The 144,179-nt window shown below is 35.4% G+C and overlaps 1 protein-coding gene across 2 annotated transcripts; it reads left to right on the top strand.

Annotated features, from left to right (window-relative positions):
• The first annotated feature begins 71,425 nt into the window (after window positions 1-71,425).
• On the top strand, window positions 71,426-128,525 carry LOC149573160 (MLO-like protein 11). 2 transcript variants are annotated; one of them, XM_089814334.1, is made up of 15 exons: window positions 71,426-71,926; window positions 74,225-74,282; window positions 74,457-74,704; window positions 75,726-75,842; window positions 118,581-118,641; window positions 121,154-121,248; window positions 121,976-122,050; window positions 125,440-125,525; window positions 125,849-125,898; window positions 126,139-126,179; window positions 126,492-126,662; window positions 126,764-126,799; window positions 126,944-127,011; window positions 127,099-127,159; window positions 127,584-128,525. In XM_089814334.1, the coding sequence occupies exons 1-15, from the start codon at window positions 71,789-71,791 to the stop codon at window positions 128,004-128,006; spliced, it is 1,728 nt and encodes a 575-aa protein (XP_089670460.1). In that variant the 5' UTR covers window positions 71,426-71,788; the 3' UTR covers window positions 128,007-128,525. The 2 variants fall into 2 exon arrangements, with proteins under 2 accessions (XP_089670460.1, XP_089670461.1); XM_089814335.1 differs by having other exon boundaries at window positions 71,451-71,926; window positions 126,944-126,994.
• The last annotated feature ends 15,654 nt before the right edge of the window (window positions 128,526-144,179 follow it).

Raw genomic sequence — 144,179 nt, 5'->3', positions numbered from 1 at the left:
TCAGTAAAGAGATTTACACAAGACTGTTAGGTCTACCTTGTTAAAGGATTTGAATGATCCACTTGTTAGGATGAAGTAGTGGTTGATCTTTGATCTATAACTTGGTTTGTTGAATGAGATTCCTTTAAGTGTATAAATCACTTTGCTCTGATAAATAAATCTTTTTTGCTTCTTATATTGTTGTAGCCTTTGTAATTCACTCTTCTTCTTCTCTAATTATAACATTACATCCATGTCATACCATATTTTGGATGTGACACAATTCGTTACATATATACCAATTCAATTTACAAATTACAAAGTCGGCAACAATACAAGTTTACACAAATATTACAAAGTTGGTCGAAGTGTAGAAACTTGGGCTCTAAAGACAAACTCAATGAGGTTTTAATACTTAGCATCCACTATCAATGCTTGGCATCATAATACACTCAGTAGATGAAGAAGCTCAATCCATACTAATCACTTCTAGGTAGTCTTAAACCCGATCTACATGGGTGACTCCGTAAATACTATGAAACTCAGCATATAAATTGAATCACTTGATTCACACTACATAGCTCAGTCAATCCTATCACTATGAGCTCAGTATAAACTAAGTCACTTGGTTAGAAATGAGTAGCTTGATTAACACTAGACTCACATCACATCAACTACAAACTTAGTAAGCACTGCACAACTCATTTTGCACTTATGAACTTGGCATACATTGAGATGCTTGGTTTACACTATTGGTCATCACCATAATAGTAACTGCTCAGTGCAAACTAAAATCTATCCAAAGGACTCGGTAGCAACTAAAATTCTTGGTTAACACTGTTAAGTGCTCAATAGATACTTATAATCTGAATAAGTGTATGTCACTAATTACAAACATGATTAGAATATTAACAATCTCCCCCTTTGGCATTAGTGACAAAAACACTTATTAGCCAAAATTGAATTCAAGAATATTCAAGAACATCTCTATCCATCACCTTATGTCTCCAACTCGGTAGAGTATACTATTTATGAGATTTTTCAAAATTGATTTTGTAAGAGATATATTTTTGTATATGGTAATGCTCCTCCATACATAATATATAGTATACTATACATCTTATCTCCAATCTTCCTTCAATCTTCTCCCCCTTTCTCCTTACATCTTCTCCCCCTTTTGACATTAATGCCAAAGATTTATGTTATATATATTTACTCAAGAATACCAAAATATGACAAGAAATTTGAATGTACCTTCAGGATAAGTACCAAAGTCTTACCCCAATTCTATTGCAACACTTTGCATGTGTGCAATGCAATTTGCACTTTTGCTGACAATTCTATCATATGGTCTGTAATGGAGAAGTTGTTATGGATGAGTTTTTTTAATGTACAATGTACTTCTATAATGCATCCATGTTTGGGAGAATCATGTTATAAATGTATATCAATGTTGATCTTATCCTTCCCTGTTCTCTTAGCAATTTAGCTTGCTTATCTATTAGAAATTTGATCTTGTTGAAGTGGGCAGAGCTTGAACTCGGGTCAAGTTGTAACTACTGTGCACTTGCCTTTAGATCCCCATCAATCTTTGACAATTTATCTCTTATTTCCTTAGTGAAGATTGATGTATCAAAAATCTTACCAAAAAGATAATATACATTGATGCAGGAGGTCTCTGAAGAGCCTAGAATAGTAGATAATTCTACTTGATGAATAGCAATTTGCTGAGCAATAAGTTCTCAACTTTTTCTCAGCCATCTGTAACAATTTTTCCTATCCATCAAAATCTTCATTATATTTGTGCACTGCCTCTACTAACTAATAAAAAATTGGTTGAGAAATATCAATCTTTATGCCTAAAGCCTCTGCTAGAATATTCTTAGCATCCTCAATTATTTTAAATTTGGTGTTTCTTTCCTCTCTCAGCCTTTGCTACTTGGCTTTCTTTTGAAGAAGTTCTCCAAAAACATGCATCTAATCAAGATTGAGATTAGAAATGTCCCAATTAGGAATGACAATCTCCTCATCAAGATCTATATCTTCTTCCTTCTCTTTGCCTTTTCCCAAAAATTTTGTGCTTTCTTGAGGCTTGGTCTCAACTATCCTTGCACTTATTACATGCATGGTAGGAATGGAGATAATTGTAGAAATGGCAGAACTTACTGAAAAAGTGGATAAAGAACTCATTGAAATACTAGTAGTAGAAATACCTAATGTAGCCAAAATTTATGTAGAGGGATGAGCTTGTTGCTTGGTAGATGAAGTGATTGACACTTCTATCAATGAAGTATTGAGCTGGACAGATGCAAAGATTGATTGAGTGCTTGTAGTTTTAGTGCTAGACAAAATCAATCCTATTGAAGTTGTCCTTGGGCTTGGTGTTTTCAATATTTTTCTTGGAGAATGAGGAAGTGAGGCTATGAGTGTTGAAACAATCTTTACTAGGTTGGTCTCCTCAATATCTTCTACATCTTCCTTGGTAGCTTCTTGCCCTCATTCTTCTTCGTCATCTACATTATCAAAATGAGTGACTTCTTACTTATCAATCTCTTCATCTTTCTCCTGATCATCATCATCATCATCCTTGTTAGTTACACTAACTACAAAATCACTCAGCTTGTGAAGAAGATAAATATACTTCCATGTGTTTGTATCATTCTTCACAACATGTTCTATATCTTTCAATAACACAAGACAAGTGTTGAATCTCAAAGTTAGCTTTTCTTCATTTTTCTTTAGAGATTCCTTCACCTCCTTGTTGTAATCACCTAAAAATGGTCATCTAGACTATTAGCCCCCTTCTTAGCATTTTGGCTAAATTAATTTAATCATTTACCTAGATCAAATTGCTAATAATCAATTTATTTGATTATAACCTATAGTTTGACTATGCTATCCTAAGTTCATTATTTGATTAAAAGAACATGTCCCCTTTTAATTAAATAAAAGACCCCATTCTTCTAACCCACTTAAAGTGCACACATAAAGTCCTTTTTCTATTTTTCAATTAAAAGAAAAGGCTTTGTGACTTTTGTCTTATATGACAAGTCAACTTATATTCTATTGGTTGATTTGTGTGTGCACATGAATCACTCCTATTTTCGAATTCCACCGTTGATCATCCACCATCTTCATCTTGATCTCCACCATCCATACATCTTTAAAAGGGAGAGAGCTTTCCCCATCCATCCATCCATCTTTTGAACATTGTTATGCTGCAGGTTTTCTAACAGGTTTTCTTTGGAGCTTTGTGGAGAACTTCTCTTCCTTGTCTACATTCTCTCATCCATGGCATTTTAGCTTAGATTCATGTTGGATGTTAGTTTAGCTTCTATTTTGCAATAATCTCTCACATAGCTTAATATTTGGATTGTAACACTCTCATTCATATTCTAGCATAGCTGCATTTGACATTCTCATTCTAGCTTAATCTTCATTTGCATTGCATCCTTGAGGAACTCCTTGGGACATTTGCATTCTTGCATCTTGTCTTTGGAACCTCCCATTGCATGGTTTACTAGCAAGAAGAGTATCTCTAAGGCTCATCTGAGAGCCTTTTTATTCTTGAAATATACTCTCTTGCACTCCATGGATAGGGAGCTCTAAGCCGGCATCTAAGCATTCCAACTCATGGAATCGTTTGGATAGAAGGGTTTAGAGTGTGACACTTTCGAGTGTACATTTTTGGCGCCCACCGTGGGGCTTGAATCAAGTTCTAGCTCCATTTGATTTTATTTTTTATCTCTGGTTTTTTACAGCGGCATATTGGATCTAATCAAATGCTTTTGTAGAATTATCACTTTGGTTTTAAGGCCAACCCATAAGTAAATTGGTTTGAAGGCCAAAAACTTAGTTGGTTTAAAGATTTGATCATATCTTTAAAACCGCTTAGATTTTGGTTCTGAAATTTTTTTTTCAAGTTGGGTAAATGCTCAAAATGTCTCGGTCCAATTTTCAGAGCATTTTGACGCGATTTTCGGGAGTTATGAGTTTTTCTTAGTTTTTCATAAAAATCCGTTTTTGATAGCAAATCAGCGAATTTTTTTTAAAAACTTACATTTTCAGAAATTTTTTTCAATTCTAATGGGGGTTCCTTTTTTTTGTTTTGAATTTTGAAGTCGTATTAAAGATCAAAAATTCGATTTGATAAATTTGGTCTGTTTTGACAAAATTGATCTCTAGAACGCAAATGAAGAGATTTTTTAAAATTTCTTGCATTTTTGGAAAGCTCTCTGATTTTTAACAGGGGTCTCTTCTTTTCATTTTCATTTTTGAATAAAAAATCATAGTAAACAAGTCCAATCTTGTTGACTAGGTCAAAATCAAAGAGTAAAAATGAGAGCATTTGTGATTAACTTGCACTTTCTTTGCATGCACTTGGTTGGAAGATAAATTGAATTTTTGAGGCAACTCACCACTTTTTATTGCAGATTTTTATGTTATTTCATACTAACTTTTGGTGCTAACAAGTTGTGATTACAGGTTGCCATCCTTATGAAAAAAAATTGAAACATTGCATAAAAAGAACGCATGTCAAAGCTTCAAATGCACAAGGGCTACTAACGATTGTTTGCAGGGCTGCCCAAAGCATAAAAACCCAAAATTTCTTGCTTTTTTGTTTTCATGTGTGGCATTGAATAATTGTTCATTTTTCATAGGCACATAAAACTTGTGATTGGAGTCTTTTGGTAATAGGAGAGTATGCTCTTCACCCTTGTGGTGAATCAGAAATCTTGACTTGCCATTTGGTTTCAAAAGAAAGGGGTAACTGAATCTTCTTGGCATGTTTGGGAGAAAATGATTGGAATAGGAGAGTATGCTCTTCACCCTTGTGGTGAACCAGAAATCTTGACTTCCAAAATTTGATCCACTTTGTGTAGTTAGAATCCTTTAGAGGGCCTGCTCTCGGACAACCTGAGAGGAATGACCCAAGTGGGAACAAGCTGATTACCTAGCTCTTCCAACCCACTATAAACTCAAGGCTATCAAGGACACAAAACCTTGATAGACGTAGTGTTTATCTTCGTCTAGTGTGATCGCTTATGGGATTTCGACCATAGGGAGATCACTAGGCAAGAATGCTTAAGGTACTCTTGTGATCGCGAGATCGGTTACTCATCGCAAGGTGAGGTGTCCCGTAATTGGGAGCAAGAGGAACACTATGAACGAAAGCCCAATCTAAAAACTCTAAATTAGTAACTACCTTTTTTTTTAGCCACTCAACTTCTTGGTACAAGGATCGATCCTAGTGGACTACCCGGATCACCCCAAGATTTACACTCACCATATGTGTTCCCTTGGTTGTGCTTATGGCACTTCCATGACAAAGCCAATATCTCTTTTGGGAAACCACTTGGTGTGAGGCAAAGGAGCATCAAGTGTGGGCCAAGTTGTTGAGTAATGAACCATGACTTCTAGGTAGATATTGCTTGATGTGTTCTCGAATGTGGTATACCAGTGAAAATCTTTTGAATATACACATGACGATAATTCTAGAGAATTCTTTTGAGATATCACATATGCTTGTATCATGCAAGGTTGCTTTGTCCCTTGCTTGATTGTTTCAAGACTACTTCATGTGTCACTATCTTGCTTGGAAAGAAATTTTTTTTGAACATCAAACTTGCTATGCTATTAACTATTGTCAAACTATGTCAACCAAGTCAAAACATCAAATGCAAACATTTTTTTGTGTTTCTTGCTAAGGGGATTCTCATCATTTGATTTTTATTTTTTATGTCTCTAGTTCTTGAACATGCCTAAAATAACTTTTTGGTCTTAGTACTCTTGGTCTTTCTATCTTCATGGTCTATGTCCACTTGCTAGTTATATTTTTGCTGAAATAGTTGCCTTGATTTCTTGACTACACTCTTGGGTTGGAGAGTTGTTCACTTGTCACCCCGCTTGCTCTATTTATTTGGCTATTTGGGCATCATGCCTAGCTATTGACTTGAGTCATTCATGTCGTAAGTTTCTTGGACATATTGTTTGACAAGTTGCTTTAATCTCTCTCTACTGTCTTGGCAAGTGAACACTCTACCTCGTATAGTTTCAACATCAAGTTATCTTCTAAACTATTTTATGCTTGGCTTTGCATCTAAAACTATGGGATCTAAACCTTGTGCTATGAAACTTCAACCAAATCTAGATGATCATGATATCCTCCATGTCACTAAAGAGTTTCAAGATCTATATGCACAATACAAATAACTAGAAGAGACAAATGATCTTTCTTACCTTCATTTCTCTAAGCGCATGACAAAAATGAAGTCTAAACTTGAGAAAAGGTTGGAGGAGAAGATTGCATCATTACATGAATCTTCCTTAAGGTCTTTACATGCATGTGAGTCACCTTCTTTGAGATCATCCTCTTCTTCTAGGTCTACATGCTCTACTTCAAGACATCAAATGTCTTCATCTTCTAGATCTAAAGACCTCTTTAGAGAACAAGCAAGTGATACCTCCTTTGAGCCTATGCTAAAATTTCATGATGGACCTATCTTTGACCAAGATAATGATGAAGACATGGATGCATTCTATTCACTTGAGAAACAACCAAAGGACTATAGACATACTTTTGAGAGAATTTTTACTCCCTTGGGGAATTCTTATGATGACATTTTGCAAACACTTCTTGAAACTAAGCTCATCATGTTTCCTAAGTCTAGCTCCTATGGAAATCCTTTCTTGGATGCTTATTGTGCTTATCATCAATCTAATGACCATGCTACTTTTGATTGTATAGAGCTGAAACATAAAATCCAAGATCTCATTAATGATGAGATTGTTGATCTTGGAACCTCTAGTGACTCATGTGGTGAAGATACTTCTCTTGAGCAAGATTACATTAATGAACCTATGTCTAGTAGCGGCTCCATTACATCTTCCACTTCTTCCAACACTCATGCATCTCCCAACACCTCAAAGCTTTCCAACATGCCTCCATCATATAAAGAACCTAATGCTTTCCACATTGACTACGTGTATCCTCAAGGGCTACCTCTAAAAGAAACTCAAGCTAACCTTCACTTGGCTGCAAACCTTTTCCATGCTACTAATCCTAAACATCCTCAACCTTCATACACTACTATGCCTAATCCAAGCACTACTCCATTCACTCTTTATTTTCCCTTGTCCTTAGAAGTGGCTCCATGTCAAGAGGGCTCTCAAAATGAAAAAGCTATAAATGTTAAGAAAGATCAAGATCAAGCACCCTTTCATCTCTTTCAAGATTTTTCCCCTCCATATCCTATATCTTGTCCACCCCCCAAGTATGATGAAGATACCACTTCCATTATCTCCCTTGAGCTTACTGAAAATTATGAGAAAATTTCTCTTCATATGCTATCCAAAGCTACTTCTCAAGATCAAAGCATCCCCTCATGTTCCACTTCTCCACATCCACTTCAAAATTGTGCTCAAGCTTTAAATGCTTCTATTAAAAATGTTGTTCCTATGAAAGGTACTCATGAGTCTATTGATGGTTTTGATCATGTTGCTCACTCTAAAGATGTTGATATCCCTTTCCACTATCCCTCTCCATCTTCTAAATCTATCCTTGGTCCTTATCCATCAAAGCTAAAGCCTTCAAACCTTCCATCTATATTGGGACCTTATGTTCCATCATCTCCTACATTTTCCACTCCTAGCTCTCTTGTCATACCTCAAGATCAACAAAGACACTCATCCTTGATGAATTATCACCCATCTATCCACCTAAACCAGTCATATCAGCCTTATTCATCCACAAATCCCAAGTCCTTTGGAAGTGAGAATAAACATAAGAATCCATTGAAAAAGAAAGATCACTATGTCCCATCTAATCGACATGTGAATGCTAAGAAGGAGAATGCACAAAAGAGACCGCAAAGGTCCACTACTCAAAGAGCTAAACCAAAGAAAATATGGGTTCCTAAATCCATCATTATACAAATGCACTCTCAAGCACCCAAAGAACAAGGAAAATCTAAAGCTATGTGGATTCCCAAGTCTCTTTTAAAAGACTTGAATATTGAAAATACTTCAAAGTTGACATTCAAGCTTCCAAAGGCTTCCACTCCACTTTTTTCCAAATCTCTTCTACCACCTCATACATCTAAATCTCAAGCTATTTCATCCATGATTCCTCCATTGTTCCAATACCCTTCAAGGTGTGTGTCAATGTTGATCTTGTCCAATATTTCAGCTACCCTCATGAAATCCTCTAAAGCTTACACTTACTTTCTATACATGAACTCTTATCCTCCATATACTCTTCCTACTACCATTTCCTTTCATCACCCTATCAACATCTTTGAGCATACCTTTCTATGGTCTTGGATTATCATGGCTTATATTTCCTATAGGAGCACTATCTAAATTCAAAAAGCTTGAGCTCTTTCTAAAAATTCAAAAAAAGAAAAAAGAAAAAAAAAAAGCAAATAAAAAAAAATGAAAAATGTGCCTTGGTGAAAACCACTTCTTGTGGCACCTTGGTAGCAAAAGTAAAGAGAAATAAATTTATCATATGGTGAAAACTACTTCTTGTGGCACCTTGGATAAGTATCATGATGAAAACTTGGCAAACAGGCATCATGCGTAATTCTTCCATCATCCATCTATCCCCTCTTCTCTCTTTGATCTTGACAATGTTGAGCTATCTTTGCATATTGGCTATCTTATCCACTATATTTTCTATTGTGCTCTCCCATTCACTCATAGCCTCTATCTTGAGATTTATTCTTATTGCTCTATCCCATTGCTATACTATCTAGTTGACCCCTTGGTCTTGATCATAATAAATGAAACATGGTTCTCATAGGTCTCTTGACATGGCTACTCTTTTGGACTACACACTTCATGCTATCTCACTTGTTGGCTTCATTGCTTATCTTTCATGCTATCTTACTCATTAGCTTCGATTGCTTATCTTATATGCTATCACACTTGTTGGCTTCACCACTTATCCTACATGCTATCTTGCTCATTAATTCCATTGCTTATCCAAAACATGCTTCATATGACTATTTCACCTCTTTCCCTAGCTTGGGTACTCTTGAGGAGTCAGTCCTTGAGGATCACTTTCACTTGCTTCATACTCTTTTTTCATCCATCTTTGCTTATCCACTAGCTCGTTGCTCCATCATATCCTATACCTTGCTAAACATTGGGAGAAAATGATGTGATCTTGCTTGAGAACTAGTGATCTCTAAATTATTCTAAAAAATCCAAAAAATTATATATGATGCTGAAAAAATCCTAAAAATCAGAAAATGTCCTGAAAAAATGATCATCTTAGTGAAAACCTAGCAATAAGTGCTTTGATGTATCACCAAAAAAATCAAAAATTGAAAAATAGAAAAAAATAGAAAAAAGTCTTGAAAAAATCTGTCAAGTGGTGAAAACCTGGAAACAGGTGCTACTTGAGACCCTTGCACCTATGTCTATCAGTCTCAATCATCCACTTCGCTACACATTTCCTAGCTTGGAATTGTTTCTTGTCCTCATCTTAGGGGCATAGCTACTTAGCCTATTGAGGTATTCTTGTGCATTAGGGTTTCTTGGACAACTCACAAAATGGTGTTTCTCAACACTTCTCCCACTTTGACATCAAGTGTTTTTCAACACTTTTCAGATAGTTTACCTACGGTCTCTGATGTCGCGATATCTCACTATCAGAATCAAGTCTGGAAGAAATGGCCAAGTGACTTACACACACGCACTTTAACACTTAAACGACTGAGCTATGCTGACATTTATCTACTTTGTGTGCTGTCTATGATGATTTCTTTTCCATGTATTCCCTCCCTAATAGTCTTTCAAGGATGTCATTGACTAGAAGACTGGGGGCATGGGACATATTTTCTTGATTTCTGCTTGTGGGTATACTTTTGTTTGTCTATAGTGTTGTAAGCATTCATGCTTGTCCTATTCAACACTTTGACTTATAAATGTATCATCCTTGATTGTTTTGCAAGACTGCACTCAGGGTTTATCCTGGCGCTTATGCCTTGATACAGGTGTAATCTTGCTAAATTAAACTTAGGGAATCTAATCATGTAGTTATCTTGACTTACATGTCTATGATGCTTAGATTGGATTTCCACATACCTATCTAATATCGATCATATTCATATCCTCATAGTTATACTAGTGATGGTTGTATGATCTCATGATGTCCCTAATAAATGCTCAATGATGAAATTAAGAGTCTAAATGTTATGCACTTCTTGTTGGTAAACCACTTTGCATGTTAGCTTGCATTTTAGGTTCATTTTCTAGCTTAGTCTTGCATTCTTGCATATGGGGAGAGCTCTCTCTTCATCTTTTTGTGGACATATCAGCTAACTCCTTTCATATATTTCTTTACTTTCTTCTTGTTCATGTCTTTTCACCTTCTTAATCTTTCGCTTCATCTCTTTTCTATCTTATCATCACATTATATAAAGTTTTGACCTCTTAAATAATTTCAACATCCTGGATTCATTTTCGGGATCGAAATCCAAATTCGAGTTCATCTTGATGGTCAAAATTGTCTTTTAAAATTCTACTTTCTTCTGAGCAGTTAGCTGACCTTTTGAGGTCTAATCTCTGAATCATCACTGGGGCATCTTCATTTCTTCATGTCTTCATCATTTCCATACTTCATATCTACTTAAATTCACTATTTCATGTCTAAAATCACCTTTCTACTCATTTCGACCTTATTTTTATGCTATATCCTTCAAGGTCAACTCTAGTCAAACTGGGGCATTTTATCAATTTTTTTATATAGTCATTCTTGGGTTCTAATCATCTATCTGTCATCTTGGACATTGCTATATTCTAATTTTCTCATTTCTAGCCAGTTTTTGCATCCCCTTACCTCATTTCAATTTCGATCTCGAGGGGGCATAAATACTCTATCACTACTTAGGAGCATTTGTTTGATCTTCTCACTTGCTCTCACTCTATCTGCTTTTCTAAGTGTTAGTATTCTTCTTGAATTCTAACATCATCTCTTCCTAGTGTTCAGTACTATTGCTATCAGGCTGTGCATTCAGGACTTGCTATCTATTTCTGCATTTCACTCTTCGGAATTAGACATCTATATCTATCATCGCCTACTTGGCTTCGATTTTCTTTGACATAATGTGTTCCCAGATCGATCACGCATTAGTCAAAGAGGGGCAAATGTAATCACCTAAAAATGGTCATCTAGACTATTAGCCCCCTTCTCAGCATTTTGGCTAAATTAATTTAATCATTTACCTAGACCAAATTGCTAATAATCAATTTATTTGATTATAACCTATAGTTTGACTATGCTATCCTAAGTTCATTATTTGATTAAAAGAACATGTCCCCTTTTAATTAAATAAAAGACCCCATTCTTCTAACCAACTTAAAGTGCACACATAAAGTCCTTTTTCTATTTTGCAATTAAAAGAAAAGGCTTTGTGACTTTTGTCTTATATGACAAGTCAACTTATATTCTATTGGTTGATTTGTGTGTGCACATGGATCACTCCTATTTTCGAATTCCACCGTTGATCATCCACCATCTTCATCTTGATCTCCACCGTCCATACATCTTTAAAAGGGAGAGAGCTTTCCCCATCCATCCATCCATCTTTTGAACATTGTTATGCTGCAGGTTTTCTAACAGGTTTTCTTTGGAGCTTTGTGGAGAACTTCTCTTCCTTGTCTACATTCTCTCATCCATGGCATTTTAGCTTAGATTCATGTTGCATGTTATTTTAGCTTCTATTTTGCAATAATCTCTCACATAGCTTAATATTTGGATTGTAACACTCTCATTCATATTCTAGCAAAGCTGCATTTGACATTCTCATTCTAGCTTAATCTTCATTTGCATTGCATCCTTGAGGAACTCCTTGGGACATTTGCATTCTTGCATCTTGTCTTTGGAACCTCCCATTGCATGGTTTACTAGCAAGAAGAATATCTCTAAGGCTCATCTGAGAGCCTTTTTATTCTTGAAATATACTCTCTTGCACTCCATGGATAGGGAGCTCTAAGCCGGCATCTAAGCATTCCAACTCATGGAATCATTTGGATAGAAGGGTTTAGAGTGTGACACTTTCGAGTGTACACTTGTCATCCAAATTTGGAATGAGTTTCCTTAGGTTCTGCTCATATATATCTTTTTTAGTTTTCATGGTATGCTCCCATCTTAGTTTAATCTTTTCCATTAAAACATTAGGAATCTATTGAGCTAGTTGGTCAGGTGAGTACTTCCACTTACCCATCTTGGATGTTAATATATCTTATATTTACTTCTGCTCCTCTATAGTCCTGGTCTCATATTTTAGTGCCTTGAAGTTTTTAATTCCAAATCCTAATTCTAATTATTTCATTATTTCCTCAAAGGTGGGTGGAGACCTTTTGAAGATTATGTCTCCTCCTTCTTCATCTACTTTCTTCCTGATCTTCTAGTGAACACAATAGTAGATGTCTTGGTAGACTTGGTAATAAATACTTTAACTTTATTCTTCAATGGCTCTTCTTCCTTTGACTTTTCTTCACCTTCTACTTCTTTCTCCTCTCATTTTCCTTCAATCAATAAAAGAGTGGAACTGGCTTTCAGTTTAGCGATTCTCTTCTTTCCCTTGTTGACTGCTTAAGGAAATTTGATTTCTAGTTCTACTATGGCCTTTACCTTAGCATAGGTGCCAAAGTAAGCACCTGTAGGATTAACAAGCTCATTTATCAATGCCTCAATTATGTCTTTGGTTTCATCAATATTCACCTCATATCCTAGAGGTTTTACCCATGCTATTCTTGGCCTAACTACTTGAATGTATACTTTGTCACCATCAACCATGAAACAAACATCATCTTTGTAATCCTCAACTAACTTCCTTTGAATCCTAAATCTATTAATCATCTTTTCTTTAAATGTGTCAAAGTAGTTGTCCATAATGCTTGCATAATTCTCTCCCATTCAACAATGTACTCATTAATCTGATAAAGAATTGGTACATCTTTTCTCCAAGCTATTGTACCTTTTAATGGGAAGAACTTTTGAACATGGAAAAATAAAAAAGTCATGAGTGAACCAAATTTACATGGATTTTTTTTGGAAGTTTTGATACTCTCCATGTTTTTTTTGAACTGGTTCAGCAATAACTTGGCAAGGCCAAGTGACAGGTTATTCTTGACCACCTTGTATGCTAAATAAACTACTTCACAAGATACATTGTTCAACCTTCTTGAGTTGTAGATTTTTTGAGTGATGATAAATATGCCAAACCTCAATTCCATGTTAGTGGCATAGCTCATCTTCATTCCTCTTCCATCCCACTTGGCAAGGTTTTTCTTCTTTAGTTCAACCCAACCTAGGGTTTTAGTCATTTTTTCCTTTATCAACATGGGAAGACTAGTGATCCTAGTTATCAATATTGGTTGTTCCAACCATAGTTGACCATTTTGCACATGACTAAGGATAAACCTTATCCATTTTACTTGGAAATCCTATGGCATATGTAGAATGTGAGTTAAGCCTTTTGTCTTGAGATGTTGATGCTCAAGTTTTAACAAACCATCAACATATAACTCCTTCAAACATTCATCCATCTCTAATGTTCCAATATTTTGAATAACACATTTGAAATGTGAATGAATATCATTAATTAATAGTAACTTTGGAGGAATTTGTGATTGTGCTCTACTTGGATCTAATGTTTCTACAATGGCAAGAGTCAACTTAAAATTCAGTGCCCTCCATTCCAAACTTCAAACCAACATGTCTAAACCTCTCTTTTTTTTGTTGCTAGTGGATGCCATCTTTTCTCAATAAGGTCTAAGAGAATACAAAAAATTTCAGTAATAATTTGCTCAAATCACTAGAAGATTGCTATACATAGATAGCTCTTGAAAATTCAAGGTGAGAAATGACTTTGATTTCACCTTTTTACCAAATTTCTTCTTTCAATCACTATAAATACATGGTATGATTGTTCACTCAAATGATAGACTATCATCCACTTCACTTGTATTGAATACTTGATAGTCTTCCATGACTCAGTAACCACATAAAATTTAGTTTCTTCTGACCTTTCTTGGTAGAGTTTGTAACCTGACCTTACTCGGTGAGAATAGTAACTCAGTAGTGATTGTCATCTCTTACTCGATGATCCCTTTGCATCTTGAATGTTGATATGGATCTTTCATCCTGTCAACTAGAACTGATAGTAGATGTCTTCTTTAGTATTCTAGTTCTAGTTCTTCTTTAAGAAATCAAGTGGAAATGGTGGAGTCACCCAATTCTTGAGTGACTTGATCATCATTTCTTAGACTTGCATTTTTAGAAGATTTTGGAACCCATTGTTGTCTCATCTGCTTTCTAATGTTATTGGCTTTTGCCTTCTTTTCATCTTCAATTCTTCTAGTATTCATACAATTTTTAGAAAGATGACCAACTTTTGTACAAATGAAACATCTTCTAGTAGTATATCTTTTCCTCATGTGATGTTTCTCACAATTCATTCCAATGTGTCCAAATTCTCTACAATAATGACATTTGCACCAAGTGTTATAGTCCCAACCAAATATAGCTTTTACAATTTGTTCTGTTGGATTCAATATCTTAGTTTTGTATTCTGATGACTTGTGCCCATGCTTCTTACATTTGTGATATTTTCCTTCAAATTTTGATTTTTCTTTGCATTCATTTTCTCGATGACCATTTTGATTACAATTGTAGCATTTTCCATTGAATTTTGCTTTCCCATTGCTCCAACATTTGTTTGATGTATGACCTATCTTACCACAGTGACTATAAGTAGGTCTTTTATTCTTTTGAGCTCTTTGCTTGGATGATTCACCTTCTTTTGTATATCCAATTCCTACTTTTCTTTTTTGTCTATAATGACTTTGATCATTCAACTGATTCATGTTTGCTTGAGATTTCATCATCCTTTCATTGGTTTGCCTTTTAGTACTTGGATCATTCTACAATCTTTCATTCTCTGATATTAGATTCATGATTTCTTCATTTGTATTGGTGAGCTTATCAATGAAGTTTACTTGCTAAGGGCTATGTGTTGAATTTAATTGTTCTTTCCTTTTATCTCTTCTTTTATTTGTTTTCTCTTCCATGACTTCACACAATCTTAAAAATAAATTTCCTTCTCTCTTCTTAGTTTTCTTACTTCTTCTTGAAGAGTACTATTCTGTTCCAATAGTTCTTTGATTGCTTCATCAACTTTATTTGAATTGCTTGAAGGAATGTCCTCAATTCTTTCATCAATGTAGAGTGGATTATTCATTTGGATTGCAAGATCTTTTCTTCTTTTTAGGGATTGAGAGACTTGCTCTTTTTCTTTCTTGAGTTGTCCAATAGCCAATTCCAAATCTAGCTTCCCATTGTCAATAGGCTTGTCAAGTCTAAATACCTCCATTTCTTTTGATATTTGCTCAAGCTATTAAACTTTTCTTTAAGAACCACAAGGCTTTGATACCAATTATTGAAAATATTATGAAAGGCTAAGTTACTAAGAGGGGAGGGGTGAATCAGTAACCAATAAAAATTAATCCTTAATTAACAATTAATCCTTCATATGAATTCTAATCTAATTGCATGAATGAGAAACTAAAATTAGTAAAGCATTCATAACACTTTTCACACACAATTTTGTTGACCTAGCAACCTTCCAAATAGAAAGTAAAATTGGGGTGGGGATGATGCTGACAAGCTTTAGCAATACACTATAAAGTTGGCTTGTTAAGGAATCACTTCTAATGATTAGCCCTGTTAGGAGCAATAAGGACTACTAGGTCCACCTTGCAAAAGGATTCACAAACATACAATGAAGTATGCACTTGGTAAAGAGATTTACACAAGACTATTATGTCTACCTTGTTAAAGGATTTGATTGATCCACCTATTAGGATGAAGTAGTGGCTGATCTCTAATTTATAACTTGGTTTGCTAAATGAGACTCACATGGGACACAAGCCTGCTATGTGTATGACCAGTGGCCTTATGTATCCATTGGGCTATGGAGTCAAAAAAAGGGTCTTGTGCATACTGTGAAACCCTAACCCTACCTGTGAGAGGTCAAAACATGAAAACCCTGAAAAACTCTGCAACCGCAACTGGAACTAGAAACAAAACTTCCTCTACAACCTGAAACACCTCAAAATCTACTACCTCACAGGAAGACAACTGTGCCCTTGCACTTCTTCAAAAGCAGGAAACAATAGAAGGAAACTAAACTACTTATATACAGGAACTTGACCTTCATCAAAAGCAAGCTTTAAGATAAATCCCATTGATTGGAATGGGCAAAACTTCACCATTTGGCCTGCTCAATTGAAATGCACTGGCCTGCTTGCAACTAGCAATCAGATAGGGGCCACTCCATAATGCATTAAATTTTGAGTGTCTTCCTGGTTTTGCCCTATCTGCATCCCACTTTAGAACTAAATCTCCTTCTCTGAAGATTCTGACCCTAGCCTTCTTATCAAAATTCCTCTTCATCTGCTGTTGATGTATCTCTAGGGTCTGCATAGCTTTATTTCTTTTTTCTTCTAGCTCCATCAGCTCTGCCATTCTTACTATCATAGCATCATTTTCAATTAGTTTCAACTGATGAGCTAACTCCAGGGCTGGGAACTCCAATGAAATTGGAAGCCTTGCCTCTCTACCATATACCAGTACAAATGGAGGGTTCCCTAATGATCTTTTAGGTGTTATCTTGTCCGCCCATAGTGCATTCTTTAGCTTCTTATGCCAACATCTTTGGTTATCTTCTATTGTCCTTTTCATGATCCTGATCAGGTTCTTGTTGGATGACTTAGCTAGGCCATTACCCTAGGGGTAATAATTTGAGGATGTGCTCAAATAGATATTGTGATCCACTGCCCATGCACAAATCTGAGCTTCAACAAAAGACTTTGCATTATCTGAAATAATGGTTGAAGGGGCACTAAACCTAGTCACAATTCCATCAAGGAACTCGACAACTGAAGATTCAATGGCATCCTTCAATGCAACTGCCTCTATCCATCTGGTGAAGTAATCTATAGCAGCTAAAATCCACTTGTGACCAGAACTAGAAGAAGGATTGATAGGGCCTATGAAGTCCAATCCCCATTGAGCAAAAGGTTGATCTACCTGGATAGGATGGAGGGGAAGAGCTGCAAGCTTCTGTTTACCAGAGAAGAAGGTGCATTTTTCACACTTCCTCACATGTCTATGGAAATCATGGAATAGATATGGCCAATAATAACCAGCCCTCATGATCTTCATTGCAGTTGTCCTTGCTGAGAAGTGACCACCATTAGGGCCATCATGAAGCTCTTTGAATATTCTTTCAGCTTGGTCTGTGTCAATGCATCTTAGCAGGGCTCCATTAAAATCTCTCCTAAATAGGATACCTTCAATCATGACATAATGGGTGACTGTAATCTATATTGTCTCCATTTAGTTCTGTCCAATCCCTGAGGGTATCCATCCCCTAATAAGAAACACCTCATGTCATTTATCCAGCTCCTTGGATCATCCTTTCTTACCTCTTGGTGTTCTGTTAAACCATAGCAACCTCTTCATCAAATTCCTGGCATGATAACATTTGTTTGCACAACCCCTTTCTCCTTACCAGCTTGGTAATCTGGATGTCATCGTCATATTCCATCACTTTAGTAATCCAGCCAGCTCTCTTTTCACTAATATCCTTGTTTAGCAGGAAATCCTTTACACTGGCATGGGGTACTAACAAATGGATTTTATTATGGGATAGGAGGTGTCTAAACTTTTTAAGGCTCTGATGACTGTAAGGGCTTGCTTCTCTACAAAGTTGTATTTATCTTCATATTCTTTAAGCCCTTCACTGAAGAAAGCTATGGGCTGCTCTTCATCCTTATCGTTTGTTTGAGTCAAAATAGCAGAGATGCTTGACTTACCACCTAGGGTATAGAGGATGAAATCCTTTTCAAAATTTGGGTTCATGAGAGTCGGGGCTGAGGCTATGGCTGCCTTGATCTCTTCAAAACTTTCCTTCCCTTCCTTGGTCCATGCAAAGACCATACCCTTCTTGAGCATAGTTGTGAGAGGTTTCACCATGGTAGCAAGATTGGGAATAAATCTTCTTACAAAATGTATCCTACAAAGGAAACTTTGTAGCCTTTTCTTGTTTTTAAGAAGAGGGAGGGCAAGTATTGCTTTTGTCTTTTCCGGATCAATGGTCAGACCATCCTCAGATACAATGTGTCCCAATAGTTTCCCTTGATTGGTGGCAAAGACACACTTGCTTGGGTTAAGAGACACCCCAAACTCTCTACATCTTAGGAATACATGTCTTAGATGATCAAAATGATCTTATGCATTCTTAGAATACACTGTAATATCATCAAGGTAGAATAAGACAAACCTGTCAATCAATTTTTTGAAGGCCATCTCCATTGCCTTCTAAAATGTAGCACCTACATTGGTTAGCCCAAATGGCATCTTGCAATAAGCATAGGTGCCCCATTTAGTGGTAAATGTAGTCTTATATTTATCAGATTCTTTAACCAGCACTTGATTATAACCAAAGAATCCATCAAGAAAAGAGAATCTCCTTGAACCACTGACCTTCGACAGAATTTGCTCCATGGAAGGGAGAGGATGGTGATCTTTAAGGGAAGCCTAATTAAGGTCCCTAAAGTCCACACATAGTCTGATTTCTCCATTCTTCTTCCTAATAGGGACTGGGTTGGCTACCCATGATGAGTGCTTGATGGGAAAAATTATATTAGCCTCAATCAACTTGGATAGCTCTTTTCTCATTAAGGGTTCAATTTTAGGATTCACTAGTCTTTGTTTTTGTCTTACTAGTTTTACATCATCAACTAGATCTATGGTATGCTGAAATAACCTTGGGTCAAAACCCTTTAAATCATCATATGTCCAAGCAAATACATCGTTAAATTCTTGACATAGATGAATAAAATTTTCTTGCTCAGTTTCAGAACATACCTTTCCCATATTTAAGGATCTTCCATCAGCAATCATGACTGGAGTGTGATCATTTCCATCAGCAGCTAGGTTCATGCCTCTACCTCTTGTTTGATCATCAGGATTAAAGACACTCTCCAAGGTAATGAGACCTTTAGGCAACTTGTTGGAATTGAGGTTGATGATCTGATCGCCATACTAATCCTACAATCTTGACTAGTTTCTATCTAAGAATTCTGCCTCATTCTGCAAGAAACTCACAATTTGCTCATCAGACTCAAACACTTGCCAATGAGTGTTGTTGTCAGGGATGGCAGGCCTCACTACCACCTTGATTTGCTACTTCTCCTCCTCAATATTCCCTGGCACATCATAAGATGCACCTATTGTTGCAAGTCTATCAACATGTCTATTTGCTTTCCTAGGGATGCTTTGAATATTAAATGCATTGAAACCTTCAAGAAAATCCCATACTCTATGCTTATAAGACTTGAGCAGACCATTCTTGGTAATGTTCTAATTTCTCACTTGGTTAACTACCAAATCACTATCTCCATATACTTTCAAGGCTTGAATTCCTCTCTTTTGGGCAAGTAGGAGACCTTGAATCAAGGATTCATATTCGGCTGCATTGTTGGTGCAACTGAACTGGAGCCTAAATGAGAAGTAGTATCTTATTTGTGTAGGAGAGATCAACATAATACCAACCCCTGATCCATTTCTATTCCTTGAGCCATCAAAGTACATACTCCATATCCCACTCATATCTCCATTAGTCCCTAGAAGATTGGGGACTACAGCATCCTTTTCTAGAATACAGTACTACCATCCAACTACAATACATCCCTAACAATGGGATCATATTTCATTCCTAAAGCATCAGCAACACACCTAGGCATTACTGAACTGCTAGCCCCAGAATCAATCATGCAATTATGGACTAGCTTGCCCACTATAATTAGAGAAACATAGAATGAAGGAGGTCTAACCTTTTTGCTTGTTTCTACTTCCCTTGATGGTTGTACTAAGCTTGTGGCACTTTCCATAGTAGGTGTCTAATCCTTTGGTTCAATTCTTTCCAATTCTTGCTGCATCAACCTCTTTTGCATGGGTATAGTAGCAATAGCATCCCACATAGAGATATTCACATTTGTCTTCTTCATTTTCTCTACCACACTGAATGGCATAGCAGGTGTTTTGGTAGGAACTTTGGGAGCTGCATTTGTATGAGGTTGAGATGGAATAACCTGAGGATCACTTGTATCTTTTCTGCCCTGATTTTGTCTTTGCTGCTAAAAGGCACTTGATTGATTGTTTGTTGCTTGCTCATGAGATATTGCATTTGAAGTTGAGGCTTGATTGGGAGGGGGAGGGATAACATCTTCCATAGCTCCCCTTTTGCTTCTAGTGTTATGAGCAATGGAATCCTGGTTGACATTACAATGCTCCTCCATCTGATGATTCATAAAAGAGCAATCACCTTGTCTTTGCATATCTGAGGCATCCTTAAATTGGTCCTCCTTGTATGCTTGCTCATGAGATGTTGCAGGTTCTTGGACTCTCAATGCCATAAAAGATTCAGCCTTCTGACACATGCAATAGGCATAGGAGTAATTGCAGGAGGGACAAAAATCTTGATCCTGAGCCATATTGTTTTGAGGGACTATGGATCTACTTTGGTTTACATTTGAGGTTGAAGCATGGCCACCCTGCCTATTCTGATCGAAAGAATTATTCCAATGATTAGGATTTGGGAGCCTACCATTGTTTGGAGTTTGATATTGCAATTGATGAGGCTTACTACCTTGAGCCTGCTGCCTTTCTAAAGTCACCACCTTGTTGCTCACTTTCTGCATCATAGAGAAATTATCCTCCAGCCTCTTTCCTTGATCTTCTAACTTCCTCCCTTGATCTTGCAATTTTTTATCAAGGTTCTTCTCTCTTTTGTCCATGTTTTGCATCAAAGATTGCATCATTTCTTTGATTTCATCTATCCCATTTAAAGATGTGGAAGCTTGAGGGACTGGAGTAAGAGATTGTGATGTGGAAGTTGTGGGAAGAGGAGCCATTGCTAGTTGGTGATTTGGGATATCAGGAAAGAAGGGCATAGGAGGCCTTGGAGCTAGTTTGCCTCCTTGTATTAGGATGTTCTCTGATTTTATTGCTATATCATAAGCATTAGGCAAGGTATCTCCTCCCATAGTTTGGATTGTAGTGGCAATATCACTATTAAAAGCTCTAAGGTAATGCAAGAAGGCATTGCCAGGGGTAGGTTTCACCGAAGTAGGTATTCTATCCCATGTCTTTTGAAATATATAGTTAAAATCAGTCATACATTCATGGGGGGCTCTTTTTATAGTAGTCAACTGCTCTAAAAGTGACAAATTGTCACTTTTATCCTCAAAATGTTTGCACAATCTTGCTCCTAATCCATCCTAATCTATTATAGAACCATGAGCTAAACCTCTATACAATTGTAGTGCTTTTCCTTTCAAGGATGAGGCTAGGAGCCTAACTGCAACATCATCCTCTATAATACCATGGATATTGTAGACTTTTTCAACCTCTTGAATGTGCTCTAAGGGAGAGATAGAAGTTTCACCTGTAAACTCTGGTATACTCTTGAGTGCAGCTATTGGTATGTCATGTCTTTGGGCTAATAAGAGAGGGCTCCCACCATTAAAGGTGGCAAAAGTATGAGCTCTAGGCCATGCCATATAGACAAGTGGTCTATTGATATGTATTGATGGTAGTCTAGGTTGAGATCTAACAGCAGGAGGAGTAGAGATAGATCTTGTAGGAGTATTTGTTACTGTTGCACTCCTAACTGGTGATAAGGATACTCTAGTCCTCCTTCTTCTAGGGTTTGATAATGAAAGCTCTTGGTAATGAAACTTACCTCTAGAAGATGCCCTTGTCTCAGCTCTGGGCATGAGTCACTACAACTTTGGTCTGGAACTAGATATGTATTTGAAGCTTAGAGTCACCAAGTACTTTGAAGAATGAGCCTATTGAAGGCTTGAATACTAAAGCCAGTACTATCTCTTCAGTATTAGTTTTGAAATCTTCTTTTGACACCAGTAGACTTTAAATCTTTGATAGTTTGTCCCACCGGGAATGCCAAAAACTATTGTCACTTAGGTTTGCAACCTTGTCCAAGGCTTATGCATGAGCACAACCTAGTGAAACATGGAAACAACCTCCAAGCTATGGGACTTGAACTGTGAGGTTGAGTCTCTGGAGAAGGTCGGCTTCCTCTTACTATCAGGGTGCACCTAACTACTCTTGGAGAGGAAAAGGGAGAAGGAGAGCATGAAAGCAAATCTACCTAGTCTAATCTAAAGAGGTGATGCACCAAAATAGAGTGTTCAGACCAATCCCTGCCCATATATGCACTACTGAACCAGAATGAAACTAAGGATATACACATCAATACTTGCTTTGATCTAATAACCACATGCAGATCAGAAAACCAAGATGAATGACACCAGGAAAGAGGTTCAATTATATATCATTCACAGGCCAGCAGAGATACAGTCATGCAGATTACAGATTTTCACAAAATAATGGCAAAGGCAAAGAGTTCTTGCACTTTCATACCAATGGCTGAAGGAGATAAGTGGAGAATCATATAGTTTAGAGGCACAGGGGAATTTACACTAGAATTGGAGAGCAACAGCAGAGAAAAGTCAAAGAAAGGTCGACCTAGACAAAATTTACTAAATTTTCCTTTATAGCTCTGGCATAACTGGGATTTTTTGCTCTGTAATTACTGCTCAACAACTGTCATTAAGCCTCGCCCATTGAAAATCTAATCGAGGTATGGGTCTTTGGTACAACACAATCTGATATCTCACTGAAAGATCCTTGAGAAGATAGCATGGCGTTGATGAATAACTTCTGATTAGGTAGATGGATTCGCCATGATGATAGAATGTCCCTTTTGCGTTTGTCACTCATTTTGGAGTAGCTGAGCATTGATCACAAGATCAAATTTCACGGCAAACTTGACTTCTTCTATTTTTGGTCCACGAATCAGCAAGTCGAAGAGTCAACAAGGTCCCACAAGCCAACTGAGCCACGCGGGCCAATCACCTCCTTTTGTTTTGCCACCTGGGAGGTCTTTCTGTGGTTGACCACCTTCCTAATCGTGATAGGCTTTGGAAATCTCCATAGTGACATAGTGCCTAACCATTGATTCTCTTTGATCAAATGATGGAGAGGTTGCGGGCGGTCAAAAAACAACCTTAGGAAATAAGGGAATACTCTAAGGTTTGAATATTTAATTTTTTCAATATTCCCATGGTGATTAAAAATAACAATAAAGCTGGGAGGGTAACCATTGGGTGGGACAGCATTTTCAAATTTTGAATCTTGGTGGAATTAAAAAAATGTGGTAGCAATAGTCAAGTTGCAGCAATTGCTAAGTGCTAGTAATTTTGCAGTATCAGCCAAGCTGCAGTTATCCCAAGTCATTTTAACCTTCTAGTTAGCTTGTTATCCCATTTTTCTTTGCATTATTAACTGAGTTATCTAGTGTGTTGAGTTCTACAGTGTGTGTCGAGTTATCCAGTGTGTTTTGAGTATTGGTTGACTGTTCCTTCATGTGTTGAGTGAGCCTGTTATTTGTTGATGCTCAGTTCCTTCTTTAGTTGAGTTGTTTATGTTTTGGTTCTTATTGGGAGTTGACTTGCATGTTTAATTTTGATCATGAATTTAATGACAGAATCTTGTCTTGGGATGTGTGTAGATCATTTTAAGGTTGGCCTTTCTATTATGTAATGTTCTAGAATCTTCTATAAGCCATTTTGGCAAGTATAAATAGGGTGTTTAGGCTTAGGTTAGAGGGAGAAGTTAGAGAAAAACTTAGAGGATTGAAAAATTTTGATGCATAGGTGTTTGGAAATGAAAATTTGAATTTGGATCATGGGTCTTAAATGTATTTTGTATCTAGTAGTAACCCAGAAGACCTTACAATTGGGCATGTATTTTGATTACAAGAAAATTCAATAAAAGTGTTTTGTTCTCTCTCTCTTTGGTCTTATTCTCTTTATATGTTTGCTTCCATTGTGTTAACTCTATAAGGTAGTTTGGATTATTGGGTGTGCCTTTGGCCCTTGTTATTTCTTTCCTAATTGTGTCAATATCTATATATATGAAATACATATTGAAATGAAAGGAAACATAGTGAGAGGGAGAACAATGAGACAAAAAATAAAACAAACACAAAAGCACACACATGACAAAACCAACTCAACATGACTTAGCTACACATAAGAGAAACATACACGCCATGAAAAAAACATAATTATGGACAAAAATGAGAAAGGTAGACTGAGAGACTTCCACCACCAAAAACCCCAAAGAGCATAAGGAATAAAAAAACACCCCAAGAACTTGGACATCGAGACAAAAACATCAACATCCTAAGTGAGAAGAGACAAACCACAACTACTGAGAACACTACAAATGAAAAAAGAACCAAGAGGGAAAAGATTGAACCACCACCCTAGTGGAAGGAAAGAAAAAACAACCCAAGGAGGGAAAGGAGAAGAGAGGAGAAAGTCCAAGAAACCCAAATGGAGGAAGGAAAGCAACCAAGTAGGAAGGAAAGGGAGAGAAAGATATTAACCCTCATGGTGTTGGTATGTGTCCTCTAAGGCCAACATCGGCTACTAGGAAGGATTAAGGATCTAACCATCATTACAATTGAGGTTTATGGGATGGTTATTAAATTTTTAATAGCTTCTTTGAGATTTTTTTTTTTTTAAATCCTCATTGGAAAGGATTTGTGTTCTTTCAAAATAAATGTGATGCATGGTGGAAAAGCAATGCTCAGCTAAGGTTGATTTGCACACCCTATCATGTATGATGTCAACAATATGCTCTTTGATCTTGGAGTGGAAAGAGTGACATGTTTCCCCAATATAATGAGTTCAACAAGAGAACAACACTTTGTATATTCCTAAATTATAATAAACATCCCTAGAGTCTTTGATGGGCAAGACACAATTCATTAGCCTGAAGAGGGTTTTAAGAGCTACATGAAAACCTATTTTGGTTAAGATCTTGGAGATTTTATGGAAAATTCCTCCCACAAAAGGGAGGGAGGCATTTAGAACATGAGGGGGTGGAGAAGGTTTGGGATTAGAGAAGGAAATGTGGATGGATTTAGCTTGGTTGAGGGCCCTAGGTATTTGTCTGGGAGAATAGTCGCTAAGCCTAAAGACTTGAAGGATATGGTTAAGCTCCAAGCTTAAAAATCATCATAAAAATCTCTATAGGATCTCAATGTAAGGGTCTTAATAATGGCAACTTTCTAGTTGGAATGGTGGTGGGAGGATGGGTAGATATATAAGTTCATATGGGTAGCTTTTCAAAACACACAACGACCAATAGAGCCATCAAGTTTCTTGATGAGAAGAACATCAAGGAAAGACAACTGGTTATCAAACTCAATCTCCTTGGTGAAGGAAATACAAGGTACTAAATTGGTAATGTGTTGGTGTAACTCTTCTAATTTGTCAACCCCATGGACCAAACAAACATTAGTATCATCCACACATCGCTTCAAAATCATTTATTCTTTTTAACTATCATTATTATTATTTTTAAAGGGTTAAAAATTTATTTAGTTAGAGTTAAAATAATACAAAAGGCCTCAAGCCTAATAGAACTAGAAACATCCACAATAACAATTAAATCCTATTGAGTATGAATTACATCAATGAAATTCCCTGAGATTTTGAAAAGGTTGGATCTCTGGTAGGCGAGAATCTGGAAGGGGGAAACTTAGTGGAGGGGACTAACCTTGGAGGAGCAAGGAATCAAAAAGTGGGGATCTTGATAGGAATTTTTGGTTAGACATGATTTGTGATGGATCCCTAGAAGAAGAAGATAAACTATTAGGTTCCTGTTCCACAAAAGGGTGGGGCGGGAATAGTCTTTCTATTCCTCTGTCTGACTCTTACATTCACAAAAGGGACCCACTACAGGAAAAAAATTTCTTGGAGTGTGTGGATAAGAATGCAAATGTTTTTAGCACATAGGACCAAAAGAAGGAGGAGTTGGGAGTTGATCAATGCAAGTGGTCTTCTTTGTTTGGGAGAAGACCTAGAGGAAAATCTTCTTTTCCTCTGGTTACATCAAAATCCTATTGGGAAAAAGGTGAGTTTCAAATCTTTATACCAGATTTGATTGTTGACTTTTCTATCTTGACTATGGATTTTAATATGGTTGGAAAATTTCTGGGAGCTAGGTCTGATATTGATGCATTGAGAAATATGATCAAAAGGAAATGGGCTCTCCATGGTCAAGTGGACATTGCACTTATGATGAATGGTTTATTTTCCTTTGTTTTTATCTGTAAGGAAGATCTAAACATTGCAGTATGTGGCAGACCTTGGTCGTTTGTGTATGCACCCTAAAATGGTCACCTAGACTATGGGCCCCCATTATTCAATTTATCAATTTCCTGAATCAATGGTCTGCAATATTTTATTAAATCAATTTAAATCAATTTCTTTGGTCAAATTCGATTTTATTTTTTTCTAAGGTTGATCATTTTATCCTAAGTCTTATTTAATTAAAAGAAAATCTTCCTTTTTAATTAAATAAAATAAGTCCCCGTTTAATTAAAAGAAAACCTCTCTTTTAATTAAATTCATCCACATTTAATTAATTAAGAGAAAAATCCCTCTTTTAATTTAATTAAATATTTCTTATTTAATTAAAAGAACTTGCTCCATTTTAATTAAATAAAATCCAATGTGAAAAAGAAAATGAAATAAATAAAAAATTAAATAAATTCCTTTTTCCTTCACTCATTTAATTCTCCTCTTTTCTCATTGGTGGAATTTTGTCTCACATGGATCAAACTCTATTATCCCATATTGGTTGTGAGAAGCTTCCCACCTCCACATTTTTTTATATAAGGGAGAGCCCTCTCCTTATTTTTGGACATCTATTATTATGTTATTGTTATGCTATAGGTTTGGAGAGCAATTTTTGGAGGAGTTTGGACATTATAGCTTTTTGTGGAGAACTTCTATCTTCTTGTCTTCTTCTCTCATGCATCCATGGCTTCCATCATGAGGTTTCATCCTTGCATTTGCATATTAGCTTAGATCCATTTTTTTTTTAATAGATTAGCATTGCATTGTTATTACATTTCTTTTCTTGCATTGTTTTTCATTGTTATCATATAGATTAGTTTTCATCTCCATTTGCATGCATTTTGGATCCTTGAATCTCTTGTTTCATGGTGTACTTGCATGGGCACAAACTAGGTCAAACTGAGGGCCTCCATTACAAACCCTTGAACTCCATGAATAGAGAGCTATGAGCCGCCATTTGAGACCTCATTTTTTAGCAATCTTGGATATAATGACTCATAGAAGTGTGCTCACAGTTTAGGCATATAGTTTGGTAATAGTACTCTAACGATTAAAAAATGGGAACCCAATATGGATATGTCTGATGCCTTCTTCCTAACTACTTCGGTATGGGTTAGACTACCTAGATTACCCCTTGAGTTATGGCATGAAGATATCTTCAAGGGGATAGATGTATCTTTTGGTGAACTTGTAGCTATTGACAATATTATCACTTCAAGATCAAAACTTTAGTGTGACAGAATCTATGTAAAAATTGCTCATTTGAAGAACCTTCCCCAGAAGGTGAAATTGAATTCAAAACTTGGTAAACGGATGCAAGAGATGAACTTTTAAGATCTTCCAAGTGCTTGTTTTGTTTGTAAAAAATAGGGCAAAAATTTTTGCTTTGAAAATTAAAAAATCAACCTAAGTTGGTAAATGTGGAAAAGAAAATAAAAACCAAGATCCATGAAGGGTATGGAAACCTAAAGCAATGCTTGAGAAGGTGATTGAAGGTAAAGATATCCTAGAAAATCAAGATTCAGGAATGCAGATGGAAGTAGAGAAGACTTCAAGTGTGCAAGAAAAATCGAAGGATGTAGATCCAATGAATAAGATGGTTATTTATCAAAAAAAGAGCTAGAATGTGAAAATTTAGAAGAATTAGAAGAGAGAAAGGAAGGAGAAATTCTTGAGGAAAGGAACTGTATTCTAACTTTACAGAATATTTAGGTTGTTGAATCTCATATTCAAGTGTCTCCCATTTGTCAAGATATTATATCCATTGAGAATATCCTTGAATCCAGTGGAATGGATGTGATTTTAGATAAGAAAGAACCTAAACAGAAATAGATCAAAGAAAGAAAATAGAGAAGAAAGGTAACATTTTATCTGAAGGAGTTGAGACTCAAAGTAGTAAATTGGAAATTTGATTTCCAAAATTGAAATTGAATATTGGTACTCCAGAGAAACCTTGAAGGAAAACATCTAAAAAAACTAGAGAAAGTGAAAGTTTAGAATATTGTTGATGGGAAACAGACAACTATTCTAGATTTTACCCCTAAAAACATATGATGAATATTATTACTCGGAATATTAGGGGGTTGAATAGTATTCATAAATTAGATATTGTTCAAAATTTTGTTTTGATTAAGTAAAAATAGGTTTTAAAGGACCCGAAAGCTTTACAATAACAGAAGTCTAGAGATAAACAAGAGAAAAGAACATCAAAGAAAAAAAGCATGGAACAACATGAAACAAACCTCCAACAAAAATAATCATAAGCTCACACAAGACAAAGCTGGAAAAAATAGCGAAAGTAAAGCAAAAGAGCAGCACTCAACCAGCTAAGAAGTCTTTATCAAGTCAATAGCCTAGTCCACCAAAGTTTTCATATTTTCAGTAGCAGCCTTCACCTCGTCCTTCTTACTGGCTTCCTCATTCTTATTACAATGAGCATGGGTATGTTTACTTGGTCCCTGAATCTCTGCCCCTATAGGTGATTCTTGGCCCTTGTCAATCTCATTCCTCTTCAAGAGGTTACTCACATTGTCCACTAGCTATTTGAAAAATTTATCCAAATTGCCTAGCTTTGTTTCTAGTTTCAACACCTTCCCTTGAATACTACTTATCTCTTTATCCATAACCCTTTGTTTAACTTCAAGTAGTGGTATCTTATGCATGAGATTTTTCACTTCTTCTGCATTCCCAATAACCTCTGAAAGTTTATCAATATGTTGGCCCAATATTTGCTTCCCTTTGGAAGTTTTTCTGAGTTGCTCCATTTCATTGCCCAGTAGCTGCATTTGTTGCTTGAGGATACCAATCTCCTTTAGAATTGAACCTGGGTTGCCAAAAAAACCCTTAGAAGACCCAAGCCCACCTTCAGCTTTTTCACCCAAATCTAACATATGCCCCTATTCTCCATCATCCTCATTGTTTGATTCCCCATTCCTCCTTATTTTATACCTGTCCTCCCACTGCCTTAAGGAATTTCTTTTCCTTTCCAACTAGTGAGCTAGAGGCTCATCATCAGAAGGAGGAGAGACCCGATTGTCTTGATAACCTTTACTCATTCCTTTTCCTTCAGTCCTCTTATTATAATGGTCTCTCATAATTTCCTCCAAAAAGTCACTTTCCTGGTCAGAGTCATCATCCTCAACAATCTTTTTCTTCTTTTTTGAACTACCACCCAAGCCCTTTTTCAAGCTTCCCAAACCCCCTTCAGCTTCATCTTGGGTATTAGAATCATAGCCCTTATCTGGGATACTCCTTTCTGTTTCTTTATCAGCCCCTTTCAAACTCCTGGGTTTCAAAAAAATTGGACTTTAACAAATTCATAATCAAAACCATGAGACCCTCATGAAAAACATGCTCTCCATTTAAGTCTTTTTGAATGGCCTGAGTGGAAATACTAAGATATTGAAAAAGATAAAAAGGGAAATTGATCTTAACATCATGTTGAAAATGATTTTCCAACATGAAATTATACCCATACAGCTTAGTGAATCTCCCATCTAAAGTTAGATATTCCATTATCACAAAGAGCACAAAATGCCATGGTCGAAAACTAGAGGCTAGGTTATAATACGAGTTACAAATTTTGACCAGATGATTTCTCTCCTATTCTGTCTCCACAAAATCATCGATAGCCTTGTCTGAAAGTTTCCTTTCCTAATAAAAATTAATCTCATCCATGTCCAGCCCCATAACCACTGCGATAACTTCTTCGGTGACATCCATACACTAGTTCCCAACCATCACAGAGCCATCCTTCCCTAATTCGATGAATTGGTGCATAATTGCCAGATTATTACCCTTAAGCCTTTCCATGTACCCTATGAAATTGCCGCACCGCAGAATGTCCCACACCTCCAACTTCTTCTCCCACTCTGAGCAGCTAGGTGGCTCCACCCTTTTCCTCTTTCCCCCCATTATATCTACACCAAAGTCACTAGTTTTCATTCTCTAAAACCCGCAAAATGCTCTACAACTAAACACCACACCACTACCGAAAAGAGGAATTGTAAAAACTACCTAGAATCTATGCGAAAAGCCCACCTTTCTAAAAATCATAACCCACCTCACTCCAAAGGAGTTAAACTCATAATTGCAATTCACTGACACCGTCATAATTAAATTTTTTTTGCTAAGATCTCCATTTATCATATGTGATATGATGGTGGCCATTTAGAGGTAAGATCTCATAAGACTCCCAAATTATTTTATGATCATTTAAACAAGCCACATTCAAAGCCCAATCAGCTAAATAGTTGGCTTCTCTAAAGTTATGAGATATAATGCAAGTTTAAAAATAATTTATAATGTTAATAGCCTTGGAAATAATATTACTGATAGTCCATGATGGTTGAGTAATTTTATTTAAAAAATTAATGATATTAAGGGAGTCACCCTCAACCCATATGTTCTTCAAATTCATACTTTTGGCGTAGACAAGACCATGAAGAGCAATAGAAGCTTTAGCAATGCGATTAGTTTGATTCCCTAATGGTATAGCCATGCCTCCCACAAACTCTCCATTAGAATTTTTAATAACAACTCCGCAACCTACTTTACTCAAGTTCCCTTTCGAGGCCCTGTCAAAGTTTATCTTAAACTAATTCACTAAAGGACAATCCCATCTAGCATTATCCCTTGGGTTAGGATCCTTAATATTCATACCCATACTCCTTATTCCAACTATTAAGCACCCCTTCTTCTCACTCATTACAAGGTTCCCATCCTGAACCACAAATTTTAATATTTTCAATCATAAGGACCTTAATTTTATAGAATACTTGAGCAGGACTGGAATCCACCCCTCTAAAAATCCTATCATTACACTCCTTCCAAATGCTCCAACACATATAAGGAAGGATAAGGTCCCACAATTTAATAATCAAATCATTCTTGGAAGGAGCCTTCCAACTAGAAAAGAATAGCTAGATGGTAGCATGAATTACCCACTCCATTCATTAAGCTCCAAATTTTATCCCAAACCATCTTGGTAAAGGGACAATGTAGCATAATATGATCCACTGATTCTCCATCATTCTTATAAAGAACATATTGATTAACAATGATGAAACCTCTCTTCTTAAGATTATCAAGAGTCATAATTTTATTTTGCAAAAGAATCCAAAAGAAGATATTAACTTTGGGAGTCAAACCTTTCACCCAAGCTGTAGCTGAACAAGGTTCATCATGATCATCGAAAGAGTTAGCAAAGGTTGAAGCAATAGAGTAGATACCACTAGGATCAGTTTTCCAAATTAGAACATCTTCTTCATGGTTTAAAAAGAACACATTCAAACACTTACCAAGCTCAACCGAGTTATGGTCCACCCTATGAAGATTCACCCACAAATCATCCGTCCAATAATCACTCACAAAAGTACCATATTGATTCTTGCACTACTCCATATACCTGTTCCACCTTGGATCAACACAAAGAGGGTGATCCAAGATCCAAGTGTCTTCCCAAAAAATAACTTTCCAACCATTTCCCACCTTCCATTTAACCTCTTTCCTTAAAATATGTTTGAATTTATGAGCATTCTTCTAGATTAGAGAACCCCCTTGATCAACATCAGTAGAAAGGAATTGCTGAAAATCAAAGTGGTCCCTATTATATTTGTCAGCCCAAATATTCCTCCATTCCCCCTCTTCCTTGTGTCATCTCCATAGTAATTTGGCCAGTAAGAGTTCATTCATTGTTGAAATCCTTCACAAGCCAAGCCATCCCTTCCTCTAGGGTATACAAACATTCTCCCAAGCAATAAGAGGGAGTCTTTTTTTAGTCTCTGTTCCACTCCACAAGAAAGTCTTCTAAATTTTCTCAATATCAAGGGAAAACTTTCTTGGAATTTTGAAAATACTCAAGGCATAGAGCAGGACACTCTGAAGGATAGATTTCAAAACAATAGCATTACCAACCTGACTAAGGAGAGAGCCTTTCCAACCAACAAGTTTCAAGTGGATTTTATCAATCAATGAGTTCCAAAGGCTATTAGGAGGCGTTAAGCTCAAAGGTAAACCTAGATAGGTTCCAAGAAGAGAACCACTCTCATAGCCTATAATCTTTTTTATCTTAATTTGTCTAGCCTCACTAACATTGATAAAGTAAATCACACTTTCACTCCAGTTAATGATTTGACCAGCGGCCATTCCATAGCCACTCAAAGCCTTCTTAATGTTCCTAGCATTCCTCACTGAAGCCTCCCCCATAATAATAGCATTCCTCACTGAGGCATCCCCCATAATAATAGAATCATCAACAAATTGTTGATGAGAACACACAAGAGTAGAAGATGAAGGGTTAAGGCACACAAAGTCCCCTTTCACCATCATATTATTCACAAATCTCCCCAAGCATTCAGCCAGGATAACAAAAATACTAGGAGAGATCAAGTCCCCTTGTCTAAGAACCATAGAAGATTTAAAGAAGGAAGTAAGGTATCCATTAACAAGCACTGAGAAAGAGGCTGAAGAAACTAACATGAAGATAAGATCCCGAAATCTCTTATTAAAGCCAAATGCTTCCAAACCTCTGAGGAGGAAATTCCAGTCAACTCTATCATAAGCTTTTGAGAGATCAAGCTTAAGAAGAAACCCTTCCTTCTTTGACACCGCAAGAGAATGTAAATTTTCATGAATTGAGGTAATGGAATCCAAGATTTGTCTACCCAGAACAAACCCATTTTGCTGCCTTGAGATGATAACCAAAAGAAGGGAATGAATTCTAAGAGTAAGAACTTTAGAAATGATCATATAAAAATAATTACACAAGCTAATAGGCCTAAACTGATCCATTCTATCAGCACTTGACTTCTTTGGAATAAGGGCAATAAAGGTCCTATTTAACTCTCTTAGGATGTTTCTAGTGCCAAAAAATTCCTTCACACCATTATAAACCTCAACACCAATGATATTCCAATATTTATGAAAGAAAAAAAGAAGAAACCCATTAGGACTAGTGGCTTTGTCACCCTTGAAAGAGAAAATAGCCTTAAAAATCTCATCTGAAGAAGGAATGGAAGTAAGGGACAAATTTTGAGCCTTAGAAATACAAGAAGGAATGCACTCCAGGAACATATTTTGCTTATCCAAATTCAAATCAGGGTCACCTTGAAGCAATCTACTAAAGAACTCCATAGCCTCCCTTTTTGATAAACTCTTCATTATCAGTCAAACCTTCATCCGTATAAAGACTAGAAATTCTATTAGCCATCCTATGCTTTAAGGTAGTCAGATGAAAGAACTTGGTGTTACAATCTCCTTCCTTCAAAAAGACCTTTCTAGAATGTTATCTCCAAAACATCTCCTCCTTGGTAATAAGATCATGAAGTTGAACCAGTTTTTTGCTTTCCTCTTCCCTTGAGACCACCTCATAACCATCAATCTAAATCTTATCTTGAATATCTTTAAGTTCCTCCAAAATCTTTTTTTTATTCTCAAAAATTTTGCCAAAGGTATGTTTATTCCATATCTTAATATTCTTCTTAACATTTTTCAATTTGGCAACCACTCTAAACATTGTTGTACCTTCCACTTTAATATCCCACCACTCCTTAATGAGGCTCTCCAAATTTGGATGAAGAGTCCACATTTTTTCAAATCTAAAGGGAAAATTCTTATGAAAATTAATTTTATTAGCAACAAGGAAAATAGGGTAATGATCAGATCCCACACGAACTTGAGCATTAAGTGCACATTTATAATTCAAAAACCAATCATTACTAATAAGAGCACGATCCAACCTAACCTGAATAAGATCCTTTTCAGCTCTTCTATTTTTCCATGTATACTCAATCCCATGTAAATCAAGATCATGGAGAAGATGAAGATCAATAAAGTTCATTAGATCTAATCTATTATCCAAATTGGTCTGACTAACTCCCCATTTTTCAGAGTCCTTTAAAGGGGTTTTGAAGTCCCCCATCACCAACCAATTATCCTTAGCAAAAAGCCTTCTCTGATTAGAAATTTCTTCCCACAATGCCTTCCTCCCCCATTTGGAGTGGGGGGCATAAACATTAGTAAGGACCCAACTAAAATTGTCTTTTGAACTAAAAAATTGAACATTCGTCATATTTTTGCTTTGAGAAATGAGTTCCCCCTGAATCCATTCATTAATCCAAAAAATTGCCATACCACCTGATGCTCCTTCAAAATCATTACCAATAATCTTTCCTCCCTTAAAAATGGAAAGGCATTCCACCTTATCCTTCAACATCTTAGTTTCTTGAATAACAAAAATGTTTGGCCTGTTATCCCTAATTATATTTGTTTGAATGTCATGTTTATGAGGGTTATTTAACCCTCAGATGTTCTAAGAAATTATCTTCATAATTTATGAAAAAAAAATATTCAAGGATGGTTCTCTGACTACCATCAACAATGCTTCTATTAGCCTCAGCTATTCTTCTCTGCAAATTGGATGGTCTTCCAACTGATGATGGAGAAGACCCAACATCACCATTCTTGAAAGTAGATCCACCATTCTTAGACAAAGAACTTCCATGTTTACCCTTTAAAGGTTTTGACTCCCCATTTTTGTAATCTTCTTTGGATCCTTTCTTATTATTTTTTTCTAGAACAAAGTCCTCATCTTGTTTACTACCTTTCTTCCTTCCTTTAGACTATTTACCAACTGCAATCCAATTGGCATATGAACTATCCTCTTCCCACACTGCTTCCTCAACATGAGAGATAGTAAGAAGGTATTCAACTTCACCACTAACAAAGTTACCATCCTTCATCATGAGATCCTTGTTCAAAATTTTTTTAGAGAGCATAAATTGGATATTTTAGTGCTTTACAAAACCAAAATGGATAAAGAGAAAGTTGAAAAAGCTTAAATCTTTTAATAACTATTGTATTATGGCTAGTAGTTCAAAAGGAGCCTTAGGAGGAATGATGATAATGTGGAAGCACTCCTTGTTCTAAGGTACTTTGTTGAATGCTAATAAACATTTTATGGTGGTTAAGATAAAGAGTCTTGCCTTGAATAATGAATGGTATAATGTGAATATTTATGGACCTAACATCAAGAGTACTAGAAAAAAAATTTGGGCTACTTTATCTAACACCAAAAGTAATGACTACTATGGTAGATGGATCTTTTTGGGGGATTTTAATGTTATGCTTTATGAGCATGAAAAAAAGGGGGAAATGCTAGTCAGTTGGATGGTAGACTGTATTAGTAAATAATTTTTTCCAAGATTTTAACAATTTTGATTAGGGAAATGTTTGTAAACTAACAAATTGAATTCCTAATTATAGATAAGGAATTCTCTGCTTTAAATTTACTTTATGTTATATAAGGTGTAGCTAACCTTTTATGAAAAGATAATCATTAACTCCTCTATTGAGGGAAAATCTTCCCAATGAGAATTTTTGTTGAAAATACTAAAAAGCTTAAGTTACCTCATGAATATAAGATGAAAGTGAATAGTAAAAATTAACTCAATTTTAACAATCAATATCATCCACATGATTAAATGTTGAAAATGGATAAGCAAATGAATAGTATGAATTTCACCTCCCACTACCTTCAAACCTCAAAGAAAATAATTATAGAATACACAATGAACATAACTTAACTTTCACACATAACTGACATATGCAAGAACACAAATTACAGTAAAGCAGATAATAGTATCTACTTCAGAAAAGCTTCAGCATGTAAAACTATAAGATTTTATTTAAGTTCACTAATAATTTAGAAAAGAATGTCTTCAAAATCCAAAATTCAAAACTTTAAAACAAAATTATTTGTCTTAATGTCTATGGAGAGATAAACCCTATTAGATAATAGCTATTACATATTAATACAACATAGGTATGGATAACCATCCAAAATTACCCTGTCATGAGTAAATTGTCTTTTATTTAACACAACTATGTTAACTAAAATGCATAAAAGGAAATAAACAGTAGAAAAAAATGCAACTATCCAATGACCACGTACTATATCAAGATGAACTGTCCACACCCATTGCAATTCTCATAGCCTTTCATGTCTCGTAAGTAGCAATAAATGTAGAAATAACTGATTGATGAGGTAAACCAATGTAGGCAATTCTCTGTTTCTAGATTTCCTTTTACCTTTTCAGTTCTATTACTTTTTCTTCATGCATTTCCAAATGCTTTAGGTTTATTATCAACATAGCCTCAATATAAGTGACATTTGAAAAATCTTGTCTGGATGGTATTTTCTTGTTCTGAATCTCTTGAAACTTCTTTTGTACTTCACTTATTATTTCCTCCTCCTAGGCTATGGAGTCATTTTCCTTACCCACACAATGTTTGTTGAATCACTTTAGATCCCCTTGAATTATCTCATCCACAAGTTTGAGATCATCCATAATTTCTTTGATCTTAGTTACCCCCTGAACTAGTGCCTCATTCTACCATTTGATACAATCTTTAATCACATACAGAGTCTTACCATCAAGGATAGCCATAAGGCATTTAGCTTGGAACCTTTGCAACCTGAATCCTTGAATTTCTTCTATCTAGAGCACCACTTTTGCTGAATTGTTCCTTTCCTTTTCATAGCCTTCATTATTTGACTCCACTTGTTTGATGATGGTAGCAATTTCCTTTGAAGCTTTGTCTAAAAGACTTATTTGTTTCACGGTTTCACTCAGGACATACTGCAACCATTCTTCAAATGTCCTTGCAACAGCTTTACATTTCTATAAATTATCAAGAAACTACTGATTGATCGAAGACATTACATCCACAATTGTAGACATCTCACTCAAAGGTTTAGGTTCCAGGTGTAGGATAGCATTGATATATTATGCCATGCTCCTCATTGCTTGTTTCATATCTTGTTTATTGTGAGCATCTTTCCAGACTCTGTACGCAATATTTTTGTTTGAAGTTTCAAAGATCTTCATATCCACTACACAGCTTCCCTTCCCAAGGTCAATCCTTGACACTTGATAATCTTGAAGGGTGAGATCCTATGTGAGTTGCCTTCTAATGGCTTGGCAATCTTGGCTGACTAATGTCATGAACTTTTATCAAACTTTATTCTGGATTTAGTTTTGGCCTTTTTGGTTTTCAAAGATTTTCCCAAACATTTGCTAACCAAGTCATCAATAGGCATAAATAGGGAAATCATACTTCTTTTCTTCTCAATGGAAGTCTCTAGCCACTTAGGCGTGATAGGGTCTTTGCTAGTCCTGGGAGAAACCTTAGTTAAAGCAAGGGTACCCGATTGGGTATCAACACTTTCAAGCAACTTTTGGGGATTTGATATACTATTTTCCATGGGAGAACTAGGGTGTTGCCCTAAATTTGACTTTTCTTTTGTAGGATCTAAATCAACCATCACTATATCTTTTCCTTTGCTTGATGTTGCTCTCCTAGTACTTGAGCAGGTTATCCTTCTGACCTTTAGCATCTCTTTATGAACTTGAAGTTGAAGTGGCTACAAAGTTACTTCAGCTTCAACATCAGGTGAACCTGTAATAGGATCATTAATACTAGGGTTAGTGATGACCTTTGGCTTTGGGTGTGCATTTTTATGTTTTGATCTTGAGTATTTCTCTGGGGTACTAGGGGTAGTTGATTTAACAGTCTTTGATTTCAACCAATTTTTAGTTCTTCTCAACACTTCTTAGGTATGGGAAAGCAAATCATCTTCTTCCCTTCTACTTCAATCAATTTAAGGAATTGGCATACATTCAATTTGACTGACATAAAATGAGTCAATCACTTCTTCAACTTCATCTTCTTTTATCCCATTGGTGTTGAGGTTAACTTCAAAAATATTAATTTGGCTAACTCTCAAAATTGACCACAACCTTTTTATAACTTCAAATTCATTAGAATAATTAGCCCAGTAATCTTCCAAAAGTGGAACATGGACTAGTGAAACTGCATGTTTGAAATTATCTCTAGCAAAACCATGTAATCAAAATCTTCTCTAGGAGAGTAGGGTTTGAGGCATAAGTATGACAATGTTTTTTTTGTTAATACAACTTGCTTGAAATTGAGCATCTATAATGGCCGATTTCTATGGGGAATATGATAGAGGATGAATTTTTGGTATTTTTAGGAGATTCTATTACAAAAACAAACTATCTGCATATCTTAGATAAGATAATGTTGTCTAAACAATAATGCGGTAACCTGATAGCTTCATCCTCCAACTCTGAGATGCATGAATTTGGGAAACTGGATGTAGAAACAACCATAAATCTTGATGGCTTGCATTGATTGTTTAGATAACCTATGATTTTCATGACCTCAGAGTTCAAACACCAACCCTTTTCATGACCTCAGAGTTCAAACACCAACCCTCTGAGGAATACATCATTTACCCTCCTAAATTATTTGCAAAATTTAGTTTTCTAAAGATCTTTGTAGTACCGATAAGTAGTCATTTCATTGGTCTAGGTCAAATGTGAAAGACCTTCCCACTCCTTAGATACTGCTAACATGTAGATTAAGAAAGAAGACAAAAATAATGAGCTCAAACTACTCACAATTATTAGACCCTTATGTAAATTTTCAGCAATCAAATCAGCCCAATCAATGAATTTTTCACCTTTGACAATCTTCTGGATAAAGAAGTACATCCAACACTCACAGTGAAAGGCATGGTCATTACCCTTAACTCTATTTAGAACTAGTACAATGTCTACAATTTCTCTAATGAAATGCTCAATAGTCAAGGGTTTGGGCAATCTAAAGCCTCCTTAAGCTGGTTTTAAAAGCCAGGTATGAGCTACAATGGAATCATAGTCTTTCTTTCTATCACCATATAGATGTTCTACTTCTTCAAACATCTAGGGCTCATAAGGTTCTTTGTGAGGAATTCTTAGAGCCAAATCGATACTAGCCCTATTTATCCTAACCAACACTTCTCCAAAACTTTCTTAATGCACCTGATGCTAGGGTCATAATGATTTGCACATTCAACAACTAGTTCTAGACACCCAATGGTTGATGGAAAGGTGGCAACTTTGAGCAATTCACTAGTGGCCAACTTCTAGTATATGGGTCCAGACTAAGTATTTTTCACACTCTCTACTATATTGGCTAGGTTTTTATTTACCAAAAAAGTATCTCGGATTTCTGGGAGGGAGCTTAAGAGGCATGTCTTTTCTAGTTTAGACATCATAGGATGGAAGAGTGTCATGGTTCAATTTGAAAAAGAAGGATTTACAGAGATAAACCAAAACATTATTTTAAAAAATAGGCACAATAAAAATTATAGAGGAAAATAGTATAATGCACTTACAATTCTTAATAAAGCTTAACCTTCCACCTCTTTTTCTTACCAATTGACACCAAGAGCTCAAAATGATCAAATGAGCAATTATACTAGCCAAAAAGGTAATTTTTTAAAATGATTTCTAGGAAATCTTGGGACAAATATGAGCGGGTGAAAGCATTAATAACAAGCATGCCACTTGTACCTGATAAGACTCGCAAGGTCATTTGCAGTTAATACCCATCAAATCTACATGTGGATCTACACCTCATGATATCATAAAATCTCAACTCCACCTTTTCCCATAAAACCAACTATACTTAGGCATGAATTTTCTTAGCTATCACATTTATTGCTTTTCATGTCTTTAAGATTGCCACCGAGTGGGACCCATTTTCTGCTTCATGAATTATATTCATCATTTCTAGTACATCACCTACGAGAAAAGAAGAAATCATTAGAGAATCATGAAGTCAAGGTTGAAGTTGAAGCTTCTTTGAATCAACTCTGACTTCAACTTCAACTTCACTGGTGTTGACTCGGTCGACGAGTAAAGACTTTTCTAGGTGATGGAGAGTGGGTGGACCTGAACTTGAAATTGAAGTATGTTAAAAGTTTAACTTCAAGTTTCAAAAAGGACTCTTGGCTGACAACATTGCATATTCCATGAAAAGTGGGGTAATAGACTAAATTTTATGGATTTTATAAACAAGGAAGGATTAATGGATTTAGATCTTCTTGGGATTGATTTCACTTAGAGTAACAAAAAGGGTTGGTAATGACTATATCCAAGCTTGCCTAGATATAGTTTTAATATCACCAGATTGGACTAAAGATTTTGTGTGTAATCTAAAGGCTATCAAGAAGATTGGTTCATACCATTTTCCTTTGATTTTTAGAGTTGAGGCTATTCAAAATAGAAAGAATTTTCCTATTAGATTTGAGAAAATGTGGACGTAGTATCCACAGTTTGAGGATTGATTGGTTGAATGGTGGAATATAAATATTAAAGGAATGACTCTATTTTGAGTGGCTTCTAAACTCAAAAATGTAAAAAAGAAAGTTAAAGTTTGGAACAAAAGATTTTTTGGGAACATTTTTTATAGCAAATCTAAAATTAAAGATGATTTGCAAGCTATCCAAGATAGAATTCAGTGGGAAGCGTACTTCATGAATTTGGTGATGGAAGAAAATGAGAAGATGGTGGAGTATCATGATATTGTCACTAAAGAAGACATTTATTGGAGGCAAAGATCTAGATCTATTTGGCTATACGAAGGTGAAAGAAATACAAATTTTATCATTTGTCAATTTTAAAACATAGAGCCAAAACTCAAATTTCAAGTCTTAACAAAGGAAGTACTAAGTTAACTGATGAAAAGGAAATTTTGGAGGAAATGGTTTCCTTTTTCTCTTCTTTTATGTCCTCAAATCCTATAATTGATTTGACTAATCAGGCTAAGTTGCTGGATGTTATTCCTTCTTTGGTTTCTGAAGATCAGAATAGATTGCTATGTGCTATTCCTAAGGAAGAGGAAATTTATAAAGTTGTTTGCTCATTCAGAGGTGACAAGTCACCATGACTGGATGGTTTTCCTATGCCAATTTTTTAGAATGAATGGAATCTGGTTGGTAAAGATGTGTGTGATGCTATTAAAGAATTCCATGGGGCTAAAAGGATGTTGAAGTAAATTAATTCTACTTTCCTATGTCTTGTTCCTAAGAAGATTGGTGTTGATTCTCCAGATTAGTTCAAGCCTATCAGTATTTGCAATCCAATTTATAAAATAATTTCTAAAGTCCTAACTTTGAGATTGTTGCATATGCTTCCTTCTCTTATATCTAAGTAATAGAATGGTTTTATCTATGGTATACAAATCCTTAACTCTATTACCTCTCTACATGAGAATATCCATTCTTTATCTCTCTCTAATGATCAGGGGTTTATAATGAAAGTTGATATTACTAAAGCCTATGATAGATTAGAATGGTCCTTTCTTCATAAGATGATAATGTGGTTAAGCTCATTATGCAGATGATCTCTACTACTACGGTTTTTGTTCTAGTTAATGGGTGTTCTTCTGCTTTCTTTAAACTGACAAGTGGGTTGAGACAGGGATATCCTTTATCTCCAATCATCTTCACTATAATGGTTGATTGTTTGGGTAGATATATTGGGAAATTGGTCTCTTTAGGGGAAATTAAAGGCTTGAGACCTTCTTCTCATCCTCTTATTTGTTCTCATGAAAAATTTGTGGGTGATATTATTTTTTTAGGTAAAGCTAAGGTTAGGGAGGTGAGGAACCTCAAAAACACCCTTAGTCTCTATTATTCTACTTCTGGTCAATTGATTAATTGGAATAAGAGCTCCTTGTATTTTACTAATACCCCTATTTCTAGATAGGGTAAGATTTCTAATATCCTTGGTTGTTCTATAGGGTCTTTTCCTTGTATTTACCTAGGTCTCCTTTTGGGACCAAACCTTCATATTCTTTTTGGGAGGATCTTGTTAGGAAATTCAACAAGAAATTGGCAAGTTGGAAAGGTAATTTGTAGAGTCAAGCTGGTAAAGTCACTCTTCTTAAGGCTTGCCTCCAAAGCATCCCTACTTATCCTTTGAGTCTCTTTAGGATTCCTGCTAAATATGTTGATACCATTGACAAAATCCAAAGTAATTTCCTTTGGTCTAGATCTGAGGAGAAGAATAGAATGGCTTTAATTGCTTAGGAGAAAATTTTAAGCCTAAATTTGATGGTGGATTGGGGATTAGGTCTACCAAGAGTATGAATAAATCTTGACTTGCAAAGAAGGGTTAGAGATTTTATCATGAAAATAAGGAGTGGAGTTCTATTTGGAAACATAAATACCTCTTTTCTTCTCCTTCTTTGCCTAATTTTCTATCTTATCCTAATGTCCAGTCTCCTACTATTTGGGGTGTTGTTCAGGAAGCCAAAAATATTTTAATCAAGGGATGCATCTAGAAAGTGGGCAATGGGCATAAGATTAGGTTTTGGGATGATGTGTGGCTTCTGGATCATCCTTTGATTGAGGATTTTGAGGATAGGACACTTGTTGAAAGATGTAAATAAATTTTTGGTATTTTAGTCGAGAATTATTAGATTAATAATGAATGGGTCAATCTTGTTGAAAATAATATGGTTTTTACCAGTATCCAGTTAATCTTGAATTCTTTTACCCTTTATCCTTATATTGAAGATAAAATGGTATGGGGGAATTGAACCAAGAGGTTGTTTTAAAGTCTCTTCTATTTTTAGAACTAAAGAAAAGGGAATTAGACCTTTATGAATTAAGGGTCTTACTCCTAACATTAACATTTTTTCTAGATCTTTCTTCCAAAAAAAATCTTAACTTTGGACAATCTACAAAAAAGAGGGGTTTATGTGGTCAACAGATGTTTCCTATGTAAAATGAAATTTGAAGATAGGAATCACCTTTTCTCAAATTGTAGGTGCAATTAGAAAGTGTGGAGTTATATCCTTCTCTACTAGAACTTAGATTGGGTTCAGCATAATAATATTGATCAATGTTTCTAGAGTTGGACATGTCCTTCAAAGGATGCTAATATTGGTTATCTGTGAAAAAATCCTCTACCCCATCTTTGATGGGGAATATGGAAAGAAAGAAATAATAGAATTTTTAGAGACAAAGAAACTCCTGAGTGGGTTCTTGATCATAATATTATCAAATCTATCAAGGAAAACTTCAATTCTCATGGAAAACTAAGTGATGAAATTCAAATCAATAATCCTATGAAGAGTAAAGGCTATAAAACTAAAATTGATGATTAGAGGCAGAATGTTAAATGGGATTCTCCTCCTATGGGTTAGATTAAAGGTAATTTCGATGGTGCTACTATAGGTAATCCTGGTAAAGCTAGTTCTGGAGGAGTTTTGAGGGACCATACTAGTAGAATTGTTGATGCTATTGCCATTCCTATAGCGATTTCTACTAACCATAAAGAAGAGGCTATGGTTGCTTTGTATACTATGAGGTTGGCAGTGAATTCTAGTTATCAAAATATTTGGATGGAAGGAGATTCACTCAACATTATTAATATTCTTAATAACAAGAGCATGGTTACTTGGACTATTTAGGGAAGTATAATGAAAATCAAAAACCTTATTAATAAATTTGATAGTATATTATTTTCTCATATTTTTCATGAGGTTAATTCAATTGCTGATTGGATTTCCAACCAAGTTATATATAGGGAAAGTAAGTTTAGGTGGCAAGCTGACCTATGCAAGGAAGTGGAGTTGACAGCGATAGTTATTATGACAAGACACATGCAAGAGAAGGAAAGATTTTGTAAGATTGAAAAAGTTATTAAGGGGAGTGATGGCTTTATGAAGGACATTTTGAGTTTCCCTAGGAAGTAATTTGGTGCTATTATGACCTACATTTGGCATGTAAGTAAGGTTAATAGCTCCTCAGTAATCATAAAAACTTTATTCTTTTTTTTGGTTTTTGTTTCTTACGTGAATTGCAGAGCAAAACAAGATTATGAGATGGGAGGGGAATCTAGAAAGCAAGAACCAAGCAATTATAGGGAATGGAAGGCAAATGCTTCTGTGTGGGAGATTTTGTAGAAGGTGAAAGTGATGACCTACATTGAGAGACTCCATGGGTATAAACCTCACATTATAGAGGCCTTCAAAAAATAGTTTGAAGAAAGGGTCACTTTACATGGGGTCATGGTGAACTGACTAAAGAATTTATTTTTGAGCTTATAGGGCTTCCTATGGAAGGGATAAAATTCAGAAAGGAGACTAGTATCTCGACTACGGATTTTAAGAAATTCCCAAAGATGAGAGCTAAGGAGAAAAAATTGGAGAAAAATGGTAGCTTCTATGACCTAAAACAAATTAAGTTCATCTAGAGGGACATGTTGTTATGTACCCATGAGTATTTTATTCTTGATGGTAGGGCAAAGAGAGTCCATAAATTTCACTTTGTTTTCCTAAATCATTTTAGGCACAAAGATAGGATTTCCTTTTCATTTTATCTAAAGTATTCTCTAGTTCAAAGCCTCTATGCTCATAGGAAGAAAGATTCTCATCCTACGCTTCGTAAAGGTTTAATATTACTTATTGAAAACTTTTGTAAAATTAAGGCCATTAAGCCCTCTCTGATTTTGGAGAAGAGGAAAGGATTTGGCAATGATCCTCATTCTAAGATAATTAAGGTTAAAAGAGAGAAAGGTACTAGTGATAGCAAGAAGGTTTTCAAATGGGGAAGGAATAAGAAAAACATGGAGGAAATCACAGAATCTAAGAATTCTGACAATGATAACAAGACAAAAATGGGGGAACTTAGTTCCAACCTAGATGGATATTTTTGGGAGCAAAGGGGTGTCAACTGGTAAAGATAATGTCGAGGGAAGCAAGGATAAAATTACTAACTCAAATTTTGGATCAAAAACCCTCAAGGAGGATGAACAGAAATAGAGTGATCACCCTTCACACCTAAGGAATGTTAGAGAGGAGAAAATGGAGGATATTGGTAAGGAAATTGAGGATAAAGACCTTGTTAACAACAACAACAAAAGTAAAGAGGAAAAAGAGGAGAGGATAGAGAAGGAGGATATCAATACTAATATCTAGATCAATACAGCTACCACTGCTATTGACTTATAGTTTAGGGTTATTGTTGATGGTAGGGATGATTCTTAAGAAGCGAAACTTTCATTTCTTCACATTGATAAGCTTAAAGTAGAGGCTTTCCTTCAAGATGATTCTTGGCTTTATAATGAAATTATGGTTCTTAAGAAGAAAATGGGGGTTATGCAGAAAGAGTTGGACTTTGAATGCACCATGAGAGATCAGATGGAAATATAGATTGGTAACATCCTTGAAAATCTCAAGGAATATGAGCAGGAGCTTCATTACTTAATTAAGGAAAGTGGTCAAAGAATGGAATAGGTCACTTCTAGTTTGTGTGTTGTAGTGACCAATATGGGTGAGAAAAGTAATGAGGAGATAATGTTTCCTGGCAATGTTGGGATGGGGAGTCTAGGAGGGCCTAGTAAGAGAACTCAACAGAGCATGAGGAAAAAGGTCATTAAGGCTCTTGAGGCTCTTGTTTTATCTTTAGCTAACATTATCTAGAGTACTAAAAAAGTAGGTAAAGAGGTGGAAAACATCATCAAAGAGTTGTTGTAGGTGTTGGTTGTGGAGCTGGTGTGTTGGTTGTTGGTTCAAGCATTTTTTTTCCTTTTTGTTTTTTGTTTTCTAGCTTTTTTTAAACTCTAGGTTCCACATCCTTATAAAACCTAGCTACTTTTTATGGTTTAAACTTTTGGTCTTAGGCCCCTATAAAACCTGATTTCTTTGTTTAAAACATTACATTTCAAGTCCTTGTAAAACTTGGTGGTGCTTAATGTTTATCTTTAGTTTTTTGTAAAGGTTTTTGGGTCCCTTCAAAACTTGTTTTTATCTTAATCTAAAACAATTAAATCCCATCCTTTTCCACTATATACTCAAAAATCCTAGTATAATTAGCAAGAAGTCCATCCCTTCCTACAATATCCCAGTCAACTCCCTTCTCCAATGCCCATTTTTCCAAGACAACAACCAATCCATTCCATTCCCCAAGAATATGACAAAAAGAGATCCAATCCACATGACTACTCAGATACAAAATCTCTCTAATAATACAAGCTAATTTCCAGTTAACATCATCCACACATTGGTTGTTTGTGATATCCACAACAATCTGAGGTTCTAACTCACAAATCATCTTCCTCCATCCCAAACAACATCCCAACTCAATAGCCAGCTTAATGGCAAGAGCCTTCATCAGATTATTAAAATGAACTCCTATATAAATAGAGAAAAGAAAGATAACTTCACCATCCTTACCTCTGCCAATATCCCCAAAACTAGCCTACCTAGGGTTCTCATGGGAAGATCCATCAGTATTAATTTTAAGGATGCCAGTCGGAAGTGACCTCCACCTCCCAACTCTACAAATCTTACTCTTGAGCAATTGAGATCTCTTACCACTTATGCATCCTATTCCTTTGTCCACTAGTCCCAAATTTCTTATTATACTATAATCTCTAGGGTCCATATGTTCAGTCATATCACACTTGGCATAGATAGTTTCTTAGAGTCTGCTCAAAATTAGCTACCATAATTTAGTGACTCCCAGATTGGAGTTGCAAAAAAATTGTATAATTACATTCCACCCAAAGGTTCCATATAATGAAAGTAGGTCCAACAACCCAAACCACCTAGAGGAAAGTGGTTTTCACTAGAGGTCTACCAAGGCTTTCCCAAAATTCAATAAGAGACTCAGCATGAATGCAACCATGACACCACACCCCCCACCACTTATGCTAGATTTCTCTAGAGAAGGGGCAAAGCAAGAATAAGTGAGAGACACTTTCCCCATTCTACATATAGAGGGAGTAGAGAGAAGGCCCATGAAACCCTCTCTTTTGAAGGTTATCTCAAGTAAGACATTTATTTTGAGCCACCAGTTGTGAGAAAAAATTACACTTAGGCCAAGAAAACTTATTCCAAACCTTCTTCCACCAAGGAACTTCAACTAGTCTATGTTGTTGTTTCTTTAGCCAAGCATAACCTTGGGAAACACTAAACTTTCCTTTAGTACATGGACCCCAAGCAAGGATATCCTTGTCATTAGAAGAGCTACATAGCCTACCGAAGAGGAGGTTAGCAAGATCATCCTGAATCTCCATGGGACCCGCCAAAGGCCACTCCTATGGGTCCTTCCAACAAGCCACATCCACTAAGACACATCATTTGACAATCTTGAAATGTGCCACCTTAGTCCATCCTACATCCATAAAGAAATTTTAGAGAGGTTGGAACTGAGGGTAGCTAGAAAGAATGGTAGGATGGTTGTCCCATGAATCTTGCTAGAACAAAGCACTTGGTCCCTCATTACATATCTAGAAACGACCCTCCTTGATAAGATGTGCTCACTTTTTAAGAGTAACCCAAATAAAGGAACCTTTCCCAATTAGAGCTAGTCTTGGTATATCCTGACATTCTAATCCCAAAAAATACTTTTGGGCCAGAATCCTAGCTCAATCCCAATCCTGATTATTGCACTACCTCCAGTATAACTTAGCAACTAGAGCCTATGCAATAAGAGCCATACATCTAAGACCCAAACCCCTAGAAAAATTTGGTAAGAAAACCATGTCCCAATTGACTAAACTCCACTTCGAAGAGAGAAGATCACCTTACCAAAGAAAGTGTCGAGACAAAGCATCAAATTCTTTCATAACACTAGTAGGGGGAGTTTGTACAAGACACCTATAAATGGAAAAATCCTAAATCATTATATTGAGGAGAATAACTCTCCTAATGGAAGAGAGCCACCTATGAGTCTAGTAACTCATCCTACTATGAAATTTATCCAAAAGGCCCTACCAATAATCCTTTAGCTAAGCTCCCAAAGCTAAGGGGACTCCAAGGTAAATCAGAGGAAGAGAGTTGATCTGAAGCCTAAGAATCCTAGCAATCCTATGTTGGATTAGTTGTGGAGTATTAAAGAAATAAATATAGGACTTATCTTCATTGATTTTCTACCTAGAAGCTTTCAAATAGGTATCTAAAATCATTCTAAAGTTTCTTGCCTCGTTGATTGTAGCCAAGCCCATCAATCTAGCAACATCCATGAATTAGAGGTGCGAGTATGCTGGGATATTATTATTCTATTTCCACTCATGAATAAGCCCTTTTTAAGCTTGAGATTTAATAAATCTTCCTAAGCCTTTAGGCATAATGATAAAGAGATAAGGATATAGATGATCCCCTTGATAGAGTCCTAGAGAAGTAGAAGATAGCTTAGTAGGTTCTCCATTAACCAGAATAGAAAAGGATGGGGAAGTCACACAACTGAGAATCCAATCAACCCATTCCACATCAAATCCAAAAGCTAGAAGCATTCTACTCAAGAAGTCCCAAGTAACCCAATCATATGCTTTTGCCAAATCTAGCTTAGCAAACATGGCCTTTTCCTTGGAGGTAGCCATAGAATGAATAGTCTTTGATGAAATTACAAGCCCTTCAAGGATCTATCTACCACCAACAAAGCATCCCTCCACCTTGGAGATCAAAGTAGCCATATAAGGCATGAGCTTTTCAGCAATTAATTTGGTAATAATATTGTAACATTACACAAAGCAATAGGCCTGAATTGATCTAAAATGTTGGCCCCATGAGTCTTGGGTATGAGAGACAAGAAGGTAGCATTCAAAGACTTGAGCATTTGTTTGTTCTTATGTGATTCTTGGACCACTTCAAGAAGTTCAAATTTAATAATCTCCAAAAAATCTTGGAAAATTCAATGGGAAAACCATTCATGCCCAGGGCTTTACCTTTCTTCATACCAAATACCACCCTCTCCAACTCATCTAACAAAATAGGTCATAAGAGATTACAATTCATATCACTAGAAGCCAAGTTGGAAATAAAATCTAAAATGGTTCTTGCCTCCACCATTGGAATTGTTTCCTGCTTAGAGAAAAGTTGAGAGAAGTATCTAATGAGCTCTAGATAAATATCATCTTTGGAAGAGAGTTTAGCTCCACTAGCAGTGATGAGAGAGGAGATAGAATTACTAGACTTGTGGGCTTTAACCATGTTATGAAATAAAACAATATTCTTGTCTCCTTCCTATAGCCAATACACATGAGACTTTTGTTTCCAAAAAAATTCCTCCTAAAGCTCCCATTCCTCTAACACCCTTAGAGCTAGGAACTTGGTCATAATTAAATCCACAGTCATTCCTTGGTCCCTAATCTGGTGAGTGATGCTATCTAGTCTATATTAAGCTACTAGCTTTTGGTCCTATAGATTCCCAAAGAACTATTTATTCCACTTTTAAAGCCTAAATTTCACATACTAAAGCCTCTACTCAAAAGAGAACATGGCAGTACCATGAGAAGGCCTACCCTCATGCCACCAAAATGTCATAAGATCTTGCAAAAGGGGATCCCTTAACCACATTAGCTAAAATTTGAAAGAAGGATTTTCAATAGCCTTGAAGGGAGTGATAGAAATCTTGATAGGCCAATGATTAGATCATCTCCAATAAAAAACTTTTGATCTGGTAGCCCATCTAACATCCATCCAAAAGTAAGAAACTAACAACCTGTCCAACCTTTCAGAAATAGCCTCTATCCCACTTCCTTTGATATTCCAGGTGAAAGTACCATTACTAAGTTTAAGATCAATGAGATTCAAGAAACTAGTATTATCTCTAAGCATATTTGAAGAAGGTCCCAACTGAGCAACCCCACCTCTCTTTTCCTCTAAACTAGTAACAACATTAAAATCCTCTACTACAATCCAATGAAGGAAAGCATCTAAGGAATGAAAAAAGGTGACATGTGACCGTAGAAGTGATTTACCCTCCAAAACATTAGGAGTATAAATATTAGAAAACATGCACCTTTCTCCTATCTCAATTAATGTCTCCCCCATCATCTTAACCTTCTCTTGGACAATCTTCCTTCTGCTCTTGGAAGACTTCTCTAAGGGCCCTTTTTAAAAGGCTTTTATTATAAACCTAAAGTAGGTGCAACTTTGGTACCTTTTGTGATATCTAGGATCCCCTTCTAGACAAGGAGAATAGAAGTAGTGTTATTTGAAGTGTCTCATGGTTGTGCCCCCTCAAGGACACCACAATCCTTCACCTAAGATGACTCATCCAAAAGAGTTGGTTGACCATGTTTCTCTTCGAGTAACTAGGCTAGACTCCTTACCTCCCCCACTTGGGTCCCAAGATGAGATCCACCCTCTTGAGGGAAGATAAACTAGAATGACTTCCTCTTGCAACAAATCATCTAGACCATTAAACCTATTAAAAGTGTCATCATTCTATTTTTTCATCCAAGTTCTCTTCTTCCATTTTATTTTGTTGTGAGGCTTAACTAGGACAAATTCCTCCTTGTCTACATATCCCTCTAGCATAGGGGCCTTACCCTTGTCATCCTTAAGGGCCAGAGTAGTAGATGCCAATGGTTGAGAGAATTTATTATGAGGATACTTACATTGTAAGTGCCCATACTCATGACATATCCTTCATCTAAAAGGTAGAGTCTCATAGTCCAATTATTTAACCCATGCGGCAAGGCCCAAGAAAATTTCTATAGATTTAGGTAGTGGACTATTTAGATCAACCTCAATGCAAATCTGTGCATAAGAAATTACCTTGTGATTCTTGAGTCTGTGTAGCTGAACCTATAGGTTTTTCAGGCAATAGAAAAATCAAGTGAAGAATATCCACTCTCTAAAATTCTAGAGGTAGCCTTGGTAGATGAACCCACACTGGTACCCGAGAGGGGATCTCCTTGGTAGAATTAAATCCTATGTGTCAGGGTTTGATAAAAAGCCTTACTTGGTTAAAAAATATGGACCACTGTCAAACACTATTCCTACCTATTATATTCAAAAGATAACCATAAAATAATTATTGGCAACCAAGAGAATCTCCATATCCCCCTTAGGATTCTAAATTCGATGTGCCCATGATTCCAACATAGGAAGAGAGAAACAAAGACCCAGAAACTTACAAATGAGCACATGCTTGCTCCAATATTCTACATCCTTTAAGATCTTCTCAGGTTGAATAACCAAAACTGGTCGATCATTTGATCTCTCTAAATATCCATTCACTGTTTTAATTCGAATAAAACCCTTTGAAGATGAAGCATCAACCCTAGTTGGGAGATTATTAGCTTGGCCCTTAGCCCCCATTTGCATCAACATAGAGGACTCAACCATCTCCATATCAGCGGATAAATTCTAAGATGCAAAGATCTTCGGTTGTCTCATGATCTAAACTTGAAGAAACCCTATCACTACAATCTAAAATATTTCTACCTTTTGACACCACCAAATTACCATTCACCATGCACAACAAAGGGGTGGAAGCCACACCCCTAAGGCCCAGCTTCTGCTGGCCCTGATCTCCAAGGTACCACCAAAAATACCACACCCACTTTTGCAATCACACATCCCCCCTCTCCACACAACAACAACCCCTATAGTCATCAGCAAGCATCAAAACAATCATGTAATCTTAACGATCATTATTTAATTATTAAATTTTTTAAATTTTTTTTACAATCACATAATTAAACATAGATATATAAAATATTATAAAACACATTATTTCATGTTTATTTGGGCATATATGTATGTACCCATATATACTCAAACAAATATACCTAGTCAAGCAATCATAAAGATAAGACATAATCCAGACATAACATAATAATTGAAAATAATAGTTCACCTACTCATCCAAATATCAAATTTAAGACATAAATCCAAAAGCTCCCCAAAATAGGTAGTTGACTCCCTAGTTATGACCTATAGGTTTAGGGTACCTAAATGGATCGTGGCATCATCTCCAAATCATCAATGTATTTAATGATTTTAAGGCAGACCTATGTAACTAGGTGGAGTTGATGTCTACCACCTACACACACCTGCATCACAAACCAACCAACATGCACACACACATACATACTATAGTAATAAACAAGGAAGGAGGAGATCAACATTGTGTTGAAATCCCACAATAGTGACTATGACCTCTTCCCCTCATCTAGCACACAATCCAAGAAAAGTGCATACACATATTGGGTTATTAGGGTTAGCTCATATTATAATAAAATAAATGTAATAATTCTTTTAAAATAATTATATCAACAAGAATGTAAACATTAATTTATCAAAACACTATCTTCTAAACAATAAAGAGGTATGAACTGTAAACATGTAGATATATGAATCAACAATATATTGTCATGATTTAAAACTAACTAGTGTGTATCAAACATCACCATGACCCTACATTATTCCCTAATTTTGCCTAAGTAATATGTTAGGGTTAGAGGGGTATTACATCCCCCTAGGATTTGACTTACTCCTAGAAGTTAGAAAATTAAACTTTTCACATTTAGTTTATTCTTATACATGATCATATCTACTTAATAACTTTTGACTTCATTCAAGACCATTAAATGATTATTGTAATGTAAGAAAAATTCTAAGGTTTCATTAGTTTTCAAGGCCTTATATTATGGTCACACAAGGGATAATGACTTTTATTTGTTATATATATCCTACTTACAAAAGTATTTTTTCTTATGCTAGGTCATTAATATATCCTCATGTTTTTATGATAATGTGAACATGGTTACATGAAAAAGTCAAAGATGTAACATATATAGATAGGGGATGCTTATTAGATTATAGTTATAAGCTTCCTATGTAGCCAATATTACATGGATACAAAATATTCGAAACGTAAGACCCTAATTTATTTTAACCCAAGAAGTTATAAACATAACAAACACTCAAAACATATTTTTTCTAGACATTACATTATTCAAAATAGATTGATCCAAGAATGAAAATGTGTTTCAATCACTATTTTGTCACTAATGTCAAACCTGCTACTTGATGGTAAGACAACTGCTTAGTTGAATTGAGTACTATCATTTATTTGATTGATGAAGAAGATTTGATCAAATGAGATAACAAAAGCACCTAGAGAAAAGGTTGAGTTATGGTATGTAAAAAAGGCTACAAAGATCAGTTAAGATAGTGATGATATGGTGCATTGATTATCTAATTAAGGTTGCAAAGGCTGGATACACTAACAAAGTCTAGAAGAACAAGTAGGAAGAATTGAGCCTGTCAAACTTGACCGAATGGATAGTAGGTGCCAAGCAAAGTTAGTGCAAGCTGAGAAAAGTCAAAGTTTAGTGTATGCCAAGTGATACTATGTAAGCCAAGCAAATTTTAGTTAATGTCAAGTACTAGTAAACTTTAGTGTTTGCTGAGTGATCTAGATGAAGATGAGTGGAAGAATAGTATAGAAGCCAAGTGATAGCATATTGATGTTGAGTGCTAGTATTCATGTTAAATACTATATTTGATAAATATGAGCCGACTATTTTATTTTCTTGAAATTTGTTAGGTGTGTGGAAGATAACTATGATGAGTTGGTGGCAAAGAATTCATGGTAAACTATTTTGAGGTAAATTCAAAGAGGATTGAAGGAGAAGTTTTTAGAAGGTATCAAAATAAAAAGATGGGTAGATTAATTAAATCCTACCTAATCATACCTAACCCTAAAATGGATGATAGAGGATGAATGAAAAAAGATTCTAATTTTCTATTTATAGAGATGTTTGGTTAGAAGCAAGGTTGGTCAATGTTTGAGAATCTAAGTTAGATAAGAGGTCTAAGGTATTACTTCATTTAGAGACCGAATAGAAGAGACTACTATTGGCAAGCAAAGAAAGAAGGCATAAGAGTATGAATGCTTGAAGGGTGAACAAGCTATCATAGCTAAAGTGTGTAAAAGCCAAGCAAAATGGAGGACTGAAACATAGATCTATAATCTACAAGTGAGTTCTAATTTTTTATCAGACTAAGCCTTACTATTACTTTCTAATCATTGTACTAGTCTAGGGTAAATCCTTTGGATTAAGGTTGACCTAATAGTCATTTGTAAATCCTTTAACCAAGTGACATTTGAAGTGAGTGATCTAAAGTCCTCTAACAAGGTTCACTTCTAACAAGGTGACTGAAATCATTTCACCAAGTCACATTTAACAATGTGTATTGTAACCTTTAATAGGGTTGGCTTTTCGCAGGGTATCACTTCAGAAGAGTGAGAAAGAATAGCATGTTGCTAGTGGTTTTTTCCCGAATTGAGTTTCCACATAAAATCATTGTGTCAAATGTGTTATTGAATATGTTATGTTTCATGCTTACATTTCTACAAAGTTGATTTGATAGTAAACTAAAAAGTATAAGTGATTGTATGATCTAATGGATGCATGCATGAATATGTTTTATGGATATGAGTTCACCAAGATGTGAAAAGTTTTATTTGTACATCTGGACCTTGGATAATTGATTCACCCCCCTCCCACCCTCTTAGTTATTCTAAAGAATTCCAACAATTGGTATTAGAACCATCTACTTCAGAGGACTAGTTTAAAGGTACTAGAAACAAAATATCAAGATGTCAAAAAGAAAGGTACCCAAGCTTAACAGGGACAACTTTCATACATGGAGAAGCTTGATGAAGCTACATCTAGGAGGTCTTAGAGACCACACATGATCTACCATCACCATTGAGCATGTTGGTCCTACTGGAGCCCTAATTGGTGAAGATCTGAAAAAGAAGAAAGAGCACAATTAGGCAATGTTGGAGATTGCCTCTACCCTAAGTTATGTCGAGTTTGACAAGATCAAGGGTTGTGATAGTCCAAAGAAGATGTGGGATTCTCTTCACACCATCTATGGAGGTGATGCAAATGTTTTGAGAGCCAAATCTAAAAGTCTTAAAGGTAAGTTCAATGATATGAGGATGCAAGAAGGTGAGAATGTTGTTTAGTATTTCTCTAGGATAAAGATGTTGTTAATGCTATAAGTAGATCTACTAGTAAGATAGATGATGAGACTGTATTAAGAAAAGTTTTGAGAACACTGCTTCCCATATATGCTATTAGAGTTTCTAAAATACAAGAACTGAGATGTATACCAGGTTTTAATTTGAATCCTAAAGGTCTGGTAGGTAGGCTCACTGCTTTTGAGCTATCCAATTTTGTCAACTTCAAATCTGACAATGTTGAATTTGCTTTAAAAGCTAAGCTGTCATTAAAAGAACCTAATGGGAAGAAGAAGAAAAAGGTAAAATATGTTTCTAGTGAAAGTGATATAGATGAGGAGGATGTAGAATAGCTTAAAGCACTACTAGCAAGGAGATTTCATAGAGGTAAAGGAAAATTCAAAGGTAAGTTACCTATCATGTGTTTTAATTGAAGTAGGGTTGGTCATATTGCTACTAGATGTCTAGAGAAGAACTATAGAGGTGGAGAAATGTACAAAATTAGAATAGATAAGGACAAAAAAGATTACAACAATAAAGGAAAGAAGTCTTGCTACATTGTAGAATAGGAAACTAAAGATGGATTTGACAATCATGATGATGAAGTGGTGTATGTTGAAATGAAGGATGATTCTGATGAGGGTGAGGCAATTGCATTAGTGTCTTGTGTGAACAAGAATAACAGATGGATCATTGATAGTGGATGTTCACATCACATGACTAGAGATAAATGTAAATTCATTAACTTGAATTATTATCATGGAACTAGTGTAAGGTTTTATAATGATACACCATATTTGATAAAAGAAAAAGGTTGTATCAAACTCACATAAAAGATTTTATATGACAATGCTTACTATGTTGAGGGACTTGACTATAATTTCTTGAGTGTGTCACAACTGAATAGTTTAGGTTGCAACATTGAGTTTGAGAGTAATATTGCTAAGATATATGATACCAATGGAAAACTAATGGGAAAAGGTGATCAAACTAGAGGTAATCTATTCTATCTTGATATGATAATGCTACTTGTCTAGTAGTAGAATTTGATGATGTGTGGTTATGGCACAAGAGGTTATGTCATGATAATTTTGATAACTTGGTTAGTATTAGTAATATGAGAAGAGATAGTGCTTTGAATAAGTTGAAAAAACCTAATAGTATAATTTGCAAACAATGTCAGTTAGGAAAAATGACAAAGTCTAGTTTTAAGAGTAAGACTCACACCTCTAAAGGAATTTTGGAGATTGTTCATACTGACTTATGTGGACCAATTGGTGTACAAAGATACAAATGTGATAAGTACATTATACTATTTGTTGATGATTATTCTAGGATGATGACAATTATGTTTCTGAAACATAAATTTGATGCTTTCAAAATGTTTAAGTAGTATTTTGCAAGAGTTGAGAAGGAAATAGGTTTAAGTCTGAAATGTTTGAGATCTGATAGAGGAGGAGAATTTACATCAAATGAGTTTGAGATGTTTTGTAATGACAAAGGAATCAAAAGACAGACATCTGCGCTTAGAACTTCTCCACAAAATGGAATTTTTGAAAGGAGGAATAGATCTATGCTAGGACACTCATGATGGGGAAAAATGTTGCTTTGAAATACTAGAGAAATGTTGTAAGTACAACTGTCTATCCCTTGAACTATGCGCAAGTCAAGAAAGGTACTTATTTAACACCTTTTGAGCTATGGTATGGATACTGAACCAATGTAAAATATTTTAACGTATTTGGAAGCAAGTATTATATTCTCAAAGATTTTAGGAATGGTAAATTAGAAGGAAAAGGTGAAGAAGGTATATCCCTTGGCTATTCCACAAAAAGTAAAGCTTATTAGTGTTTATTTACTAACACTAACAAAGTTGTGGAAAGTGCAAATGTGAAATTTGAAGGATAAACAAAAGTACATGAGGCTAAATCTATGAAAGAACCAAAGGAATACAAATCATTTCTATACTTTTATGAAGGTATGTCTACTAATGAAGATGATGTAAATCAAGTTGCAAATCAATAACAAGTTTTAGTGATTGTCGAGTCGTATACAATGAATGTCAAGTTGCATTAAGGAATCAAACTATAGTTAGGTACCGAGTTACAGAATGAAGTCGAGGCACATTTTGATTCTTAGATTAGTGTACATGAAAGAGGTGTTGAATTACATGATAGAGAAGTAAATAGTGATTTAGAATTTGAAAAACCTAATGAAGAAAATAGATTAGAACCAAGATTGTCAAAGTATATCAAAAGATATCACCTTGCTACACAAATTATTAGAGATAAAGATGCAAGATCAATGAAAAGAAATAGGTTGAGAAGTGATACATGTTTTTTTAGCATGCATGAGCCTAAGACAGTGGAAAATGCTTTAGAATATGTGGATTGGAGTAAAGCCATGAAAAAAGAGATTGACTAGATTGAGAAGAATAAGACATAGACTCTAGTTCCTAGACTAGAAGATAAACATGTGACTGGCATCAAGTGGGTGTACGAAAACAAGTTAGATAAAAATGGTGAAGTCACAAGGAATAAGGAAAGATTAGTTTACAAGGGGTATGCACAAGAAGAAGGGATAGACTATGGAGAAACAACTGCTCCTATTGCAAGATTTTAAGATGTAAGAATTCTACTTGCTTACTTTTCATACAAAGGTCTCAAAGTTTATCAAATGAATGTTAAATATACATTTCTAAATGGCATATTGGAAGAAGAGGTCTATATAGAATAGCCAAAAGAATTTTTTAATGCTAACAAAAAAAACACGATATGTAGACTACACAAAGTTTTATATGGTTTGAAGCAAACACCAAGAGCATGGTATGAAAGGCTTCACAATTATCTTCTCAAGATTAGATTTGAGAGAACTGATGACAATAGAAATATGTACTTGAAGACAGAAAAAAGGTAATGGTATTTTTTTATCTAAAATTTTTGTTGATAATATTGTATTTGGATGTTAGGATGCTTTATGTAAATATTTTGCAAATGAAATAAAGAAAGAATTTGAGATGTTTATGTTTGGAGAGATCAAGTTCTTTGCGGGTTTGCAAGTACATCAGATGAAATATGGTATTTACATCACTCAACCAAAATATGTAAAGGAGAAACTAAAATTTTTTGGATTGGAAGATTTTGAGCCAATAAGCACACTTATGGTGACATGACACAAATTGTCAAAGAATGATGATTCAACTGAGGTGAATCAAACACTATACATGTCTATGATTGGAAAATTGTAATATGTAGTGTATAGAAGACCTGATATTGTATTATCTGTTGGGATAGTTGCAAGATTCTCTATTAATTCCAAGGAGAATCATTTGATGGATGCTAAGAGAGTAATGAGATATCTGAAAGGAGTAGAAGACAATGGCCTATACTACAAGAAAAATGAAAAGTTTGAGTTGAGAGCCTACACTGATATTGATTGGGTTGGAAATATTGATGTCAGAAAGAGGACTAGTGGAGGAGCATTTTTCTTAGAAAAAGGTTGGTTACATGGACTAGCAAGAAACAAAACTGCATATCTCAATCTACTATTGAAGCTAAACACGTTGTTGTTATAGTAAAGTTTACAATCATTGCATGGACCAAATGACTACTCAAAGGTATGAAGGAGGAAATCGCTGAACTTGTCATACCTTATTATGATAACATAAGTTCTATAAATATATCAAAGAATCATGTGATGCATACAAAAACTAAGCACATTGCAATCAAATATCATTACTTGAGAGAGTTAGTTCAAGGCAAAGAGGTAAAGATGACATATGTGAATACAAAAGATCAAATAGTTGATATCTTCACAAATGCATCACCTAAGGATTTGTTGGTTTGATTTTTCACAATGCAAAAATTTTGGAAAATTTTTAGTGAAAAATCATGTGAGTCTTTGTGTCTTGCAAATTAGGGTTTTGTTCCTTGTATTTTTCAAACCCTTAGATTTCCCTAGTCCATGGCTTGGTCTCTGTGTCATTAAAATCCTATTAAATTCTCAAAGTTTGTCTTCAAAGAATTTCTCAGAAACCCTAGTGCCCTGTCTTATTTTACCTTAGTTTTGAAAAACCCTCAAAATATTTTCAGAAAAATGTTTTTAATGGTATATCATTTTACTTAAGGTTGGGCTTTTGCAAGCATAATTTCATTAAATATTGTTTAAACCTTTATTAGCTGTGTTTTGTTTGCATTAGGCTCGATTATTTTATGAAAAGGTCCTATGTAACACAGATTTTGTGCGACTGTTGATCTTGATCAGATCAACGGGCATCGCATTCCCGCAATAGCAAGATGCAGGGCTTTTAAACAATGCGAGCATGCGCTATGATGACACGTAGCCCTCCCTGACGTTCCAGCCTCAATGTGCCACAAAATAATTTTTGATCGTTGATCTTGCAAGAATCAAGGGCTATCGCATTCCCACAATAAAAAAGTGCACAAATGTTATACATTGTGGAGAAGTGCTAATGCAACGCGTGGCATAGTGTGGCATCATGGGCACGCCTTTCTCAGAAGGTAATAAAAACTTGTCTTATGTGGTACTTGTTAGGTGAGTTGGAATGAAGAAAAAGTGTTTCATTGGTCTGTCCAACTGACTAGGTATACAGTCATATAAGATTTTTAATCATCAGATCAAGCATGGATCAACGGTAGTCGCTAACTCACTATAGCAAGATGCTCAAAATTTATGCATAGCGAGGTAGTGACTTGATGACACGTATCCCCAATCATCAGTGGGCCTAGGTTGAAATGCCAACATTAAAGGAAAGGTACAGATGGGAGCAGTTTATTGGTTTGACTGCTAGCATGCTAAGAAGAAAACTGAGTCGTGCCATGCTATATGCCACATATTCTTAGTTGGAATTACTTATGTTATGGGCACGGAAGGTCTCAAAAATAAATACAGTAGTCAGGTGGGTCAGAGCATGAGGGTTGAGAGCAGTCATTTCATTGGCCCAAGTAGATGAAGCAACCATAAAGTGCAAATTTTTCTTACACTGTTGATCTTGTTTTGATCAACAGAGGGCACTTGCCCGCATTAAGAACTTGAAAGAAATTTAAGGAATGCGAGTATGCGCCATGCGAACACGTGTCCATGGTGACATCACTATTCCCAACTTAGAAGGATTAAAGGTATAATCAGTGTCATCGTTGATCTTTCAAAGATCAATGGCTGGCGCAATCCCGCATTAGGAAAGTGCTTGTTGGATAAGGAATGCGGGGATGCACCAGCTTGACACATGGGAAAGATGATGTCAGGCACCACTTTCTTAGATTTTAATATGGGACCTGCCTGCATGGCAGTTGTCAGAAGGCATAGACTCATATGGAGTTTTCCCATTGGTCAGTGCAGCTGACTGGGCACTATTCATTTCAAATTTGGTATGATCGTTGATCTTGTCTTGATCAACGATTACCACTTACCGGCTATTTTAAGATGCAAGAAATTTAAGCAATGTGGGTAAGTGATAATGTGACACGGGGCCCCGCTCCTAAGGACATAAAGCTTATTACTTTTTTGAATTAAGTTCATCTGATCCGGTGAAATTGACGGATGAGATTTGAAATTCTGATGCAACTTGAGGAAAATAGCTAATGGAAGTTAATTTGGCTCAGAGCTCGTTCGTGTAATTTCAATGCTTGAATATAATCTGCGATCTCGCCATTATTTGAACCACCAAATTGCAAAAAAGGCTATTAGAATATAGAAAATTTCATAGAGCATAAAGAAGTTTCAAAGCCAGGGCATAGAGATTTTATCCGGCGATCAGGAAAGTTGCAACGGGAATTATACAGAGAGGAGGTACAAATTTAATGTTGCAGATGAAATTGCAATCAGATTTAGATATATTTTCATCTGATTTGACTTCTCCAACAATTATAAGGATGAATTGAATGTTTTTGGAGGTGGTTGAGGTAATTGGTTTTTTTGGTAACAAGCTCAAGTGAATTTCACAATAAAGGGCAGAAGTGACATGTTGAGGTCATATTTTTGGAGCCTCGGTATAGTTTGATGATTTCTTGATATTTCTCCATGAGATATTTTGCAGATTATATGGGAGAGATAAATCAGATATTTTGGGCTTCATTTATGGTTTTCATTTGCAGGTAGATGAGGAAGTTCAGTTTTAGCAACTCCAAATTGAAGACTCTTTCAGTGGGACAGATGTCAAGTTCAAATTGCCATTCTAGAAAGATCTTCTCTCCTATATATCTTCCTTTTCTACTTGTTGTAAGGGTTCCAATTTTAAGGACTTGTGAGACCACAAGGTTGGCTCCAGTTTTTAGAGTTGTGATACCAATTTTCTCAGTGTTCATATCTGAAATTGAAAATGTTCATATCTGCGTATTAAGATGACATGTCTTTGGCATTGTTGTCAAAGAGGGAGAAATAAAAATAAAGGAGGGAGAAATATAGAATACCAAACACAGTGAGAACAAGGAAGAAACATTGAATATCTACTCAAAGGGAGATAGTGTACATGATGATTACTACAAAGGGAGAAATGATTACATCTACCTAGTAAGAGGGAGATAGTGTCGAGGGAGATATAAGAAAAAATATTAAAAAGAGGAAGTGATCTAGAGTGAGTCATAAGGATGAGTTGATTATCTGTTGATCATAACAGAATTTTGTAACCTATAAAGAAGATAAAAGTTGTTGATAGAGGGAGAGTTTTCAATGCCAAAGAGGGAGATTATTGAAAACATATTGATCCAAGTATGAGAATGTGTTTCAATCATTGTTTTGTCATTGATGTCCAACCTACTACTTATTGGTAAGACAACTACTTAGTTGATTTGAATACTATCATTTGTTTGATTGATGAAGATGATTTCATCAAATGAGATAACAAAATCACCTAGAGAAAAGGTGGAGTTATGGTATGTTAAAAGGAGTACAAAGATCAATTAATACTATGATGATATAGTGCATTGATTATCTACTTAAGGTTGTAAAGGTTGGATACACTGACTGACAAAGTCTAGAAGAACAAGTCAAAAGAATTGAGTCTGCCAAGCTTGATTGAATGGATAGTAGGTGCCGAGCAAAGTTAGTGCAAGCCGAGCAAAGTAAAATTAGTTGGAGCCGAACAAAGTAAAATTTTAGTGTGTGTTGAGTGATATAGTGTAAGCCAAGTAAAGTTTAGTTGATGTTGAACACTAGTAAACTTTAGTGTTTTCTAAGTGATCTAGTTGAAGACGAGTGGAGGAATAGTATGAAAGTTGAGTGACAATATTCATGTTAAATCATATATTTGATGAATCTGAGCCAGCTATTTTGTTTTCTTGACTTATGTGAAGTGTGTGGAAGATAACTATGATGAGTTGGTGATACAAAATCCATGGTAAACCATTTTGAGGTGAATTCAAAGAGGATTGAAGGAGAAGTTTCTAGAAGGGACTAAAATGAAAAGATGGGTAGATTCATTGAATCCTACCTAACCCTAAAATGGATGATAGAGGATGAATGACAAAAGATCCTAATTTTTTATTTATAGAAATGGTTGGTCAGAAGCAAGGTTGGTGAATGTTCAAAAATCTAAGTTAGATAAGAGGTCCAAGGTATTGCTTCATTTAGAGACCGAACATAAGAGACTACTATTGGTAAGTAAAGCAAGAATGCTTAAGATTATGAATGCTTGAAGGGTGAACAAGTTATTAGAGTTGAAGTGTGTGAAAGCCAAGTAGAATGGAGGACTGAAACATAGATCTATAATCTGCAAGTGAGTTGTAATTTGTTATTAGATCAAGTCTTACTATTACTTTCTAATCAGTGTATTGGTCTAGGGTAAATCCTTTGGATTAAGGTTAAACTAATAGTCATTTGTAAATCCTTTAACTATGTGAATGATCAAAAGTCCTCTAACAAGGCTCACTCCTAATAGGGTGATTGAAATCTTCTAACCAGGTCACATTTAACAATGTGTATTGTAACCTTTAACAAGGTTGGCCTTTCATAGGACATCACTTCAAAAGAGTGAGAAAGAGTAGCATGTTATTGATGGTTTTTTCCAAATTGGGTTTCCACGTAAAATCATTGTGTCAAATGTGTTATTGAATCTGTTATGTTTCATGCTTATATTTCTACAAAGTTGATTTGACAGTAACCTATAAAGTATAAGTTATTGTATGATCTAATAGATGCATGCATGAATATGTTTTATGGATATGGGTTCACTAAGCTATGAAAAGTTTTATTTGTACATATGGACCTTGGATAGCTTATTCACCCCTCCCCCCTAGTTATTCTAAAGACTTCCAACATACATTTCCTCTTAGATGTTCTCAACTTGTTACATTATTATAAAAGTTTATCATAAGTTATGTATACATTTTATAAGTAATTCTAACAAAAATGATTAACCCTTAGTTAAGTTATATTCCAAGATTTATTTAACACACTTGTTTCTCCCTAGATGATCCTAATGTGCATACTTTTAATAGCAACATTAATGTTTTTCTTCATTTCAACATTATATCTATTTCATATAGTTTTCCCAATTATTACATAATGGTTCAATAACTTGAATTCTATTTTAGCTAATCAACTTCTAGTTTTACTTAATTGATAAATACTCCTATCTAAGTGTTAAAAAAAGACTATATGGATTTATTTCTATTAGAGCAATAAAGTATTTTCTTATTAATTAAATCATACTGATTTAATTATTAAGTCACTTATTATCTCTAGTTTACTTAAGCTAAACTTTGGGTATATAATAATTAATTCTTTTATTAATTGTTATCATGCAACCTAGGTTTTACCTTTATGGGTTTTGATTTACTTTTATAAGGATTGATCTCTCTTTGTAAATTCATTTTTGATAATAACAATTTTCTCTTTTTGCACATCAAGAATGTCTCATATTTTGTAAATCTCTCAATTGGAGCCTCTATAGCTTTTGCTTCTCTCTTTCTGCAACAGATGTTTACATGCAGTAATTCTTGTGAGTTGTGGTGTTGAGCTTTCATCAACTTCAATATGGTATTAAAGCTTTAGACTTTCATGGCCCTATTCTATTCATTAAAGGTTTGGGTTTAGTTTTTAGATCTATTATTTTTAGAGCTTTTCTGTATTGGATCTAGATGGTCACTTTTTTAATACATTTTGAGCCCAAATAGACTGCACTGTTGGATTCATAGCACCCAAAAACTCCTATTTCCATATAAAATTTGTCCAATTTGGACATAGTTGACTAGTGAGGCAAAAAAATTGCCCCCTACATCAGGGCATGCTTCCTGAGGTGGTGATATTTATTATTATTATTTTTTAAATAAAAAAATCACAACGTTAAAAAAATTATTTGGAAAAATGAATGGCTTTTTTTGTAAAAAGTGCATGCTTTAAAAGGTTTTTTCATTTTTTTTGTTAAAAGGGCAAAAGGACACTTATGTCAGTAAGTATTGATGCTACAGTAAGGTAATAACATGCACATAGGTGTAGACATCATCAAATTTGGGATCAGAATTTAACAGCCCTCAAATTGTCATCCTTTTGAGTTTTTTTGTCATAAAAAGCTATTGATGGTTTTTTGGTCATATCTTGGGCATACGAAGTCAAAGCCAAGGGTTCTATTTTGCATTCCAAGAGACATATCTAGAGGATCCAATCTTTGTTTTGGGAATTCTTTTGACCGTTGGAAAGATCTTTTAGAGCTCTTTTTAATGATTTTGGTTGATTTTCTAGATTCAACTCTAGGTGCATTCCATTCAGTCTTTCGCATTTTTGTATTATGGTGGATATCTTAGTTGTTTCAGGTCCAAAGATAGATTTTTGTTGCTTCAAATGATTCATCATGGATTGTACTATCTATTAATAGTATTAGTCTTACATCTCTTATGGTCTATTTAGACATCATTTGTATGTATTTTTTTACAAACTTGCTAAGATAAAGTGTCATATTTCATATGTATTTTTGTTTTAGTTGTTTTGCCTTGTTTTGCTTTCTGATTTGAGCAGTGTCATCTGAGGACACTCATACAAATTATTGTATTCTTGAGATTCACCATATTTTGTGCCTTATTATACTTGCACTACTCTTATTAAAGTGTCATGGGGGTTGATGTTTTACTTGTGTTTGTCATCTTCCTTTGTCCACTAAGTGCCCCTTTTGTGACATTAGTCTCGTGACATGTTTGAGATTGATCACCATATTACACACATGTATTCTTTTGTGCATCTTGGTAATGATTCCTTGACACATAATTCTTTTGGCCCACTTTTCTAATTTCTTGTCACCTCACCCTTGTTTGCATTAGAGGGGGTTCTTTTATTATTTCTCATGCTTTATTGGTTCAATAGAGTGAGTTATATATTCAATATTTGTTCCTATGTACTAGGTGGATGCAGTGGTTGGGCATCTATGCATTTTGGTGAGATGTATCATTTACCATATATACACTCTTCTTTTCATTCCTGCTTTGGATGCAACCTTCCATGTTTGATTGATCAACTCTTCAGGCTTTGATGTTTTATGTCATCTATATATTTGAGTTCAGTTGTTTGTCTTTGTGTGCCTCTAGATTCAAGTAGTGTGTTTTGAGAGCACTCATACAGATTATAGTCTTCTCTACCTAGTCAAGTTTTATTTTAGTGGAGGTTTTTCAGATTAGTGGTTACTTTTGACAAAGTTTTGTAGCTTCTACATGCTATAGTGGTGTTCTTCATGATCACCTTTTGTTCCTATCTTTTGGGACATTCCCTAGTTTGGAGGCTTCTTTAGTCCTTCACTTGTTCTTTTCAACATTACTTCCATCTTTTTTTTGGAGTAGGGTCTTTCCCATGCAATTTTCTCTACTTCTCCTTTTTTTAGAGATTTGGTTGTGCTTGGGTACCTCATCAAGCCTTGTTGTCAAGACTCAAATTCATTTTCAGTAGTAGCTTCTATTAAAGTTGATGAAAGATCAACCCCACAGCTCCCAAGAATCCCTTGCATGCAAACACTAGTCACAAAAGAGTGAAGCAAAAGCTATGGAGGCTAGAATTCCCAAATCCATAGATGAGACATTCTTGATGAGAAAAAAGAGAAATTTCTATAATAAAAAATAAATTGGTTGATAATTATAAAGAGAGATCATCATTATAAAGGAGATTGAACCCTTAAAATGATCTAACCTATGTTGCATCATAATAATTAATAAAATAATTATTTATTAGACGCTTAAAGTTTAGCTTAAGAAAACTAGAGCTAATTAGGAAATATCTAATTACTTTAACACTCCCCTTAAGATAAACTTAGGGAGTAGCTAAAATCCTATAAACTACTACTGAAAGTAGAATTGGGTCCTGACAACAAAGCCTGATGAGGTACCCAAGCACAACTAAATCTCTAAAAAGAGGAGAAATAGAGAAAACCACATGGAAAAAATCGTACTCCAAAAAGAGATGGAAAATATGTTAAAAAGAAACTAGTGAAGGATTGAAGAAACCTCCAAACTAGGGAATGCCCTAGAATATAGGAACAAAAGATGATCATGAAGAACACCACTAAAGCATGTACAAGTTGTAAAGCTTTATCAAAAGTAACTGTTGACCTGAATAACCTCCAATGAAATAGAAATTGACTAGGTAGAGAAGACTATAAGATGCATCAAATCAGGAGACACAAAGGAAAATAATTGAACTCGAAGATAAGATGACATGAAACACCAAAGCCTAAAGAGTTGATCAATCGAGCATGGAAAGCTACAACCAAAGTAGGAACAAAAAGAAGCGTGTCTATATGGTAGATGATCCATCTCACCGAAATGCATAGGTACCTAACCACTACATCCACCTAATACATAGGAACACATAGTTAATACATAGCTCACTCCATCAAACCAAAGAAGTATGAGAAAACATAGAAGAACCCTCCTAATGCAAACAAGGGTGAGGTGATAGGCAACCGAAAAAGTGGGCCAAAAGAACTACATGTCAAGGAACCATGATCAAGATGCACAAAAGAGTACACATGTGTGTATAGAGGTAATCAATCTCAGACATGTCATGAGGCTAACATCAAATTTGGGCTCATCACTTGCTGATGTCAGTGCCATGTCAGCATTGCATCATCAAGCTATTTACCCTTCAATCTTTCTTTAGACCCACTTTCACATTTTTTCTCATATCTCGAGCATACATACTCCATTTTTTCAAAAATGAGATATCAAAAAAAAGATTAACCCCAAAACTCCCAAGAATCACCTGCATGCAAACATCTATCATAGAAAAATAGAAGCCAAAGCTATGGAGGCTAGAATTTCTAGATCCATAGGTGAACATTCATGATGAGAAAAAAGAGAAATTGCTATAATCAAAAGTGAATGAATTAATAATTATAAAGATAGATCATCCTTATAAAGGAGATCAAAACCCTAAAAACATCTAACCTAGGTTGCATCATAATAATTAATAAAAGAATTAATTATTAGATGCCTAAAGTTTAGCTTAAGAAAACTAGAGTTAATTAGAAAATATCTAATTACTCTAACACCCCCCCTTAAGATAAAATTAGGGAATAGCTAAAAATCCATAAACTACTATTGAAAGTAGAATTGGGTCCCGACAAACAAGGCTTGATGAGGTACCCAAGCACAACCAAATATCTGAAAAGAGGAGAAATATAGAAAACCACATGGGAAAAGCCCTACTCCAAAAAGAGATGGAAATAATGCTAAAAAGAAACTAGTGAAGGACTGAAGAAGCCTCTAAACTAGGAAATGTCCTAGAAGATAGGAACAAAAGATGATTATGAAGAACACCAGTAAAGCATGTAGGAGCTACAAAGCTCTATCAAAAGTAACTATTGATCTGAAAAACTTCCACTAAAATAGAACCTAACTAGGTAGAGAAGAATTTAATCTGTATCAAATTAGGAGGCATATAAAGATAAACAACTAAACTTGAAGGTATAGATGACATGAAACACCAAAGCCTGAAGAGTTGATCCATCAAACATGGCAGGCTACAACCAAAGTAGGAACAAAAAAAGAGTGTATATATGGTAAAAGATCCATCTCACCAAATTTTATAGGTACCCAGCCATTGCATCCACCTGGTACATAGGAACAAATATTGAATAAATAACTCACTCCATTGAACCAAGAAAGCATGAGAAATAATAGAAGAACCCCCTAATGTAGACAAGGGTGAGGTGAAAGGCAATTGGAAAAGTGGGCCAAAAGAAATGCATGTCAAGGAACCATGATCAAGATGTACAAAAGAGTACATATGTGTGTACTGAGGTGATCAATCCTAGACATGTCATGAGGCTAATGCCATGTAAGAGTCACTCACTAGACAAAGGAAGATGGCAAACAAAGGCAAAAATATCAACACCCTCATAGCATTTTAATCATGAGTAGTGCATGTACAATAAGACACAAGATATGATGAATCCTAAGAATATAATAATTTTCATGAGTGTCCTCAGGTAAAATTGCTCAAATCAGAAGAAAAAACAAGGAAAAAACTACTGAAACAAAAATACAGATGCAATATGACACATTATCTCAGTGCATTTGTAAGAATACATACAAATGATGTCTAAATGGACCATAAGAGACATAAGACTAATACAATAGATAGTACAAGTCATGACAAATCATTTGAAGCAATGAAATCGATTGTTGGACCTGAAACAACCAAGATACCCACTAGAATGCAAAAATGCAAAAGATTGAATAGAATGTGTTTGGAGAAAAATTTAGGAAAACAACCAACATCACTAGAAAGAGCTCAGAAAGACCTTTCCAACAATATAAAGAATTCCCAAATTGGAAATTGGATGCTCAAGATATGTCCCCGAACTACAAAACTATACCCCTAACATTGACAACATAAGAAACCATAAAAAACATCAAAACTAAAAACTAATTATACCACTATAATGGGCTCGGAACCATCTTTTCGACGATATCTTGTTTGTAGAAAATGGAGTCCATATGCTCAAGATTTGAGCAAAAATGTGAAGGTAGGTCCAAACAAAGCCTAAATCCAAACAAGAATATTGATGCAATGCTAACATGGCATTGACGTCAACAAGTGACAAGCCCAAATTTATCAATCAAATGGCCATCGAGGCAAAAAAATGCCTAAAAAATGACCCCTATTGAAAATATATCCAACCACTAGAAACAAGCCAGAAAACCAAGAGCCCATGCCATATTAAAAATCAGTGGCCAAGAATGTAAGCAAGTGTTTAAAAGAAACACCAAATCTACCAAAGAGTTCCATAAACCATAGCACACAACCATTTAACAAAATATTGATAGAGCCATGTGGGGGTGTATTCTGACACAAAAATCACACATTAATGTATGCAAAACACATGCATTGCATTCCAAGACACAAGAGCAAGGCACAGGTCAAGGCACCAAATGGCAAGAGAAACCCAATAAGAAACACATGCATTCAAAGCACTCCAAGTATAGTCAACAAATAATCTAATGTGATAGAGAAGTCATATAACATGAGGTATGGAGATGGAGTCTCCAAGGTCAACCCTCCATGTAGGCTTGAAAGAGTTGATAACAAAATGTCCTCCAATAAAAAAAATCGCAACGCATAGAATGACTGCTCCAAGCCCAAGAATAACACATGGAAGCTGAACATACATGTCCAAAAATGAAATGAAACCCCTCCAATAATTACATGCATGTCATAATGTACACCCAAACAAAACTACCGTATCTCAAGTAGTGGAAACTTGCCTGCAATCAATCCATAGTTATAGTTCAACATAGTCCTTCCAAACAAAAATAAGGTCACCAAGTCCATGTTGAAGGACATGTTCCTTCTGACCTATCTTGAAACTTAACTCAATGCAACCACAATCCAAGCAAACATTGGTTAGAGTGCGTAAAATGAACATGGAGGGTGAATCAACCAAAAAAGTAAGCGGATATACCAAAGGGAGAATGTGGACCCCAAAAAATGGTCACACAAAAAGGGTTCATGGTCTATATAGCTCACAAGGTAGAAGATGAAGAAGGCCAATAAGGGATGAGTAGACATAAAAAAGTAGCCCCAAACAAACATAGACTCTGAAAAAAGATAGAGGGCATGGGAGAGTGAGGAGTTTTTTTTCCCTCAAATTTCAACAACGTCCAAAAACATCTCTCTTTCTTTTTCTTTTCTTAATTCATTTTTCACATGTCAAACCTTTTGCTTGATTTTAAATAGTGTTGCAAATTTAAATGGTTCTTGAACCTTGATTGCATCTAAAACATATCTTAGTTACTTTCCTTTCCTCATTTCCATATTTATGTATGTAACTTGACTATTCCTTGAAATTTGTTAAGGTTGAAGAGGTCCTTGAGCCTCCAAATTCATCAACCACCCCCTTAGCCATTTTTTTGTACAAATTTTACCAAAATTTTCATAACTCGTTGAGTTTGTTAGAGGTTGAAGTGGTTCTCAAAGCTCCAAAAACTCCACCATCTCCACTAATGAATAAACAAAAGGCTAATTAGGATTTTTTTTTTTTTTTTGAATAAAATGCCCAACTTGAAAATAACCCAAACTATCATAGATTAGTTATTAAGGTTAAGGTGATACAATGTCACTATGAAACAATGAGATATGTTTTATATGAGATGTCAATTTAACACTAGCCTAAATTAATATCAATATTGTTGTCTTGTTTCAAAATTTATATTAATAAATGCATGATTTTGAGAAAGGAACACAAACTATCTTAGATTAGTTATTAAGGTTAAGGTGATGCAATGCCACCATGGAAAAATGAGATGTGTTTTATATGAGATGTCAATTTAACACTAGTACAAATTAATATCATATTGTTGTCTTGTTTCAAAATTTATATTATATGAAGTCCACATTTAGTTATTATTATATATATTGAAAATATATTATACTATCTAAATACTAAGGTTGACTAAATTATTTTTGATATTAATCAAAGTGTGGTGTACATTGCAAAACTACTACTTAAGGAAATCAAACAAACAATAGATTAACACTAAGCTCAATCACATAATACATAATCCAACAATTACACACAAAATATTTGACAACTCATTTAAAAATACTTCTAAGTTTTTTTAAAAGAAATCTATTGAATAATTGAAGCCTATAATTGATTGGCGCATACAATTAATAGAAACCAATTATAAATATTTCCAACAAGTTATAAATAACTTTGATAGTAGGGAATCATCAGACTTGAGCAACACATATTAATAATAGTAGATAGGTAAGAAGAATTATTATATATGTATTATGCATCTAAAGGGACAGACTACTTTTAGTATTTATATTCCTCTCCCATGTAATGATTGAAAAGGGGTAACGAAGTGAATTGCAACTACTGTCTCGCGGAAGAAACAACAACACGAAACACGAGTAAACGGCAAGCCCCGTGAAATTGTTTTCATATAGAGTGGCCAAGATTTTATTCGTTCCCGCGTCAGTCAACAAGATGAGTGGGAACGACAGAAAAACATTCCACAAAAGTCATAATTTAATAGTACATTAGCGATCCGTCCGAATTGTAACGGAATTTATATGAAAAACATCGGTTCCCAACGCCCATTGCGCCTTTTTATCTGACCGCCACAGAAGCGCATCTGGCTCCGCTTCTTACGCTCTTCTCCGTCCAACGGAAGTCTGCCGCGTGGCCAATTCTCCGTGAACTAAGTAGACTACAGTAGAGAAACACATAGCAGATACCGCGTGTACGATGAAGGGGCGAGGTCTTAAATTGGAACTGTTGGAATGAAATTGACTGGACAATTTGTGGTTCTGGTTCCGTCTCTTACAGAGTACTGGTTAGAGAAATTGTTGTTCTGCTGAGAATTTTGTTTGTTAGTGGAGAAGTTTTCTGGTTTGGTGAGGTGTAAAATGGCGGAAGATGAGGTTGCAGGAGGAGATGAGGTGAGGTCTCTGGCGCTGACACCCACGTGGTCGGTGGCTGTGGTGCTCACTGTCTTCGTCGTCGTTTCTTTGGTGGTCGAGCGCTCGATTCACCGTCTCAGCCACGTAATCTTCTCTCTAACTTCAGCTCAATTATGGTTTTGCACTGCATCTTGCTTACGCTCAAGGAGGGGCTTATCGGGCTTTGAACCCTCAAAATAGTAGAAAATTCTCGATTTAACTTATTGTTATGCTTAGATTGGGGAATTCATCTTTTTCGTCTTCTTCGTAGCGATTTAGAATAATTTGCATTTTGAAAAAGTAGTGGCAAGAGTAGTGACAAGAAAGCAGAATCTGATGGCATTAGGTAAAAGATTTTGCATTTGAAGTATAAACAGTGATAATATGCAGAGTTAAGACGTGTAATGGATGTGTATTCCGAATGCTGGGGATTGGAGGGTATTGATAATATCGAGTACAGTTATTCTCTGCGGTATTAGATGCTAATCTTTTTTGTAGTTCGGTAATACACTAAATTCCATTTGCTGTTGAGGTGGTCTCTTATTGAGCTATGATCAGTCCTTTAACATCTTTGATTCAGACGTGGCTCATTTCGAATATATGCCCTACAGCCATACTGCAAGTTCTCTTAGATCTTAGCTTAGCCTAGTTCTGCGGAGCTGGACTCTAATACTATGTTTAACTTTTCATATAATACAAAAATATTGAATTTAAGACCTCTCATTTGTTGCTGGGATGGATCAACATTGAACAATGGTAACTGGTCCGTCTATATTTTTGAACATCAAAATCTTGATCTTTTAAACTCTTGGACAATCGGTCTGCAGTGGTAAACTAATGGCCAGTTACAAAGCAATTTTCGTTTAAAATAAGAAACGTAAAGAATAAGGGTGTTCCATATTATAGCTGCATCAAAACCCATCCTTAGATTATGTTTGTATGTTTTTCATATTTTTGTTCTGTATTTATCCCAGATACTATGACTAAACAACATTTTGTGCCTTTTTTGGTGGCTTCCATGAGCAGGTCTCATTCACTACTTTTGGCTTTCGCTTAGGGTTGACCTGAAGATAGCTTTTATCTTAAATGAGCTACACTGAGGCCTAACATTTTCGTCTCTCAAATTTCATTTTTTATTGTTAAATATCTCAATTTTCCATATCCCTGGTTACTCATAAGCATTTTGGTGGTTTCCACATGGGAGGCTTCCTGTACTAGTTTGGTATGTTTCTTAAGAGTGACCTAATAATTACCTTGATCTTATATGCTTAGCCTAGCTAGCGCCTGGTATTTATTTTTGTAGCTACTTGTTTCATGGTTTCTTGATTTGAGTTACAATGTCAGCTATATATAAACTACCTTGTCAGCTGTATATAAACTACCTTGCATAGAATTGTTCTTATGACTGCAAATTCCTGTAATTGTGACATGTCCTGGCCAAGACAGCTGAATTCGTGTTTGAGACACTAGTACGCATTTCAAGGGTACAATGTAAATTGCAATTGTACTTTCTTATACTCAAGCCTGTTTGGAGTGATATTTATTTTTATTGCCAGGCATGTCTCACTGCCACATCATTTACTCATTAGGTTGCTACTAATATGCATGCCAGACATACACGCTGTTGCTAATGAACTGGTTACTAGTATAGATATATAATTTTTAGTACTAAAGTTAACCATTTATATAAAATAAAAAATACAATGCATAATGCTCAATTCTAACTTGTTATTTGTAATATTTCGAAACATATTCTTGAACCCTACCTGTAAAATTTATGGAGCAGGGGATTTTGTAATCAATGTCAAGGGGGGTCCAGTCCTTTAATGAAAGAAGCATTATTCATTTGGAAATTGTCTATGTATTGGACAACAAAGCATGCTTAAGTTCGGCTTTCAGGTCTCTCTTCTGGATGCATTGTCAGAGGTAAACTTAGAGCCATTGCTTGATCTTATATAGTTTCCATGTCACACCATTTTCAGTACAGACAAAACAAATCCCGTAGCTTACTGCAGTGTAGAACAAAAATGCTTGAGCTAAACTTTTTAGATTTTTAGACGTTGATTTCCATAATTTGATAAGGTGATGTTTTTCTAGAGATTGAGTGATTTCAATTTTAAGTCCTTGTTCATCTCAACAGCTACCTTTAAACCCATTTAACCTTTTAACAGTTTGCATCAGGATGACATAAAATAATTTGTAATCAATTCTTTGACTGTTTTCATCTCGCCATATCCCTGCATTAATTTGTATTTTTTAGGAAATAAATTTTTTAATTCATGAGTATGGAGGCATCTGATGATATTGTTTTTCTCTCTGCAAAGGACTATTAATCTCATTGTATCTGCTTTTAACGCAATCAAATGATACTGACTCCTAAGTGGTGAATTGTTGCCATTGCAGTGGCTGCATGCTACAAAGCGGAAGCCGCTCTTTCATGCATTGGAGAATATGAAATCAGGTTTTGTAATATTTTAAGGGTTAAAGCAGTCAATTTAATGTGTGTGTGTGTGTGTGTTCATCTCTTTTTATTTAACCTTTTTAATTTTAAAGCAATCTTTTCATTTAAGCTAAAAATAAGCAAAAATTAGGCTATTCCATGATTTTCTGTTGATCCTTACTGCCTGTGATGCAGAATTGATGTTACTCGGGTTTATTTCACTTATGTTGGCGGCCACTTCAAGCTTGATTTCAAGCATATGCATTCCTTCAAAGTATTATAAAAAGTTTTCTCCTTGTGGTGATGAAAATACTGAGACCAGTTCTCCAGAGGGTGAGAAGAAGCTCAAGGAAGGTGTTAGGAAGCTCTTAGGGTTGATTCATGCAGGCAGCTCATCCAGAAGGTTCCTCTCAAGCGAAGGTGCAAAAAATACCTGCAAAGCTGTAAGGCTCTAAAATTCCCATCTATTGTTTTACTGATCCTTTAAGTAATGAAAAATTTAAGATTTTTTATTGGGATTTAATGGCTTAAAGATGGTCAATAAATAATCTAAGACAAACTAATAGAAAAACCTGTTATAGGAATTTTTACATCCAGTAGAATTATGTACTTTACAGGATAGTTTATATATATGATTTTGATAGATGGGTCTATGACATAATTTGAAATGGAAATGGAAACCTCTTGTTATCCAAAGAAAATCTTTTAAGTGAACTTTTGGCAGAGTTTAAGGACAATATTTGAATCTGAAGGCTTCTGAGAAAACGAATCTCCATCCCTTCTGGAAACTAGCCTGTAGTATTTGGTAAGTCTCTAAAAGCAGTGTCTTAACAAATCATTTTTCTCATTAGACACTTCCTTAAACTAAAATAAATCACAAAAAGTTGCCAAAGATCACTTTGGAAATTATCTATAACAGGATTCAGGGTGAACCTGCAAATTAGTCCAGTGTCTTGAATTAAAATTGGGTAGTTAAATCAACTTACAACTAATCTTAAGCAAGAGCCTACAACACAATGGTAACTTGTGAGCTTCTTATATGAGAGGTCTTGGTTCTCGAACTTAACACTTAATAATAATTAATTTCAATAAATAATAATAAGTAATCAAGGTTCCGGCCCATTACCTATACAAATAAAAAATAGAACTTACAAGTAATCTTCTTACATAAATGAATTATGCTTCCATTGTGTTCTAGAGGGAGCTTTCAGAAAAAAGGTAAGTTTTTTTTTTCTCGACTGTGAATCATCAAGTCTTTCAAGTCAAATAGAATTGACTGGTCTCTATTGTGAAAATTTTTCATTCTTCCCGCAAGTTCCAAGGAAGACAATGTTCCTAACCATATTTTGGAAGCAAAATCAGATTCTACCAGGTCTTTTAAAATATATATTAGGAATCATTATTTCATAGTGACTGATTTTCCCTGTAATCTGATCATTTGTTTAACTTTGGTTCATATTGCAGGAGTATGAACCTTTTGTTTCATTTGAAGGGTTGGAGCAACTTCATCGCTTTATATTTGTGATGGCAATCACACATGTTTTTTATAGCTGCTTAACCATGCTGCTGGCAATTGTCAAGGTCAGTGTTTGTGATGGAAGAACCCTTTACCCATATGCATTCTTTAGAATTTAAATGTAAACATGAAAGGAAGCAATGTTTTGCATTGAGTGTAACCAACTGGTAGCATGCAGGTGAATTATTAGTGATTTCGTCTTTATAAACAGTTGCATCTCTTGGTTGAGTTTATTAACAATACAGTACATTTACAGAGAATTTTCATCCAGAACCACTAGTATATCACATTCATACCCCAAATCATATATATAATAGAAGAAATGGGTTCATTTAACAATTCATTTAGTGGATTTGAAATTTGCAATAGGCTTATTTTTCATCTTCTCCTATTGTGCCTGGCATTTCCTGATAATTATTATTTTTCAACAAGTTTCAGCTTAGTTTTTGGGTCATTAACTCAATTCCCCACTTTTCCACCTCTATTCTAGATTGGAATGGTTATTTAAGATTAAGACATGAAAGTACGGAGGGCTGTTAAGGAGGGGAATGTGATGAAAGTCCATCTTCACTTATATTTTAGGTCTGTATAACTTTGTACTTTTGAACTTTCTACATTGTACCATAGCTTGTAGGAGTAGGGGTTTTAAGCACATTTTTCATTGATTTCAAGTTGAGAATCATATAAGGGTATTGTTATATATGTGAATGTATATATTCAAGAAGTTGATCTCCCAGTCCTTGCAAGTCCTCTTGATCAATTTTTTGGAGTTTTGACAATATAGTTGCTGGTTCTGGTACTGAATTGGATAGTATGGGTTCTGGTAGGTGTTGTGACCAATAGTCACATCATCGCCCAAGCCTGGGGCCCCTTTCTATTTTCGCCAGCTGTTTCCTTATTTTATAAAGTGCATAAAATCTCCCACTTCAGAAAAATCCCGCCTTTCATGGGTCGCAGTTTTCAGGAAATGAAGAAATATTGTGATCAAGGAAAAATCCCTCATTCCTTTAAAATCCTGACGCGAAAATCGTGGAGCGCAAATCCAAGGAAGTCAAGGAAAAAACGAAATCCCTCATTCCTTGAAAATCCCAACGCGAAAATTGTGGAGCACAATCTTAGTGAGGCATGGGAATAATATCATTGAAGCAATGGATATCCAATGAAGCCAGAATAGTGGAAAATTTTGAAGCTTGCAGGTCAAATCGGGGTGATCATGAGTACCGACTGAAGATTTTTGAAAGACGTCAAACAATCCCTACCTATCATTGCTTTGGAGTCGGTGTTTGAAGTCTCCACTCTTGTCAACAACACACTCACCTCTACTGTGCTACCTCAGATAAAGGTGTCCTCCAAGTATGGAGGAGTCATGCTGTGGGCTAAGTACAATGACGAGCAAACCGGTTATAGCTCAGGATTAAAGCTTCTGTCTGATCAACTTTGTTTCAGTTCCCACACCAAATAGTAATGAGGCGACTCATCACACAATATTTTCAGTTAGTATATCAATGGCTTCTTCTTTTGCTTCCCAGATTGAATATGTGTTGAGCCTGCATCTTTGCTTAAACAATGCTAGTCCAGCGCGAAGGTGGACTTGATTGTGTGGCAGACTTTTTAGAGGATAATCTATATTGTAGTCTGCCCAAAGTTAAATGCATTTCTAACACAAAGAGCTGCCATTGCTACTCTATACATGTTTATTATGGTGAATGGAAGGTTCAGAAGGAGGCGGAAGAGAAAAACTTGATCCTTATACACACGATTACTCTGTTTTGGGATTCAGGATTCCCGAAAATCATGGAGCGTAGGTCAGCGGAACCAAGGGAATGGTCAACTAATGAAAATCTCCAATAATTTTAAAATTGCATATTCCTCATTCCTTGAAAAAGCCGATCCCTAAAATTTCGGAGCACAATCGTGAGGAAATGAAACAATGTTTTGATGAAAGAATTTATCCTTCATTCCATAGAAACCTCGTTCTTGCATTCAGAAAAAGCCCGACTCCCACAATCATGGAGTGCAAATCCAAGGAAGTCACGGATAAATAAAAATTCTCCACTCCTTCAAAATCCCGACCCGCAAATCATGGAAAAGATCGCTTTGGACTACGGAATGCAGTTGTGGCAGAGAAATATTATCATTGAAGCAATAGACATCCAATAAAAAGCCGGAATATTGAAAATTTTGAGGAAAAATCCAAACTTTAAAGCAAGAGAGTGAAATTTCTTATGAAGTGAAAATTGGATTCAGAGGAGAAAAGCGAAAAAATAATTTTTCTTTCAGAAAAGTTTTTTGGATTTACATTTAAAAAATTAAATATTAGTTTTACTAATATTTAATTTGATTTCTTTTGAATAATAATCCAAAAAATAAAAATGGAGAAAAAGTTGCAAAAGAATTTGATTTTTTTTTAATTTAAAAATGGAAGTTAATTGAATATTGATTTTTTAAAAATTGATATTTAATTAATAAAACTAAAAAAATCAAAATAGAAGAGTACTTAGCTTCATCATGAAGCTAAGAGCATAAAAAATAGCAACTTTTTGAATCAAACAACAAAAAGTAACAAGTGGCACAAAAAATGGAAACCTTAATGGTTAAGTAAAGCAGCTGCCTAATTTTAGTCTGCAGCTTTAAAGGCATCTTTTTTGAAGGATGATTTATATAAGAAACCCTTTCATTCATTTAGGCTCACACAGAAATTTGAAGAGCAAATCAAGAATAGGAGTAAGATTTGAGGAGTTCAAGGGAACAGATTTTTTGAGAAATTTTTTGAAATTGTTGAGGAACTTTCTAGGAATTCATGATAGAAGATTTTGAATCCCATCAGAAAGGAATTTTCTTTGCAGTGAGTTGTGCGGAAGAGTTTAAAAAGTGAATCTTGAAAGGAGTATGGAAATTTTGGCGAAAATCCAAAATCTTTGTCTTATGGACAAGTTGTATCCGTTGTTTTTAAATACTTTCCTTGCATAGTCTTATGTATGTACATTTTCTATTTTGCAGGAAAGGAAAATGACAGAGCCCAGGGGAACAGGAGAAACGCGAGGACAACTGATAAAGAATGAAAGGAGAGGATTCTATCCTAAATCCAAAATTGTGTCAAAGTGGGCAGAAATCGGAGATACAAGCCTCGACGGCCTTGATTTGAAAGATTTCAACCGGAGAATGCTCGGATACAATGACCATCGACCGACACACCTAGCCACAAGAATTGTGAGAAGTGGAATTTTTGCTGCAGTTGCTTTCCCTTCTTCTTTTCAGCATCCAGAATTGATCGTGGAATGTACTAAGCACTACAGTCCTAGAGACAGAACCATCCGGGATTCTGAACGAAATATTCTGGCAGATTTTTCTCCGGCATCCATTTCTGAAGCATTTGGAATTCCTTCAAATCCAAGGATGGTCACAAAAACACAAGAGCAAGCACTGAGAATCTATACATCTGGAATCAATTTTTGTGAAGAAATAATCGACAAAAAATGGTTGAAAAAGAATAGATCGCATCATTCCAAGATTCCTAAAGAAATAGTATGGCTTGACTTGTAGAAGGAATATAGTGATATGGTCATGATGTTGAGTCGCATATTTGGCATGCCTTATTCTTATAGGTTTGAATCTTGGATGTGGTATTTTGTTGAGCAAGTAATGGAGGAAGGCGACAGACTAGATTGGGCCGGGCTCATAAGTGATAATCTAAATGAACAGTTGATGAATGTAGAACATACAAGGAAATTTTACATGAGCTCCTATGTCATCTACATGCTAGCACGGAGGACAAATTATGATGGACTACAATGCAAAGGACCAATTGGAAGCGGAAGCCAACACCTCAAAGTCCATGAATGTTACCCGCAGTTGCATTTGTATTCAAAGGAGGATTACATGAAGGTTAATGATATATTTTCCATGCGAATAGTAAGAACACTGCAAAAGAGGCTACATATAAGAATGTCAATAGGTGCAATGAAATTGATCGAGGAATATGGCGCTTGGTTCATTCAGTTTCCTACCTTTTCATATATCCGAGTTCAAGGATTCTCCACAGAACCATACAAACTTCCCAGGTATCCAACGGACAAGATGGTCTTGTTAGAGCTTACTCGACAACTTACAACCTATGACAAGATTCAGAAAGGGAAGAAGAAGTTGGGATTGCAGTTTCCAATCTCCATAGGAGAAGGGAAAACTGAAGTATGCCCATGTCTAAAAGCTGCAGAGAAATCATTAGATGAGCTCCACTTCTTCCGCCTTCCGCTTTATCCAAAGAGGAATGATTTTGATCCTTACAACAAGATCTCATTAGTAGGAGGATCAAAGTACCAACACAAAGTTCACCTTGAAGACTTTTGGGCAAATGCAGCAGATGAGAACGAGATTAGAAAAAGATTGCATTCAAGACTACCATTGAACATTATTAGAACATGCAACATATTCAAGGTTCTTGATCAAATGGGGGAGGACCCAAACATGATGCGAAAAGGATTCAATCCAGAAATGATAGCTCAACCATTTGATTGGAAGAAGAAAGAAATTACAAATCTTGAAGCCCTTTCAAAACCAGTCTTAGATTTTACAAAGTGGTGGATCGAGCGTAAGCTTGAAAAATTAGTCACACCAGCAAATGGATTCACATATAGGTTGCTTGGCCATAGACCACTTAGGGATGAAAGATCAAGACAAATATTTGAAGGGACTATTGAAGAAAGGGGAACTCCATCCGAAGATGTAGGAACCAAGAAAGGGAAGGAGGTACCTCGAGAAAAGCGCCCTAGGATTGAGGAAGTCATCCGAGAACCTCAAAATAAGAAGCAGAAACATGGAGATGCCCCCTCTTCTCCGAGTCGAACTCCAAGTGTCCAAGAGATAGAAACTTTTGAAAGGTAGGATGTAGGGACAAGTATAAGGAGATTCGAGCAAGAAGAGAATTTGGATAGGCTAACTCATGATAGGTTGAGTATAAATGCTTATGAAAAATCCATGCAAGAAAGAGGGAGAGATCAAGATATTGCTACGGAAGAAAGTCTTGCTACGATCTTAGAGCGAGAAATGATTAATGATGGAGATGGTCCACTAGAGGAAGAAACTCCAAGAGTAGCAATACATCTTCCAAGTATTGAGGCTATAGTTCCTGAGGTTACGATGGATAGTCCAGGAGGTGAAGAGGAGATTGATGTTCGAGCAGTCCAAAGGAAAGAACAATTGGTAATTCCAGGGGACCAAAGTATACCCATTCCAGAATGGTTGAGACAACGAATTCATTTGCGTCAACAAAGGGAGGTTGATCCAGCAATTGAATTACAGGAAATTTTGGACCGATCAAACCGATCAGAAGAACAAGGGAAAGCAAAAAGATATACTAAATTCATCAGAGGAGAATCAGGATCCAGAATCTTACAGATTGCGACTCCCACAGTTGACAAAGGGAAAAATCAGATTGCTCTAGATGAATACCATGTTACAGAAGTAAATCTTGGTCGGGCCTCCCGAGAGCAAATATTAGAAGAATTTGATGACTCCACACAGGCTTTGAAGGATAGGTTGAAGAAAGTAGAAGAAGGGTATGAAAAGCAGAAAAGAGAAATTCGGGCCTTATGTCAGTACATCAATAACTTGCCTCATCCAGTAAGAGAGGAAGGTCCATCATTTGTCCCTCCAATAGGTGTTTCCAGTGAAGTGGTAGGTGATATTGACAGAATCAAGTGGATTGCTCAGGGTGCAAAGATTTGGATCGAAGGAATTCAGGAGGTAGCCTTCAAACATGCAGAAGAGTTAGTGCAAGTGCACAATAGGGCATTGGCTGCAATCTCTAGGATCCAGTGCATGAAGGAATCATGGGTGGATGAGCATATTTACCAAGAAGAGGTGATTGCCGACATTCAGAGTCTGATGGATACCCCAAAGCAAGAATTAATTGATGGTCGAGTTATTAGCGAGGGGGATGTCTATGATTTTATTCGATGGTACGGTGCAGTGATCATGGCTAAGGAAATGTTTGAGAGCTTTGCCAGGGAATCTAGTCGATGGAAGAAGATTGTTGATAACATCAAGCAAGGAATATCAAATGCGGTTGCATCTTTGTTATCACAGAGATTGTTGGAAGAAGAAATGACAACTGATAATCTGAAAGTCAAGTTAGAGGAATTCTTTCAGCTAAACGTATATGGAAGAGATGATTTTGAGAACTTCTCCATCTTCTCAAATACAATGCACACTACTAAGGACTTGATACCAGATTGGGATGAAAGCTTGGGAAAAGCAGAAAGAGCAATTGCAGTTCTGGAATTCAAGCAAGAATCTGCACCAAGCATCAGTACAGAGGAGTTGGAAACAGTATTAGATCGATTTCGATCTTTCAGGCGAAAGAATCAAGGATAGATGCATTAAATGCATAGTGGGCATTTATTACCCACTATAGTAGTGGATTCCTTGTGGCATTAATGTAGATTCGTTTCCATTGCCCTAACCCTAATTAGGGTTGATGTGGCAAGATCTTGGCCATCCGGGCCACCGTTGTAATCGAGGACCTATATAAAGGCCTTATTTCTCATTTGTAAGGGGAAGATTTTTATGAGATTGTTGCTATGAGTTACTGAGATAATAAAGTTTTCATTGGAATTTGGTGAATACTTGACGTGTCTTAGTGCTTGCTTGTTCTCCTAAAATTTCTTCAAGTAGATTAAGTTTAGCATAGTCAATGTGTGGTGATTACAATGGAGAATATGATGGTGTATTGATGAATTCCTTTGGTTCATACTTTTGACGTTTTAGTGATTCTAATTCGTTGTGTAAAGTTAGCCTGAACCTCTTTCATGCATATGCTCAACTTCTATCATTTGTATACATTGTTCTTTATGATGGTGTATGCGGTGATATGAAAATTTTTGGCATAACCCTTGAAGATTGCACTGGTTCATGCTTAGTTGTAGTATAACTTGGCGAAGCTGAATTCAGTAAATTGAGGAATTTGTCCACTAGAATACTATTTGTTGTTATCACTACCCTTAGGATTAGAATAGAATTCTTGAACCCCATCCTATTTAATTTTTGCATATTCTGTGAAAAATTCAAAAAAAGCGCTTCATTGCAAAAACCTTAAGATAACTCCCACATCCAGTATGGCTTGAAATGAATATGAATAAACACGTAAGGTCCCTTGTGATCATCAGCAAATCACATTAACCACCGATCTTATCCACAGTCAAGACCTGGCATTAAAGGAACCTTGAAGTCATTGTATGATCTTCTAGCAATTTTAGCATACACAAGACTTTATTCAAGAGAGGATAAGATATTTCGGTATTTTGTTCTACTATTTGGTGAGTCATAAAACACACATCAATAGTAGGCGATGTTCCAAATCAGACAGATATAATATTATTAAAGTCCTTACAATCAGAAAATTAGAAAAAGAGGGAGAAGTAAAATATTTTGCATCCAAATAAGCAATATTAAACAATTATCTATGCGACTTTAGGACAAAAATGATAATTAAAGTCACTAACTAATGCTTGGCATCCATATGAGAACTAAATGAACTAAAAGGCAGTATTGTATTAATGTTGTTGGGGATTGATGAAGTATGTGTTGAAGCCCCAAAAATGTGTATCATTTTTGTAGCTATCCCACCCTAAGAAAGTGTCCTAGTCTCCGAGTTTTCAATTTTTCTAATGTTATTAGCTGTTTGCCTTTGCATTGTTCCCATGTCATGTTCTAATGTCAACTTGTCAAAGTTTTTTCTCGGTTTTCCCTGTGGCTATGGTTTTTATTGATTTATTTCTTATTTTCTTGAACGCCATGGTCTTATTAGATTGGTCATCTTATGTTTGGAGGCTAACATCTGTTCAAATTATTTTAATGAGCACATGTTTTAAGTTTAGCATCTAAATGTTTTTCATAGCCCCACAAGAGTCAAGTCATACTAGCACATAAGTGTTGAAATGAAATGAAAGGGTTTTAATGATGTCCACAAAGGCTACCGGTCTAAGGGACTGAAAGGCCTGTTAAGCAGCTTGCTGTAATTTCTCCAGGTTGTTCCTTTTGTTGTGGATTTGTATTAGGAAGCTAGCTGTCTTGTGTAATCTTACCTTCTCGAAGAGTTCCTTCATGTTGTTCACCTATAGGCTATCCTTGAACTGGCTGCGAATATCTTTGTGTTGGGTGGATATTTTGCAACCAACAGTTTTGGGTAAAAATCCAGTCGCAAAATAGGATGACCAGCCACAGCGTGTGAGACAGAGTCTCTCCTACCTTAAAGGGAAGGCTCCCCCTTCTCACCGTTCCTTGGATCAACTCTAGGTAAGCAAGAAGTTGAGAGATTTTATAAACAGGGTGTTACTAATATCCTTTCTTCTTAACTTTCAAGAAAAGATCCACTTACTTGTAGAGCGAATAATGGGCGAGGTGAATCTCTAATTACACTTTTGTCAAGAGCTAGAAACAGTGATACCGATAAACTTTAACTAACTCAAAGGTCAGCCAAAATGTACCAGTTTGGCTCTAAGTCCGGTTGTACTTCTATATGGAAAAACTTTACAATTAGGGCACAAAGACTCCTAAAAGTAAGAATAACTTAACTATTTTGCGAATTAAGAAGGAAGTATAAGCTACAGACAAAGCTTCTAGCTATATACTTCCACAACCTCTCCAAGTCAAAGCTTCGGCTCTAATTGCTTCTTAAATCACTATGCTCTTTTATTGAACACACAATAATAACATGAATCAAGACAATAGGCACAAATTACAATCAAAGCTTCTATTTTGCTCTATCACAATTGTTCTCAGTCAAAGCTTTGAATCCAATTGCTTCTTTTATTCACTTTTCTCCCAAATTTGTACTACACAATCAAAGTTATGCTTGCACAAATGTGGCAAAGTTTTTTTGCATATAACAAAAGATGATTTTTACAATGAGGGGGCACTCTCTTATATAGGCATAGGAGTTGAGAAAAAGGTGGAGGAAAAAGTGGGAGCAACTCAACCAACTTTGACCTAGTCTAACTAGAAGAGAAAATATAGGGTTATATGCAATTGCACATGCAACTCACAGTACATCTTTTTTCATACACATGTAACTCACATTACATGTAATTACACATGTAAGTCGTATTACATTCTCTTCAATTACAAACATGAAAGAAGAAGAAAGAAGACGGAAGAGAGTTGAAACAATTCTGAAGGGCCTTGTACTTGACAACGCAATCCCGGATGATCACAGGATTGGGAGTTCCTATATTTTGTACCGCTGCATTCACCATGATAACCATGGTGTTGCATCTTTCTGTAACCGTTAACTTTGATGAATTGTCCGTTGTCATGTAGAAACTTGATGTGATCCAGCTTTTCTCGTTCAAGTTGTTGTGAATTCTCCTTTGTAGATTGGCACATTCTGGATTCTCTTTGAAAACCTTCTTTATGATGTCCAGATGTAAACTCGAAATAACTTTCCATCAGTGTCTTTAACCTTTTTTTTTTTTTTGCTATAAAGTGCTTGATGCATGGAAATGCGTGCAAATGGGGATTGCTGATTTTCAAAATGTGACTTGGGCTTTCAAGATGCCCTTGCACGGAAAATGGATTACATATAAATGCAACATGTAACGAAAGGTGGAGGCTGAAATGAGATGCAAGTGCGAGTGAAAGATACACTTTACATGTATATGCGGATGAAGGTTAAGATGGAAAGCATGAAAAGATGCGGAAACATGTATTTGCTCATGGAGCTGCGAATGCATATGGAGAGGCGAAAATGAACTTTATAGACGCCTTTGAGGAAAAGTAAGGTCAAATTACATGGGAAAACATGCACATGACATCTTTTTGACTTTTCAAAAAGTGACTTATAATCAAAATCGGACCTTTTAGATGCAATTACACTTAAGACATTACATGGGAAAACATGCACATGACATCTTTTTGACTTTTCAAAAAGTGACTTATAATCAAAATCGGACCTTTTAGATGCAATTACACGTAAGACATTTCGTGTAATCGTGTCATACGAATGGAAGCGAAAGGTGAGATGGGTGAAAACGGAAGTGGAAAATGGGATTACATGCATATGTGGATGATGAATGGGATGAAAAACATGTAATCGCATTTCATTGAGTGAGAGATGAAGTGTTGTGACATGGAAATGGAAAGTGGAGTGAAGTGAAACGTGCTCAAGTTCCTAGGAAAGAACTTGCAATTTCTTCCAAATGGAGAAAAACTGAAATGCAAACAAGTGAAACACAAAAACAAGCACAAAATAAACACATGCCTTTGGCAAAAGACTCAAACATGTCAACAAGGAAGCCACTTCAACATGCAAATTCGAATTTGGAGTGTGGGAAAATTTCAAAAGTGTGTAAATGAGAGTTTTCATCCTTTTTAAAGGCAAAATGTACTTTTCATAACATATATATGGATAAATGACAATCATCAAGCAATAATATGCATAGAAATAGCAAGATAAACACAAATTAAATAACAAGAAAGAAAAAGCCCACTTACATAAAGATTAAGTGCCAAAAATGAAGGAGAAAGAGCCAAAATAGCAAATTTTATAGACTTAAGACCAATTCTCCCTTGAATCTGGGTTTTCAAACAACTTTTTGACTTTTTCTGCACTTGCATGTAATGGACTTTCAATGGTCGAATTTGACATGAGAAAGCCAAAAATGTGGTCTCTAAAGACAATATCATGCATTTAAAACTCAAAAACAATCCCTCTTAATCAAAGGTATGGGTTGGAAATGCATTTTTTTGAGTTTTTTGAACAAAAATATGACTCTTTTATGCAAGAATCTGGGCCGTTTTTGCAAAAACGTGCCCAAAAAAAAATGTTTTTGAGTCATTTTTGACTTGTGAATGCAAAAACGACTTTCCCAAATGCATATACATGGATCAAAATGCAAAAAAGTGGTTTCAAAACACATAAAAATGGATTAAAACCCCAATTTTCGGGGCATTTTAAGCAAAAACGTGATTCATTATGGAAGTTTCAAAAACGTTTTTGAGGCAAATGAATCCATTTTAGAAGCAAGGAAACTCTTTGTCATGCAAAAACATTTCAAATGGAACAAATCCCATGCAAATCCATTGAGTAAAACTCAAGTTATGAACAAAAATGAAGGAATTTGGAGTTTTTCTTCAAAAACGTGCCCTAGATTTGGACTCCCAAAAATGATTTTCAGCTCATTAAACTCATTTTTTATGAAAGCAAAATGATTACCACTCCAAAACGATTTGAATGCAAGTGTTTTCATCCAAATCCATGGAAAAACATCTCTAGTTATGATCAAAATCGGAGGTTTTTGTAGCAAGAACATATTTTCTTCACAAAATAGGACATTTTTATGATCATTACATATTTTAAAACATGTTGGAAGGCAAAATTGGACCTTTTAGAGTCCATTGCATGTTTTAAAATATGTCTTTAGACATAATATCACTTTTTGAAGCTTATTGCATATTTTAAAATGTGTAAGACTCCAAAATCAGACCTTTTGGAGTCACATATTTTACAAATGTGTCTCACCTTTTTGATGCATAAGCACAAAAACTCAACTTTTCATGTCATTGCATCAAACAGGTCCACTTTTACAATCGTTTGATATAATGGCATGAAAAAGGTCCTCAAAGTGAGTTTTTATATGCAATAGCATAAAAAGTTTCCACTTTTCATAGTTTTTTACATACATATGCATATAAAAAGTCCACTTTAAGGCTTTTAAGTTATGTATTTCACTTATTTTTATAAAAATGTCATCAATATGGGTCAAAAAGAACATTTATGCATCATATTAATCAATATAATTCATAAACATTAAGTTAAAGTGACATTTATATAAGTATTTGATTTAAAAAAAAAAAATTTAAAAAGTAACTATATAGTTCTATAGTCACTTTAAGTGAAAAATTAAAAAATAACTCAATTTTAAAATTATAACATAAAGTGCACTATGGTCACTTTAAGTTATAAATTTAAATGAAAAGTAACTTCAAAACATAACAAAAGTCAGTAAATGTTATATTTTTGAAAAATTGAATGTCAAAATGAAAATATAACATCATTTTTTTAAAATTCGTGTTGTTGCACCTAAAATGTCCACTTTTGAGGCACTAAAATGACCATATCTTTTGACTGACAACTCCGATTGACTTCTAGGTTAGACCGAATCGAAAGGGAAAATGAAAGGCATGACATGAGCAAATCCAAAGGACCAAAAACAAGCAAACGCAAACTCAAAAGCAAAGAAAGGACTGTGAAGGCTTCAAAAATCAAGCAAAGGCTCGACAAAAAGCAAAACGAAAAAGACTTGACGAAGGCCTTCAGTAAAATGATACATTATATCAATTGATACTGATTGGTTGATCAATACTAACCAATTAAATAACGAACTAAACTTAGAGAAATGCGAAACTAAGCTTGAAAAAATTTCGTACTGTTACCTACATTTTGTCACCACAAAATGTAGGACAACACTTTGTATGCAGCACAATCTTTGACAAACTGACATTCCGTTTCCACCACTCTCTTGCTGCAAAAATTATAGATTTTTTCTTCCCACCCTTCTTTAGGAACCTTCCATCTACTAGTTTGACATCATAAATGATGAGAGCTGGTCCTTAACTAAGCAATTAAAATTTTGGCTTTTCCTTTAATTGCAAATCCTAAATTTTCTTTATCCCCGTGTTCCCAAATGTGATTAAATTCTTATGTAATAGGCTTTTTTCCTACCTATCAGATTTGTCTACATGGCAGTTATGAATTTTTGTAACTCCCATTTCTTTATCCTCTATATTGGTGTTTGGATACTCTTAAGGGTTAAGGTTCCATTTGTTCAATCACTTGCTATTTTGTTTTTTTCTGTGTTTTTTCTTCTACATTCTAGCTCCTCCTCAGCCACCAATTTACGACAGCTGTGTTTATCCATATTTTCCACTTTTTTAAATAGCTTAGCAATCGGATAATTGTTGAGGCCTCAACTAGAGACATTCCTGCCTCCGCCAAAAGGATCTCGTAAGGAATCGTTGACTTGACCTTGAGGTTAGTAGTAATGAGATGTTTTTGTATTCTTTCTATTTGCCGCCATTTATGATTTGATACTCTGCTCCCCTAAACATCACACCCAAAAAGAATAACCTAAACCACCAAAATACCGAAGAGGGTCTTCCTAGTTTTCCAATCCTATAGCTCCACTTTCTTGCATCTGTTTCAAAGAAGGTATGAGGCCTTCCATCCCCTGGTATTCTTTTTGATTTGTATGTCTCCCAACTTAGTCTATAATGGAAGTCAATTCCAAGAAATTTGTACTCCACACTTTCTAACGAGCTGCCCTCAAATATGAAAATGTGTTGTTGCTTTTTCTTTTCTTAAAGAAAATTTCATGACTTTAGTCTTAGCAATATTGACTTCCATCCCTACCTCTGAGCAAAAGGTCTCTATATTTTTTCAAATGCTTTCTCAAATCTTGCATAGTTTTTGCAATAAGGATAATTTCATCAGCATGAAGAAGCAATTTTATCACATGACCTGCCAGTTGCATGCCTTCTTCATTAGCCTTATTTGGCCACTCTTCTACCTTATCAATGTAGAGGCTGAATAGAGTGGGGAAAAAGGGCACCCTTGCTTGACCCCAATGTCACTCCCAAAACATTTAGACATGCCCTCTTTAGTTCTGATTTTTGCTTGAGCCCATTCATACAACTATTAAACAACAACCCTGTATGCTTTAAGGACTTCCAATTCCCCCCTTCTGTGCCAAAGTTTAGCCCTAGGGGTATTGTCAAAAGATTTCTTAAAATCAACAAAGCAGCAAAAGGCCTCATCTCCCTGTTTTTCCCACACAGTTTCAATGAGATACCTTAGAGCGATGAATTGGTCAATGGTGCACTGTTTTGGTAATCAGCCTGACCTTTTGCTCTTTTCTCCTCATTTTTTGTGCAACTGCTGATTCTATGTTCTAACATACTCCCAAAGAGTTTGCCTTAAAGAAGTTTCACCATTATGGTGCAGTAATTGGAGGGGTTTTTGATGTCCCTACCCCTGTGCAGGGGAATAAACATTCTAGTAGTCCAATCAATAGAGAAGCAGCTTTGTGTGACCCTATTAAAAATGTTCTTGATTTGTGGGGTCAAGAGATCTACCCCCACTCAAAAAATTCTGCTTGTAGCCCATCAATATCATGAGCTTTTCCACTTGCAAGCCTACTTATACCCACCTTAATGTCCTAAATAGAAAATAACTCTGCTTCCTCATTTGGCCTCTCATATAAGAGCTTTGCATAATCCAACTGTTGAGTATCTGTAATATTGTTTCTACTTGTTTTCTAACCTGATGTAACTCTTTCCAAAAACCCTTAGGATTGTGTTTTCCTAATGGATTAATTCTTTTGTTTGTGCAATCACATAATTATCTTTTTGAATTTTTATCATTGCTTGTATTCCTTTATGTTTTCTTTTCTTTCTTTTCTCCCTTTAAGAGCTCTCTTTGCAACCTTGCATTCTTCATCATACCATAGATTAGCTAGAAAGGTATTTGAAATGCCCCTTGTTGGTCTTTATTTCTTACGTCCTTTTCAGGTGTTGTGAACTAGGGCGATCAACATACTACTATTTAAGTGCTCATTCTCTCCATTGTTATCCTTGGAATTGTTGTTGTAACTGATTAATTGGATATGTTGATCAAGAGCAAAGCAAAATATCTCTCTATTCTCACAATTCATGAGGATTTTACTCAGATTATGATCTTTTGTGCTAACAGTTTGGGTCTTTTCACTTTCAAACCCTCTTGCTCTAATGTCATATTTAGTAAATAAAGGCATGTGATCAAAGTTTAATTCCATACGACATCTTTCGATCCCAAAATCCACTAATTTGGGAATCGCCGAGTGAGAGCATATCACATAATCCACTACGCTTTGTCCATTGTACATTTTACAAGTGATTCCATTTGATCTTGGCCAATACTTCATGCCAATGCAAATAACCAGCCTGCGAAGGCCACATAGCCCCAACAACTTTGCTCCAAAGTGTGACACACATCCCTTCTCCTCTTGATAAATACTGAAATTATCTTCACATTTCTTTAGCCACAAGGGGTTACTGTCTTCTATTAAGTCACTTCCCACCTGAATAGACTGGTTACCTATTGTCCTAGCATTGAAATTCCTATTAAGATCATGTTTCCCATAGAACTAAGAGCTGAAATATCGTTCTTCAATGTTGTAAACTGGTCTTCATTATCTAGAATTCTTTTCTTGTAAAACTTTGGGCTTTTAGGCACAAAATAAACATGCAGCCAGCCATGCGATCTCCTCACTGTCCTCAATTTTCAGCCATATAAATTGTATATTTGGGTCTTCTCTCTCTACTTTTACATTTTTGCTCCAAGTTTCTTTTATTAGTATTGTGATCCCACCATGACCTTTACCTATTTCTATCTTTTCATTCCAAATAGAAATTTTGTTGCATCCTTCAAATTTTGGAATTGTACATCCTTCGTGTTCATGTGTTTCTATGAGACAAATAATGTCTTGTCCCTTGGCTATGGGCCCCAACCCCAGTCCTCTTCTCCATGGATATCACCTACAATTCCAACTTACCTAATTTAGATCCTCTTGTGGGGCTCCAAATTCCTATTTCTGTGTTGCTGGTGTATCAATGACCTGTGTTTTACCATTTTTCAGCCATGCCCATTTACCTACAACTCTTGCTGATTTTACTTTCTCCCATTCTTTTCTCATCTCCTCTTGCTGAATAATTGTGAAATCATCATCTAAATATATCCGAGTATCCCTAAGTGACCCCCTATTCTTCAAAATCACATTCTTGTCATCTATGTTGCCTAGAGTAATCCTCGTATGTATGTCTTTCCCTGCCAATCCTTTTTGCTTGTCTTATATCCCTTGTCCGATTCATTTTCTTACAATCCCTATAGTCCTTTAATCCTTTAATAATGACATTTACTGCTTTCTCCTATTTGTCCTTTTCCTCTTAAATTTGTTTTTAAATTTTCTTTTCAATTATTTCTTTTTGTTCTAGTGGTTCATTTACCACTTGGGCCCAAGATTTGGCCTCTTTTATTTACTCCTTTAATTTGTTTTCTCCCAATACCATATTTGCTAGTGCTGATTGAACCTCCTCTATTTGTGTTGTAGTCGCTGATTTTTTTGGTTCAGGACAGGCTCTCTTTCTTACTTTCTCGTAGACTATATCCTATTGATGCTGATTAATTCTTGCCGAACTCTCTCAATCTCATTTTGTAGACTTAATACCTTCTTTTTCATCCATTTGTTTTCTCTTTCAAGTTCCCAACTAGATACTACAACTTTCGACAACTTTCAAGTCTCTTTTCATGTCCATAAGGTCATTTACATATAGCTCTGATGACCAAAGCAAAGGGAGGAAGAGGGGTTTTACGACACTTGTAGGAACCCCCCCTTACTTGCATCTTTGCCCGTTACTTTTTCTACCACATCATCTCTAATTCCTTCTTGAACTGATTGGTCATTTGCTGCATCTATTGTATCTATTGTAGGATCCTTTGGGGCACTTAAAGATATGTTTTTATTTGTTCTAGGAAGAACCATGATAAGATTTTTTTTTCTGCAATTGTTTCTTCTTTTGAGCTTGTTTCCGTTTTAGGTACCCAAATATTGCTTTCCATTCATGAAAATAAACTTAGTGTTTATGTTGCATGTTTTCCCTTGTTAAACTTCTTGTAAGATGGATTGTCATTCCAAACTAAACCATAGTTCTGCTTTTTCTTGATGAAGATTATATGGTGTCCTTTGTGCCAGCCCTAGGTTGCTTAGGTGAGGGTTTTGACCCAAACTATAACCATAAATATACCATTGAGCCCTTGTAATGGAATGGCTTAGCCCCAAACTTAGAATGTTCTCTGTGGTTCTAGAGGAGTCTAGAGGAGCTAGAGACCCAAGAAGCCCAAAACCCCAGAATGTCTCTATCCCCACATCTCAGCTTGTTGCCCAAAATAACCCCAGTTTAGAAGTTTGAAATGTCTTGTTAAAACCCCCACTTTGTAGTTTCCAGTTTGAGTTTGAGATTTGCAAATGCTGGTTAAAAAGAAGTTTAAAATATTTAAAATTTGCAAGAGACAAAAGGAAGGAGATAAGATGGTAGGGTTGACTTGTTCCCTTTATCGCTGTTCTGAGACTTTGATGTTGCTCGTGCTTTGAAGCCTTGCTCGTTATCAATGCTTCTAATCTTACAAAAAAATAAACCTATTCCTTGGTGGGGTCGACTTGTTCCATGTTATCGTTGCTTGCCTTTGTGTTCAAATAAACTCTTGTTCAGTTCAAAAAGCCCTCATGCTTGCTAACGATATATGCCCTCTATTTCCTTGTTGCAAGGCTGCAACTTGATAGAGTTTGATGACGTGTTCGTCGTGCCTCTACAACAATTAAGATGGTAAATGGTTAGTGGTTGTGAGCACGCGAGTGGGTTCTTGGCGGTCGTGACTTGAATAGATGCTTGAGGAATTTAACTCACAAACCAACGACAATGTGCTACATGCCACAACTTTGGACCAACTAATGAAAGAAGTGAAAAATAATGCTCGCATGTCCATAGTAGTTGTATGATGTGGCTAAATTGGCTTGCGGGGTTACAACTAGGCAGTTTGAGGTAACAACCAATGCTTGTTGCATCCCCGCACCGGTTTGAGGTTAGGGTAGTTGCATGTTGTGAGCATGTGAGGAGAATAACTGTTGAGGAAGAAGCTTGGTCATAGCCTCCTAGCTAGATGAATGGGCTTGAGTTTAAACTAGTGGAGTAGTGAGAGTCCTACATGTGGCACTCAAATGAAGTGTGGAAGCAAAAGATGGATTTCTTTACTACATCACCGTAAGGTTAATAAATGAGCAAGTTTCAAGGATGCAAACTTTATGACACATGCCCAAGATTATTGGCCTTGAATCCTCATAGGCCTAAACTGAAGTTAGTAAATAACTTGTGAGCTTGCAATGGAGTAGAAAGGTAACTTAAAGATAGTTAATCACAACTTCACAACACTTTATGAAGATAGTGTGAATGGCTAGTGGTTTTGCGAGAAAAGGAAATGTGTCCATGTTTACCCCAAAATGAACTGTAGAAAGCCCCCATGGTCAATTGACAACATGCCTAGTTTTATGGAGCCATGTTGATTATTAATTGGTCAAGATGGGTCAATCTAGTGATCGGTTGCCAACTCATGCCATGTTGGCGATTGAAGAGGTAGGTGGAAAGGGAGCGGATATGATTTTCAAAATAAGTGTGACAAATGATAGATATGTTGCAGGGATATGATTTCGCGTGCAAGATAGAAAATCATCAAGAATTGTTATAAAAAATTGGTTGAGTATCTTAGCAAGATTCATTACAACCAAGAAATGTAGATAAAGTTCTCATATCAATCAAATCAATGTCTCAAGTAACATTGTGATTTGGTGCCACTATTTTTAGACTCAAAGATTGTGAACCTTTTTCTTAGTCAATAAATGGATGGGATATGCTTGTAGCTTCAATTTCTACATCGTGAAGAGGATTTTTCCTTAAGTGGAAAGGCTAGAAATGGAGTCTATAGTTAAAATAGAGGAATTTTGTTATAAGAAAATATGGCTAAGGAAAAATCTGCTACAAGAAGTATATAAAGATCATGACTATCTACAAGTTGTCGCTTCATTTTGTAATTGCAAGGATTTTTAAAATACCAAGGGTAGCTGAAGGGATTTTTGAATTTAATAGCCCAACTCTGGGTGCTTAATGCAAAGTTTTTGGAGCTTGTTATGGTCCATTGGTTGTGGTGCATTAGGGATTTGATTCCCTTAAGGCTACCACTTTGATTCATGGTAAGGGGCGAGAGGCAGATTGGGACATTTGGAGGTGTGGGTTTGTATAAGCCTGGTTTGCCTTGACAACCAGTTAAAGTTTTCTCAAGGGAGATAGTGAGAATATTGCATTATGGCCTTCTCTGCACCAATAATTACATAGTGCGATGATGGCACAACTTGTGGCTAGGTTGCAAGGAGACACTCTGACCTCTTTGAGGTACTTTGACATTGGGTGTCTTTCTTCAGCCAACATAATCAACTTCGCTATAACACAATATTTGTGACAATGTCTTCAATGGAAATATTTCAATCAGTACATTATGAGTATACAAAATAAAATCAATTGTGGAGGAAATGTTTTCATTTTTTGCTAAGGTCCAAAATGAAATCGTACCAGGTCACAAAGTGGAGAATATTCCTCAATTTGAGAAGATGGAGATAACTTCATTGTGTAGTTTAAAGGATGAAACAATTTTTTGGAAAAGTAGTAAGAAATAACAAACAAAATGAAGGTTTACAACCCCAGGCAAGGGAAAGACATGCCAAGTGTCCATAATGACAATGCTTATCAAATCTTTAAAGGAAGGACACGTGTTGCATGCAAACTAATTCAGGCTTCTTATTTCCTTTATCTTCTTCTTTCTTCGTTGTAAGGGGTTCCAAAAATTCTCTGAATTTTGCAAGTGCAAGCAAAATACTTGTAAAATTGTAAAGCGTCCTGAGTCAAGATGCAAGCAAATAGTTAATAGTTTCTTTTTTGTGATGTCTCCTGTCTTGAGTCAAGCTTCATTATTAAGTCTTATCATGCATCTCTCTCCATTTTAAAATATAAATTTTCTTTTAGACAATTAAATATCATTCAAACTTTGTAGACACATTTTTTACCTTGTATTTCAATTGCTATTTCCTTCTGCTCAAGGAGTAGAGTAATTGCTTTGATAAATGAAATGAGAACTTTATGTTTTCAAATGGATTATTAAGTATGGGTATATGAGAACAATTCAATTTTTTTGTTGCAAGGCAACAACGGTTTCAAAATCTTCATGAATGTTTGAGATGATGCAATAAGAGATCATTTCTATTTGACTCTACTTGTCTAGGCACTAGTTAGTCTTGCAAATTTTGTTTCAGTTTGGTCCCTTAAAATCAATTTAAAAAACATTCTAATTTTATATTATTAGGATTGGGAACAACGCAATCTTGTTCTCACTGATATCATAATCTTATAAATGTGATTGTCCTTTGAGTCAGGTGTTATATGAACACCCATTACACTAAACCCTAGAACTATCCACTGTGAGAGGTTTGTAGTTTCAATTTGCAATGAAATTATGGAATATTGCAAACCTGCTAATAGGAATACCCTCTCAAGTCATGTAGATCTCAAAGTGAAGAAGGCTTTTGTGTCTTTTAGCTTTTACATTTTCTTGTCTTCAATCTATTTATAGGGTTGAATGTATTGTCTAGATTTTCAATCCCATGGTCTATGTTCTATTATTGCCCTTAGGATTAAAGGTAGCAACAAAAGTCATTAACAATATGTATTGGGATTAATTATTGCTTCAGTTTTTGATTTGAGAAGATCTCTCAAATTCGTTCTTAGGATGTTTTTCGAGTTCCATTTTTGGTTGTGATAAATCTTTCCTAGGGGGAGGATAAAGAATTATTTAGATGGGTTTAATTTGGGGTTTGTAAGAGCCTTCAGGCATTTGTGCTTTGTAGAGCTTATGCAAGGATTTTATTAACTTTTTTGTTTCTCATTTGGTGAGTTTCATATGAGAACCTAAAATCATATATATAATATTATATAATTGAGGAGACTTAAGTTTCTCTATTGAAGTATATTCGTGTGATTACAGTGATCGGTATGAATTATTAAGGGGATGCGCATGAAAGTTAGAGGTTGGAATTTAAAAGCAAACTATGAATGTTAATCCATAGTGTTCATTTAAAGAAGTCCTTCCCTGATTTGACGTGATAACATAGTTTCAAGGAGTAATCTATGATAATATATTCGTGCTACTGGTAAGTATTAAAGAGTTGATTTTCTATTTTGGCAATGGAAGTTTGTTTAGATCATGACTTTCATAGTGGTGAATAAAGTTTCTTCTTCTAGCAAATATCAACAAATTCCATGGCAATTATTGTTAACACTTCCTCTTGGTCGAGCATCTACAAAATATTTTTAGGACATTTCATAATAGTTTGAGTGGTGGGAGTTTATTAAATCTTGGACATGAGTCAAGGGAATATATATATATATGGTTTGGTTCACTTATAGAAACTTACAATGGTTGTGCGATTGCATCCTTACGTGGTTATTCAAGTGCTAACTTAGTAACAAAAAACAAATAAGTCTTCTTGCAATCCCCAATATTGGGACTTCGGAATGCTAGTGCCAAGAAAATCCATTACAATGGGAAATAACATAATTGTGGAAGCCATGCCACTAGAGATTAGAAACTAAATGGAACAAATATTTAAAGAGCCATGAAGATGTTACACTTTGTATTAAGGAACATGTGATGGTGGAAGTTATTTTATTACAAGGCAATATAGTGGCAAGGTGCTATCAAGAAGCCATAGTTTTTATCAATATCATTGCAGTGGAGACTTGCTTGTTGAAGTCCTAATATGGAAGGATAGTTATTTCCAAAAGTATTCACTTGCATGGGAAGTATAGCAATGTTCCATACTTGTTCAATATGTTGGTGCTGGCTCTTTGAATGAACTTGTTTGACGATTGGAGTTTTAATCAAGGTACAAATTTTATTAAGGTATTTGTCTATATGAACACAAAAAGATTATTCTCAATAACACTATTTGTGGAAGAAATTGATTTCTTATCCAGATAAGATTGTTTTTGACACGAGATTAAATAGCGGTTGTTAGTGGTGACTTGAGTTATTCTAGTTTTGATCATCTTAGACATAACAACATGGATGAGCATCCAAGAGAAGCGATTCAATTATTTTTAGCATGTGCATTATGAAGGTCTAATTGAGCACAATGCTTTAGGCTATTTCTATTACTTCCATACCCTCTTCTAATAAATTAAAATATATTCACAGTCAAAACAAAATGATTGTTTAAGCACATCTCATGAGATCTGGAACACACTTATCATTCTATATTTGTTGTGACTATTTGATAATTCAAATAACATCTTTAATTACTAAATATTAATTGGCAAGCATTTTGCATTTTTGTAGTACCATTTGGTCATGGTATGGTGAGTCAATGATAAGCATTATATTTGAAACACAGATAATTAGTATGGTTAATGTTTCAACTAAAACATCATATTGCAACATAGACATCCAATTTGCATTTTAGTATGACCATTGTTTGACAAAGTCCATACAAAGAGTACAAAACTTTGGTGCAAATAGACAAGGTTATTATAGTGGCATCAAACTTGTGCATCCTGCTAGTTTGATGGTGTTGGGAAATGAACATAGCATGAGCAAGCAATCTCATACTCACAATTATTACCTTGAGGAAAATGATTCAAATCCAAAGATAAACAACGACGGGGAAGAAAGAATAAATATGGGAGACCAGGATGAAAAGTATCTTGTGAAAGATATTGATCTTGTTAGGAGTCTATTACATCCGTATAGTGTCTTTGTCCTTGTTATAGGACTGGGCCTTGTTAGAAGCCTCAACCCTGTTAGGAGTTGGTATTATAATTACAAAAGTCATGCGAGATGAACCCACTGCTCAAACATACAATTGCAATGATATGTTTTGTACACAAAAGGAATAGATACAATTTCTTTTTTGACAATGTTGATATCTGCAATATCTGATTTGTCCTTTGTAGCTCTCACAACTTTGCATATATTGTCCTGTCACTGCTCTAACATGAAGTTCACATCACATAGAAAATATATTTCAATGTTCAAAAACATTACACAACTTCGCATATCCAAAACTTTTCTTTCTACCTTTCTGTTTTGTCCTGTTAGCCTTCATGTCTTCACATGTGTCCCAAAACACAAAATTAACATTTTCTAGGTTAGAGTTAACATCTTGGATGTTGTCCCTAATTAATTAAGTAATTAAATAATTCCTTAACACAAAATACCATTTTCTTCCCTCTGCTTTGTTATGCCCGTACATAATTGTAACTGATAAAACCTTAATATCTTTGTCCATACAACTCACAATGACTTGTGCTCTAAGATGTAGTATCCTCATACCTATTCTAGCTTCCCTCAAGTGCACACTTTCCAATTCATTGTCTATGAACTTTGCAAACCAAAAAGGTGTCTTTGCTGAGAGTTATCCTTTACAACACTTCGAAAATTTTCTAAGTCTTCAAACCAAAACTGTGTCTCCACAATATGCTAACTTAATATAGATGATATGTTGCCATAAATGACAACCTCAATATATTTCCATACCCACCTCTTAGCCAAATTGCCAAAACCTTTTTGTCCTATAGCTTCCTTGATGATGATTCCTTTGCACTTTATGATCTTAAACTAGGAAGCCAATTCGTGGCTCCCAGGCCTGGCATCCGCATTGGAGGCAGATAGATTCCATAGGTGCCTGGAAGCCCTGCAGTTGCTGGCCGGAAGCCAGCCGTAGGCTGCCGGATGCACGGGGAAGCTGTACCCAGGCGCATCCGCGGGCCCAACGCCTTGCAAAGCAAAATAAAACAATAAAAAACATTATTTTTTGACTTAAAGTTAGAATAAGACATGTGATGGAATGAATTTTTAAAGTGTTTATTCACTATGAAACCCTAAAAGTCAATATAGAAGCATTCACAAGAGTCATTTTAGAACTTTGTTTGCATTTACAACCACTCCTTCATTGTGAAGCTAAGTTAAGCATTTTCAAAGAGGATCGATCGAAGAGGGAGAGATAGCTTTCTCAAAGGAGTTTAAACCATTCAAGGTAAGTGATCAATCCTTTTCTTGAGTATTTAGATGATTTTTTTTGAGTTTTTGATGATTTTTTTTAAGTTCTTGAAGATTTTTTAAAGTTTTTTTTCAATTTTCTTTTTTGAAAGATATGTAGAAGCAACTTTGGGTATCTATTTTAGTAGTTTTTCTTACTTTTTTCCACTTGTATGCATGATCATTGATGTTCATAGTTGTTAGGAACTAATTAAAATTTATTTATTTTCTTATAAAATAGGTTGCAAAAAACTAGGCAAGAATGGATACTGGTGGTAGTGCTAGTCAAAGTTCAGTGGGGGGCCAAGGAGGGGAAGGGATTGATAATTTCAAAATTGATGTAGGTTCTCCTTTGTGGAGACATACAACACGGATATCACAGGTTTCAGGAGGTGGCTTATACTATTGGAAGTGCAATTATTGTCAAAGTAACAAAGGAAAACCTTTCAATAGCTCATATTCCCGAGTGAAGCTTCATTTTATGGGCTTTGCTGGCAAAGGATTTGGAATGTGCAAAGGCAAAAATGGTATTGGGATGACTACTACGGAAATACTTTCATTTGTAAGAGAACAAGAAGCTGCTGATGCATTGATCAATAGATCAAAACAAAGCTACTATCAAGGTCCTTCCTCAAAGAGCAAGCTATAGACTCCCATTGAACCAATTGCATCCTCCCAACACCCATTCTTGCAAGTACCTGTGCCATGAGAGGATGAGGAAGAAGTGGGAATTACAACCCGCAAAAGAGGCCCATTGCACACCGCATTTAAAATGGAGGCAAGAGACCGTGCTGATGAAGCTATTGCACGTTGCCTCTTTGCGAATGGGCTTCCTTTCAACTTGGTGAGATCGCCATATTGGAAGGAAATGGTGGCAGCAATCAAAGAATCACCAGCTGACTACACAAGTCTGGGGTATGAAAAGGTGTGTACAACTCTATTGTAACAAGAGAAGGCACATATAGAGAAAGACCTTCAACCAATCAAAAAATCTTGGAAAACTTCAGGTCTAACTATTGTGTCAGATGGTTGGAAGGATACAAGAAACCAATCACTGATTAATGTGATTGCAGTTTCCCCCAAAGGGGCAATGTTTTTGAAGGCTATTGATTGTGAGGGGCAAGTGAAGGATTCTGAATTCATTTCTAGAATTCTCATCGAGGCCATTGAGATGGTGGGTAGTGAGAATGTAGTACAAGTGGTCACAGACAATGCCAAAAATTGCAAGGGTGCAGGTGCTTTGGTTGAGAGTCGGTATGAGCATATTTTTTGGACCCCATGCACTGTTCACTCCCTTAACTTGATCATGCAGAGGATTGACACTGAAGTAGATTGGGTGAAGAAAATATATGAAGAGGGGGGTTACATATAGATGTTTGTGACTAACCACCACATGTCACAATCCATTTTTAGAACATACTCCAAATTGGAGTTGCTGAAGGTAAATTAATTTTTTTAAATTACTAAGTTTCATGGTTTTGTAATTTAGTTAAAAACAAAAATTTATAATTATATTGTCAATTGACATATTGTTAACTTGCTTAGGTTGCTGAGACCCGTTTTGCATCTCATACAATTGTTATGAGATGACTCCTCAAGGTAAAAGATGCATTGGGCCAAATGGCCATCGGTAATCAATGGGGTGTATGGAAGATCTCAAATTCAAGAAGAGCACAAAGGATCAGGGATTTAATCTTGAGTGAGAGTAGGTGGGCTCGTGTGGCATATGTATTGGATTTCACCGAGCCCATCATGACTATGCTCTGTTTTGCTGATACAGATACACTATGCTTGGGGGATGTGTATGATGGCATGGACACCATGGTTGAGAAGGTAAAACATTCTATACAAGCATATGAGAGTGACCCCACACAATGTGAAGCCTTATGCACACAAGTGCAAACAATTATCCACCATCGCTGGAATAAGATGACTACCCCATTGCACCTCCTTGCATATGCCTTATCTCCTAAGTACTATGGTGAGGAGGTAGTTGGTATGCCAGGTAGAGTTGCACCATTTGCGGATGAGGAGGTTGCTGAGGGGTGCCACAAAGCTCTTACAAGACTCTTCCCACTGGAAGAAATGCATGAAAAGTGAGGGAAGAATTTGGGTTGTTTGCTTTGGGGTTAAGGCATTCTCCATTTGCACTAAAGGACCAAAATAGAATGGGAGCTATCACATGGTGGTACATGTATGGTCAACCTTTCAAGCATCTTCAACCTCTTGCAATCAAGGTCCTATCACAAGTAAGTTTTTTATTTTGTTTTGTAAATTTGTTTTAAACTTTTATGTTTACACTTGCATTTTAGAATTTAGTGTTTCACGCATTCTTTAAAATTAATTTGCTTTTCATTTGTATGTTTTGTGACAACTATATAGGTTGCTAGTTCTTCTGCTACTGAAAGTAATTGGAGTACATACTCCTTTATCCATTCAGAGAAGTGCAATCGGTTGGGCTCCAAGAAAGCTGAGGACTTGGTCTTTGTCCACACCAACTTGTGTCTTTTGTCACGTAAGAATGATCATTACAAGGAAGGGGCAACAAAGCTTTGGGATGTCGACCTTGAGTGTGCAAATTTGGATGCAACAGTTCATGATCTTATTACAGTTGGAGACGGTGATGATGATAGTGTGGCACGTGGTGCATCTAGCATAAGTGGAACCATGCTTGGTTCAAATAATCTTTCAGTAGTTGGAGATGATGAGAATGTGGATTTTCTTGCGAATCCCTAGGATTAGAGCCAGACTTTGATTGATTAAATCTTTAGACTTCAATCATTAACTATGTTTTTATTTTGTTGGAATCTTGAACATGACCTATTTGAACTTATTGTTTAAAAATTAAGACTAAACGCTAATGTTGGACAAGCACATATTGATATTGATATATCATATGAATTTTGAAATATCTTGAATTTTGATAAAGGGTTAAGTATCATAGATTCATAGTCATATTATTAAATTGATTTGTTTTTGTATATTTTTTGCATTTATTTGCATATATATATATATATAATATTGTTAGTGAACAGATTGTCCTTTGAAGAAATACATGCAAATCTGACCCTAAATGCCCAAATGAAAGGACAAACTAACACCAATAGTTGGATAGGTTATCATGGGATTGATAACCTTCCTTTGAATTTTATTGGGTACAGCTCCTCGTATAAGATATTCAATGAATTAAATGTGGGTGCTTTTACCAGAAAGCACGAAAGGATATCAAACATCCACCTGTAAATACAATGTAGATGCAAAAACCTATACTACTACATAAAAAGAGAATAAAGAACAGCAGATGACACAAAGTTCATTTGCTGTACGCTGCATTGTGCAACGAGAACAAAACTGTATCTTTCACCTTCTTGAGAGAATTAAAAATCAGAGCCTCTAAAGATATTTTGAAAAGATAATGTAACGGAGAAACAGTGATATCGAAATGTAATTCAGAGAAAATTGAAAATGACGCTAAGTTCATTACCAGTGGAAGGAAAGTACACCATAATCAAAGTTCTGATATAATTAACCTTCAGTCTCCCCTTTTTGACTGTAAAAGATTATGAAATGTCTTCTACTCATTACGAACAAACCACAGTTTCAAAAAAAGACAGAAACTTCTTTCACAAGATTACATCAACTATCAAAAATCCTACCTCTATCTCAGCTACAAAGTTCTGAAAAAGAGAAAAAGAGAAATAAAGCCCATGCTATGCCTCTCGCAGCCTCTCAAGGAAAATGAAAATGATTTGCTAAATCTCCTTCCCTTTTGGAACGCAAAGTCTTCGGTCTGGAAGAAGGAAGCCAAAAATTGGAACCCTTTCATCGTCTTACACCCTCGGTTAAATAGAATTCTACAAAAATCTCCCTTTCGGTTCCCGTAACTCCTCCTTGCCAGTTAATTCCTCACAAATTCCCAGGAAGTTTCTGTTTTCCCTTGTTGGCTTACCTTCATAAGCTTTATTAAAGTTTATTTTCATCAATAATCATCCTTTTCAAAACTACTTCGATGATCTTTCAGTTTTGCAATACCTCCTTATGTGAGAATCTCCAAAGATTATTAACCAAACTTTTAACATCTTTATGTGGTTACATCTGATTTGGATAGGTGTATATAATTAAATGATAGATGTCAATTACTGATTTTTCCACATCTATTTCCTACTTCAATTTCTCATGTGATTTTAAAACTGTATCTCGGGTCATTCTCCTTATTCTTCTTACCCAATCTTCGGACTCTTTCCTGAAGCGTTTCTTCAATGACACAAGCCTTTTGCAAGGGCATATCACTAGGCAGCACATTGTCGACTTCAACAAAGTAATGAGAGCTAAATGTGTAAGCCCTAACTGTGTCAATATGCTGTATAGTTTTGTGATGACTTCAACAAAGATATATCAATTTTGCAACTAATCGGGTGAAGCTATTTTTCCCACCAAGGAATTCATATTTTTGCAGAACTGTGCTTTAGAAATGCCTTTTGAAGTAACATGCACAATAAAAATGCAATCCCCAATATAATGAGTCAACACATCTTGCACCGGTATTACTCATGATGAGATTTGAATGTGAGACCATCGATCCATGCGGTGTTGTTATTGACACCTTGTTCTCTAATCTTCACAGTGGACTATGAGTTTGCTGCCGCCTTCTAGTCTGAATGCTGTGGACTTCACTCGAAGGCTATGAGTCAATGAAACCCGATCTTTCTCTTCACAAATACAACCACACGCATTCTATTATCATTGAAATATGTCTTGTGAGAAATCCATTCCTTTAATGGGGGGAATAATGGTGAACATTCTCATTATAAATGATTCTGCCTTCGCTTTCAACCTTCTTGCACGGTTTCATGCTCATGCAATAAACCTTCAGAAGTGTCAAGGTTGTAAGATGCTAGCTTAGATCTATTGAGCTTCAATGTCTAAGGAATGCTGTGCCACCTATGATATAGCTAAGATCCTTTAAATGGTAGTATGTTTGATAACACTTCTAAGTACATTCATACTTTCCATCCATGAGTAAATTGTAACATTTTCCATGGAAATGCTCAAATCTCCGTCAAGCAAAAGTAATGCTCCAATATTTTAGCTTGAGATGATGACTATTCTTTTATTAGTAGTTCTCGACTTTCTCAAGAAGAAAGATTGATTCAATAGCAGGTTACAGTCCCCTGAAGTATTCAGTCAAACAAATGACTTGCCACTTTATTTGTACCTGTTGCAGCTTCTGCTCTTTATTATATTGCATGAATCTTCTATTGATAGCTTTCCACCGGCGGTGTTTTCTCCTTTTGAGGCATACTGTCAAACAATCTGCACACTAAAAGTGGCTTGAGCTGGCTTGCACTTTCCTCTTTCTTGTTCGCTTTTGGGTGTTTTGATGAACTATTGGTAGAATCGACACAACAAATTATGAGAAAATTTATTTCAATGAACCTTCAGTAGCTAACTACGGGCCCTCTTTAAACAATCTGAGCTCATTTGAATATGTTGATAATTGCAATACTCGCAGTTCATGTACACCTACCAAGTAAGATTGAGGCCGAGAGGGGCTGCGGATCTATGATCTGGCTATTCACCTGCACATCTACCCGTTCTTTGGGATGATTATGAGCTTCTGTAGGTATCCACGAGCAATGTGAATATATTTGCAATATAACTCCACTCATTATATATCCCTCACACAATATGAAGATCTTGTGAAAATCTTGTAAAACCGTGACTCCCAATATGTAAAGGCACTTGATTTGTATATATATAAAGAACAGGTTTTATGATAAAATATCACTTAAAATCATTAAATTAAAGCAGCTGACTCAAAATCTCCTCAAATGTGTTATGAATGATTAACTTTCCTTGTTAATTCAAGTCATTATAACTGTCCTCTAACTTTGCATTAGCACTTTCCATGCCTCTAGACTATAAATGTTGAATTATGAGCCCACAGCAATTTTATTGTGTGATATTTTTCAACACCAAATGCCGCAGTCGAGAATGCCTTTCGGGTGCCTTTATCTTTATAAGATATCTGTCAAAAGCACTTTATGGCTCGGATTTTGCAATAGACTGCAAGGCCAAAATATGGGATATAACTTCAATTCATGCATCAGTGGAGTTTATTTTATCCAAGTAGCTGGCAGATGTAATTTTGAATCCCTCTATGTATTAAATCCCAAAATTAAGCCTGATTGTCTTTGATCTTCTCCATTTTGGCGAATGGATCATCTTTAGTTAAATGTTCCCACATTTACAATCTGACAATGGCATCACCAAACACCCAGACTGAATTTTGAACCTGTGACGCCTCTTGTGAAGTCATCTGAACCTGAATTAAGTGATCCCTATACTTCTGCTCTGAATCAATAGAGTTGACAGTTTTGAGTCTGAGCCTTGATTCTGAATCTACGTGCTAAACCAATTTGAACAATCAAACCATTTTGAACGACTTCGAACTTCAGTTCGAAGTGGTTCAAAAACTCTGCACTTAAAGTTTTAAAATCGTGTCCATATCAGGTGCTAACAGGGGCTCTAATTGCGGGATTGGGACTGATTTTGATACAAAATCAGAGAACTCCAGCAATCTCTGGAAGAAGAACAGTGCCTTATCCATGGGCAAATAGAGTCAACAAGAAGAGAAGACCGGGAGCTGCTTGCACAAAGGGCGGAGGGGAGCAGGGCAAAACCAGCAAACAAAACCAACAACCAACACCTAAACTACCAGCAAGCACGAGGCTTGCACATTATTCAGACTACACTACGCACAACAAAAAACTTATTTACAATATTTACAAAGGTAGGAAAAGAACCTACCATAAAGACCGGAAGAAAGAAGAAGTTAAGTGAATCCATTTACCGGTTGAGAGAAATAGGAGCCTTTTTGAATCAGCAAAGCATACCTCAATGAAATAGCTCCAAACCATTGCTCGGTGATGACTCCTTCAATGCCAAACTTCAGACTGACAGCGTACATGCATATGCTGATCCAACATTCTTTTCCAAACAGCCACAACTCATCATAGTACTCATCTTCACTTAAGGATTGATCCTTCTCCTTGGCATGATTTGATTCCACCTCCGGCCGAAAAATATGAAATGAAAAAGCCTCACCAAAAGATGATGTGTAATCATGAGAAATATTGTCATGCAGGTTCAACTCCTGTGCATCGCCATGATCAGTTTGCAGCCATAATGATGCCTCCTTCAGTATAGGATCAGTCCTTATATATGTGTCTCCTTCACTTCTTTCAAGGAACCAACTGTCATCGATCATGCCATAAATCCCATCCCTCTCTTTTTTCAGAATGTTATCGCATATCTCAGCATTTCTTTTACACTCCAAATCAACAACATTATGCATAGATGCATGGGAAGGGAAGTTTTCAATAAATGCTTGATTTTGAAACTGATTTGAACAGGTACCTAAGGTATGGTCAGGAGAATGATCCAGCTTAAGTGATGATAGAAACATACCTATGGTTTTTTCTTCTTCATAGATGGGATTTTTGCGTGGTGCTTTAGCAGAGTTTTCAACTGGTTGGGGACTATTGAACAGATTTTTATTATTTAAGTGTGAATCTTGAAACTGGAAAAGAGGATTTTCTTTAATAGCAGTATTCTCATCAAACCCCATCGGCATGAAAAGTGGATTAAGGTCACCCCAGACAATTTTAACCACTTGATCTTCAGATTTTTCTTCACCTTTTGGATCATTGGTGCTAGGATTCTCATTTTCAACCTAAGTATTCTCGTTCTCCCATCTTACTTCATCATGGTGAAAAGAATTTTCAGAGTAAGATAAATTCTTATCAGCATATGTCACCTTACTATCAGCACAAGTTCCCAAAGGAGAATATGATATGGCTTCATTATCATATATGACAGATTCTTTAACTTGCTGATTACAATTTTCAGAATGCAAAGAATCATTAATATTCATTCTTTCAGTGTGACTAAACTCTTGAATACTATTCTGAAATTTTTTATCATCTGGACCATTTGAAATTAGATAACATTCTGTACCTGTGGATTTGGGAGATCTAGTCTCTGGGCTAAATAAAGATTGTGGTGAATCCTTGTTACCTGAATTTACAAGCTCTTTAGCATTGCTTTGTTCCTCCTCATCATTTTCAAAATGGATGCAGCAGAATCCTGATATCTTTAAAGCACCGTCTTCAGCCAACAAGGGTTTTTTAAAATCTCCATCATTAAAAACTGTTAGATTCAGAAAATGAGCAACCTTGGGAGTAGGATTGGCTTCTTCTAGAATGCGCTTCTTTTTTGTAGCCTTTTCATCAATGTACTGTCGCTGTCCACATAGGTATTCTTTTGTTGGGGGAGTCTTTATAGATTTCATACCACTAAGAATTAAGGCATCATCTAATCTGATTGCTTCTTTTTGCACATTTACCAAATTTTGCATTCTAAGGCGTTGTAACCAAAACTTGACTTCAACATCCATAGCAGCAATAAAGAAGCATACCTGATTTTTTTCATTCGGTTGGAGGGCTAGGGGAATTTTACCAACAATCCGATTAAATCTATCAATGAACTCCCTTACAGATTCATCATCTTTCATTTGAATTTGAAACAAATTTACCAATAATTGATGAGAATTAATTGTGGGCTGAAATCTTTCAAGAAATCTCTGTTCAAGATCATCCCAAGTTGTAATACATCCATCTTGCAAATGCTGAAACCACTCTGCGGCTTTTCCCACGAGGCTTTGAACAAACAACCTGACGAACACATCTTCTTCTTGCACACCAAGAATCCCGCATGCAATAATTATCGCTTTGATGTGATCAGCCGGATCTTGTGTCCTGTCTCCATGAAACTTGGGAAGGAATTCCCATGACCTTTTTGGTAAGGTTGAATATTGGGCCAAGGCAAATGGTCTAATTTGAGCCCCCCATGGTTGAGCTGCAACTGCTGCCATAACACAAACTAAAATCCCACAATCAAAGATTCAGTGGGTTCAAAATGTAGAGTCGCCAATCTCCTGTACACGGAGATAGTAACAACACTGAGGAAATAAAGGTTAGGCAAAGATCTTTGTCTCGTTCCTCAATAGAGTTGCCAAAAATCTGTTAGTGAACAGATTGTCCTTTGAAGAAATACATGCAAATCTGACCCTAAATGCCCAAATGAAAGGACAAACTAACACCGACAGTTGGATAGGTTATCATGGGATTGATAACCTTCCTCTGAATTTTATCGGGTACAGCTCCCCGTACAAGATATTCAATGAATTAAATGTGGGTGCTTTTACCAGAAAGCACGAAAGGATATCAAACATCTACTTGTAAATACAATGTAGATGCGAAAACCTATACTACTGCATAAAAAGAGAATAAAGAACAGCAGATGACACAAAGTTCATTTGCTGTATGCTGCATTGTGCAATGAGAACAAAACTGTATCTTTCACCTTCTTGAGAGAATTAAAAATCAGAGCCTCTAAAGATATTTTGAAAAGATAATGTAAGGTTTTACATCCAACATGCCCGGTTGTAAGGCCTTTCGGGTTATGGCCAGATGAATGAATTACAACATCAGAGCTCAAGCTCGCAATCTTGAGACTCTCTTCTATTTCCCCTATCTACCAACTTTCCCAAAAACTTTCTTCCTAAACCTAATCCAAGTCCTTATATAGCCAGCAAGACCACAAGACGGCTTGTCAACATTTAATTACAAAATAGGTCCTGCCTTGGAAGAGTAAACAAAAGGACTAGCAGATGACCAAAAGAGAATCCGAGCTCTTAAGAATAGATCCACACATGATCCAAGAGATGTCTCTCAACCGCGCAAGATGCCATGTCATCATAGGAAACCACACAAAAAATTTCCACTGTTCGTTGGATGAAACAAGTAGTGAAAAGCAAGCAGAGAAAGAGGCATGAAACTCAAGCATAATGAACATTAGATTCCACACACTTAGGGTAAGGATCAACAATAGGTCCACATTAAGATGTCAATCGGCACAACTTAAATCCACGAGCAACTACTACTCCTCGAACAAAAAATTGGACAGAAAATAAAGCAATATTTTTGGTTGATCCAAGATTGTTCATTTGATCCAAGATGCTCCTACACCAGACACCCGGGGTAAATAAAGAACTGATGTCTACATAGGGAAACCTTGATGCTTTACTCTGAATCATAAAGATCCAACTCAACTTGTGTTATCCATGAACTGTCTTCAACTGGTTTATCCTTCCACTAAACAAGGTATTCCTTTAGTCTTTGTTGGCAAAATGTTCAACACTCCCCTCGGGATTCGTGACAAGGGCTTAACCACCTCCTGTGTACTATAAGTTGAGTGGTTGTATCAGGCACTAACAAATCGGTCTTTTGGTGCAACAACAACTCCACTCTAATGAGTGGTATCCGAGCTTGGTCATAGGCTCAAATCCTCAGAGCCTTGGGTAACGTTGGGGGGGAGATTGTTGGCAAAATGTTTAGCGCTCCCCTCGGGATTTGTGACAAGGGCTTAACCGTCTCCTATGTACTATAAGTTGAGTGGTTGTAGTAAGAACCAACAGATCAGTCTTTTGGTACAATGCCAACCCCACTCTAACAATCTTTTTCTTTGGTGCTATTACTTTAGTATCCAAAACCCTTTCAATACTTAAGTCTTCCTCTCGGGATATTCTAGGTAAATTTCCCATTTGATTCAAAATACTCAAAGATGTCTACAATATTGAATAATGGTGAAATATCCATGTCCTTTGGCAATTCAACTTCAAAAGCATTTCCACTGTCAAATTTTTTCAAGATCATACAAGGACCAAACTTGTTCATCTCAACTTACTATAGGTACCAACAGGAAATTTGTTCTTCTTCAAGTGAACCCTGCTGTCATTTCCAACATCAAAAGATTTATGTCTTCTTCCTTTATTTTCCCTCTGTTTATACTCTTGATTACTAACTTCCAGATTCTTCTTCACTTCATGGAAAGTCTTCATGAAATCCACAAACTCCTTTGCTTCAACACTCCTCTTCATTTTAACACTCAAATTCCTCAACTCAATAGTTTCTTTAGGATGCATTTCATTTACTATCTCAAAAGGTGTCTTCTTAGTACTCCTATTTACAGAATTATTATATGCAAACTCAGCTTGTGCTAAGATCAAGTCCCAATTAGCAAGCTTATCTCCAACCAAACATCTCAGCAAGTTAGTATCCCTATCTGAAATAATAGTTTCAGTAATCCATGCAATCTTACCACTTCTTTAAAGAATAATTCAGCCACATGTACCGCATCAAATGTCTTCTTACAAAATATGAAATGAGCCTTTTTAGAAAATTTGTCAACCACTACTAGAATAGAATCATTACCTTTTTGAGTTCTAGGTAAGCCAAGCACAAAGTCCATACTAATATCTTCCCAAAGTTTATTTGGAGCATGCAATAGTGAATACAAACCCAAATCCTGACTTGCTCCTTTCGTTGTTTGACAAATTTTGCATTTGTTAACCATTTTCTGAACATCTTTATATATCTAAAGCTAGTAATATTGGTTAGAGATCATCTTTACCATTTTGTTAATGCCAGAATGTCTAGCCAATCCACCACTATGTTTCTCCTTAATAGTGTTATCCCTCATAGATCCTCTAGGTATGCACAACTAAATTCCCTTAAACAACATGTCTTCTTGAATGAAAAAATCAGTCCACTTATCATGTGATTCTTACAAGCCTTCCAAGGTTTTGCAAAATCATGATCAATTTCATACTAATGTTTTTATCATCAAAACCAAGTACTTCAACTCTCATTTCTGTCAACAAATTCCATCTTCTACTCAAAATATCAGCTACGCTGTTTGACTATCCAATTTTATTTCAACACAAAAGAAAAGTTCTCCAAATACTCTACCTACTTCATATGTCTCTAATTCAACTTATTCTTACTTCCCAAATACTGAAAAGCTTTATGGTCAGTGTACAACATAAAATCCTTAGGCATCAAATAATGTCTCCATTTCTTCAAAGCTTAAACAATAGCACAGAGTTCTTGATCAAAGACCGAATACCTTCTCTTAGCATCATTCAACTTTTCACTATAGAAAGCTACAGGTCTTCCCTCTTAACTCAAAAAGGTATCCAATGACACTTCTACTAGCATCACAATCAACTTGAAAAACCTTAGAGAAATCTGGCAAAAAAAGTGTAGGTAATTCTGCCACCTTTTGTTTCAATATTTCAAAACTCCTATGTGCTCGATGTGTTCATTTAAAATCCCTTTTATCCCCTTTCATAGACTCTATCATGGCATTACATACTAATTTTTTTATGAACTTCCTATAGAAGTTTTCCGATCCATGAACAAATCTAACTTCTCCAACATTCTCAGGTGTAGGCCAATCAGGGATAACTCTTACCTTTTCAAGATCCATCTTCAAACCATTAGCAAAAATTAGAAAATCAAGGTACATAATTTCTTCCTTCATGAATGAACATTTCTTCAAATTAATCAGCAACTTATCTTCTTTTAATCTCTGTAACACTTGTCTAATATGCTCAAAATGTTCTTCCTTAGTCTTGATGAATATCATAATGTCATCCAGATACACAATTACAAACTTATCCAAGAATTTCTTTAAGACCTCATTCGTCATCCTCATGAAAGTACTAGGTGCATTAGTTAAACCAAAAGGCATAACCAACCATTCATACAAACCTTCATTTGTTTTGAAAGTATTTTTCCAAACCTTAATAGAAACCTTTTGTGAGCATCACCTAGATCCAATGAGTGCTAAATGTTTCATTTATTCTCATGAGAGATGGGTTAGATGGGTTCATGCTGAATTGCTGCTCATGAAACATGGGTCAATGAGTTTGACTCAAAAACTACACAGTTAAATCCTAATAGCAATATTACAGTAGTTTTCTATTCATCTCCTTCTCTGTTTCTGATCTAATGATATCCACTTTTCAAATCAATCTTGGTAAAATATCTTGCTCCACTCAAACAATCCATTATGTCATTCATCCTAGGCAATGAGAATCTATATTTCATTGTTATCTTGTTTATAACTCTAGAATCAATGCATGTTCTTCATTATCCATTCTTTTAGGTGGCAATATAGTAAGTAGATCACAAGGACTCAAACTTTCTCTATCCAAACCCCTATCAAGCAATTCTTGCACTTTACTATTCAATTCTTCATTTTCAGCAAGTCTTAGCCTATGTGGTGCGTTAATAGGCAAACTAGCTTTAGGTATCAAATCCATACAATGACCAACACTTCTTATAGGAGGCAAACCTTCAAGTACATTATTAGAAATAATAACATGAAATTCAGTCAAGAAAGCTTCAATCTTAGGTGCATGCTCAAGTTCATCTTGTTTCTCAGTCTTTCTAGAAATCAAAGCAAAACAAACATTTTGTTCCTTCACATCCTTAGCAAATTAACCTCCTTCAACCAAACATACTCTTACCATGGTACAATGATTTTCATCAGGTTTCTCTACCAAATGCAACAATACTTGTTTCTTCCCATCAACCCAAATAGTATATTGATTCAATCTATCATCATGCAGAGCTTGTCTGTCATACTGCCAAGGTCTACCCAACAGAATATGACAACAATCCATAAATAGGCATAATATCACACAGAACTTCATAATAATAATTCCCAGTCTTGAATTTAACAAGGCATTGTTCACTTACGAACAACTTCATTTTGGATCCAAGCAACATGATAAGGCTTGGGGTGTCTCAATCTTTGCCATTGCAATTTGTTAACCAGTGCCTCATATGCCAAATCATCCGAACTACCACTGTCAATGATCACTTTGCAATATTTTCCTTCAATCTTACATCCAATCTTGAATAAACGTTTCCTCAAAACAGGTATCCTCATTCCATAGGATTCTTCTTATCACCAAGTTCTTAACATTTTCATGTTTATTGGGTGATTCAACAACTTCTTCACATGCTAAAACATTTCTGCTCGGACCTCCAATCTTCTTGCCAGAATCAGTACACTTAAAGGCTCTGTGTCCTCTACACTTGAAACAAGTTCCCTTAAACCAAGATCTCTCTCTTCTTTTTAACCATTATTACCATTTCTAGAGTAACCAATATAGTTACCTCTAGTGCAATTAACTCTCATACCAACATGTTCCTCTTTCCATTCTATTTCACCCTTATCTTGCATTGTATTGACAAATTTGCTAGTTTCTCCATAGGTTCTGCCTCTACTTCTTTGCAATCTGTCACCTCTTTGTCTTTGTCTTTGATCATGTTTCTTTGCCAATAAGTCTTGAGCTTTTAGGCCGTATTGACATGCTTCTTCTACACTATCTAACTTAACGAAGCTAATCTCATCTTGAATTGATGTCCTCAAACCATTTAGGTATCTAGCCATTTTCTCGACCTCATCATCCACATGTCCAAATTTGATGTCCAATTTGTAAAATTCCTTAGTATATTCTTTCACTATCAGATTCTTTTGTCTTACATTTTGCATTCTTCTCAACAAATTAACCTGGTAATTTGTAGGAAGGAACTTCTTCATTTTGCCAATCATCTTTTCCCATGTCTTGATCTTTTCTTTTCCTCTTCTCTTTGCCTTTCAATCTACAAATGATCCCACCAAAGTGAAGCATGACCCTTCAACTTGGTGATTTCAATCTTTACCTTCCTATTCTCCGGGGTACTTTCATACTCAAAGAATTTATCCATTTCAGAGATCCAATCCAACACTGCATTAGTCTCAAGCTTTCCATCATAGCAAGCAACTTCAATAGCAGGTCCGGAGTTTTCCCTAGATAAAACTCTAAGAAATCTCTCCTCGTCTTGTTCCACTTTAGGCTCAGGATTAGAATTAGGTACCACTTCTTCATCATCACTAACATCCTCAAGATGTACACCTCTTCTGTGGGCTATCTCAACAGCTTCAAGTCTCGCTGCTGCAAGCTGTCTCAACATATCCATAATGACATTATCTGCATTTCTTGTACCTCAAACCATCTTGACAATAGTTCCTATCGTAACCTTCTGCAAGTTGTAGGTCAGAATCCAAATCTGCCACCCTACAACCAATTCAATTTAAGGTTCTCCACGATCCCCAACTCATACGGAAAGAAAGTAAGCTTTGATACCGATACAGGGTAGGTAGGAGGAAGGGACCAGCTCCAATCTCTGAACACCTCAGTAGGAGTACACATTGAAGAAAACAAAAATCTAGCAACAAAGAACCAACTTTAATCATGAATGGATACTGATTGATTAGACAACTCTCATGATAAGTTTTACATCCAACATGCCCAACTGTAAGGCCTTTCGGGTTATGGCCAGAACAATGAATTGCAACATCAGAAATTAAGCTTACAATATCGAGACTTTCTTCGATTTCCTCTATCTACCAACTTCCCCTAAAACTTTCTTTCCTAAAGCTAATCCAAGTCCTTAAATAGCCAGCAAGGCCACAAGTCAGCATGTTAGGCATTTAATTTCAGAATAGGTCCTGCCTTGGAGGAGAAAACAAAAGAACTAGCAAATGACCAAAATATAATCTGTGCTCTTAAGGATAGGTCCACACATGATCCAAGAGATGTCCCTCAACCATGCAAGATGCCATGTCATCATAGGAAACTGCGCAAGAAGAATCTCCACAGTATGCTGGGTGAAACAAGCAGTGAAAAGTGAGCGGAGAAAGAGGCATGGAACTCCAAGCATGAAGAACATTACATTCCATGTGCTTAGGGTAAGGATCAACAATAGGTCCACATTAAGATGCCAACCTCCCACAACTTAAATCCACGAGCAGCAACAAATACTCGAACAACAAATTGGTACAGAAAATAAAACAATATTTTTGGTTGATGCAAGATTTCTCATTTGACCCAAGATGCTCCTGATTCATGTTATTTAGAGTGTTGTATGGTTTTCTATTTTCTCATTGCAAATAGGATTTGTTTATGATAAGTAGAAGTTGTTAATGTGAATAAATGAAAGATATTATTGTTGATTCATGATGACACCTCAAGTTCATACCTTTTGGTATTTGTTGATGGCAAGTAACAATGCAAGGTTAGGCTAAACTTATTGCAAGCACTCAACTTCAATTGGAAATGTTTAATAAGAGTGTCTCAAATTGGGTATTTGAATGAATGTTAGTAATTTGAAAAACATTCACATGCCCTTAGAAGATTGCACGTTCTCTTGCATAGTTTTTTAAGATGGAAAAACGAGGAATGGTTTGGTTTCACCACATCATCAATAGTGTCTCGTATTGATAGAGTTAGAGGTAGAGGTACTCAGATTTCTAAACTCATATCCTTTTTGCACTTTTTTCAAGTCATTGTTAGAAGTAGTTGAAGAGGTTGCATTGACAGACCACTCACATTTGAGAATTTGATAGATGTCCATGAACGAGTAGCATAAGTCCTTGTGTGATTACCAACAAATCACATCACATTTAGTGAGTTATATCTTATACAAAGTTGCTAGTTCACAGTGTAACCTTCAAGCTGCCTTATTTGATCTCACTTTTGCCATATTGTTTAGCATATGATATTTCCTCGTTCAAGAGAGGATTTTGGATATTTAATTCTGCGTGCTGGAGTGGTCGTAAAGTTCACATCAACAAGTGCCCAATAAAACATAAGATGCATGGGCAAAAGCTGAAACTCCTAGTTGAGAAAGATTGATATTACCACCAATCCAGAATTCCTTTGACTACAATCTGGAATAGAATTCAAACCAGTGCTCATGTTGAACTTGACTCTCTTGGCTTTTCCTCTTCAATAGTATTCACCTTTGCGTTGATCCTTGGAGTATTATTTGGGTAGGTGCATAAGGCTGAGCAGAGTTGATGGTCTGTGTGGTATAATGAGGGTTAACCCCCACCTAAATCAAGATACCTCTTGTGGCGATGGATCCTTACAGAAGAAGAGATCTAGGAGGAGTCAAGCTGGAGCCATCTCATTCAATGATGCTCTGCTAATAGCACATCAGGTGTTGCTCCTGTAGTTGATGAGAATTTTCATTTTTGGCCCAATTTAGGATTCGTAAAAATCAACTGAAACTTACAGAATTGTAAGGCGTACATGTTTATTATTAGAACTTAGAAGCACTTTTATCAAAATTGCTTCATTTTGGCCCTTCCAATTGTAAAATAATATATTGACTCCTTAACAAATTGACAGTATAAGTTCAATCTTACATGGTAGAAGCAAAAAACCACCCAACAAAGTAGCTCTCCAAGGAATGAGCTTGTTAGGAAATGGCTTTAAAAAGGCATGGATTGAGCTTCAAACATCTCTAGCTTGGGAGAAAATTAAAGTATTGACTCTGGTATACCACACACAACACTGAGAGAAAGTGAGGGCCATGTGTTGATGGCTGTCATCATGAGCCTTTGATGCATTAAGTACCATATAAATGTTGAATTTCAGGTTCTGATGGAATTTTCTAGAGCTTGCCAAATCTTCTTTCTGTACCAAGCGTGGGCTGTAGATATAAAGCCCACATAGAGTTAATCTTATCCCAGACAGGAGTGGTGGACACAAGCCATTTATAACCCAAGTTGGGACTGTATCTTCTTTAGATTTTGTCAATAGAATATTCCAAAATTTCCACCGAAATTTGGGAACCTGAAATCCAAACTTATAAAATAGAGAATCAAGAATGGGAGGATAAATTTCGTTTGTAATCCTTAAGTTGACAACCTCAACCTTGTATTTGGAGTTAAGCTCTAGCCAAAAGATCTAATCCCAAGAATGCTTGTAGAAAAGATTTCCAATAACTTGATTACCTTATCAGAAGAACCAAAGAGTTGGCATGCAAGGATCATTAATAAGTAAGGATATGGGACTACCAAATAGAGCATTGAGCAAGTCTAGTCCTAAATTCATCACCTTTCCAAATGAATAATTTCTTGGAACTTCATGATATTTCCATACGATTTTAATAACAAAAATGTCAAGGATAATAAAAGGAACAAGAGAAGTTTCTAATCCTAAAGCTTTTCATGGTCTTCTAGGTCATGTAATGAGCCAATCTCAAAAGTTTGTCTGACAAGCGTTTGCCAAGCTTCAGTCCTCTCAGAACTTCTGATAGTTTATTTGGCACAGAACACATGACCTTCATTGTTGAATTTGAGGTTGGAATATATGGCTGATACATTCCTAGTTAGTATTTGTCAATAAACAGCATTCTATAATCAGTGAGTAATAAGATGGCATGTACATGATTTAAGACAACTCTCCATACTACATATATCTTAGATTTTTTCTTATCGAGCCTTATTTGCTGGCTGTGTGGATGTATTTTATAATCCCTTAAAAAACAGAAGTATAGTATTGAGGATAGAATTTTTGGTTGATGTTATAATTCGATTTTTTTTCAATTACTGGCGTGTGGTAACTTGCAAGAGTCAGTAGTTGTAGCTTGTATTAAAAAATATTTTTAACATACAGCTTTCTGTTTCTTCCTTCACTTATAATTTAGGGCTTAGATATATGATATGGATAAAATTCTCTTTAGAGGAGTTGGGATGTTCATCCAAACTATTGTCCTAAATGAACAAAGACTAGGCATGGATATTTTCTACCATACCATTTCATTGTAAGTCTTAGCCAAGCCCAAAGGAAGGATAATTTAACTCCTATATGTAACTGACATACAATAAATCATATGCAGTTTATTCTAAATAAGACTTAATCCTGCAAAGACAATTCCTAGAACTAGGAGCCACCTGATGTTCAGCCTTTGCAAATTTCAATTCAAGTACTTGAACTGTAAATCTTATCCTTGGATGTTGGGATTATTCAAATCCCTTGATACAACAGAAACCTTTCAACTGATTATTTATCTTGTTCACTATTAACTTACATTAATTGTTGAATATGACACATTAAGTATAAAATGGACTTAGCTTATTCAGAAAGTTATTGATGATGATTCAAATATCTATCTAAAAAAAATGTTTATAATTTATGTTTTCTAACTGGTTTACAGCTAAATTATACACATTTAAGGATATTGACATTATCCAGATTCTATATTCAGGGCTTGGTCTCAAAAACAATGTTCTTTTAGGGTACTAATAGGTGATACAATGTTTTGTGCAGATTTACACATGGTCACAATGGGAAGAACAGGCACAGTCAGATACTCATGAAAATATAACAGGCAAGATTGATTGGAAGAGTTGGCTTTGCATATTTAAAGAAAATATGACACAAAAATATTTGCAGTTTGTAGTGATAACTGGAAATATACTTTTCTCCTTGCTTATGCTACAAAAATGGAGGCAGTTTACAAATTTAAAATATGTCTCTTCATGTTGTGTTTGCGTAAATGATTATCATGAAGACAAGAGTCTAGTTAAACTAGAATGCATTTGTTTGCTTGTATTCTTTTGTATTTAAATGAGTAGTTAATACTCAAAAGGCAACACCTCTTGCATTTGGTATTGACACAATCATTCTAATAACTATAAGGAGTAGTTATTTTTTAAGAGTTCTAAATTCCTGAAGTTATTTGACAATGTTTTCACTCAACTATACCTTCATAGCATCTTAAAGGCATATAAAATTAAAGGTTCATAAAATTCTTTTCTGAATTTGAAGTTTGTACCCTAAACTTGATCAAAACAGTCATTTATTGTCATGGGTCAACACACTGCTGTTAACTTCATACAAGCAGATGGAACAAGATGAGAATAAAACTATTTTTTCACCATGCTTTCCCTGCTTTAATACTTTATCACTGAAACTTCTTTAAGTAAACTTTAAGGAAAACGTTGTTATCAAGTGTATCAAATGGTTTACATTTTGAACATAAATACATAGCATTAGTAATTGAATCAAAATAATACACCTTTGATTTTTTTCAATAATATCAATCAGCTCATTACCGCCTTTTTCTCTCCCTTGTCTCCTCCATGGGGTCTGAAAAGGCCTTCCACGACTTCTCATGCCAGATCAGTCAGACATTGTACCAGTCTCTCCAGGCAGCGACAGTCTTATAGCAGTTCCTCATGGCATTCTAAGGCTATGGATTGTTCACGAGCGTACCTCTCTATTGCTGATTTCTTTGTGGCAAGGAAGGACCCTTATTCCTTACCTTGTCTTCTTTATCATTTGTCTCTTGCTTTTGTTTCTTCTTTGTCACCGTTTGGTGCTTCTGCTTTGGCCGACTCTTCTGTTTGTATGCTTAGTCCCATAAACCGTTTTTGGTTTTTCGTGGACATTAATATTATCTTATCTTAAGTTGCATGTTAAAGGAAAGAGCTTCATCATGTTCAGTAAAATTTAAAAGAAATAAAAAATTGAGGTGGTTATTATAGATGACAAGTGGAAAGATCTTGTGAACTCATGATATTTGAATGTAGATGGACAAACCTATTAACTTTCTAAGAGTGGCATAAGTCTAGCTCTGAATAATTTACAAATCAGTGTTACCTGGATGCATCTCTGGTATATTTTCAGCCATCCTCATCCCGGAAATGTCTCGGAGACTTGGGGACACCTAGGGGACTTTGACTTTGAGTTCTACAACAAATTAGACTTTGACTCCCAAAGTAACACAAATTTGGCATATGAATTCTGCTGATTCTTATATTTTAAGGTTCTATTATGTATAAACACATGCTTTATCCATGTTTTCATATAAATACTTAAAAAATTCTCTATATATTTTAATTTTCCCTTTGTTATATAGCCACCCCCATTTGTCATCCCCCCCCAGTCCACAAAATCGGCAAAAAAATTTGCCATCGCAGAAACCCGTCCCACTGTCCCCTGTCGTCCCTGTCCCAGGAACTCGGGGGAACATAGTTACAAATTAATCAACTCAAGCTGATGTGTCTTCTCATGAGCTTGCATCCTTTCATGATGTTGCCTGTATTTGGGTTTGATTGTATCTTGGCTTATATTTCTTGTCCAAATATCTAGTGAATGGATGTCATATGCTAAAACATATAGAGCAAGTGTTAGCAATCTTCAAGCCCTATACGTGTTGAAGGTTCGAAAGACAAATCTACAAGTATGGTAAAAACAGATCCATATGGGAGTTTTCATATATACGCTATTCCATGCAAGATTTGAGAAATGAGGAATTGTCAATATTTTATATGTAGAAAAAATTACATATGATATGCACTAATGTGTATAACAGTATATGTATCCTTAAATGTATATATAGATACAGACAATGCATTTAAGCAATAAAAATTCTATTCTTCAAGATTTTTTTTAAAAGTTTGCCTGAGGCTCTAGGGGCTGCAGTATGTTTCTAAGAAGCCTTTCTTTGATCTACCTAGTTTTCTCGTTTCTATAACTGAAGTACATGAAATAAAATTTCTGCATTGAAGGGCATATACCTTAGCGGTTTATGAAAAGTGCATTGGAAACAAATTAGCTGGTGGATTGGGTGTGTTCAGTGATCTTCTCTGAACTACATTTAACAGTTTGACTAGGATTTGGAGGAGCTTATTCTCGTCATATCATTTATTTTTGATAATTGCATTACAATACAAAACTTATAAAAATCTCACAATCAAGGTTTACTATCATGTACCACTATTTAATCTTACTTTGGATGAGTATCCATGCTTTTACAATTGGTTGCATTTATTAGCCTTAAGACATTACCTGATCCATGGCTTCTAAATTTGTATGTTTCCTAACATTTGATGCAGAACTTTCAAGAACCTTGACCTTGAGAAGGCAATCGACCTTTGTGAAATACCATACAGAAGGTTCTTGGAGTAGGAACAGATTCTTTGTCTGGATGGTATGCTATCAACTATTGTTTGCTTGCAAGCTCATTTCATTCTTCATTTTGTAATATTTATGTTCCTGTTTCTGGAAGGTTTAAGGCACCTATAGTGTTTCATGTTGGCAAGATGTTAACTGATATTACAAAATATGCAACACAAGTTCTTCTCCTCATGAAAAGTACTTAATGCTGTGGCCCCACAATACCTTTTGACTCTCATATTGCTTTGGAGATATTTTGTACTCTGTCTTTACCAATTATTGCCTTTTTACATTATTTTGTACTTTTAGTGAACAATTCTGCTTCTATTGGTCTATGAGCTCGATGTTTTTGTTCTATTCTGGAGCCTAACATTTATGTGGTTGCTTACCACCTAAGCTTCACACAGTTAGCTAATCTTTACTGATAACTTTTGCACTTGAATTTTTTCATTGTTGATAACTTTGGCGCTTCTCTTTCCTAACCATTTTAATCAGTAATGGCTATTCAAACAGTCCAATATTCAAGAGACAATAATTGTACATGGATTTGTGGAAATTACAAGTGTGTTAAATTTAGGTATATGCATTGTTCTTTGACTTTCCCTTCTAAGTGGATTGCTTATTAATGCAACTTTTGCAATCTCATCTAAATATACAATATAGAGGTTGCAAAGGGTAGTTATATTTTACATAATGCAACATAATTTATCTTACATTGTAACTACTGACCATCATACACGTGCACTTATGTGTCATCGTAGGTGTGTTTCATTCGACAGTTTGGTGAATCTGTTTCAAAGGCTGATTACTTAGCTTTGAGAATGGGGTTTATAACAGTAAGTACCTTGATAAGCTAAACTTTCACCACCATAAATTTTGGCTACTTCTTCACAAGTAATTGAGAGACATCATTGATTATGGAAGGTTTGATTACATTCTCATGATTTTTCTCATTAACTATTTTAATTTTAAAGGTGTTAAATATCCTGAAAAATGTAAGTGTTAAGGAATGTGATGTCTTTTGGTTTAGAACAATCTAAGGTTTTAACAGTATGCGAAGCCCATTTTTAGTCCAAGAAGTTAGATCGATTGTTTTTACTTATCTAGTCATATGTTGTACATTATGTATATTTACTTCACCACCTCAAAAAACATTATTTGCATTAATACATAGAAATGTGGTACCTAGGAGTCTACTTAACCCCCTTCCTTGAAATGGCCATAATATAAGTTGGCAAATGTATTTAGTGGATGTATCTATTATGAACTAAGTTTCCAGTCCTGTTTTGGGTTTAGATTTTGGTTCGAGATTTGTTCAAATATTTTTTGGGGTGGGTTTGGGTTCGTCCATACAAAAATATGTAATTTTATGTATAGATGCAGCAAAAAATAAGTTCATATACTGCTATGCTAAATAGTAAAGCAACATGGAAAAATACAATACTACAGAAATTAATGGTTTAGTCCAAATTACATAGCAAAATGCCCAAATACATCACCCTGTCATGTTTCAGTTCAAACATAATAATATCAATATCAACAATCAGCCATCACTGGTCAAATATCATCAAAATTCATCAAATATATTTTCCTGCTGTGGCAAATTGTAAGCACAAACAGTGCAACTGGCATCAGTACTAATAATCTTAGCCTCAGTAGCAGCCTCATTATCACAAGGTAGCTTGTGATCATCATCAACTGCAAGTGCATCAAGGCAGGCAATTGAATTGACCAAAACAGGCAAAAAAAAGCTCAAACAAATGACTGAAAATGGTTATCCCTTCCAGCTTCTTCTGCTCACCTGCAAATTCACTGAAAATTCTTGTAAATTCTGCCTGGTTCTTCACTGCAAACCCACAGAAAATTTGCAGGACCCTGGCCAGATTTTGGATGAACTGTATTCGAACCAGAATTTGGACTGAGAACCTGGGCCACCAGGGAAGTATCTGGTAACGTAGATGATGAAGATTATCTCACTATTCATGCATCTATCATGTTGGATTTCTTTCTTCCTAATAAATTATGAATTCCTGTTTCAATAATTTATACTTAAATTCCTCATGTAGTTGCTGATTTATCTATTTATCTTGTTCCAGTGATGTTGTTTTAAAGATAATGGCTGTATGCTAGGCTCCTAGGATCTTGATGTTATAAAATTATAGTCGGGTTAGAAAGTAGTTGGCATTTTTCCATGACTTTGTTAGCATTCTTATTTGCACCTTCTAATGCAACTTGAAAATGAAACAGATGGGTAGTAGAACAGCTCTTCGAATTAGAAGGATAAGCTCCCTATAATGCAAAACTAACCTATTCTGCACAACATATCTTTTCTATTTAAATTATTTAGAGTGCTTTTTTGGCGGTGTTTTAGCATATGCAATGTGAACAAATTAAACAAAACCTTTTTTTTCCTTAATCTAGAGCACAAGGTGATTTAACACATCAACACTGACGAAATTGTTTGTGTTCTTTGATTCATACAAATCCTTACAACTACATACTTGCATTGTTTAGCTAGTCTCAACAATGTGGATACAAATGCTTGGCAAATGAATTGAATGGAATGTTACAAAGCTATGATCTCCAATTTTGATTAGATCTGCAATAGAAAACTTGAAATTTTGATAGAAGCTATTGAATTTACCTTAAGCATACATAACATGACATCTCAATAAGCTTCTTAAAGAAAAATGAATGTAATAAATTTCATTGAGTGAATGATTTTTTTTGGATAACAATAACAGCTGATGAATATTAATTTTAACAATATGTAGATAGGAGAATTACCATTACCCAACTAAGTGCAAAAATACACTTATTTATACTCTTTATAGAGCAATGTATGAAATAAATGAAATAGCTTGACTGAAATTCAGAATGAGCTACAACTAATTGCGTGACGTGCAAGCTCTATTACAAATTATCTTGCTCCCCAAATCAAAATCTAATCCATGCAACAGGTTAAATTGACATCTTTAAGGTTGAACAGTCCATCTTATTAAAGGGCCAACTTCACACTTTTTAATATTTCGAAAACTAAACATTGGCATCTTTCTTTTCACGATGGTCTTACCCTTAGTAATTAGAAAGCCAAAATGAAACTTAAATAGTAAGTCAATTACCTTGCAAGAAGAAAAATCTCCTTTATATAGTGCCAATTTTTTTGCACTATTTTGAACTCTTATGTCTTCTACCTATATTTACTGTACATAGCAATTCACATTGGTGCAAGTATACCTACTTATTTTAGAAGTTACGATATTTATGGCACATGCTAGATGGTAACTTAGCAATCCTGACATTTCTGTGGAATTGGAATAAATATACAATAATGGAAATTAATTTTTAACAAAACAACATATGAATTTACTATTGCTAATGTATGTATGCTCAACCTTCAACACTACCAAGGTTATGTGATAGTTTTTCTGTATTCGACTGTGTGAGCCATTAACGTTTCGGATCACACTCCATGATCCATCATCAGGATGCAAGAGAACAGGAGTACAATGTTGTGATGATGGATCACTGAGTATGATCCGAAACATTGATGATGAAAATTTCAAACAGTTGAATCCAGAAAAACTATCACATAATACATATGGATTGTGGGAATCTAATAGCTCTGACTACCAAGGTTTAGACGCATATAATACCTGCACAATTTTCTCAATGGTCTGTAAACCTGTACTTTTGGTGTAAAAATTTAGTCTCAATAGGTGCCACCAGTAGGGATTCATGTGGAAATTTTTGAAGTATCTCCAATCACTAGATTTCCAGTGGTTAAAATCATTAAACAATCTTTGAAACTCTTAAGGGAGCAGCAGATGTTATGCCTTGATAATCTAATGCATGTTTAAATATTCAAACTCCATTTACAAGGTTGGAATGAGCAGCCTGCCACACCATCATTGAATTCTTGAAGTGAACATTTCTGCTTACAAAGATGAATCGCTAATCATATTGTCCAGCACATTATTATTCTTTGCTTTGCATCAAGATCCACATTACATATTTGACGCTACTTTCAATAGCTTAAGTCCTTACTGGCTGAAATACATTATAAGATCTTCCCAAGATTTGGCAAGTGAAATGCCTGGTTATTGTTCGAGTATCTTACTATAGATTGGCCAAGATATTAAAATTTATCAGGTACTTTTGATGATGTGTCATAAATTTAGTTCTTTCTTCCTGTCAAGTAATCATTTTTTATATTTTTGTACAGAATCACAACTTGCCATTTAAATATGATTTCCATAGCTATATGATACGTTCTGTGGAAGATGAATTCAAGCAGATTGTTGGTATCAGGTACCCTATTGAATATCCTTCTCAATATTGCAGAACTCCAAACTGTCTTGATGTTAACTGAATTGAGTGACAGAGAAAAATACCTTCCTCGATTAAACCCTGTTTCAAAGTATACTCTAACTTGAAAAATAACTATTTGGACTAAAGAAGTCATTCCTTACAAGTGAATGCCTATTTTTGCAGATCTATAAATATATGATGTATCTTTAATATTAGAGTATTGATTCCCTGCAAATAAATGAATGAATTTCCAAATATGGATATACTATCTACACCCAAATATTCATTGACTTGACAACATTTTGTTGGTCTCAATTTGGCAGTGCACCTCTGTGGGGTTTTGTGATTGCTTTTATGCTATTTAATGTGAAGGGTGAGTTTATCTATGTTTTCAATTTAAGTTCTAGGCTTTCAAGAGAATACTAAGAAATTTGTATCCACATTTTTATTGCTATGGTAGTTTAGGTGAGTGCCAAATATAATATATAGTGGCACAAATAAAGGTTCCAAGCTGTCTCAGAATAAATGGATAAGTGGAAATTGACTATGCATCTAAATTTTTCTTCTTATCATTGTTTTAATATAGTTTCATTTGACCTTTTTATTTGTGCAGGAACCAATCTATACTTTTGGATCGCTTTTATCCCTACTGTTGTAAGTTTGTGTGCTTAACCTGCACTCTTGTCTCCCCATATCACTAATAAATTTCAACCTGAAAAGGTGTTTTAATTTAATTGTTATATCTCTAATGAAGAATATACTAATGGAACATTTATATCTAAATATCAAGAGCTGGAGTGGTAACCATTAAATGAGAATTTTTACCATCTTGCTCCTGCTTTTTGCACTAAGTTTTTGTTTCATGTCAAATACAGCATATCTTTAATGAGTACAAGGAAGTAGGTTTTTAAATATTGCTTCTTGATGGCCTTAGTCCTTTTCCCACATATTCTGTGTCTATTGTAGCTTGTCCTTGTTGTGGGGACAAAGCTGCAGCATGTTATTGCAACACTTGCACTAGAGAATGTGACTGGAAGTGGACATTTATCTGGTTCGAAGATCAAGCCACGGGATGAATTGTTTTGGTTTAACAAGCCAGAGTTGCTTCTTTCTCTGATCCATTTCATACTTTTCCAGGTATAAAATACTACAGATTGCTTTTGTGTTTACTCGTAGTCCTTGTGTCATTGAATTGGGTTAGGATAACAGTGTGTTCTCTTTGGTGTGTGATTTGGCAGAATGCATTTGAGCTGGCTTCATTCTTTTGGTTTTGGGTATGGACTAGAATACACATTTCTATTAGAGCTCCTGGTTTTTAATTATATATTACTATAAATTTTTCTACATTATCTATTGTAAAATTATTTTAAGATATCTTTGTAATCACTTTTAATTTTTAATGTTTGTAATCAATGCAGTGGCAATTTGGATATAATTCTTGTTATCTTAAGAATCACACATTTGTCTATGTACGTCTGATTTTGGGGTATGAAATTGATTATTTTATTACTAATTTCTAAGATTTGCTTAGGGTACTTTGGACTTAGCTTACGTCTATTGTTTTGATGAACAGCTTTGCAGGGCAGTTTCTTTGTAGCTTCAGCACTCTACCACTTCATGCACTTGTTACTCAGGTAATCCACACACTACTTACCCTTTCAGGTATTTCTGAGGCCTTCAGGTTGCTTTTGCAGACATATAAATAAGAAGATATTCCTGTTTTGGGGGGACTATTTGTTGGTTACATGTACTGGAGTCCAAAGTGTAAGTGGGAGGTGTATCGAACTGGTTCTGGAGGACTTGATGTAGGAAAGGAACCTAGGAAAAAAAGAAGTGATGAACATTGTAATAACTTTTCCATGACCTATTGGTGGGGGTCATGAAACAGTTCTAATTCCTAATAGTTTACTTCCTGTGCAGTAAAGCACATAATTTGCTGTGGTAAAGTGGATATGATAATTTCTATATATTTATGATAACTAATCATTTCAATTATGATGATGAATCACCTTTATTTTATTTTTTTAAGGATTTTCTAACATGCACGGTTTGTAACAGATGGGAACAAATTTCAAAGCAGCATTGCTACCACCAAGAGTAAGAGAAACTATACATGGTTGGGGTAAAGAGGCAAAGAGAAGACGAAGGCGAGGCCTTGTGACAGACGAATCAACTACAATAACTACTGTTGGTTCGAGTGATGATACTTGTCTGATGACTCATGATGAAATCTATGGAGATAGGTTTAGTCTGAGTGACAGTAGCTATCCGAATGGCCATATTGGTACCACTACCAGCAATTCAATTGAGATTGAACTGCAAGCTGAGACTCGTACTTCTGTTGCTCCTTATTCAGATTCACATATCCACACAATGACTCAGCAAAGGAGTTTGTCTCTATTACCATCTCAAACACATGAACCAACACATGATGCTATCAACTTCGCAAGATCATTTACACAGCCAATTTCAAGACATTAGACGTGCTCAAACTCCAATTGTCTGTAAAGTAGACCTCATAAGCAGTTAAGAATTGATGGCCTATGTTGATGCCTTGATATATGCTTACAATGTCGTCTGAAAGAGGAAAAGATTGCGTATGTCTCATATAGATGGATTTCTCTAGCGAATGAGATATAGATAACATATTCTTGTGTATATTAGTAACACCAGTCTGTCTGCTCACACCAGGAAGACAAGCAGAATGTTGCATTACTATTATTAAAATATAATTGCATTAAAGCATTCGTTACTGAAAGGTTAAACTTAGTTAAAACTGCGTATGTGGAATCTCCACACGTTTTGAAATATCATTTTTCAGCAGACTTCCCTATATAAAAAGGAGGGTTCCTGGTTTTGTTAATATGTGGTGCCATTTTCTGGAAGGGAATTGTAATCTTAATCATTTTTGTAACTGAAACTTCTCATTCGAGACAATCATCAACGTCACGGGCCAATTTACAAGTATAAATAATCTATTGCAATGAATTTTCTTGATTATTTTTTGGCGAGAATGCACTCTGGATATTTGTAATTTTTGTTTATAGATGACATCATGTGTAGGAGTACCTATGCAACTATACAGATCCAATTTCCTGTAACCTCATATGTAAGATTTTGATCTCTTGCGCATCAAATTCTATAATTCTACATAGTCAATTCTTCTATGCACAATTTATGTGCAGAAGCCCGTCAGCTCCGAAGATCTTTAAAAAAAGGGTATAAGAATCCTTAATGTCCTAAAAGGTGATGACAATTGTAAGACCCCTTCTCGTACGCACTTAACTAACTTCGCATGTGTTCCTGGTTAAAAATGACGATCCCGTGAGAAATTAGATGTGAATCACCCACCTATTGTTTCACCATGTGGTATTCTGATGTGAATACATTAGATGATTCGGTGTAACACTAGTTGATGCATTTTGAGATCTATTCCGGGCTGATATAACTTTTCATTTATCTTTATGATTTGATATCCTGTTTGGTTATGCTAGGTTGATGTGTGGGATACACTAATAAAATTATAAAATTAGTGTAAAACCTATGTTGACGGTTTTATGATATTTCATGTTTTATAAGGATGATTCAAATGGTTATTATGGTAGAATTATTAGGCATCTGCCTTCGTGATAATAATTTCAAAATTTAGATGAAATTTGTATTAGATTAAGAAGTGTATACACGGTAAGCTTTATGCATGATGTTGAATGTGTTGAGTGAATCATTGTGTTAGTAATTCTTCTATTACTACTATGTTAATGTTTTATGGTTCACACTATATTGATAACATAGGATGTAATGCTTTTATCTATTGATTGATTAGCGAATTTACACTGATTCCCTTATCCATACATTGGGATTAGCACATTTGATGTTATGATTATACATAATCTTATCTCTGTGATGATTATGATGATTATCTCTTGATGATACTATGAGTGATTTCATTTTGGTTAATTGAATTGAAAGGATAGAATGTTGTTATGAATACTTTCTATATAGGATGATTTTTAAATAGTGGATTAAGTTAATGTGATGTAATTATGGTTTTTAATTTGAATCATATATGTTGCATATAGTAAAGAGGAAAAATATTGAATTGTATTTAATTGGTTAGTTGGAGAATTGAATTATGTGGATGTTATGATTTCTTCACACTGTTTATTTAGTCAATAGGCTATTTGTGGGAACTTTGTTCTCGGAAATTGTAATTTTGACAGAATCAGTTCGTCGGAAAAGTTGTTAACTTTGCCGAAAAATTGTAAATCCTTCCCGTTAATTATTTACTAGTCAATTTTTATATCATTCCACTTTTAACTCTTGTTTTGATATTTATTAGTTGTTATCTCCACTTTTAACTATTTTTTTTTTCTTTTTCTATTTATTTAAAAAATAATTACTTATGATCTCCACATTAGCTCATGTTGTGATTTCTATTTATTTAACTTTTGATTTTTAAAATTGATTTATATTTTAATTTTTAAATTATTATTATTATTTTTTATATTAATTTAGTTTTTTCTTTATATATATATATATTTTAGTTTCTATAATTTATTTAGTCAATAGAATATTTGTTAGAGATGTCGATATTATTTCATGTTATTCTTTTGTAGTTCTCTTATTAATTTTTCATAATATATTTTTCGATGGGATTTTTTTAAATGATTAATTTTTCATATTTGATAAATTGAATTTAAATAAATAATATTTATTAATTTATTTAAAATATTTTAATATTATGTTATTTAAATTGAAAATCATTAATAATCTAATTTGTTCACATAAGATTATATTTTAAATTTCTATAATTTATTTAGTCAATAGAATATTTGTTAGAGACATTTTTTTTTTGTATTTCTCTAGATTTTTTTAATGATTTTTTTTTTCCATATTTGATAAATTGAGTTTAAAAAAGTATTATTTATTAATTTATTTAAAATATTTTAGTAAATATTATATTATTTAAATTAAAAATTATTAATAATCTAATTTGTTCACATAAAATTATATTTAAAAATAATAATTTTATTATTAAGCACCTATCGACTTATCGTTGCAAACACAAGCGTGCAACTATTAGTATAATTATATGTGATTTCTTGAATTGATATTTGAACGGCAAGTTCATAGAATTTAATTTGAAAAACTATTACAAAACATATGTCAATTAAGGTTGCATCTAATGAATACCTTGCAAGTAAATATATTTTATTTGCAAATGCTAGTACATTTCGTGGTAAATCCTTGACAGCCAACTGTCAAAATTCCAACTGCTAATAGTAGAAATTTTGACACAACTCAATGTCGAAGTTATTCCGTCAGAAATTGCGACAAAAAGGATGATCATTGCAATTTTGACAACAAAAATTGTCGAAAATATCACAAACCAGTCGCAAGAAATTTTTGATGCATAAATGTCAAAAAATGTTGTCACAAAAATTGGGTTGTTGCCATAGTTCCGACGACATTGTCTTCTTTAGTGCTAATTGATTTCTGTTGGTAGTTTACCAACTTTGTGTAAGGACTGCCCTTGCAAAACCAATGCCACATCAACAATCTCCATAAAATGCAAAAAATTCAACAAGGGTCAAAGTCTTTTGAATATTAACCAATCAACATTAGTTGATTTAACTATCATTAAATTTTACTAAAATGATACATACACATATATGCTCAAATTTAAAAGAAACCATAAGTTCGTTACTAGATTTCTAATACCAGATACTAGATAGTATTACCATGATGACCAAGTTGAAATGAGCTCCATAACCTGTCTAAGAACACAAGGGAGAGAATATTGTAGGAATGCTTTACCACCTTACCACGAAGCTGTTAAGCTTCCCCGAAATCTTTCCTGACATGAAAGATACCCAGCCCGACAACGAGATAGTCTAAACAAGTAAAACTTAGAGGAGTAATGGAATCGTGCTACACAATAATGTCAAGAATATTAATTGGTCAACCAAATAACAAAACAACATTTTCTTAGTTATCACTTCAGTTTCACAGTCCTTTCTCCATCATTAATAGTAAGTAAAATATAACAAGGTTTATCCATCATTGAATTCCATATACCCATCCATAAAGTCTATTAATCCTAGATCAATTAATTACAACATCTGAGCTCATCTCTAGCAAGAAATTTAATCCAACTTCTGAAAAGGAATACAAGTACTACAATCAATTCTCTATTGACATATGTTATAAATACACATATATTAAGCCAATCACATAGCTAACAATGAAACTCTTTCTCCATCAATAAATATTCTTAGTATGTTATCCTGTCTTGATTTCCTCTCATAAAACATAAATACACAAGATGTTATTAAGCAACAAGAACGACACCATTACTTTCCATTCATCAAGAAATCATATTCTCTTCCACAACTTATAAATTCTATATATATATATATAATGTAGGAAGCAAGGAAAGATGCAATAATGCCTTTGTCTAAAGATGTCACATATGCATCCTGAAATGACCACATCTATGTAACATGATAATTTAAAGGTCAACAACTTTCCACGAGTTACCAATTTTCTTAACATAGTTAATAAAGTCATGGTAAATTGAATGTTAAATAAAACTAATCTCCAGATCATATATAAAAAGGATGACCATGTAAATATTATTTTACAAGAGAACTCCTAAGTGCCCAACTACATTTAACAACCAACTCAAGTAAACAAAGGCTTACATACTTAGCCAAAACCACCAAAGAGTACGATCACAATTCAATAAGGTTATTGGAGGTGTTGGTAAAAGATTAGTTTTCTAGGCTTCAATAGTTCATAATGCTGAGAGAACAATCAGTTATTGCATAACTAGTGGTGTGGTAGACAATACCTACTTCGCATGGCCATTCAACTACACATAAGAATGACTCAGTTTGAAGACTTAAACAAAGAGCTTATTCTCTTATATTCCAAACAACTTTAGGTTTAAAAGATTCATCTATTGTTGTTCAACGATAAAATATTGAGGTTTCTAGCCGACTCAATCTAATAGAATTTGTTTTAATCAATATGGTTCTCTATTCAACATAAATGTATCTGCAAATTGTGATGAACCACAACAAACACTATTAGACTTATCAGATTTATTTTTCACTTTCTATTTTGCTTTTACATATAATCCTCTCCACTAATTGCCTTAATAGCTCCAACATTTGTACTATTAACTAGAAATAATTGCTGTCCATAAGGCTCAATATTTCTGCACCATTCTATTAAATAAAAGAACTTTGATCTAAAAACTTCCACATTGGTGTACATGTTTGTTATGGCATTGATCACAAAAATATATGATCTCATTTCTAATAACATAATTATGCAACTCCTTACCTTTTTGAAGAGCCACCAGGGCAATGAAAGCTAACTCTTATGATAGTGATAATGTTTAGCTTGACATCTGCTAGCTATATTTTGTAAAATAGATCTACCACCTTCACCATTCTTAACATATCCCTTTGAAATCTGATAAGACCAAAAGAAGGCATATGAATGCCACTGTATCTGGTTCGACCCGCACCAGATTCATTCTGTATCTGTATCCCCTTCCCACTCTGCGCATAAGCTCCAGTTATAGGGTTAGAACACTATATCTCCTTCAGACGGATACATTTTGTCAAACACTTTTCGTGCATCATCAACCTACCAACGAACACAAAACCTAGGTGAGTTCTTTGTATGGTAATTATATTGTTGGAATATTAAATGCAGTTGACGTTTGCCCCTAGAGCCAAACGCTCACCTACCACCTCTGACGTCCAGAATAGATAGAAACATAAATACGGTGGGTGAGATTTTGAAATCATAAATGAGGGGGAAAATGGAATGTGACAAAAAGGGAATGTTTTTACATTCATTTTCAATTTTTCAGTCAGATTATTCAGCAAATCAGTTGTTGCAGAGCAGAGTAGAGAAAGAAGAAGGAAAGAAGTTTGTGCTTGCAATTGCATGTGTTTTCCCTGTTCACTCTGTAAGTTTGTCATTGTTGGATTCGACCTGTTGAAGCAGTGATTGCTCCAGACACCATTGCATGCAGCCATTAGTGTTGCAAGTTTAAAGTTTATTAAAGTTTGAAGTTTTACTAGTTTAGGGTTATTTTAGAGTTTTCTGGTTGAAGCTGAATGCTCCTAGATTTTGTAATAGTTTAAATCTCAGTTGAATAGTAAAGCAAATAGGTATACTTGAATCCATTGCTCTTTCATTGCATTTTACAAGTTTTGTTTGGAAGCTTAAAGTTTTGGCTCTCTGGTTTTAATGGTGAAAGCATTCACATTGAAATTTTATAAGTTATAATATTTCTAGTTTGAACAGAACACTCGGCATCCTTTTTTCTCAATTGGAGCCGACCTCACTCGACATCTATTGTTGCTGAGCATTTACTTCTTGTGCCGAGCATTTTTCTTCAAGTGCTGAGCTCCTCTTTGTGTCAAGTTCACTCAGCACCTATTACCTGTCATTCGGCAGAGCAACTTGTCACTCGACATCTTCACGTGCCGAGTAAAACTGACACTCGGCACCTTTATGTGCCGAGCAGTTTTTAGGATTGTGAAAATTGATTTTTAAATTTGTGAGTCTTAATTTATTAATTTACATTTCTCTCATATATATCCCAGATCCGATTTTTTTTCCCAATTCCTATATCATTTAAAAGTCTGATTCTTTGCCATTGTAGAACAAAAAGAAGGTTTAAGATTGTTTGAAAACCTAATAATATTGTGAAGAACAAAGAATGTTTGAGATTATTTGAAGACTCTAACAATGGTGAATAATAGAGAAAGTTTTCAGACTGATTTTAAGACCCCCGAAAAAAACAGATGAGTCTTCTTGCCAGAATTTGCTCCCACTGGAAATTCAAACGCTTTGCAACACTGAAGGGTATTCATCGTAGCCTACAAGTAAGGGGAGGCACGGATCCATGAAGGGTATGTCAGCAATACAATCACTTGACTCTGCACCCACGCAAGCAGCGCCAATAACAGCTACCATAGCCATGAAAGCAAGTATTGTATTTCCTTTTGCCATGAAAACTGAATGAAGAAGACTCCTGTGAAGATTGCTCTGCGAGAAGGGACTTTTAAGGCTCCTGAAATCATATGTCGATTTCGTCAACGGATTTGTCCCCAGGCTTTGGGGTTCATCGCCCTCCACCATTTCTTGTCGTTCTGATATTGTAAATCAGCAGTGCAGAACGTGGGAGAAGTCGTGCATGTGGGCGGTTACTGTAACAATATGACTGAAGGCCACGGTTGTTTGGTAAGTGGTTTTTTTTATAACTGTAAATGGTCCATTCTGCTCCTTGAAAACCGCCAAGAATTAGCAACCTTCCACTCAGCTTTGGTAACTGTTTCTTTAAAACCTTACGTCTTCGCTTATAACGAATTCGTTACTAATGTTTCATTCTAATTTAAGGAAAAATATTTTATTGCTTTAAACTAAGAAACATTTTAATACCGAATTATTCGGTGTCTCAATAAGTGGGTTGTGACACTCCGTCTGAAGTTTTTGTCATACAGTGTCATCGAAAGTCTGACAGCCTGATAACCTGATAAAATTTATAACAAATGAAGCTGATAACCTGAGATAAGAATACTCGCAGTATGCAACATAATAATCATCTACATAATACTCAAAACTATATAAACCAGATACGCGAGATAATGATCAAGATGATTCTTGCTATAATCATCAAAGCATCACTCTGAAAAAAAAAAAATCTAATACATCATGAATGATAACACCTACACTCCTCAGAATCGCATTCAACAAGCATCTCATTCAATACGAGAATATGGTGAAAAGCTCTCTTATTTTTTATGATTGTGTTGCATGAACTAACAACAATTAACAATAAGGTGTCGTTACATATCTTGGGGATTAAGACTTCATTTGTCTATAATCATAACACTAAAGGAAGAGACTCTTCATATAGAAGAACCATTCAACATTTAAAACTTCAACAACCATGACTATCTATTATTAACCAATAGTTACTTGAGGATAAGTCGCTTATCTTACCAAATAGCTATGCAAGAATAACTCTCTGAAGAATGATATCTGTATGCGTGAATATGTGGCCTCTGCTAACACACACACTTCAATATGGTCATTGTATGCGGATTCATTCCAGAATGAACATTGGATTGTTCATCCGAAAATCAGCCTGCAAAGCGACCTGTTGCCTTCTATCTAAAGGGAATTGCTTGTCAGATATCCTCAGATTCGAGGTGTTTAAGCAACCAAACCCTGTAAGAATAAAGTATTTAAGAAATAAAATTAATCTATATGATTATACAGATTAATCTAGAATGAGAAATGCATTCTAATCTAATAACAAGTAAAGGAAACTAGATTAATCATATGCATATTATGCTAAATGAAATTAAGCTAGAAAATGAATATGAAAGTAGGGGGCTCAAATGAATGCACAATCTAGCAGCAATTCGATGCAAATTCTCATTCAACCTCCTTCCAAAATGAAGAGATGAGGGTCTCTTAAATAGAATTTTTTAGAATCCATCAACAGTTGAGATCAATTTCAATCAACGGTCAGGATTAAAGGTGAGTTCAGTCATAAAGGGAGATTCCCAAATTAAAGAGAGTTAATGGATTTAATTTGAGTAAAATAAGGAGTTAATTGATTCAATTTGAGTAGAAAAATGAGTTAACTAATTTAACTCATTTTTTATCAATAGTGAACTGGAAATTTTTCTTTTTGAACTGAAGAGAGATTTTGTTGAGATATTTAATTTTAATAAAATGAGATATGCTCTCATAATTACTTTTTCTATTTAATTAAATAATATTTAATTAATTAGAGACACTTTTCTTATTTAATTAAATAACTCCATTTAATTAATCAGGAATGACTTCCCATTTAATTAAATAACTTTGTTTAATTAATTAGAAGTAAGTACTCCATTTAATTAAATAATTTTGTTTAATTAATTAGAAAAACCTTTCCCATTTAATTAAATAATTACATTTAATTAATCAAGATAGGCGTATTTATTAAATTAAATAAATTTAATTTCGTAGTACATTAGCCTTAGGATATAATTATAATTTAATTAAAGTATAAATACTTAATAATTAAATTATAATTAAATCAAGTAGGTTTAATGCGACTAATATGAGTGCGTACTATAGGAATTAAATAAGAAATTTGATGAATGCAGATTAGGGTTTTCTGCATCTGACAATTAAGTCAAGTAGCGAATAGCAGAATGAGAATTGCCTATTAGAATAGGTCTTAGGATTGATCAAAAATAGACCAGAATTGGTATCATGGCAATGAGCCAATTTTGGGATATTACATTTTGCCTCTCTTTGAATGAATGTGCGAGCAACACGTTCAATTCAAAGAAAATTAGAAAGCATGATGCGAACATGAGATTGGTTCCGAAGGTGATGACATAGAGACCAATTGATAAGCTTTTAAAGACTATTTCTAGAACAGAACTTAATCCTAAGGGATCCAAGCAGAGCACTTAGATACCTAAGATTGATAGCATTTAAAAGATTGTCTCCAGAACGAAGCGTAATCTTTAAGGATCTAGACAGAACATCTAGATACCTGAAATTGATAAGCATTTAAAAAGTTTTTGCAGAACAAAGTTTAACCTTTAAGGATCTAAAAAGAGTATCTTTGAAAATTGATAGAGACCAATTGATAAGCTTTTAAGGACTATCTCTAGAACAGAGCTTAATCCCAAGGAATCCAAGAAGAGCATCTAGATACCTAAGATTGGTAGCATTTAAAAGACTGTCTCCAGAACAGAGTGTAATCTTTAAGGATCTAGACAGAACGTCTAGATACCCAAGAATAATAGCATTTAGAAGACTATCTCCATAACAGAGCGTAATCTTCAAGGATCCAGATAGAACACCTAGATACCCGAGATTGAAAGCATTTAGAAGACTATCTCCAAAACGGAGCTTAACCTTCAAGGATCTAGATAGAATACCTAGATACCTAAGATTGAAAGCATTTAGAAGACTATCTCCAGAACGGAGCTTAACTTTCAAGGATCCGGATAGAATACCTAGATACCTAAGAATAATAAAAGATAACAAGGTCCAATCATGAGTCGTAGAATCATCCCCAGAATGAGGTTTGATTTTAGGAGTCGGAGTTTAGACTGTCCCAATACCTGTCCATCGAACTCTGAGAAGAGTTGTTATAAGGTTGATCAATTGATGAAAAGATAAGATAGATGGCAAAGATGCCAGATAGAAGGGAAAAAAATGCCCCGAGTGATGAGATGCCCCAAGTGATAAGGACATAAGATGGGAACCAGATGCCCCAAGCAATAGGTATTCAATGATGTAATCATCTTGCCCCCTCGGGAGCAAAATCGAAAGATGACACACTAGAAATAGATGTGAAGCAATATAGCAATAGATACAAAAGAAATCTAAGATTCAATAGAATGTAGAAGAGATCAGAACGATCTCAACAATAAAGAAGAGATCATAACGATTAGAAGAAATATGAAGAGATTAGAATGATCAGAAGAAATATAAAGAGATCAAAACGATCTGAAGAAATATGAAGAGATCAAAACGATTTGAAGAAATATGAAGAGATCAAAACGATCTGAAGAAATATGAAGAGATCAAAATGATCTGAAGAAATATGAAGAGATCAAAACGATCTAAAGAAATATGAAGAGATCAGAATGATCTGAAGAAATATGAAGAGATCAAAACGATCTGAAGAAATATAAAGAGATTAGAATGATCAGAAGAAATTTGGAGAGATCAGAGTGATCTGAAGAAATTTGGAGAGATCAGACTGATCTGAAGAAATGTAAAAGTTGATCCGAAGTGATTTCGAGATCCAAAAGACCAAGTTTGAGTTGAAAAGATTTCAAGAATTGCAAAGTATCAAAAAGATTTGGATTGCACAAAAATTTTTAAAATGCATTTTGAGCCACTTAAGTGTGTCAGATTTCGAATTTGATCCCGAAAAATGGGTTAAGAGCAACCAAAGTAGCCAAGAGGGTGATTAATCAATCATTTGTGCAGTTCATGAAAGAACATGATACTTTGAAGAGATCAGCAATCCCTCATCAGAGAAGGTGAACGTAGATTTGCAATTGAATCACATGCTTATGCAAGTAAAGTATGTAATGCAAGAATATGTTAAATGCAACCCTAGGTCTGGTTATCGAGCCTCAATATTTAATCATCACCAGATATAGAACAAAGCTCATAGGTCATACAATTCCCACTGACATTGCAATCATGGAAATATGAATATAACATACGTTATTGGTTTGTTGGGATTAAATGTAAGCATTCGAGGCACAAGAAGCCAGAATGACCAGAACATTTGTCCCTTTTAATGTAGCAAGTTAACATAAGCATCAGAGCATAAATGCTAGGATGACCTGAATGTTGCTTGCATGATAGGCACACCAAACACACATGAGATCCCTCTTATGTTAAGTATTCACTATTCATTCTGTCCGCAACAACCCTTGCGTTCGTAACCTGAGACAAAAGTGTGCTAGATATACTCACATTGACTCGTACGTTCACTTAATAGGACGAGTATTAGTATGTACTATAGCATGAAGAGTTCACTCCAACAAACAAGGAGAAGAACCAATGTTATTGGCATATTCATATAAAAGGAGTCGAGGTACACACAACCATCCAATACGAGATGGAGGCTCTTATAGTGGACACCCCTTTTATAGGAATAAATTAACTGATTGGAACTAAACCGCAAACAGAAAGCAAAGGAAAAGATCATGCCCCCAATCATTACTTCTCTAGTCAAAGATGAAATCATCGAGTTGCTCGAGGGGATATGATAAAGAAAAAAAAAGTAAAAAAAAGAAAAGAAAATGCTCAGCATATCCAAACAAGTATATCATTTTTTTTGAGTTCAATGTTTTGGATTGATGTCAAGTTTCAATGTCTAGAAAAAGTTTGAAAGAAATCTCATCAGTAGGGTGACGATAGTAGGTAGATGCAGTCAGAATGACTGGTGACTGAGGTCAAAGAGGAATCTTCACGATGAAGAACCTAAGAAAGATTGAGCGATAGTAGATAGACACAACCAAGATGACTGGTGACTGATGCAAGAGAGATCTTCCATAAAAGAATTTGGAGACATAACCCGAGCAATGGTAGGTAGACATAGTTGAAACAACTGGTGACCATTGCAAAAAAGATTCTATGAGGAGAATCTCGAAAAGAGAGTGACACTAGCGATAGTAGGCAGACGTAGTGAGGACCACTGGTGACTATCGCGAAGAAGATTCTATGAGGAGAATCTCAAAAATAGTGACACTAGCGACAGTAGGCAGACGTAGTGAGAACCATTGGTGACTGTCGCGAAGGAGATTCTATGAGGAGAATCTTGAAAAGAGTGACACTAGCAACAATAGGCAGACACAGTGGAAACCACTGGTGACTTTCGTGAAGGAGATTCTATGAGGAGAATCTTGAAAAGAGTGACACTAGCGATAGTAGGCAAACACAGTGAGAACCACTGGTGACTGTCACGAAGGAGATTCTATGAGAAGAATCTCAAAAAGAGAGTGACACTGGCGACAGTAGGCAGACGCAGTGAGGACCACTGGTGATTATCACGAAGGAGATTCTATGAGGAGAATCTCGAAAAGAGAGTGACACTAGCAATAGTAGGCAGACGCAGTGAGGACCACTGGTGACTGTCGCGAAAGAGATTCTACGAGGAGAATCTCAAAAAGAATGACACTAAGGGGGAATGACCCCGAGCTGTGACAAGACTCAATCCATGGATACATTAGTAGAAAGCAGGAAAAGCAAGAAAGCAAAAGCATGAAAGAAACTATACAGAATAGCCAGAAGATGTGCTACAGGATGGAGCATTGGGAACAGGACACGCTTGTTTACCAGGTTTTCACCGTCTTGACAGGATCTTTTTTTTTTTTTTCTTGTTGTTACCAAGGTACCTATTGCTAGATTTCTACTAGAGTAACAAGTTTTTTCAGGACTTTTTCTGATTTTTAGACTTTTTTAAAGATTACTAGCTCTCAAGAAAGATCACCTTGATTTTGTTTCAGTGTCTAGCAAGGTGTAGGACAAGATGTAGTAGCAAGCGAGTGGATAAGTAGAGATGGATAGGCAAGGAGTATGAAGTGGTGAATGTTACCCTCAAGGAAAGCCTTCACAAGATTACCCAAGCTAGGGAAAAGGATATAAGCTCATGGTGTAATGAAGGGTATCATGTAAGTAATCAAAGAAAATGCCCATGTCAAGAGATTGCTAAGAACTAATTTTTCTTCTTTCTTTCGTTGATCAAGACCAAAGGGTTAACTGAATAGGACAAAAAAGTTTGTTATGGAGGTTATGAGTGAATGACTTTAGGAATGAGGACATCTGAAGGATAAGCAAGATCATAATAGGATGTCATGGATGGAAGAATTACACATGATGCCTGTTTTCCAGGTTTTCATCATGGTACTTGTCCAAGGTGCCACAAGAAGTGGTTTTCACCATAGGAAGGATTTAATTTTCTTTACTTTTGCTACCAAGGCGCTTGTTTCCAAGTTTTCACCAAGGCACTTTTTCTTTTTCTTTTTTTCTTTTTTTTGGATTTTTAGAGTTTTTAGAAAGAATTCAAGCCTTTCTCAAGTTATATAGCATGCTTATAAGAAAGATAAGTTATGATAAGCGAAGGCCCTAGCAAGGTACACTCAAAGATGCTGATAAGGTAATGGAAGGGAGAGAGGAAAATGAGAGGTAGATGGAGGATAAGGTTGTTGGTTTTGAAAGGCTAAAACAAGTAAGGATGGAAAGTAGGCATAAGATTTAGACGATCTCATGAGGGTGGATGAGATATTAGGCAAGATCAACATTGACACACACCTTGAAGGGTAGTGGAATGATGGAGGACATATGGATGAAATAGATTGAGGCTTAGATATATGAGGTCGAAAAGCCATTTTGGAGAGGGGTGGAGTAGAAGGTTTTGAAACCTTTTTAGGAAGATGTTGGAAAGGAGATGGATTGGAAACCTTTGGAAGCTTGAATGTCAACTTTGATTTGTTTTCAATATTCAAGTCCTTCAAAAGAGGCTTGGGAATCCATATAGCTTTTGATTTTTCATTAGATGCTTTGGAATGCATTTCTTCAATAACAGATTTAAGAACCCATACTTTCTTTGGTTGAGCTCTTTGAATAGTGGACCTTTGTGGTCTCTTTTGTGTATTTTCCTTCTTAAAATTCACATGTCGATTAGAGGAGACATAGTGAACTTTTGAGGATGGATTCATGCACTTGTGTTTGAGTTGATCATCCAAATTTCTTCCAAAGGACTTGGGACTTGTGGATGAATGAGGCCAATGTGACTGGTTTAGATGGAAAGGTGAATGTGAAGAGTTCAAGTATGTGTATCTTTGTTGATCTTGGGGTAGGGTACGAGGAACGTGTAATGGGCTAAGAGTGGAAGTAGGAGATAGAGGAACATAAGGTCCCAATATGGATGGAAGACTTGAAGGATTTAGCTTAGATGGATAAGGACCAAGGATAGATTTAGAAGATGTGAATGGACCATGAGTATGGATATCAACATCTTTAGAGTGAGCACTATGACCAAAGCCATCAATAGATTTACGAGTAACTGTTATAGGAGCAATACCTTTGATAGGAGTATTTAAAGCTTGAGCATAGTTTGTAAGTGAATGTAGCGAGGTAGAATAAGAGAGCAAGGGAACACTTTTCTCTTCAAAAGGAATTTTGGGTAACATAGGAAAAGTATCCTTCTCTTGGTCTTTTATAATCTCCTTAAGGATGGTGGAAGGAATATCTTGATCTTGCTTGGTAGAGGTGCATGACATGGGAGATGGAGGACTATGTGGCTCTTGAGATGGAGGCACGAGATCTAGGAAGATTTGAAAGGGGATGAAGGAATCTCGGTCTTGATCAACACTTTTTTCTTCATGATTTAAGTGGTCCTCTTGACATGAAACCAAATCCAAGGATAAGGGAGTATCTGAATCTGTATTCAAATATATTTCTGGAGGCTGCATAATAGGCTCTTGAAGAGACAATGGAGGGATAGTTGGAGTGGGGATAATAGGAGGAGCAACACATGGAGGTTTTGGATCTTTGATTTGTGTAGTATGGGAGAGGTTTGTAGCTAAGTCAAGATTAGCTTGAGTTTCCTTTAAAGGTAGTCCTTGAGGGTACACATAATCAACTGGGGTAGTAGTGAGTTCTTTTGGTGAATATGTGTTGGAAAGATTGGACAATTTAGAAGGTGGATGTATGTTGGAAGAAGTAGAAGTTGCATTCGAACCATTGCTAGACATGGTTTCATGATGTTGATCCTTCTTGAGAGTAGAATCTATAGTAGCTGAGAGTTTAGATTTTTGAATTATACCTTTGTCAAAGAGATCTTGGATCTTGTTTTTCAGCTCCCTACAATGCGAAGTTTTATGTAAATTATGTCTATGATAGGCACAATAGTTACTCATAAAGGAAACTCCTGCAACAGTGACCTTAGGTAACACAATGAGTTTCTTTTGAAGAAGTTCTTCCAAAGTTGATTCATAAGATCTTCCCAAAGGGGTGAAATCACACTTTGGTTTAGGTTCCCAAGGTTTTTCTTCAAAAATATTTCTAGATTTCTTGGGTATTTGCAGAATGTTTTGAAATGGTTTGGACTCAACATTATAGGAAGGTGAATAATCTCGCAAGGAGAATTTGTTCGATGATGTGTCATCTTCCACCATCAGTCTTTGAAGTTGAGTGCTTATTGATTGGATTTGTTGCTTCATGTTTGCAATAAGTAGCTTTTCTTCCTCACTAGGAATATTGGATTTAGCCCATTTGTTGTTAGCCATTTTGATGTACTATGTTTCAAGTAGTGACAGCCAAGTATTAGAACATAAGTCAAATTGCCATAGTCATAGATAATGACAAAAAGCAAAAGCTTAGACAAGGACCACACTAGAATGTAGTCTCAGAAAAGCAAGATAAGAGTGCAATATACTAAGGTACAAATAGTCTAATTTGAAGGCTAGAATAGCCAAAGATTATGACTATCATGACACGGAGTACAAAAAGCACTAAAGGACAAGAGCAAGATAACTGAGAGACAAGACTAGTTAAAGTATGGATCACAAGTCATTAGCTAAGCAGGATGCTACTGTTTGAGGAATATTTGCAGACAGAAAGTGACAAACGGACGCAGAAAAGAGCAGCGTCCAGATCCAGATAGCTAGATCAGACCAAAAGTGGAAATGCTGACACAAGATCTCACGCAAGAAACCTTTATGGGTCGCACGAAGAAGTTTTACAAGCCGTGCAAAGAAGTTTCTATCTAGTGCGAAGTTCAGTGACAGTTTTTAATTTCGCGCGAGAAAGCTCACAAGGTCGTGCAAAGACTCATGATAGAATTTTAATTTTGCGTGAGGAAAAAATGATTTTGTACGAGGACCAAATGATTTTGAGTGAGACTAACAAGTTTTCGCGCGAGAAAGCAGATCAGTTTTAGAATAGCAACTGGTTTTGGCAAGATTTCTGGACATTTTAGACAGATTGGGCAAATTTTTGAGACAAGTTCAATTTAACAGACAACAAATTTGGTCATTTTAGTAAGCAAGCAGATAAATAGGCATGTAGAACAGCAAGCAA

Source organism: Cupressus sempervirens, chromosome 2, assembly GCF_028749045.1.
Source record: "Cupressus sempervirens isolate cs-2001-9-10 chromosome 2, ASM2874904v1, whole genome shotgun sequence".
Lineage (NCBI taxonomy): Eukaryota > Viridiplantae > Streptophyta > Pinopsida > Cupressales > Cupressaceae > Cupressus > Cupressus sempervirens.
Note: the sequence above shows the minus strand (reverse complement) of the source record. Positions and strands in the feature narration are given on the sequence as shown.

What these genes read in the sequence shown, in the direction of transcription:
- LOC149573160 (XM_089814334.1), top strand. Translation starts at nt 71,789, where the DNA reads ATGGCGGAAGATGAGGTTGCAGGAGGAGATGAGGTGAGGTCTCTGGCG. An exon ending in CGATTCACCGTCTCAGCCAC is followed by an intron (nt 71,927 to 74,224) that starts GTAATCTTCTCT and finishes TTGCCATTGCAG; the next exon opens with TGGCTGCATGCTACAAAGCG. An exon ending in ATTGGAGAATATGAAATCAG is followed by an intron (nt 74,283 to 74,456) that starts GTTTTGTAATAT and finishes CCTGTGATGCAG; the next exon opens with AATTGATGTTACTCGGGTTT.